Consider the following 144,179-nt stretch of genomic DNA (forward strand, 5'->3'; position numbering starts at 1 on the left):
CCGTTTCCCAGCTGCCATCAATTCCTTTTCTTGTTTCCTCAGAAGAGCCACAGGGCAGCTGACGCCCCGCAACGAACTCTGGAAAAGTACTAGCTTTTCAGATGGTTGGGTTCTGGGGTTTTTGGCCCCTCCGCAGAGATTGCCTCTAAATGTTACACTTCTGTAAGATGCGTTAGGAGCTTTGGGAGTAGATTCCCAGGAGCCCCACACTTGCCAAGCTGAAGTCTGGCATCCCCAGCAGGACAAATTGCTTACCCAGAACTGCAGATGCCTGAAGGCTCTGTACATCTTTTACAAGCCTCCAACAGCCAGGTCTAGTGTTTATGTGCACATTTTTGTGTATCAAGAGCAGGCTGGTCCAAAGGCTTATGTGCTCTTGTCTGTGGGTGGAACTGGTCTGTCGGGGCTTGTTGAGACGGGGCATCTCCCAAGTGCTGGCCCCGTACGCACGCTCTGTATTTGATTAGGCAGGGTGAAGGTCAGTCATGTGAATCCTTCCCGGTAGCTATCTTAGTTTTACTCTTTTTATACACCTATGCCAAACAAGCAGGCATTACCAAATATTTGACGTCCTGCCCTCATCAAGCAGTCTTGTGGCACACCTTGCAAGACAAGCAGGACACAGTTCCTTTCTAGGGCTTCCTGCTCCCCTTCCAGCCCGACCGTCTGTCCTTCTGTCTGCCAGCACTGTATTCTGTCTGCATTCATCAGATTCATCAGATGAAGATTCATCATCTTATCAAAAACATGCTTGAAACAATCCATTTCCAAGAGTAATTTTAGATACCAGAAACCTGCTTCAAATTCAGCGGGGAAGGTACCACGTTTCCACATCCAGAGAAGCATCTGGAGCCTCACCTGAGAGTAAAAATGAAGCAGAGGCAGAGACCTGGCTGAAGCAGGCTGAGCCACTGTCCTCACCGGCAATGGCAGAAGACGGGGAACCTTCTTCAGTGCCGCAGCAGATGTTTCATGCACAAACACCACTGCGGGAGCGTGCCTGAGGGTATGTAACACCCCCTATTGCCTCCACACTATAAAACCCCCGCTACTCAGCCAGCTGTAGCTCTACAGCATTATCCCATTTCAGGCCCTGTATTAAAAATATAATAATCGTAGTTTTTTAGAAACCATCTTTATAGGGGTACGTTAAGTGGTGCCAGGACATGAGCCCAGAATGGAATCTTGCCTGTCTATCCTGTCTGGTTTTTAGGATGGGCCACAGCACACTTCTGGCCGGGCTGACAGCTTTCCCTGGCTGGGACACGTTTAGAAGGCAGTTTGGATGCCGCTGCCCTGGTTTGGAAGGTAAGACAATCAGACAATCCGCTGGTACACAGAGGCCACCTCTGTAAGAAACAACACTGATCAGTTCTGAAGCCTCACTCTAGTTCTAGGTCTGTGAATCCCATTTTCCTGAATCCGACCCATCTGATAGTATTTCTTTTCCTTTTGGCTTCTTTTATTTTTCTCTTCTTCCTTGTCTTCTGCCCTTTCCTTCCTGGGAAAAGGAGTAACCTTTCCTTAAGGATAAAAATCTTTATAACTCTTTTGCAAGGCAGAAGAAATCTTCAGGACTTTCAGCTATATAAGCCTGATTTGTCAGGGTTTCCCCCCCCCCCATCTCTCTTAATGGATCTCTTATGCATTTATAATGTACTCAGTACCATGGTATCTAGAGACCTTATACACAATTTATAAAGCAAACATTTTTTTTGCAAGAAGTTTCTGCTTCTCTCCCGGCTATTGCCAATCTCTGCATCAGGCTGTTCTCTCTCATTTGCAAAGGAAGCCAAGGTGTCTTCTGTTATACTCCCTGACACAGGCTGTCTTACAGTACCCCGGCTTTGTATTTGTAGGATGGCAAAGTCAGGTTCACGCTGATTTATTTCAGCAGCTATTTACTACAGAGCTGTCTGTAATCAACAGAGCTGGCTGCACTTCTCCACCAGCTTCAGCCCTGGCGTGACTCAGCGCTGGCAGTTCCCCAGCTCCAGGCAGAGCCGTGTCCGAGGCAAGAGCCCGAAATGTTTCAATACACCTTGAAATGACTCTTTGAAAGAGAGAAAATAATCCAGTGCTGATGAGAAGCGAAGTTTTAAATTTCTGTGTCATTCTGCAGGCACCTGTTGGGAATAGCTTCCTACTCAGCATCCCGAAGAGTCCAACCGCTGCCTTGCAAGGTGACCATCGGGTGACCATCCCTCCACAAATGCCCGAGGTGCGTCTGCACCTCATTGTGCGAGGAGGCTGTACTCGTTCTGAATCTCTAAAGGAGAGCTCTGTAACACTGAGGGTCTTTATTGAATCCAGCTTTCCGGTCTCCCGTCTAATATGGTGGTAACAGTGTATTTGCGGTAATGGGCAACGTATTCCAAGATCCGATGGGACTGCCGGAGTGCGGTGCTGGAGCCAGCAGGTAACGCTGATAAAGCCTTCATGCACTCCTTGCTCCAAATCAATGTGCTTGAATTTCTTCTGCTACAAACTGCTGTGGACTTTTTTTTTTTTAATAGTAAAAAAATACTGGAATTCTTTATTTTCCTTCCAAAATATTACTACAGCTCAGCCTACATACTCGTCAAGTGTAACCGCATACTGTGTTTTCCATGAGTCTGTTACATCTTCATTCCTAACTGACAAACGGGTGGCTTTTCAGAAACAGGACAATTTTCAGAGAGAACTGAATCTGAAAAGCTTTTTTTAAATAACGTCTTATACCACAGTAATACCATAAATAAAGTCTCTTCACTAGGTGTGCTTACGTTACACTCGTTTTCCAACACTACTATGTAACAGCACCTAAGAAGAAAAATTATTTGAACATTCATACGGCTATTTACACTGACTTTTATTACCTAGGTCACCAAAATTTAACAAACAAACCCCCAACAAAACAAACCCAAACCCTGTGCTGTGGCTGCAGACATACCTTGGGTTGCCCGACTCCATCCGGAGAGACCTAGAACGGCTGCACTGAGGGCGAGCTGTGTTGCTCTCTAGGGTTACCTCTGAGTTTGAGACTGAGCAGACAGGATCCACAGAAGTCCAATAACAAAGGAACGCTGCTTAGTAAGTTGCAAAAGTAATGGATTCAATCATGAATTAGAAGGATAAGTCGAAATTAAATTTTTTCTGGTTAAAAAAGAAGCAAAGAAAAAGAAAAAAAAAGTGCCGCTGAATGTTCATTGTGCCCAGTTGGTCGATGTGTTAAAAGCACTGCTAATGGCGCAGGGCCCTTCTCTGCAGCGCTGGGCCCTGGATTACCACCGCCATGCCCGTCACCCATCACACCAGCAGTTCTGCTGCTCCTACCCTCCCTGCAGAAGTCTTCACTGAGAGGTGCACGGCCCGGCCCCAGCTTGTTAAGAGTAACGGTGGGACTGTTGGCTGAGGAGGGAGCGCAGGAACCTCCCCAGCCGCTTCCGAGAGGAGCAGCCACACAGAGCTGACCTCCGCAGCACTCGGCAGCGTCACAGTGTCCTTCTGCTTCGCTCTCCTAGGCTTGATCTCCCTCAGGAGGAACCCTCCGTTAACTTTAGAGTCAGACCTTACTGGAGATGACAAGTTCGACTAAATACAAATACTCATGTAGATGAAGCCTTCAATTAAGTGTCTATAAAATAATGCCTCAAAGCATTAACAACACTTTCACTAGTTTGTTGACTAAGTGATAATAAAATGACAAGGTGAAAACTGTGCTAATAATTTAAGCTAATATTTCACGTTTCTATTAAACTGTTAAAACTACAGATAATCCTTAGGGTATTTTCAGTAAACCCTGTTGCAGTTTCTAGCTAAAAAAACCACCTGAAACCAGCGTACAGAAAACGCCTGTGTAATTCAAGAGGAAGCACGGAAATTTTGGAAGTGATCAAGGTATAAACAAAAATATGAAATGGAAATGAGCATCCAAACCAGCAAAATATATTTAAGCAATATCACAAATACACAAAAAATAATCTATTTACAGATCTAAAATCAGTACATCCAGTAAAAATCCTCCCCCCCCAAAGTATTTATAAACAAGAAATTTAACCTAGTTACATTGTCTACTGCTGGCAACAGAGGGGCTTTACAGCTAGTATAGCATTAATTATGCCTTTGCAAAATAAAGGGAAAACTTAATAAAGGTGAAGGAATTGTTTCTGTGAAAAACTTGAACTGAAGGCTGGACAACAACAATCACAAGGCATACAAAGCACAAGGAACTGCAAACACTTAAGTCTGGTAGTGCAAAAAGGAAGAATGGCTTTTTTTCCCCCAGTACTTGTTCAGAGAAAAATACTACTGTGAATTTGCAATTCAAATTCCTTTTAAATACTTCAATTTGTAGGACTTAGTGCATTTGTACGTTTCAGCAAGGCTGATACTGTACAGAAGGTAAATGAAACACAGTCAACATAAAATTACTGCCGTGATATAAATTTATAGCAACCTTTATAACAAAATGTCTGAATATACAGTACAGAGACAAGCCCCTAAAAAACAGTTTAGATTTTCTCCATCCAGGCAATTCGTCGGCATGTTACCGCTAAAGAAAAGCAACTTGTAACTGATAGCACATGTAACATTCTTTGGAATTAGATTTACATTTCTCTTTCGGGTGTTGTCCCTGCCTTTCACGCAGGGAAGAACAGAGGGATAACTTCTCGCTCCTCACTGGGATGAGGAGCTCCTGGTGTGTTGTCCCTCAGGTACATGCCTGGGGCTGGGCAGAGACCGGTGGAGATGTGCCAGTGCCCGCAGCCGGAGAAAAACTCCACCTGGGAACAAGGGACATGGTAGGATGCATTGGTATTAGTCGGTGTAAAAGTAGGGAATTAATACTGTTGAATTCCTGAGGCTCATCATCCCACGCCCTGGGTTTTGTTGTGTTTGGAAACACACAGGACAGTTTCTTTGTCCAAAAAGGCCTAACAGTTTTGAACGGCTGTAAACATTTCTTTTAGTTTAAGTCAGCATTTTCACCATGCCTTTGCCATTTATAAAATAATAAAATCAAAAGCAGCTCATGTTAAACCTATTTCAAATTCAGAAAACTAGAGTCCTTTAATTGAGAAAACTGAAACAAATCTGTAAACACGGGATCAGTTTTACAAATAATCTTTTTGCTCTATTTTTAGCTGACTCCTTATCTAATTTTCAGTAAATTGATAAAGATCACCTGCTGTATCCTAGAGAAAATCCAACCATTTGATAAGTAAGCTGGAAACTGTTTAATAAACACAGGCAAAAGATCAGCACCAACTGTTGGGTTTGTTCCGGCCGGAGCCACAGAGCGGACCCTGCTCACAGCCCCAGGGCAGGTCAGGAGTCCCACACTTTTCCTATTCTCTTTGATGGAAAAAAAGATAGATACAGATGACATCCATAAAAATGTAACAGTAGCGGGTACAGAGTAAGATTTACCCATGATAATTTGCAAGAAGTGTTATGGTTGATAATCAAAGCTTTTCCAAAACAGAAAGGACTAACTTCTTGACTTCCAAATGTTCACAGGGTGACTATCGGGTATTACAGTGTTGCTTTATGGGGATTTTGTTAAAAATTTCCAGTGCTGAAGTCAGAACAGTTTATGATGCAATCAGATGAACTTTTACGGAAATAGCAGTCAAAATAACGGTGATTGTACAAACCAAATGATTGCCTTTATGCAATCTTTATACTCAAGGGTTGTTGACCAGAAATGGCTGAAAATTGACTTCTGCAGAGGAGGCAGTGCTGCTTTTCTGAGACCTGACGGATGCTCGTTCAGCCTAACTTCAAGTATCAAATTTGTGTGCTTGAATGAGTAGCTTATGTACTCAACCCAGGCTCCAGAGGACAACTTAGAACAGAAGTGCTCTAAAGTTATTCAGCAGACATAAGGGATTTGTTTGCTTGACCTCTGGCATATGAAAGAAAAAGCAAAACAAATCTAATAGGCACAACCACAGGAAAATTCAACCTAAAACAGAGATCAAATGAGTCTTCCTCTGGAAATATTTATTTCTCTTTGTTAATGAGCAGTGGAGCAGTTCAGGTCACTAGTATGGGTTCAGGTGTTTAGCTTTCAGACATCTGAATTTAAATGAGATGACTCCTGCCTTAGGCTCCCACGTTAGGAACTTAAGTTGGATACCTGAAGTTAGACGGTGCAATTGGCCTCTGGCCTTACTGAGGACAGCCACCTCTCAAATCCCTGACAGAGCTGCAATCACAGCATTTACTTGGAGAAGACCCCATGGAACTGAATGGTGGTAGGATACCTCATCTCATTTCTTTATCCTCTTTTCACTTTATGGAAAGGGACAGAGAAAAGCAAAGTGGGGTGGGAGCGTGTGTCTTGCTGAAAAAAGTTGTGTAATACAAACCAATGAAGAAACTTAGTGGCTGTCACTTGCAAATCCTACAAAATCACCATTTTGAAGTTGGTGAGCTCAAATTACTTTGGCTATTGCAGATTTCATAATTTAATCACACATTTTATTTTCAGGAGTTACTAAAAGGTATCAAGTGTTAGCAGATTCTCTAACTTAGCTGGCTAAAAAGTTCAAATGGAATTAGAAAAAAAACCTTGATGGCAAAGACTTAAAGAGCTCTTTTCAGTTCTTTAAATAAAAAAATTAATAAGTTATATTTCAGACAAATATCAGCTAATACCTAACTTTTTAATAAAAATACCGATGGAAACAGAAAAAAGTAAACTCTAGGTGTACTGGATTGCACACACATACGCAAACAACCCACTACAAATTGCACTGTCTTAGCCGATTAGTTGTTTCACTCCTCATTTTCTGCACTTGAGAAAACAAGACCAGAAAGCGATGCAGCTTCTCTGACTGAAGAGGAAAGGCGGGGGCAGGATTTCTGGACTCTTATCCAGCTTTGTAATTGGAAGGATTAAGATTAGGACCTTGTGGCTGGGAGAACAGAGTTAAGGAATACTCAGGATTTGCTCCTGTCCTAAGGGAATAATCTATTCTTTCTGAAAAACTTTGCTCGTGATTTTAACAGATAATGAATGCATTGCCCCAATCCTGTACTCAGCATTTTACAGAATCAAGGTCTTAGGCACAGCAAAGACTTCAAATAAACATGGAAGCAAGGCAACGCTTGTATTTCTATTTTTTATCTATGGATTATTTTCTTTCTTAAATTCCTGGTGTTTTGTTTCTTTTTTTCATCAGGGTAGCTTTTCAAAATACGAACTAGTAAGAGCCTGGAAAAGACAGAACCACCCTAACAGGTGAGGGAAAAACTCTCAGTGCACTTTTCACTCCATATATGAATTCACTACTGGGAATATTTACACACACACACACAAAAAAAAAAAAAAAGATTACCAGCAAGTTATTGGAAAGTAAAACTGAAAGTTTTTAAAGCTGCACTTCAGCAAACATTGTCCGAGCAGCATCAGAACATTAGAGAGTTGTCCTATTTCCTTGTTTTCTGTGGCAAATTTCCACTGATGGCAGCAGAGAACTGAGGCAGGGGCTGAAGATGTAAAAGCAAATAAAACTAAAGATTCTTTGTAGCTACTTACCTACAATAGCTATTCATTCTCTTTTTTTTTTTTTTTGGCTCAGTGCTGTTTTATAATACCCTTGACCACACCATATAATTTCAAGGACATATAAATAGATTTGAGTATTAGCTTGGTTCCTTTCCTGTATTTGAACCTTATAGTGGATATAAATGGCAAACAAGCACGCTAGAATATTCACAGGGGCTGTTGTCCATCAAACTGGTGACTCTGAACAAAGGCTGCTTTAAGTAACACATATGAACATGTGAACTGTCTCCAAAACGCGTGGTCATATTAAATAAGTCTCTTATATATGTACATACAGACCAGTAATAAAACTCAAATATCATAGTCCTACCCTCTTCTGTTTAAGATCGCAGTTTCTAACTGTTGCATATACTGTAGCTGCTCAAAGAGCTGAAAAAAGTGAGTGTAGCAGACTTTTTCAGAGAAAAATAGTCATATAAAAAGTTGTAAGTACAGTAAAGTGAGAACGTTCCCAAAGCTCTCACTTAATTTCCTCTTTGGTTCCTAATTAGGATTTGACAAGTTTGAAACCCTGTCCTGTGTCCAGCACTGCGGGAAGAAACCAACTCATTTTCAATCTTTTCAAGCACCTAAAGCACGCTTTACAGACCCAGAACAGATTGAGACCACAAAACCAGTTTGCCAAATGTACTAATGGATAGGTGATACGTGGGAAGTATATCATCCAGTGCTTGGCAACATCGCTCCCCGTTGGCAAATGCAAAGTGTAGTCGCTCCAGTGTTTTGACACACCATACACTGCTTTCACCGTACGGCCCTTTTCAGACCAGCTGATGTTGCTGTCAGGATTACAGTTGTACTCAACCCATTGCCTGGTGAAGTCACCGAGCTGTGGAGGGTCTGCTTCCTCAATGTCTACAACTCTGGCCATTTCTGCTCCTTGCACGGCAACATACTGGTCATTTACTTTTCTTACTTCTTTAACCCAAGGCTGAGAGTTCTCACAGTCTAAAACGATGATGAGTCGAGAACAAAAAGTGCCATTCTTTTCTCTCCACCACTCCAGAAGTGTGTCAAGTCGTAAAGCATCACCTCCTGCCACAAGGAAAAAATATTTAAGATTAGCAGGAAGAAACAGAAACCTCTGTAGAATTTTGACTGTGGGTTCCAAGAATCCCTTATTTTAACCACCTGGACAGAGATAACGGCAATTTTCAACTGATCCTCCCTGCTTATAGATGTTGCAGATCTCCAGAGAGATATTAACTGATTCCACCTGACTTGCTGTGGCAGATGAAGCCTTTAACTCACTCTTGATTAAAAAAAACAAAACCAAACACCAAAACCAACCAACCAACCAACAAAAAATAAAATAAAAATAATTCTCTCAGAGGTGAAAGAAACTACAGCCTTCTGAAGAAATCTGGAAATAGCTAAACAAGGGAAGAAAACCTGAAATAGAGTTTATTTGGTATTAAATTCTCAATAATTCTAATGGAAAAAAACCACTTCTTTTAATATGTTTTTATTAATATTAAAAAGGACTCCTCTTTTAAGGAAAAGAGAGGACTTTGGAACACAACACATGCTAACAGTTTGAAGCAAAATGAGAAAGCCACCTACAGGCATAACCATGGCTTTAGCTTGAAAAAATCATGTGACCAGAAACGAAGAGATTCACTCTATAGACACAGTTGTCTTCAGAGCTCTAAGAAAATTAAAATTGGTACGGATTCACAACTCAATGAAACAAAAATCTCACAGGAATTTGTCCACAATATTTATTTCCTATCAGCTCAGAAAACACTTGCAACTACAGTGTCCAACTTCTCATGTTCTGTCTCAGCTCTCGCTCCAACAATGCTTTAAAAGAGCAGATTGCAATTAAACCAAGTTACCCGTAGCGGGGAGGATTTCCGCTTATGCGTAATGGATAGCGCAGGATGTACGTAGCTTTGAAAAGCAGACTACTTACTCAAGTGCCTTGTGAACAAGTGAATAAATCTCGACTGACTCCATAGTGACTGTTAATGTGAAGAACTGATATGGCTAGATGTTGGCATGTTGGAGCTATGATACAGATTTACAACAAAAACAGTCTAGTTTGAAAATGTCAACTTTAAAAAGAAACGAAGACTTTTATGAGAAAGGTAGAAAAATGTGATTTAAAATAACTGCATTTTAATTCCATAGTGATTGTAATTGTGGAATATATTTAGCAGTGTTTAAAATCCCATTAGTAGGAATTTAACTGCACAGATGAACCTTAAACAGAATCGCTGCATATTTCAGCACTTACATTTCTACCTGCAAGGGGTGACAAAAAAGTGCTTCAAATTAATAGCTCAGAGTTAAAGCTTTGAGCATGCTATCTCAGTTAAAGTAAAAGCAAAATTACTTTCTGAAAAAAAAAAAAGCAAACCTGAAAAATTTAGTACCGAAGAAAATCTTAATATACAAATCTACAGTAATGACTTGTCTTGGTACATGATCCCCAAATTGCTGAAGTTATTTACAAGCAGAGACTTATATAGAAGCTATTTCCCTTTTCTAGATAAGCCTTCTGTGTCAATTAGCAATAAAAAAAATCTTTATTTGTTTGTGTTTTAAAGGCTGATAAATAAACTTTATTGCAATATAACTACACAGGGCTGCAGGTGATTTCAAAACAGTACTGGATAGTTGCGCCCGAAGAAAACCATCTCATCCTTCATACGCACACGTAAACACTTGCTCAGCTTCTAGCCCTACTAACCTCAAACACATGGAGACATTGGCCAGTGCAAGATTTAGGCACCAAGCTGTGTAAGAAATCCACGTGTCGGGCCACGACTGGCTCTTTGGCAGGTTTCGCAGGCAGCTAAGCCGACAGTTTCAGCCACAGAGACAAAAGCTTCATTAGCCCAGCTCTTGCCTTTGCCTTTGCTCAGAGAACATGACCTCCCAGGTCGTTTGACTGCTCATACCTTATGCATGACTAGTTAACAGTTTCTTTTATACACCACTGTGTTACATCTCAGCTTCCCATGACAGAGAAACATCATTAGTGAACTAATAAATCCAGTAAGCCTCCTTTAAAAGATGCCATTACAAAGCAAAGACTACATTGCTACTGCTGTGTCACATCATGGCATAAGCCGGCAGTGAGACATTACTTTTTCTATTAGATCCGAATGTTGTATTTCATTGTTGCCATCTCGCTTCACTCTCTCCAGAGGTCAGAGCATGGTGCACATTCAATACTGGAGCTGATGACCAAATGTTCCATCTGGCACAAAATGCCACTGTCAAAGACATGCGGTACAATTACACAATCAAACAGGCTTCACCTTTTCAGTTTATACTCCAAGTTACATCCAGGAGCAGTGCTATCTGGAAGGAGTATCAGGTTGCACTCCATGATTTATCTAAAATTAATCACAAAAAAGGATGCAAGACCTGTGACAGCTGCCTGTTCCTCTCTTTTATGTGACTATACATATCTCCAAGTAGAAGCTGAGGATATGCTTAGATAGAGAACTGAAAAAGAGCTTTGTGAGAAAGCTGAACACCTCTGCCTTTATATACTATATCTTTTAGCACAGAGACTTTCTTTTTATTTTAACGGTTACCTTAGCCCTTATCCTAAAAGTGAAGACAGAGTTTAATTTAGGCTACACCTACCTCAACAGATATAGAGGCCTGACCTCCTCTGTCATGCTCCAGCTGGCCAGATGTAAGCCAGGACTGGGCTGAAAACTGTCCAGTTTTTGCAGCAACATTTTGCTCTATACATGCTAGAAAGCTAAGGGTGTCTACGGTGCTGGCTGGAGCACGGGTGGGAGGCAGAGTCTTGCTGCCAGCCTGCTCCACACAATGTGTGGACACGCTCAGCGATTGCATGGAGCGGCAGCCGCTCTTATGGACAAACCACCCTCTTCTTGGAGAAGTCATTCAGCCCCCCTGGTGTACAATGTGGTACATCACTCGCACTAAGCTCAGAATACAGCTATGTCTTTTTAAAATCACCGATACAGATGAAGCCTTTGAGAAAAAATACACCTTGCTCTTCAGCAGGTCTAACAGTTCAGGCATGGAGTCAGCAGGTCTAACAGTTCAGGCACGGAGTCAGCAGGTCTAACAGTTCAGGCACGGAGTCAGCAGGTCTAACAGTTCAGGCACGGAGTCACACCAAAGCAGGAAAGCAGCCTCCAGATGAAAGCTGACCCGTGCCTGAACATCTCAGCATGACCACACGCAAAGCTAACATCTGTCTGCGCTGCTGAAGAGCACATGCCACTAGAGAGAGACTCTTGACAACAGCCAGGAGCTCGCAGGCAGAGTGCTTAAATCCAAGAGAATTAATTCTGTCCCAGGAACAAAAGAAGTTGCATATTTTCAATATATTTACTGCAAGATTCACTTTTTGCACACAGCAACCTCAGGCGGCCAGCTCCATGCAACAGGAGAGCAAGGCTAAACCTAGCAATGATTTGAAAACTTCATTAGGTTTACCAAAGAATACAGTTGAGATAGGACTGCCCATTATAAAGAGGCCAAAAACAGGCCAAGAAAAGGGGAAATGGTGAAGTCAATGCCAAGCATATGACAAGGCATTAAATCAGGCCTTTATATAGGGGGTTTGTAGTCTTGAGGCTACGCTGCGCCCACAGTCACTCCCAAACTCTAGGATGTCAGCAAACCAAATCTGTTTTCACAATACAAGGTTTGCTATATGCTTGAAGACCTGCTTTTGTAGTGTGGATTGTATACCTGCCTCCTATTTCTTTGATTGATTCTTTTACAAAAAAAAAACAGGGCACATCTTAAGGACATGAAATGCAGTCCTTCATGACAGCCTAACTGACACAGTGACACACAACATTGCATAATTCACTCTGCCATGTCCAGGGAATGAGAAGAGATTATTCTTGTTCATTACACTGAACAAATATTCCTCAAAATACAGGGGAATTCTATCTTTAGAGCAGAAGGGGATCATTTCCACTTTACTTTTCTGGAAAAAAAAAAAAAAGTGATCTTTAAAGTGAAGCTGTTGACTTCTAAGGGGAATATGAAATCACGTTTTTGCTCTCTTCCTTCCCTATCAGGAGCTTGTATAAACCTGTTCACCAAACTGGTGGTTCTTTGCCATTCTGGACTATCAGATAATAAATGTGATCAAAACCTCAAAGTTTTGCAATGCAGTATGATTTTTTAAAGAAAGAATTATTTGATTTGGAAAGCTTATCAATACCAAAATTATTACTAAAAAAATTTCCTGAACCGTTACCTGCCAGTGCCCATTCACCAGTGCCATGTGAGTGTCCACTGTAGTATAAAATGTAGGTATCGTGTCTGGGTCCATCTGCTGTCCGAAGTTCAAGAAAAGACTTGATCTTGGAGTGAAGGGTATCAAAGGTCAGTCCGCTCGTAGAGTAATCACAACCATACATCTCAATCATGTGATATGCAAAAAATCTTTGGATGGCATTAAGCATGCCAGTAGACCTTAGATTTAACTCTTGTACATGCTCAGGTGGAAGAAGAGTTGGCTGGCCATCGGGACTAAAGAAAAGAAAAACAGCTTATGATTATGATTTGTAATTATTTCATGCTTAGTGGACTTTTAGCAGTTGGTGATTTTTTTTTTACCCTGTGCATATTTTCTCTGCTATGTAGTAGCACTGTTTTAAATTCAAATTGACTTGATATTTACAGTTTATAAACAATTCAAAATACTGTATTTGAGCGAGGGACCACAATCTCCCCCTTCCTTCTGTCACACTTCTTCACTTCAAAGGGTACTCCTTACACAGCCCCATGCCATTCTGACAGCTGAGACAGAGGGAGAGTGAGAGGAGCCGTGATGTGAACATGGTGGGCTTCAACGATTTCATTAAGTCCCACTGAAATAAGACTGCCTTCACACAGACGTTTGTTCACACACAACTGGAAAGAAATGCAGGGGGAATGAGTGCTAGTCTGCGCAAAATATCATGCAAACTGGTTTCCAATGATAGACTAAAGGGAAATCCAAGTACACATATTGCTCAGATATTCTGAATTATTTTCTCTCTGTTCCAAACTAGCTGTTATTTAATACGGTACTCACATGAGTACAGTAATTCTTACTTGTGTGTGCTGTTCAGATGCCGATCTTTCAGCATCAGAAGTATGTTTCAGATGGTATTCCCTTATAAAATTAAAGTTCTAAGAAAATTACAAACTAGACCTGGAACAAACCATGTACATATAGATATGTGTGTATGTGCATATGAATATGCATATATAACAAAAGAGCCCCTGGGTTCCCTGGGCAATGGACAGATTTTATGGATGAAAATACGGAGATGGTCTTACTCTCCTAAAAGAAAACACGACTTCTGTTTTTTATACATATTTCTGTCTGTATATATGTATGTATTCTTCATGTATTTGGTTTGCAAGTCAGTGTGTAAAGCTACCTGCTTTCTTTTTTGGTCTTGCTAATTAAATTTCACACCTTCTCACTTGTCTAGTGTCTTCACGAAGGCTAACGTTCCACTACTACAATTATATTGAATCATTACTGTTTGTCTTAGCAAGTGAAGACTGGGCCCATTACTGAAACAGTCAAACTTTATTAATACAGAAGTTTAGTTCTGTCAGGTCCTAAACAGTTGCTCAAGAGTATCTCATTCACTCAGAAATTAGAGAACACTGGCAGAGCTAGAATAACATAATACAATAAAAGAATTAAATTATTGCCATGGAAACAAAAATAATTTATTTCTACTGTAATGTAAATTTGGAAAATGTATTGTTTTAATCCCTAACAATAACTGACTACATGGACTTTTTTTTAAAAGAGTGCACAGCTGAAGATTGTAGATCGAAGCTCAGAAAATTTGTTAAGAGACAGTGATCTAAGATCAGCACACTAGCTTCTGTTTTTTTGCCCATTATTTTCTTTTCCCTGTCCACTGAATCCATTACACATACTGCAAGCTGGGCAGTTTTCATAAATTGGGCAGTTCTATTTTTAAGCCTTTCATTTCAACTTACCACTTTGCTTCTCTTGTAATTCAAATGGATAACTTACATAGCTCTTGTTTTATTGTTTAGCAAAAAAAGGTGTACACACAATTTTAATTATACAGCTAAAGTAGCATTTGTAAGTTTAAAGCTTCTAAGAAAAGCACCCAAATGGGCAAATAATAATAGTACAATCCCTCCACCCCTAAGCACTTATCATATGGTAACATTTATATTGCAAGAAAAATCAGCTGTAAATTCACAATACCAATAACTGACATGTAGTCCACTCGCAAATCTAATTTTAATGTCTTTTAAATGTAGACACCATCTCATTTAATAGAATTCAAAATTGTTTTAAACTGATTTGTCTGGTTTATTAAATCTCCTGTTATAAAATATCTGCACTCAGTCAAATGCCCCAATCCCCCTTTGCGTGAGATATAGACTGTGGAATGTGCTTATGCACGATTGGTGCGTAAAGCATTCATTGGTTTTCCAAAAGCAAATTAGATACATATAAAATGATGGAGTGATTCATTCCTTTTGGAAGGTGAGGAAAAGGAAAAATACACTATTTGCCTATTATTTAAATTTGTATGTAATTATTGAAAAATACAAGCAACAGCACTGCATTGCCTCTACAAGCTAACAGTACACTTAACAGTACCATGAAAACTATACCTGCAAAAGTTGGTGGGAATCACGACGGCATACCCAACACACGTTCCTCCCAAGCAGTTTCCCAGCTCATGGAAAAGGCCATGAGCCATGGACTCCAGAGGTAAAACGATGAGAAATGCACTCATGAAGATCCCATTGGTTGGCTAAAAAAGAAAACAGACAGATTTAGGTATTGCATGAAAAATCCTTCCTATCTGTTGGTCATGGTTTTATGAATAATTCCCTGTGTTTAATCAAATCAATTTAATCAACTGGGTCCTGAAACATGCAAGTTATCATACATAATGTATACTTATTTTTCCACATGTTACACGGTGAAGTACTCTAAAGACAAATGAAAGGCCAATTTAGGGGTCTGGGTAGAAGGTAGCTGGTAAGCAGGGATCACTCTTCTGAAAGGAGTGCATCTGAAAACACGAACAGCACACGAATACGTTTAAAAGCCCTGATAACAGCTTAGCTTTACCCATTTAAGCAGGAAAATCAAATGCCACAAAATTATTTATGGGCGTAAAGGAAGTGTATCTGTAAATATCTGCAGGATCAGGCCTTAATCAGTAAGCACAACACAGAATATTATGTACCTAGCATCAGACGATAGCATACTATGCTGCATCATTAAAAATATAGATTTAATTATTCCTGCTTTTTAATACCGGAGTTTTTAAAATATTCTTCGTGGAATACTACGTATCACACAAAAGATGACTTGTGAGAAAATTTATGAACATTATTGGAATTAAAAAGACAATTCTTTATCAGCTACATAAACATCAGATGAGAAGAGACATCCACTACACGACTTTGTAGCCTTTGCACAGCTTTGTGCTTTGTCTATTGAGCTTTCCTGTTTTGTACGTAAAAAGCAGTTTTGGAAAAGATTACACTCACTGATACATAGGTGATTTCTGTGAAAAAGTGAGTTTCAAAAGTCAAGTCTCAAGCCCTAGTACTAGCAAAATAAGAATGGACTTCTGAAATGCCACCTGTCAGCGACAGGCAGAACAGACAGAGATTCATTTTAATTATTTTAACACGATGTGACTGGGTTTAATGAGGCATTAAATGCTTTAGGAAAGGTAGAAACAGTATTGTAATGTATAATTAACCAAGAACTTTAATATCCATGGTGCAGTTATTAAACATTGAAGTTTGTTATGCAACAAATGAAATAAATTCCCAGCTATGGATTTATGTCTTGAGAAGAGTCCTGTGGCCTCTGACCACATCTATATTTTATTTGCCTTCTTTGCATGAAACTACAATATTAATGTTTTTTAAAAATCTGGATATTGCCTTATTGTTTAACACTCAGTGATTTGATGTAGACTGGTAGTTCAACTTAACACATAGACAAAGGTAAATAACTCAACTATATTCAGTTTTTAAACACTGCACGACTTAGTCCGAAAGAATTGCTTTACCCATCTAATGTGCTTCCTGCCCTAAGGAAGAATACCCTTTGCCATTATACTTCTGACAGAAGAATTCCACCTATGTGTGCTTGAAATGGTGACAGCAATATTTTTAACCACAAATAAACACCAGAATATGATACTGACTGATAACTAGCTGATAGCAGTATTAACTGATAGCACTATTCTCAAATAACTGGTAACTGTTAACTGATAGCATTATTCTCAAATTCCAACATCTGAAACCACTATAAAACTATATACAGCTCCTATTATGCTTCATGCAATTCTTGACAAATGAAAAGTTTATTTATTTAGCTTCTAGCTCTCAGGGGCATGAAGACATGACATTGAGGAGACATCAAATCCAGTTCCAGAAGAACCACCAAGAGCTTCCCTTTACCCACAGCCCTGCACACCTTATCATAAAAATGCAATTAATGCACTTATTGACTTGCTAACATTCAAGCTAGAAAACTGGTTCGGATATAACAAGTCCATCAACAGGTGATAATGGTAGTGTTAATACTGCAATCCGATTTCACGTGGTATAACGTAATTTGACGTTTTGTGCTGATAATTTGAATCTACAAGGAGCAATGCGTGCCTATGAAGCACACATACATTATAATAGGAGATTCACAATCACTTTTATGTACATCATTTTCCTAGCCATCTCAGGGGGTACTCTGCATCACTCCAGATGCATGCTTTCCCCTGCCCGAGTCATGCCTACACTCAGAGGGTCAGGATCAACGAGTGAGCGAGCGGATGGAATGTATTGAGGACAAGTGCAGAGAAGCATTCACACACTGCAGTCTTGAGTTTTGTGTCAGAGAACAAGGATGTTCAGAATTAATTTTCCCCAAATCCATACAATTACCTGAAATCACCAGAAGACAAGAAAGCTTAAAACAGTGTAACAGTTATAGTGCAACCTCAACTTGTTTTGTTGTTAATAAGGAAAAAAGAATCCTGTAATTAAGACAATATAATTTTTGTTTCAAATGTATCAGCAGATATTGCTCATTTTTGTGCCTCAGTTTTCAAAATGCACTCTGAAAAGGACTCAGAGCGGCAGCAATAAAAACTTACAAAGATTTGGTTAATTTCTGTTCTATAGAAACCTTGTAAAATATACGACTTTGATGAAACAGTGGAGCTCTCTAGCTAAATTAGTTTCAAGATTTGGAGACTTACTTTTGCAACGGTAGATACCAGAAGGATAATTTGCTTTAAATTAAAAAAAAAAAAAAAAAAAAAAAGGGAAGACCCTGCAGAAACTGAAGTGCTTGTCTGGAAAAGCTTCTATTCGTGATCGGTTAGTTAAAGGATTTTCTAAACCTTGGAAAGACTGAATGCATGGATGAGGAAGTATTATAATGCATTTTTATGACAAATTCAGCTTTTCCATCATATATAAATAGAAGTTTTCTTGGATCTTGTTAGAGCAAACGGCTCTTACATTGCATTAGTGTTTTGGTCCCAGTGAACACATTACAAAATAAAAAACACACTTGCCCATAAAAACTACAGCTATCATAATATCCTAAAGAATACTACTATATTATTACTTTATATAATTTTATTGTAAAAGTTTTCTTCCAACACGCCATCTTGTTCTAAATGCTCCCTGTGTTTTCTTAATCCCCGAAAACACATGCAAGTTATTAAGCCTACAGAGTGTTCTGCAGTAACACAACTTGAGATCATCACAAAGATTAATAATTTCACCAAGCTTCTGACTGAGTCTGACTTCTAAAAAAAAAAATAAAAAATATTACATTTAATTGTTGAAATTACTCTGACTAATATGAAGATACTGGCAAGAAAATTTGTAAGTACGTATGAGATAAGGATCCTACAGAGAAACTGTAAGGATCATCTCAGTGATCCATCTTGCTCTGTATCCTGCTTTTAGTTCATACCAAGTATTAAAGGGGAATGGGAAATAGTGTTATGAATCAACTCAGCTCCACCTGAAGGTTCAAATTAATCTTCATTTAGTGGCCAACTTACACTATGGATATGGATATTTTACATGTATAAACATCTATCTAATGCAAAGATGCTGGCACTTGCTGTCAGCATTTTTTCAGCAGTTTTGATTTAGAAGAAATGTATTGCTAACAAATATAAGAATGATTAATGATGATTACAGAAGTTCTTTAGTAAGATAATAAAGTATTTTAATTCAGGGCTGCAAAAAAATGACTGGTGGCATTTTAAAACATCTAACCAAAAGAACTTGAAATAGCAAAAACCAATATCTAATTAAGTTAGTAATTACTGTAAATCTGAAGATAGGTCCCTCTTTTAAGATAACAGCTAAGATGCCAGGTGGAGACTGTCAGTGCTTTACTAAATCCAAAAGATTTGATGACTGGTTCTTAATAGGGCAGATGGCCATCGATGCATAGGTGAAGCCAGAAAGGGATTTTGTTGTTTCATCTGTTCAAGCCATTTTCATTCTGTTTTCGCCTGCACTGGCAATCTCAGCTGCAGCACATCCCCGTACTCTCAGTGCTCACTGGTTCCAGACAGACTGCTCAAAAAGCAAACAGAAGACAGGCACCATCTGAGCAAACCCACAAAAAACATGAGAAGCCATTTAATCTCTTAGTCTTTGGAGTTTTTTTGCCTTTGTCTGTCTTCTTCTAAATTAATATTTAGGAAATACACAGTGTCATTTCAAATACAGAGTTCTCATTTCAAATAATGTAGAAAAGGTAAAAAAATGTACTTGCCTCTGATGACTGAAATGACAGATAATAAAAGATCGGTGAGATTTCACTAGTAGTATTATCTTTCTACTTTCTTTAGCTTTTCAAGCCACACTTATTGTTAAGTGCAACTGTTAAAGCACCAGAAGAATTTAGAGGTATTTTACAGCCAAGATATATAATTTTATACTCACAGATAGGACAACTCCAGTCCCAAGGAGTAAACCACTGTTGGAAGTGGAACCATTAACAATGGAACATTACTGACATGTGACTGACGAAAATAACAAGGAGGAAGAAAAGAACCCCAAACCCTCCCGCTAGTTTAAATTGGAAGCCAGTTACAAAGACCTACAGAAGAGCCCTACTGATTAAAACAGAAATAAATTACTAAACATATGTCAACTAAGATGATCACAGAATCACCGAATGGTTAAGGTTGGAAGGGGTCTCTGGAAATGGGCTGGCACAACCCTCTGCTCAAGCAGGGCCACCTAGGGTCGGCTGCTTGGGATTATATGTAATAGACCAACAACTTAGAAAGCTGAATAATAGTCACCTATTTTATATATATATATAATTTTTATATATATTTTATAATTTTGTATATATTATATATATGGGTTTTTTTATACATATATATATATATGCTTAGCTCCTCTGCAGTGATTCTGCAAAAACAAAGAAGTATATGCTCCACGATGGAGAAGGCTCAGTAGAAAACGGATAATGTGATAACTAATCTACAAATATTTGATGGATAGCTTATTCCAAATGAAAAGAAGATACGTTATTACGGGTAAAAAGAAGCTTCAAGACAAAATTTGCAAAGTTACAATGTAAATCAACTAGCAGAAGAAACAGTCTTATAACAAGCTATTGAATGAAAGAATAGTCTCTGAAGAGCAATAAATAATCCATTACTTCTCACTATTAAAACAGCATTGGGAAAACCTAGAAAACAGTTTGCAGAAAACAGTCATCATGTTCACTGGCAGACAGATTTAATACATTACGTTTCCCATCCCTGACTCCTGTTCTAACCATGGGAAAGCCTGTGCTTTAGTCTACGTGCATTTGTGCCAGCAAAACCTGAAGTGGTTGTCAATTTAAAAGGACACTAAATGGCTTTCTGATTATTTTTTTTAATATAAAAATTTGATTTCTGAAATTATTGAGACTCTGACAGCAAGCTTAACACGTAAATCACATACTTTAGACTGACAATGAAGACTTTCTCTCTCTTGTCACCGGAGATCCCCATCATGACCTTGGGCCCTTGGAAGCGGTGGTGACAGGGAACTAAAGATGACCAGGCTGACAGAGAGGGGGAAAAAAAAAAAAGCAGGAGTGGCATTGCTATTTGAGAAACTACAGAGAGAGGCCAGAGGATGCAGCAGGGCTGCCAGGGGAAAAAAGAAAAAGAATTAAACTGGACAAGCAAAGTTTGAGGAGGACTGGATTAAAAATACAAGTCAGGAAGAAAAGCAGGGGAAAATGACAAAGACTGGATATTATATTTGCATTCAAAAAAAGTTATTTAATCTGTGATGTTAACAAAAGTATGTGCAAGTAAATACAGATGTTACTTAGAAAACTTCTTACTATTCAGAAAATAAGCTTGTTTTTAGAGAAGTTAAAAAAAGTCACCATCTTTAATTTTCTTAAGGCACTGTAAATTGATCTTTCAAGAAACACCAACCACACCACAATAAATACTACAAAATCACTACCTCTCCCCAAAACAAGAAAACACTCATACATACAATAGACTAACTTTTCTTCCATGAATAATTCGAGTTCAATATTACTCTCCGTTTAAGTACTCAAGCATATAATGAATACTATTATTTTACTAACCCATAAAATTCACTAAAAACAAGAATAATGTACTGAAAGTACTTCACTCCATTACTTTATCTGACTCTGACATAGTTCATTTTTCTCTTGGTAATATTAAACACAGGTCTTCCAGGGATAATAATTCTCTTTAGCCAGTAGTTCAGAAAAACTGGTACTGTTACCTTGGCATAGAGCACTTAACAAAATCTGATTTTATATTTCTGAGAAAAAGATTCCTCCAAACCTTTACAAGATCTTTGCTTGCAAATTCCAAGACTCCCATCTGCAAATCTTTCATCATTTTATTGGCTTCTGAAAGAAGTAATGGCCAAGTCATTTGCATGACTTCTGCTGGATCTTGTCCCATCCAAGAGCTTAATTATGGACAGGCACGTGAGTAATTGCTGAAATTAGTAAGTTGGAGCTAAGGAGTCTATTGATCTGACTGAAATTACTCACACAAATGTAAAGGCAGGTGCAGAACACTTTCCTGCAGATTTTGCAAGGAACATTCCAATGTATTCCTACTAACAAGTCAAGGTGTCTTTCCATTCCAGTTAAAGCAGGGATTATTCTCAGAAGCAGACCATGTCCCAGCTGAAACACGCCCCACTGAAAAGCTGTTACTCCATTTTTGTATGCAACCAGCTTTAACAAATTACTTTTACACTTCTCGTGCTTTCTGAGCTCATCCTTCAGTTTCAGACAGACCTGACAATTCTGCTCTTCACATTTAAAGCTTGATCTGCTGGAGAAAGATTCCGCTCTCAGGAGCCACAGATCTTCCCAAGCACATATTGAAGCACCAGGAATGGAGACTTTCAACCCATGGCTTATTACAAGGGGTAAGGTCCCTGTAAAGAAAAGTCTTTGACATACAGGACTTCCAGCCTCAACAATTCTGCATGAGTCACGAAATACCGTGCGTGCAACAGTGAGTTAACTGACACCACTTTAAAGGCCCTTACACAAAAGGAGATTTGATATTTTTCTGGCAATTTTAATAAAATAGGATACTTCTAGCCAACAATTAGCAGACAACTGTCTCTTTAGGTCTTGACCTTTCATACACTTGAGATTTATATGATGTGCAGATATTACAGCTATTAAAAACATTAAAAAAGCATATATAATGTGCTTGTAACAAAGTCTTCCATGATAGAGAACCCCTCTCACCACCCCATTTTTGGCTGTAACACACACAGCTGAGCTAGACTTTTTATATGCTTGGGCTAATTATTTACAGCTAACTGTTAGAAAAGTACCTTTCCAAGGCTCAGGTTTTTAGCCAATTCTATTTGTTATATAGGAGGTCAAATGTCAGACCAAAAAGGGATTTCAAGCCACCTCTCTTATCAAATGCAGTATCATTAAACAAGCTTTCAGTACATCTTCAGAGTTAGGAAAGGTATAAATAAAAAATGCTTCACCTTCCAGGTGGTACTTAACAGACTTCAGATATAATTAACACTTACTAAAACGACTACATAAATCCCAAACTGAAGTTGCAAAAACTGAAAACTGTTAATCTTACACATATAAAAAATGTTTAAACAACTTTAAAAAAGCAAACATTTTCAGGAACTGGTGACTGAGGAATACTTGGCATTGCTAAGAGAATGTAAGGAAAAAAAAAGGTTGAAAATTTAAGTAAAAAGAAATTCCGTAATATAAGAATGTAAGAGTGGCTGTATTAAGCTGCACCAAAGGTCTGTCTATAAGAATGTCTGGTCTCCAAAGAGGCCAAACGGATGCCTAGGAAAGACTGTAAAACAGACCAAGCATCTATGTTTCCTGAGTTCTCCAACCACTGGTGGTTCAAGGATTTCCTGAGCCAGACACAATTTCCATACAGTATATAAACCTCAGTGAATTTGTTTCCATGAACTTGCCCAGTTTCCTCCTGAGCCTCTGCAACCACTCGGTATGCACAGCCATGATGTGCCACGATAAACAGCTCCAGAGCCAACTCAGCTCTGTTTCAGGAACTATTCCCACCTCTCTGGCTCCAACCTGCTTCTTGACAAGTTGATTCCCCTCAACTTCTGCGCTGGAACTGATCGTTTATTGTCTCTTACTGTTTACCTTCTCCCACATCACACATATTTTATATGTTCATCATATTCTCACTTAGTTTTCTCTTTTCCTGACTGAAGCATCTTTGTTTATTCATTCCCTCCACGTAAACTGCTTCATGTCTATAATGCATTTTGTCGCCCTTCTCTGAACCTTCACTTGTTTTCTTATCTATAGGATGGCAAGTAAGAATTGCACAGTCATTCAAAATACAGAAGCTATGGATTTATACAGCAGCATAATGATACCCTCAGTCCTTTCCTAATAATTCCCAATATTTAATTTGCTTTTTTGACCACTGGTAAACACTAAGCTGATGTTTTCATGGAAAGGCATCTAACACAGCCCTATCTCTTTCTACCCCATAGTGATGTCACCAGCTTTCTTCTACAGTGAAGTTTTCTTAAAAACAAAACGAACCCAAACAAAACCCTGAAATCCCAGCCCACTAAGTATTTAGCAATAACTATTGCTTTTTAAAGAGGAAAGCTAGAGTATTCTCTAACAGTCTGATTTGCTGCCTTACTGTTACAATACGTATAAATCACTACAAGGAAAGTATATATTTAGCAGAGAAACTTGTTTGCTCCATTACGCTTGGATTTGTTAGACCTCCTGAAACAGCAGACTTAAAAATCCAGCAAAAGATTCTGAAGTAGAGTCTCAAGGTCTTGAATTCCCCCCTACAAAGAAGAATAATTGTTTTTTTTTTTCCTAGAGGTTTCCTTAAAGAAACAAATGCTCTGCAAGAGTGTAAATTGTGTGCACATGCATCATTGCTTTCTTACTTCTAATTATTTTGAAACCTGACATTATCCAGAAAAATACAGAAAAGGCCACAGTTTCCTGCTATCACTATAATAAATGATACATCCATCTATTAAATTATATTCTGGACAGGTCTGATAAAGTATTTAATTTTCTGACAACAGATGAAATAGGCACAGTGATCTGCAAGGCAAACATCATATCTTCTGAAGTAGGAACTATTTTAGCTGGAGACAACCACATTCATAAACTTAATCTAATTGATTACTAGAAATACATGATGAAAGAAATAGAAATATAGTAAAAGAAATGTAAATGTAACTATCTACTAAAACTAATTGATGATTATTATAAAAACCTGAATTTCCAGAAAAGTGAAAGTATTTGGTCTGATGCCTTTCACTTTTTGACGCTAGAACTACTCCTTTTCCCACTTAATAGGCAAATACACAACCTGTCAGACAGAGGTGATGGGCAACAGTTTATCTTATTTACACACAGGACGCCAATAACAAACATTAAGATTTTAAATGCATTTCCAGTTTGCTTCTTGTGAACAGTTCTGCACAAGTCATTCCACAGCACTTCTTCAGAATTAGAGAAAATTATCAGACACATAACAGTTGCAGTTATTTTGGGGCAGTGGACGGAGACAGAAAAATATTACAAAGAATTATCAAAGTGAAGAGAAAAAAGTTAACAAGATGGGTGTGAATTCAATCCTCCTTCTTACGGACACAGCTTGCAGGAATGTAGCAGTCCTCCTTCAGGAAGTGCCTGTGTGCTTTAAGCAGATGGATGGAAAAGAGAGGCCTTCTCCTGAGGAGTCTGTCCAAGGCTGGTGGTTGTAACTCCCTGCAGACAGGCTCTGGGTGCCACCAAAAGAAACCGCCTCTCTCCAGTGGTTATCCGGACAACTTACACACTTAAGTTGTTCTTACTGCTCTGTTAGGTGTAACGGGGTGGAGTGACTCCATCCAAGTAATTTTAAAACTATGCAATTATTAACTAACACGTCTCAGGATGTTAAAGGAGGAGGGCAAGGACAGAGAAATTAATAAGACTGTCTGATAGAGATGGTAAAAAAATTGCTTCTGCTGACAAACAGTCATCTAGCATTTAAAAATTAAAGACTAGCATTTTGATAAAATCACACACCTCATAAGAGAAAGTACGGAAGTCAGCAATATTAGCATGCTGATATTCCATCTTTATTGTTTCTCCCAAACCACCTTCCCATTTCTTTTGGTGCATTAGAACCTTCACTTTCTGTAAATACAGTTTTGGATTTTTCTTACCTACTTCTTTTCGGTTCTATTTCTTCCTTTTGTCCTTTCTGCAAGCTCACACACTATAGCAATGCATGCTGATACTTTTCCAAAGAAAGAGCAAAACTACCTAGACTTCCTTCCACACTTGCCTGTTAACCTCTAATGCTCTTCACGCAAAAAAGAACAAAACAAAACCCCAAACCAAAAATACCCAAACAAACAAACAAAAAAAAAATCACAAAACCAAACCCATACCAAACAAAAAAACCCAACACACACAACCTCACACAATAATTGTAAATCTTCTTTTCCACCAAGTTCTGTAACACCTTGTATCCACAAGGTTATTTAATCTAAGAAAATCTGCAGGAATGAACTGGAAACACTAAGGAGAAGTTTCTGGAGACTGGATCTGCCATAAATAATACATAATTTGTATATATTATTATTATATATATGTCATTCATTTAAGAGATGCATGGGTAAAAAAATTATTGCCATCGATTTTTAGACAAGCTTAAAAAAGAAAACAGACACGAAACTCACTTTTCACCCTACTGCAACTGTGACACCACACAATGTACTTAAACCTGAGCATTTTGAGAGAAACGTATGTTTTCTGCTAAAGAAAATATAACATAATTAAGAAATGGAAAGAAAAGTAAAAAAACACTGTGATTTTAAGAACTGGTCTTTCAGAGGACATATCCTGCGGTGCATAACTAGATTTGAAAATAAGACACTCAGAGCACGTGCCAACGATTTACTATTTTATCAGCTAACCTAACTCCACATTAATGGTTAAATGCAAAGCAAAATTATTGAAAATTATATTCTTAAAACATGAATTTTCCTTGATTCCATTGAAATAGTCCATAAGAAAAGCCCTCAATATAGTGAGTGTAACTAGGGTTCGACACAGTGATTTACTTTGAAAACAAGTTTTATGGCACAATAAATTCAAAAGCAAAATCATTTTGTTAAGTAGGCAAACTTAAAATACTTTGCACACTTCTTTTGCCCCTGGAAGCATTAATTCTTCCCATTCTGCCCACATAAAGAAGCTGGTATGTTCCAGTTGTCTTAACAGGCCACAGACAAAGCAGCACAAAGTGTTAAATTCGAAGAGCATGCTAGAGAAACCAAGGGTTCCAACTTCAAATTGCTGAGCCACAGCACACCATCAAATGTCACAGGAATTCTAAGGAGCCAACAATTCTCAGGAGCATTCTCAAGAGGGACATCAAGATAAAGAGATTATTATTTACCTGCCAAGAAACGGCTCCCAAAACAGCAGTTGCAACAAGGCTGAAAAATACTAGCTGTTCCGAAATTAAACAGAAGTGACGCATTCCTTTAGATGCCATAACTCTGTCAAGGCTGTTGTTTTCTGCACGGTGGGTATAGTATACCTTGTGACAGTCATTTAGTTTTGTGTGAAATCCCCACAGGGTTATAAAAAAAATGACATGACAGATCATCCAGAAAATTCCAAAAATAGAAAAACCAGGTATCACAAAATACCAGAGATCCAAATCACGCAGTTTAAAGGCTGCAAGAATGAAAAAGATTAGTTCAATGACTCCAACTGAGATGACAGAAAGCCTTCTGCAAATTTTACCACGGTACAAGTAGGGCTTCCATCGTTCAGTAACTGAGAGTCCACTGAAGTAAACGTCGAGAAGGGGATCTGAAATCAGGCAGCTGAAGAAACATGCCAAGGCAAATGGGTTTGTGGGGATTTGCAGTGATGGAAAAAAGAGTAAGGATGCAATGGCTCCAAAAATTGCCAGATTTGGAATTGCCAAAAAAGACTTCATACGTAAGTCGATAATCAACATGGCCAAAGCCATGACCAACAGAATAATACTCATAGATTTTTCTACCAGCATAGTCGTGCTGGCAATTGCAAATCCAACTAGCTCCAAAAATTCAACTGTTGTCAGCAGAGTCGGTCGATGATGGATGCAACCACAAATCCTCTCAACCAGAGCACATAATATCCTTAAAACAATGGCGGAGAGGAGCAAATATTTGGTAGCTTCTTCTTTCACATCTGTTTTGAAGGCAGAATTGTTAAGAAAACAGAGAAGGCCAAGCAAAAAACCAAACCAGAGATTGGAGAGACTCAAACTTGCTGTTTCCATTGAAAAATAGTAGTATAGTATGCTGGCAATTCCAAGAACAAAGAGCCCCAGAATAAATATTACCAAAATCAGTGCATCCGCAGTTTTTTCCCACCTGACGTAAAGGCCCATGCAAATGGCAACCAGCAGGTTGATTCTGGCAAGATAGCCAAGGTATCTGACGGAGGAGTGCATGTTCACTTCTCTGTTTGCTTCTTCTAGCCTTGTCATTGCTGCATAGAGACAATGACTAACACAGTAACGCAGTGACCTACACATGTAAACTGCAGTTAGGGGGTTTTACCCACTTGACTGAAAGTAAATATTTGGGTTTCATCCAATAAACACAATGCAGTCGCTGCCTTCTGTAATATCATTTCAGTAACAGTGGTCCAGAATCACCAAAGTCCTGGAAGAAAAATTAAAAAAGTTTTAATGGCAAATAATTCCTTCTAATCATATACAGCATGAACATCACACATCCTTTCTCACCAAAGAGTTTAACATCTAAACTAAAAAACACATAATAAAGACCAAGTAAATGTGTTGTTAAAGGTCATTCAAATTGGGGTCATTATTAAAACCAATATAAAATGGGTTCTGCGTAAATCTTATTTCATAATTTGAATAAGAGGAAAAGGTAAACCAAACCTGGCCTGTGCAGTGTTTCCACAAAACCCATCCATTAGGCACCTACATTAGATATCTATGGGTATCCAAAATATTGCTGTGATATCCATTACCTTCTAAAATAGTTTAATATTGTTTTAAAGCATTGTTCTACTTCACCATTACATTTGGTAAGTTTTCACTTTATACTAAACCTTTTCAGCATGCTTTGCAAGACTTCTTTTTAGTAGTCAAACAGCTACAGGATTTACAAAAACAACTTTGTAATCAGTTAACAAGCTTAACTCACAGTAGATAATGAAAAAGGATATCATCATCTCCATTTCACAGAAGGGGAGCGGACACACAGATGTACTAACTGATCTGGCAACATTTTCAGAGACTTTTCTTAATGTAAAATCAAAGCCTTCATTTTCAGCCCTCTAAGCCACTTCACCCACCCCCCAAAAAAAAACCAAAAAAAAAACCCTACAAAATGTTCAGGATAAATATTATATTTAAAACATAAGTGCCTCCCACTCAAATCCATTTAACCTACATGCTTTTCTTTTTAATATAGTATAGGAACAGATAGTAACGTACTTAGAGGAACTTTGTAAGAAAACACAGCTAGGCAGATTTCACTGCAGATCATTACTATTTCACGGGATAAGCTTCTGTCCTGGTTTCGGCTGGGATAGAGTTAATTTTCTTCCTAGCAGCTGGTATAGTGCTGTGATTTGGATTTAGGATGAGAATAAAGCTGATAACACACTAATATTTTAGTTGTTCCTAAGCAGTCAAGGACTTTTCAGCTTCTCATACTGGCCTGCTAACAAGAAGTTGGGGGGCACTCAAGAAGCTGGAAGGGGACACAGCTGACCCCAGCTGAGCAAAGGGATATTCCACACCATATGGCATCATGCTCAGCATATAAACTTGGGGGAAGAAGAAGGAAGGGGGGTGATGTTTGGAGTTACAGTGTTTGTCTTCCCAAGTAGCTGTTAGGCGTGACAGAGCCCTGCTTTCCTGGAGATGGCTGAACACCTGCCTGATGATGGGAAGCAGTGAATGAACTCCTTGTTTTGCTTTGCTTGCGTGCGCAGCTTTTGCTTTACCTATTAAACTGCCTTTATCTCAAGCCACAAGTTTTCTCACTTTTAACCTTCTGATTCCCTCCCCCATCCCACCAGTGAGACTGAGCAAGCGACTGTGTGGTGCTTAGTCACCATCTGGGGTTAAACCAGGACAGCTTCTTCCTGGTCTGAACTCAAGTATTGAAACACGAGGATCACGGTAATTCTACTGGTGTCTAATCCTATGGAGTTTACAAATAAACAATACTACTAATTGCTACAATTAGGAAAAAAAAGTTACTGAGGAAAATCTAGTTCCATGAAAATCTCCATTTTACCGTATTTATATAATTTTCTACTTGTCACAACATTGTGAGAGGCACAGTTCAGAGCTCTCTAGTTAAAGGCAAAAAAGGTTTGTACTTTGAAGTCACAGCCCTGCTCTGGACACAAAATGTGTTATAAGTGACAAATTGATAAGAATTACTCAGAGAACAAGCTTTCTGTGAAACTACATGTAAAGAGAACCACATGTACTTCTGATTTTTGATCCTTTTGTGCCTAGAAACTCTAAATCAGGAGTCACTGAACAAACAAAACAGAGCTTATACCTCCAGAGAAAATAAGGCAGAAAACAACAGGTGGATAACATGAAAAGTACAGAAACAAGAAAATCAGCATCAATATCTTTTCGTCTCTAATTTTCTTAAGAAGCATCACAAATTACCAAGAGACCAGGAAGTTGTCCAAATTCCCTTACTTAAAATTTACTGAAATCCTGTGTAGTATTTATATTTGCTGTTAAAGTTGTTAATGAAAGGTTTTATATAAGAGTATGATTATACAGGTTATGGGCAGAGTCCCCAACATGTAAGAAGACTCATATGTAGCCTCTATAATTTTTTTAAGTAATTACCTAATTACCCATCTCACAGAGACTTCTGAAGAGTTATTGGTATGACAGGGCAACCAACGTGTCAAGAACACTCAGAGCTAAGTTATTGCTTACAGCTTGTATTTATAATGCTGGTGAAAGTATGAAAGGACACCTTGACTGAAACTCCCTTTATTCTCTCTTGATTTTTAAATTCTCATTTTTTAAACCAGTGAACAACAAAAGAAAAAGTGAACGGACTGATTTACCCATAAGCTTTGCTGATTTGAAGACCGACACCCAGTGTAAAACTAGCTTAACTACTTGATGTAGAGACAAACTAGGCCTAAGAAATCCTATTGTTTAAACTACTTAAGTTTGGTAACATATATTTTCAAATTACGTTAAATACCTAACAACATTGCAGATATTACTTGCAGAAATTATTAATTGAAATAGAACACATACCATATACTTAAAGCAAATGGCTAGTGCATGATGTAGCTGTAAGTTAAAGTTCTTTGGATTTCAACTGTGCATTTTCATAGTGCTCATTATTATTAATATTTTATACATATAAACTTAATTCTGAGTTGCCTGGATGCTTAAGATCTCGTAATACTTCTCCCCTGACCTGGTAATATACTTAGTGGTCCACTCAACCTTTCACTTGTTTCTACTTCATATATATAACAAAGCCCAAAGTCAGCTATCATACTCCAGGTCACAAAATATCAGGTATCATAGCACGGTCCGCAGTCTCACTGTTTCTTGTACTACAATTAACACTGGCATTATGGACAACTTGAGCCATTTATTTCAAGTCCTACAGGTGCACACACACACCAGTTATCTCTTGTTCAAATTATGAACAGAATCGCAGAATAATTTAGGTTGGAAAAGACCTTTAAGGTCATCGAATATAGAGGGATGATTTCACATGTCCTTCCAACCCACAGCACTGATGTGTAATGACTGCTACGCTGAAGCACATCTGCCATCCCGCCCTGTTATCTTGATTCCTGAGCCTTTCTGGAACCCTTCCAAACCAAGGGGCTAATACTGTATGTATTCCCTTGGACATCGGCCTCACGGAAGCAGGCAGATGGGCTCACATGCAAAGGGCGGAAGCTCCCGCCTAATGCCTGGCTCAAAATTTTGCTATGGTCGCTAAATTATTTTCTGGTGGGATCATTACACCACCAAACTCCCTTACAGGCAGGCAGCTGCTCGTCACAGAAAACCACTCTGACTGGTTCAGCTCGTGACAAGTGGAGTTCTGCTGCCATCACATCATGAGAAACACGATGGAGAAGCTTCCTCTGCCGCCACCCCACCTGCCGGAGCTGGGTGCTGGGGCTGGAATGCTCCTGTCCCTGGCAGAAAGACACAGGGGCTGCTCCAGCAAAAAGTATTTGCAAAGTGACACAGCTCAGACCATGAACGCAGCCTCCTCTTCCTGACCTTCCAGACAATTAGCAAAAAGGTGCACGGCTAAACCACGCTGTTAATCACTAGTATTTTCCTAAGCAAAACAGCTGGTCAGCTTTTTGGGGAAAAGAGGAAAAGGCACATATTCATGATTAATATATCCCATCACACAGCTATTGCCAAACAAATGTAACACAGCAATTCAGACAATTTTAATGAGAAATTTCAGTATCTGATTTGTTCTTTAAAACATAGCTATTTGTTACTCATTTCTGTTAAGACTTTGACTGTTCAAAAACTATTCCAAGTCAGGGAGGAAGGTGCTGTATTTGCTTGTTTTTTTAAACTAATGGCCTTAATGTTTCAGGTTGCAACATCCGAGTTGCATTCCTGAGCAAACCACATTTAGATCCAAAACAAGCAGAAAGTGCACACCCACTTTTAAATATTCGTCAACTTTTGCAAACACAATTTTAAGCAAAACCTAGAGTCTAAGTAGAGATTTAGAAACTAAACTACCCAGGAGCTTTCCTATATGTAAAGCATCAGCATTCCCAAAGTAGTTTTTACCCCGATTTGCCTAAGAAAGTAGAAGAAAAGAACCAAACCCCAAAGATGGCTCAGTAGTTTGGCTGCAGTCAATTTAATGTTTAGGTGAGGCCTATTGAAAGTACTAGACCCTCTTTCCTTCAGTTTTATTCTTCCAGTTTAGTGCATTTTTTTTAAAAAAAAAAAAAAAAAGCAACTCTATGAGACTTTGTTTTTAAACAACAAAGTCGCATTTAGCTAACGTATTAACCCAGGAGGCTTGGCCCTCAGGTGAAGGACTCCCTCAGCCGCCGGAGGCGCGGACCCAGCCCGTATTTCGATGTCCGCCGTCAGACAGCCGGAGGGCAGCGCCCGAAGCCCTAGCTGCCAGGCTGGCCCGGCCGGCCAAGTTTAACGACGGTATTCGGCTCCGCGGAGCGGGGGCTGCCAGGCGCCGGTCTGCCGCGGCCACGCCGCTCCCCACAACCTGCCCTGCGCAGCCGGCCCCGGGCCTGCCCGGGAGGCCGCGTCCCCCGGGGGCTGTCCGCCAGGCTCGGCTCCCCTCGGCCCCTCAAGCCCGGCCCAAGCTCCCCCCGGGCCGCCGCTGTGCCCCCCGCCCGCGGGAGGGGGCCCGTCCCCGTCCCGCACTCACCTCAACAGGCGTCCCGGAAACTTCCCGCCCCCCGCGCAGCGCCGCCGCCATGTTGAGGCTGAGCCGGGCGTCCCGTCTACGGGCCGCGCCGAGGCTCAAACCACGCCGCTGCCGGAGACGGAGGTCGCTGCGGCGAGCAGGCCAGGCCGGGCCGGGCCGGGCCATGAGGCGACCTGTGGGCCGCGGTGGGGTTGTACCGGTGTTGCCATGGGCAGCCTCCAGCCCCGCAGCTGACTCGCTCTCTGGGAATTCAGCAGCATTTGGATGACCGGCAAGAGTGAGGGGTGGGCGGCAGGGCCAGGGAGGCGACACTGCCCTTCTGCGCCGCTCCGGTGACACCCCACCTGCAGCACTGCCTCCAGCTCTGGGGGCCTCAGCACAGGAAAGACATGGACCTGTTGGAGCAGGTCCAGAGGAGTGCCACGAAGGGGTCTGGAGCACCTCTCCTGTGAGGGAAGGCTGAGAGAACTGGAGTTGTTCAGGCTGGAGAAGAGAAGGCTCCAGGGAGACCTTGTAACAGCTGTCCAGTACCCGAAGGGGGCTACAGGGAAGATGGGGAGGGACTCTTTATCAGGGCCTGTTGCAATAGGGCAAGGGGTAATGGCTTTAAACGAAAACAGGGAAGATTTAGACTAGATATAAGGAAGACATTTTCTACAATGAGGGTGGTGAAACAGTGGCACAGGTTGCCCAGAGAAGTTGTGGATGCCCCATCCCTGGAAACATTCAAGGTTGGATGGGGCTTTGAGTAACCGTATCTAGTTGAAGATGTCCCTGCTCATTGCAGGGGGGTTGAACTGGGTGACCTTTAAAGGTCCCTTCCAACCCAAACTATTCTACAAAAGTGCATTCTCTGCACACAAAAAAAATTGCAAGGTTAATGGGCTGGAAGAATATTAAAAACACACCAACGAAACCAAACTTATAAACACTGTCAACTGGTGCTTAGGACACAGAAGAGGGAAAGCTGTTCTTGAATCAGGACTGGAAGACAGACCGAGCCCTCCCCAGCCTTTCCCATCCTTTGTGAGCCTAACCCTTCTGGGGAAGAGGACTCTGGTCCCAGACTGACTCCTGATTCCCAAATGAAAGCTTTCACCACCCTCCCATTCTGCAGAAGACAGACTTCCTTGACTGTCAGTGTTTCATAACACTTGGTGTTGGAAATCTATGTTTTGAAGTGGCCCTTGCAGGCAGGCCGGCAAGAACGGGAAGTTTCTGGATCATAATAGCTCCATTGCTTAGGCAGGCAAAACAAGGGGAGCTGGAGTTTGAATGAAGTTTAGACAGCTGCTGCACAGGGGCTCTTTGAACTGCAAGAGGGCTGGCCTGCTGCAGATTTATGTCCTTTGTCCCTGTAAATCCCTTCACTACAAGCAGCCCCTTCATCCCCTTAGCCAAGGAGCACTAGTGCTGACTGGCCACAGCTGGATACCCAAACATCCGAACTTCGACAGTCTGTCTTTCCTGCCTCAATCATTCAGACAACTCATTCACAAGAACCTCACTCATCTCCAAAATTCTTACCCCTCTTCAAATTTTACATAAAACTGGCCAACAGGCCTATAAGTTACTTTAAAAAAAAAAAACCCAAAAAAACAAAAAACACCAAAAAACCCCCCCAAAAAAACGAAAAAGAGAGGGCCGAGAGGTTTTCCTTTTACAAGCAGAACAGCAGAAATCTCAGCTGCTTAGTAAATGTCACCTGCTTCAGATGCTTTACCAGCATCATGGGCAACACTTGGTTGGTACTGTATCTGTCCAACTGTGACTTAGGAACACTCTTCAAACAACTATTTCTTGAACTTCTTGGAAAGTATTTTATTTAAAAAGTAAAAAAAAAAAATGACTAAGCTTTTGTGCCAGTTTGTGAAACGCAAACCTTATAAAAAACGTCTTCCTGCTATTCTACAGGTACAAAACAATGAGTTGAGGATAACTGAGGAAACGAGGAAAAAGGAGTGGAAAACCTGAATATATACATATCCCAACTGCAAGCAATCAAAGATAGGCTGCTGATTCATGAAGATATGATTACAAAGACTTAGAATGATCACACTTTTAAAGACAGGTCAGCAAGTCTCCCTGAAGCAGAAAAGCACAGAAAGATTCTGCAGGAAGCAATACTGAGAACAGCTGTGAAATCACATTTTCTGATCTTCACTGTCAAGAAAGAGACCAGAATATACCATCTGGTTCTGCAGTGCTAGGTACACACTTAGATTTCTGCTGAAATCTAATTTTATTCAAATCTGGATCTGAGTAAGAGCCTTGCATTTTCAGGTTTTTTTTGTGTTTCTTTTCCCATTGCCATCCTTTCCCAACACCTCCAGTACTCAAAATCACCAAGTAGAAAAACACAGCAATGACCTCAAAGGGCCAACGCACAACGGGTGCTGCAAAGGTATTTCAGGGAGACAGAGGAAAAATTGAAAACATCTAAAGAGAGAAGAGAGGAACAGCATTAGAAAGTGGTCGCATCCTAAGCGGGCAGGCAAAGTAACATGATACAGGATCAACTGGAGGAACTCCAAAACCCCTTCTGTAAAGCAAAGACCACAACTGAGATGTAGAAACTGAAGTACCAAATTTAACACCTTTACTATAATTCAGTTGTTTATAAAATTAACCCAACACAACTATTTTCTTGACAATAAGGAAAATAACTATGCATTGGTTTCACTGGATTTCAGCATAAAACAATTGCACAGGAAGAAAAAAGGACATCCCCACCTCAAAGAAACAATTATAAAAAACATTTTCTGTTGTTTTGGTTGTGTTTTTTTTTTTTTAATAAATGTGCTTTGTTCACAAAAAGTAGTGAGATAAAGACAACAGAAATGCAAATACACATTTTTTTCCTTTTCCTCTTCAGCACCTTAAGAATGAGAGATCTCTTGCACAGTCATAATTTTCAAATATTTCATAACCTAGAAACATTCTTGTACCAAAGCCAAATATCCAACAACTCCTGATATCACCATTTTATTGTTCATGGAGTTACAAGTATTTATGTAAATCCCACTTTCCTCCTCCACCAGAAACTACTGTCCCTTGTAAAAAAAAAAAAAAAAAAAAAGAAAAAAAAAGAGAGAGAGAGAGAACAACAGAAAAGAACACTTCAGGTACTTAGAATGAGCAGTTATGAATCTTGGGTCCCTAAACCACAAATACAATTGTGTCACCAGCCTGCCAAAAAGGCTGAAATTTTAAATGTTAATTTTAAACTGTTTTGGGGGGATAAACCAATTTACAGTAACCAATACCAACATATATGTTAGCTGGTATATAACTTTTTTTTTTTTTTTTAAAAGGAGTATCAGTTAAAGTGTTAGGTACACTTTGAAGTATGCACAGATTAAGTTTTCATAAACAGCTGAATTTATAGCACCAATATTTTAGCTTTAACATGAGCACTGCTGGAGTCAGTGGTTAACTGGGAAGAAAAAAAGGCTTTGACTGACAAAAATTTTAGTGAAAATGAAATGCTAAAGCATCAGATGCAAGTACTGACTTACAGCTGATTTTGAAGCCATGGTGTATTTCATTAGACAGGTGTTTTCTGAAAAAAAAATTTAAAAGTCAACCATATTACTTGTATGTCTAAACTTCATTTTTTATTGGAATATCATTGTTTGGTTTATCATTCAGATTGAATAACAAATTTGAATCACGTATTATGGGATGCTTTAAATTTAAGAAGGGAAACACAAAAAGCTTATGCTAAAGAATAAAGCATTGTAGTCCATATCATGTTTGAGTTAAGCTGGGCCAATGTGGGATGACTCTATGTAGGAAACAGTATAAGAGAAAAACAGGTAGGTCAAACTGTGACACTTTCAGTGCAAAACTTCAATGGAAGGAGTAAGTTTCATTTTTATAGCAACCACTGTGTTATCCACACTACAACTTCAGTTTATCTGGTTATCTTCTGCATTATAAATACAACATGGCAGGTTAATATGGTGTAAGGTACATTTCATCACCACCACCTCCAAAACTAGTATTTTCTATCATTTTGCTGAAGTCAGTCTTAAAACCATGATGTGGCACCCAGTTCAAATCATTTATTATTAGGCACTTACATATAGATTTAACAGCCTAACATTCAAATCTGAAAACCCTGGCCATTATTTTTAAATGGAGGGGAATCTAAGCTAAACTAATACTGAATCCTCTATTTTTACCACCGAACAGAACTGTTTCTTCCTGCAAAGACTCAGAAATTTATTACACAAGTCAAAAAACTTAATAGATGTAAACCACTTCTGTTCTATCTCCTAACAGTGCAGGTCAGTTTTCAGACAGCTATGGAGTTTTTATTTAACTAAACGGATGATTTTTGGGTCCAAATAAGCAAACAAATAGTGTATGTTAACTTCACTTATGTGGTCTGAATACACGGATTTGTGCAAATATGGGTATCCTTGAAAAACTTGTATTATTATCTTCCTTTTTACAAAATCAGTCTGTAGTTACCATATAACTTGGGATGTCTACAAATAAGGACAAGTAAAGAAAGAGTTGGTTGTTTTTAAAATGCATAAATAATTTACTTTAAAACATGACAAACCCCGCCCTGTCCCCCAAAAAACACAGTTTGAAGAGAATACAGAACACCATCATTGGGGAAATACTGATATGTGTTAGTGCTTGTACACTCATAAAATTGCAAAACCATGTTCCAGCTTTGAAGTGAAACATAATTGACTAGACGTACCGTACTCCTCTGGGGGGGATAACATTTTCAGAAATCTCATGTCTAACTACTATTTATGCAATGAAATTACAGTATGTATAACTATGGATGAGTATATTCCAGTGTTGTGGTGTTATCTCGTTTTGGTGGTGTCTCAAGAGGGCTGCAATAAACATAAAATCAAATGTGCAAGCATTATAGTTTCTCCAGCCCAGGTTTAACCGGAGTGAAACAAATTTTGGAAAAAAGTTTTGTTCCATAATTAAGAAGGGACATGCGTAACCAAGTGTCTTAACCTATCTGCACATTTAATTAAAGTGCAAATTATTTCTTCCTACATATACTTCTCAGAAGCCCACCAACTCCAGTGCCTTAAGCTCAACCACATTGAGTTAAAATATTGAAACAACATTTAGCAAATTAAATAGAATTCACACTTCACAGCACTAAAGAAAAGAATGGTACCTTTCTGGAAAAAAAATTAGTGATACAAATCTAAAGAAAGTAACAGCAATTTATGCTATGACATGAGTCATTTGCATAAAACTTGTATTTTTTTCACTTTCATACAAGAATAAATTTTAAAATTCAAAAGTAGAAAAAAATAGCAAACTCTGTAAACCTTTGCATTTTCTTTATGCAAACCATTTTTGTGTGTTAAGCCCATGTTAGTATAGCAAAATTAGTTAAGCAAGAGGTTTGACTGCAAGGGCATTTCAACAACTACATTAACTTAGAAGCAATATAGGATCTTCTAGCTCATAGAAAGGAATTGAACTAGACTGGCTTTCTCCAGAGTCTGAGTCATAAGGAGCATCAGGTAGCTCCATAAAACCATAAGCTAGCTGTTCATCTTCGGTATCTGATCGAACATAGCAGGAAGTGCTGGAATACTCCTCATCCTCTATACTGTTGAAATCCTGGGGGATATACAACATTCCTGGGTAGTTCCTGCTAACCAAGTCACTTGTTGTTTGCAGAGAAGTCTTCCTAAATGCCATCAGGTGCATGTGAGAGAACTTGGAATACTTGAAGCGTTTAAAACCCAAGGACTCGATGGCAATTTTCCAGCTCTTCATCATCATAGCCCGGCGATTCTGATGAGATGAATCAGGAGTTATTACAAGCAATAAGCCATTTAATACGAGAAGTTCATGTGCCTTCTTGCAGCATATCCATCGTTGATAGGGTGATGGAAAGTAAGAAAGGAGGAGTGAGAAAACGACGACATGGAACAGTTCTCCAGGCAGAGAATCAATGGGATTTTTCAGTTGCTTAAGAAAGGCATCTATAGCATCTTGTGCCAGTTGAAGAGGTTGCTGAATTTGAAGATTTAAGAAGTCACATTTGTATACGCTCTGGCAGAATAAGAAAAACAGAAAACCAAACAAACACCAAGGTTAGTTTAAGGAGCAAATACAATCCAATCCCACTGAAGATCAATGATGACCTCTCCATTTCCTTGAGATGTCAAACCTGCTGAACATTCCTCTTGCTACTAAATCAAACAATCTAAAAATAACAATTTAATGCATATTGCTAGCTTTCACAATTACAAAGCAACATTTTAGATGTGCAGTAATTTACTAGAGATTTGACAGCTGAGGATTGTTAATTAAAAATTAAAAATAGAAATTTAGCCCAAATAGAAACAAAGTATATATCAATTATCTCACAGATGATTTAAGAACTCAGATAAGCCTACATTGCTTTTGTTTCTCCAGATGCTGGAAGCCTTTTATAGGTTTTTATAAACCTGAAATCCATAATTAGAAAATAAATTTGATACCTCAGTGTTTCCACCAGTTCTCTGAAAAGAATCCAAGAAACTTAGTAGTTTAGTCACTTGGAAAAAAAGTGTCATTCTTTATTGGTACAGAAACAAAGAAGCTACGACAAGGATGTATACATTGGAAAGTTACAGTAGACAAACTGCTCTGCAGCAGTGATGCAGGTCCATGTTTTAACCTTGCAGTGAATGCAAAGTGTGGTGGTACACATTTGGGCAGTTGTCAAAGTAAGCTAAGGGCTGTAAATTCATCTGTTGATCATTTATGCACTCAAGCTGTCAAAGATGGGAAATGACACCACAATACAACATACAGAAGAATAAGTTCTTAACATCCTTAATCACAGAGCATTCAAAAATAAGAGTAACAGTACACTATTCACTACATTTAAGTTTTGGCACTTTATATTAATAAAAACCTGGGACTGACTTATTTCATAAAAAAGGTATAAGATAGAAGGTTTTGACATGACAGCAACAATTGTTATTAATGCCTAGAGAACATGCAGTGAACAACAGACACTCTAAACAGGTAAGTGACCATGAAAGCAGACACAAAACATTCTGTGGAGTGCATCTGAAAAGTGGAGTTAGATCTGTTGCTTTTTCATACCGCAAAAATATTTGTAGTATGTTTTATAAAGCAATATTCAAAAAAGAGATCACTAGAACACTATTGTAAAGGTATTCATAACGCAACTGATATGCAAAAATCACATTCTCTTTTGAGAGTATGCAATAAATGAGATAAAATAATCAATGTTCAAAAAAATCTGTGATGTAGCTTTAGTCTTGGCCTCCAGTAAGTGAAAAAACACCAAAAACCAAGAAAGAGATTTGTATTATGTGGCTATAATCAAGAAATTTTAATTGCAACCATTATACCTGCAGGGCTATATTCTACTTCCTTGTAATATTTAGAACAGGAAATTAACAGTAGTAATTTCATGATATCCTCTAATATGTTTTAAAAGAAAGAACTGCTTTGAAGAATAATTATTCATAGTAAGATACTAACTTTACTCAGAAGCAAGACTTAGGTCAAAGTTTATACATACACAGTTGAAAACGCAATTTAGACTGCATGCATTTCTCAGTAGTGTAAAAATACTCATAAACCAGCTATGTACAAATAACATTAAAGACAATTTCAGGACTAAACTATGTTTCAAGTGGAATCTGAACTCTGCAGACAGTTTTAAGACAAAAATCCCGCTAAAGTGGAGACTGCTACTAAACTCTATACATACAAGTCTGAACTGATGTTAAAGTCCTTCTAGACACTGAAACAGTAGTTATATTTTAGTGCATCCACTGACATTTGATAACACAATCGTACTTGTATATTCTAATTTTTGATTCCAGTACTTTCCAGCCCCGTTTCCATTTTTTTTTGGTCTCAGACTGTATTTGCTCCAATACAACATCTGTATATTTAGCATGTTTCCCAGCAGTACATAATTGTATTTGGATTTTCCCAAAGTGGAGATTCTCCCTTCATTCCAATTCTTTAATTTATTTTTTTGTTATGTAGACAAATTAAACTCCTCTAAGAAAATAACCACTGCTAATTATACTCTGGAATGTCTGTGTTATAAGCAGAATGATCTGAAGAAAGGGTCAGCAAGAAGAAACCTGTTCTGCTTATCCCAGTCTCAGTTTCCCTCTTCCTAGTTTCATAGAATCATACAATAGTTTGGGTTGGAAGGGACCTTTAAAGGTCATCAAGTCCAACCTCCCTGAATAAGCAGGGACATCTTCAACTAGATCAGGTTTCTCAGAGCCCCGTTCAACCTGATCTTGAATGTTTCCAGGGGTATTTCCATCTACCACCTCTCTGAGCAACCTGTTCTGGTGCTTCACCACCCTCATTGTAGAAAATTTCTTCCTTTTATCTTCCCTCTTTTCATTTAAAGCCATTACCCCCTGTCCTATCACAACAGGCCCTGCTAAAAAGTCTGTCCCCGTCTTTCCTGTAGGCCCCCTTTAAGTACTGAAAGACCGCCAATAAGATGTCCACAGAGCCTTCTCTTCCCCAGGCTGAACAACCCCCACTCTCGCAGCCTGTCCTCACAGGAGAGGTGCTCCATCCTTCTGATCATTTCTGTGGCCCTCCTCTGGAGCCACTCCAACAGGTCCATGTCTTTCCAGCATGTTTCTTTAATACTGAATGTTTCCCTCAGTGTACCTTACACCAAGACACTGAAAATGAGTAAACAATGCCTAGCTAAAGAGAATGCTAATTTTTCTCTTGATGCAGTTCCCCCTCTCTCGCCCCCGCCTCAAAACACAAAATCTTTTAATGGAAATATATTTCCATATTTGTATCTCTACAGTTTACATTCTTTCTTTATGAAAGCAATTCTAAACATTCTGAAGACATTAATTCTGTTATTATGTAACTAACATTTCAGCTCCTCTCCTAGTTTTTCCACAGTTATATCCTTCCAATTCCTAAATTAGCTGAAGTATTTTACTCAACAACTTAGTCTATATCCAGAAGGTGGAATAATCTATTTTTATTAAAGAATGAATTATTTAACCCTCTATTTAACACTATTCAAGAAACCGACTCCTTAAGAAGCTTCTGTGCTTCAATGTGTTTCAAAAAGTATTTTGGTATCTTACCTGAAAGATCTGCTAAATCAGAAGATTTTACCAGTTCTTCTATTTTCAGCTTCTACCACTAAGTTATCAGATCAATTTTTCAGGTCAGAAAACAACATTAACTACCATAAGAACCCTCTGGCTGTTATTCTGAAATCTTAAATCAGACTAGGCAACAGCTAGCCTAAAGATAAATTTATTTGGGAGGTTATGGTGCTGATGCAGCTCAAAGTAGAGTCATCTTGAATACATCAGGGCTTATTATTTATAGCTTGGAGGTGGGCCTATGCTTATTTTAGCAGATGCATTTGAGTGTACAAACTTACTCCATGTCACTTCAAGAACGCTTGCTAGCGAGGTTTCAAGGTGCCCTAAACACACCAAAGTATCCAAAAGAATGAAAGCAAGAGAAGCTGGTGAGCCCGAGAGAGGCCTCACAGTAACTACATTGGTCTGCACAGTAGCACTCCGGGGAGTTCCTATCATCAAGCTATGGTACTATGTCAGATGACAACAAATCAATTATCTTATCATTCCCTTGCACTGGGAGATAGCCTGAAGAACTGGTTAGTGCACAGAAATTGCAGCTACCTGACTACCCCCTCTCCTGTTGTCTGGCCTGGATTACTCACATTCCTCCATTACATCCACAGAAGCAACCCTTCTGGGACTCTTCCAATAATGGCTTTGGTCACTGTACATTTGATTTTCATGAGAACACAAGTAATTTTCTTATGAAAACAGCAGGATAGACTAGATATCAACTATGCATACCCAAAATTTAATTGTTAGATTCAGCTCGTGTAACTTCGGGTGCCTGGGCTCCCATTATAGTCACTGAAGAACTAATTAATACAGCCCCCGACGTTAAACCACAGTGCACCTCACAGCTGACATTTAGGTTTCACTGACTATTTTTAATAGATCTCCACTGACTGTAATTGGAACATAGAACCTCAGATGTAGACACCGATGATCTATGTGTGTTAGCTAGAAATTTACTTGCCACGTATTATCATTTTAGATGCCATAGCCTGCCACTTCAGTGGCATGCGTCTCGTTTAGATCCTGTGCCATGCCCAGCAGCCCTATGCAGATGTCCTACAGCCTCTTAAGCAGTGGAAGGCAATCGTGTTTGGGCAACTGATGCCTATTCTTCAAATTAGGCAAGATGGAGTCCACTCAAAGTTTCTTTGTGTTTTAGATAAAACTAACACTGAATTGATTTTTAAAGCCATTTATCAGACTCAGGTTTTTTTTCAATAATATCTTTCATCACCTCTAAGCATATATGCAAAAATATAAAGTAGGTGTTAATGGAATAAACCTGGTGACCACAACAAAATACCATGCATTTAGCATGTAAACCACACCGTAGCAAATAAGAACATTACTTTCAAGTTAACTGTAATATTGTACTTGTACACTTCTCACCTCTCACTTCTATAGAGGGTTACCTTAGGCCACTGAGTTTAATAGAGCATGATTTTAAACTGTAAGTGGTCAAGATGTGTATGGTCAAAAGCTTTTCTGTCAGAAATGCATTGTTTCTGTATCTTTTCATTTTCATTCCACTTTGTTATTTTGCTTTGTTGATAAACTATTAGGACTGACAAAAGTTGAGTCAAAAGCAAACGACAGAAAGAACATATGCTTACAGCTGAATTAGTGCATTTGAGGACCTTACTACCTAGAGAAAACGAAGCAATTTACCCCAAAAGTGCTGATAAATTTGTCCCTAGGGTTGCAGTTCAATAATAATTCTAGCAAAAAACTGAAAAGCCCCATTACAGTGCACTTCCGGTTACTAAAACTCCCCAAAAAACCTCCCCAAGTACAGTCACTGATCATTTCCTTCTGTCAGTGAATGCAGCTTCTATGAGGTTCATGCCTAACCATAAGCCCACTCAATTTTTACTTACGCCTTTTAAGATGCAAAGACTCATCTGAAATGCCATTAAAAGATGGCTACTAGAACCTTCCAATTTGAAGATTTACAACTACATTATAAAGGCAGAACTGCTGAAAACAATTTGATTTTTAAAACAACACAACTACACTTTAGATCCTGTTCATGGGAAAGGATCTTGTAGGAGGGGCACAGTTCCTATTTAAGCACAGATATTTAGGATACATACTTCAGTATTAAACATACTTTTTTTTTTTAACGTCATTTTGAAGCATTCTAAAATATTTGAGAATCAAATTATATTAAATTCAGAAAACATTACATACCTCAACAGCTGGAACAATATCTATGCCAACTGTCAGAAATTCTTCAAACTTCAGAAATGGATTAAAGCAGCTACCAACATCAAGTAATCGGATCTTCCCCAAGGAGTGGAGCAATCTAAGAAGCAGCAAAAATTCAGCTTTATCAAATGTTTTTTTGAAGCTATATTCTGAATTACAATTTCAGATAACTAATGCAAAAAAATTCTCATAGAACACCACAGTAGTAACTAATAGAAATGAATGCTATACTTGAATTGCTGAGATACCTAAAGGACCACGCTCTATCAGTAAAGCGGATGGTCCTCAAGCGGAAGAGTTTATGTTCAGAGCCGCTGTTATACTATTAACTTGTGAACTTGTAGTAAGAAACTAAAATGGCAACTTGTGTGCCCACTAGACAGGTTTTCTCTACTGCTTTGTGTTTCCCACTTACCTTTTTGTGGTATTTATTGGTGTTGAAGTCACCCAAGTCACCAAAGTTAAAATTTCAGGAGTTTAAAAGGGAAACTGGCAACACTCTGTGACCTACCCCCTTGTCAGTCCAATTTTAAAGGGCATCTGAAGTCAAGTGCCATAATTGGTTTAATAAAGACAAGAGAATACATAATGTTTTTTCAAGGTAAACAAAAAATATCAAAGAAATGAAAGCATTTAGTTATTCTCTGCAAAGTTTTTAAAATATTTTATTTGCTTTATGTTAGCTAATATTTTTTAAAATGCTGGAGGTTCACTCCAATTCTATTTTCAATGGATGCTGTGAAAGAGTTAGATGAGTCCATGCAAAGTTGTAGGGAAGTTATTCTAAACATCTGAATGAATTGAAGTATTCCCTCAAAACTACTTGGGAACAAAAAGTCTATTGCATGCCATGCCATCAGTTTTCTTTTGGAATATCCAAAAGCTTTTTAATGAGAAACAGTCAAAAATAGCCATCTAGTTTAAGAAAGAGAGTCCTAATCAGACTAATTCTGAAGTACTCAAAAATGAAGATTTATCCCTTAAGAATTCTGAAGAACGTTTTACTAAGCAAAAAAAACCCCCAAAAAACCAAACACACAAACTACCTCCTTATCTGCCACTGTGTGATGACCCTCCTATTCAAGGTGAAATTATAGATAAGAGGACTGATGGCTGTAATGCTAAATGCTTAGCTATGCTACCAAAGAACAAAAGGTGAATTTTTAAGAAAGAAGGCGGGGGGATTGAGAAATCAGGAGTTACTGCTTGGACTGACAGAAGGAGGTTGACAGACTGCTGAGGACACTCTGATACATTACCAGAATGCTGCAGAGATGCACACAGACCCTTCCAAAATATCATGGAAAATGAAAAAACAAACAAAGAAACAAACAAAAAACCCCCCCCCACCACCAAACCCAGCACACTGAGTAACTGGCACATCATCATCTCAAACAGATTCCAAAATTTCCTAGGGTAAAAAAAACCCTGGAAGAACAGGAGATCAGAAATAAAATAGCAGACTGAAGAAATGAAGAGAGGACACTCTCGTACTGTCTGGTAGAAGCTCCCACTATAGCAAAGCAGAAGATACGCTAGAGGCTGGCAGATGAGATTTGCCTTTTCTTGGGAAGCTCTGACATCACCTGTAACCAACTGCAAAACCAACCTGAAATGCGTTTATGAAGATAAAGACATTGTTGCTCTTTCCTTTAAGTTAAATACATAGTTTAAAAAAGAAAAGAAAAAAGATGCCTGACATCTTTTGAGGATAATGACAGCTGACTTGCCTCTGAAAGCACTCTTATCTTCCAAAGGACAGTCTCTTTGACCAATGCCTAGAGGAACATTTGTGGTCTTCAAGTTTGCAACCATAGGCATTTTCTTCATGACTAAGGTAGTTACCAGTGTATATCATGCAGCATCAGATAAGATCAACACACCTGTACGACAGTACTGGCAGTCAGCTATCTTGTCGTCATTTAAAGGTTTTGCCTCATCCTGGCACTTAGTTTGTCTAACCTGGTACACTGTCCTTCTTAAAACAATTAGAATTTGAATGTTGCACTCAGTGACCACTAATATAAAGCAATCAGCTGTTGAATACACCCTACAGTCAAAGACATTGTTCTTCAGTTTGTTTTATTTTCCGTGCATTTTGAATTTGGAGGCCCTTGCTGTTTATTTTTTCTTTGCAATTGCAATAGACCAGTAAATGCTGGAGTTAAACAATTCTGTTCAAGTCCGCTAGTACAGACTTTACACCAGCCTGTTCTTTAAAGCCCAACTTAATGAGTGCATCCGCGTATCAAAAAAAAAGAAAAAGAAAAAAAGAAAATATACAGCACCACTAGCACACAACAGTTTGAACTCTTTCTATTGGATCATTTACAGGGCTGCATCTAAAAATTTCCATCGTGATTTGTAAGATCTTAGAATATCCAAAATCCATTAATAGAGGCAAACAAAGGCAAACTCACTGCTTCCACAGGGAATTCTCAGGGTGGAGAATGGTAACTTTCCAGCAAGCAAATGTTGCTTTTTGCTGAAGTTTCTGTAGTGAATTCTAATTGGCATCTCCAAAATAACGTTTGTCATGTTTCTGGGAAAGATTCAGCCCTAGAGAGACAGGTAACTGCAAAAATTTTCAGAAATAAATCTGCAGGGTCAACGGAGTCCAACAAAGCCATGGTTGTACTCATAGCAACAACAAAGCAGTATGAATACTGCAGGAAAAAAATAAAAAACTTTAAGCAGCAATCAAGAGATCTGGGTTTCCTGTGTTCCTCCTAGACTCCCAGTGATCTACCACAGAGAGGATGCTGGAGAAGCGAGAAAAGATTTCTTGATGCATTTGGCAGAATAATAATGCGAAGTTTAAGGATTTTGCTTCTACATGGAATAGAAGATAATCAGGGGATACTTCTGTCCTGATACCAGCATCACACCAATGCAAATAGTGCGACAATTATCTTTAAGTGTACACGTTACCAGGCTACTCTAAGTCAGCCAGGAGCAAGTGAGATTTCAGAATGAAGACAACAGCAACAATTTTTTCCCAGTTTGGATGCCAATCCCAATGTAATCTGTACAACAGGAATCTGAATACTGCAGAGTGACCATTCAGATCCAAGTGGCCATAAATCACAAACATGGGCTGAAGTAGTGTCTTTTTCCACATAAGGCTAGTATGAGATTTCTCAGACCAGCACATATCCTTGTCTAGCAAATGGAGACACTAATGGCAGCCTCTCTCATTCAAACACAAAAATGTATGTCTGTAGATATGCTTGCATTCTACATAAGAGTCCAATGGTAACAGCAAAAGAACAGAAGACACATGGGACCACAGGAAACACAAGAAGGAACATGACTATATAATGCAGATAAAATTTCCCATAAAGAAGAATGACAGCCTCTAGAGATCTTAACATTTTCCATTTAAAGTGTTTGATGAGATACTCGTACAGATTAAAATTAAGCAGCACAACCCAAAGCCCTCTAATCTCCGGGAGAGCCCACTTCACTTACGGAGAGTGAAAAATCACTGTGATGTATTCTGTCTTCCTCTCTTACAAAACCTGCATTCTTGGCTGCAGCATTTTTTTGACTGGGTGAAGGGGGACACAACTTCAGACTACTACAGCATTGGGGCACACTTCCGGAAAGCTACAACGCTGGATTCCACGCTGAGCAGAACCCAGAAACTCTCTTCTACACTAATGGACAACATATCTAAGGCATATGATACAGGGCAAATTCACTCTGGTAACTGTGTGTCACATCCAAGAAGCCTTGTAGTCTAAATTCAATGCAAATGTACTTTGAAACCTTAGAAGTAGCAGAGATTCAGATGCTCACTTGTGTCTTGACTTCCTGTTGCTTGTCAGGTTTTGCTGCCTCTCAGAACACAGGTGCAATGAATCTCTTAGTAGCAATTCTCAGGCTGCCGGTTATCAGTAGGAACAGGATCCTAGTTAGGTGCTTGAAATAATTTTGAAGCTCTTCAGAAGCACTTAGATTCAGTCACTGAACATATACAGAGAGCACAGACCACTAATTCAGATGGTCTGAAGACCACTGGTTCAGATGCCTACTTTTTCAGCACTGGAACTCTTAAGTCACATTCCTCAGTGAGAATATAACTGTGACGATTGCTGATCCAGCGAGCCTATGACTTTGTTAACAATTGTAGTCTTGTGGAATTCATCGCTAATCAACCTTCAGTCCCCTGTTTCCTAATGATATTCAGTCAAGGCAACATTAAAAGCAACGGAAATACTCTGCCACTGCAGGTAATCTCCAAGCACATCTTGAATTCACAGTTCTGCAGTGAATTAGTGTGCAGGTAGAAAAACACAACGCAAATAGTTTAACATCAGGAACTGGTAAAGAAGTGTACATAACCTGGGAAATCAGTGCATTTTAAATGTATCCCACACTTGTTTATTCCAAGAACTTTATTAAATGGACTGCAGCTCTTGATTAATACCCCCTTAAAAATGCACCTATTATTCAACTAGGTGTTGTGCGGATAAGCAACATTTTCTCTTGGAAGCAGATAGAAATAGAGCACAGTTATACGACCATAAGGAAAGTCACTTTATCTCTGAAATTAATCACTTCAAGTGCTGATCTCCTAGTTTACAGTTTTCAATTACTCTTATTATTTATCAAGGATGGGAGGTGGAAAAAAAAATTCAGAGGCCTTATACTGTTGTCAGAAGAGAAGAACAAAGCTATGTATCTGGTTCTGAGTGGCAACACTAGTATGCCTCAAATCTTTCATACTATCCGTGCATAAAGATATCCACTAGGAAGGTCTAGCTTGCTGAGCTATATCAAAGAAGGAATGATAGGTTGAACCTTAAGAAGCAAACCAACATGTGGGAAGAATTCATACCAAAAACGCTGTGATTTTCACCATTAAGGATAAAAAGCAAGACTGCTTAATTTGACAGAAAAAGAAGAGAAACAACTCAAAAAGAGAACAAAGAGAGGACTGATTTATTGAAGGGAGGAGCTGCTAAATAGCAGATAACGGCTGCTTTTATCTTGCAAGACTGAGCCATTTTCATGTCCAGATTCACAATAGGTGCAGTTTTAATGTTAGAGACATAAGAACTTGTCCTGGGATGGAAGGAACTACTGTGGACAATACATTATTTTTCATACAGATGAAACTAAAAAAGGACTGTTCACATTAGTTATTTCTGTGAGACTCACCAATTTTAATATGGCAAAGAGGCGAGCAACATGAGCAACTGAAAATGGGTTCAAAGTAGCTGAGTGATTTCCTGAGTTGCAGTAAACTTAGCCCTTCTGGTTCCTATGATGTTTCCTACCGTCACGTTTAAGAGCTGGCTGAGTGCCTCCTATTTGTCTCTACATCTCCCAGCATCTTTTTTACTACCTGTACTACCTTTTTATTCCTGAGCTAGCTCTGCTCCTTACCAAGCAAAGTACAGTCTCTCCACAATGGCTTGCCAGTAAAGGTAAGCTCAGAAAGAGTTCCTATGTAAGCAGCCTCTTTTTAATACTACTTGAGAGGGGATTACATATGGGAAGAACAAAGTTATTGTCTTTACACTTAACCAGAGTAAAACAAAAAGTCATAGGCTTAGCCATTCCTATAGACAACCCCACAACTCTTATTTGTAGTGTTACCTGACCAGAATTGAGTGACAGTATTTGAAGAAGAGTGTGTGTATGGGGAGGTTCCTCCCATACTCCTCGTACCAAGACCTCACCAAGATTCAGAATTCACTAATTGATCAGTGAAGACATGGTAGAAAAGCATTTCAGGAGGAAAGTATGCTTTGTGTAATACACAATCCATTTTCATTCTGATAAACTCTGTAATTTCTTCTATAGGGCATAGAGGAAGAAATTGAATTTTGATTTCTCTGGGTAGTAACTTAGAACAGTTATGCACTGTTGCTTTAAGGTCTGTACAGCTACTAAAAACCTTACCATCATTTGTTGCTTACTCAGGTAAATATTACGAATCTTGCCTTTGCCAGGTTTGTGGATGTATGTATTTTTAGAGTTTTGAGAATGAAGATAAAAATCATCATCACTCACTATATTAACAAATACTTTTAAATTTATTTAATGAAGACTTCTCTGTTAGCTACTTTCTATACACACTAGTCAGAACAAAAGGTAAGGCTACAGACTACTGGTAGCAAGAAGAAACTCATGTGAAGTTAGCTCTGCAATGGCCATTATAAACTGTACAAAGTACGAAGACGGAGAGCTAATGCTGTCTCATAAACGCAGAGACAGCTAGTGCTTTACCACAACAAGGCCTCCCACTGGAAGGCAAATCAACTTTAAGTAGTGTATGATCATCAAACCTATTGATTGAATCAAACAAGTACCAACAAACTGCTATTTATAGTAATGCTAAAACCATGTGTTAACAAATGCCAGAATTATTGAGATGTTATAAGGTATTAGTATCTCATCAGCCCTTTGTGCAAAAGTGCCTGGCAGTCCTCATTAAAACCAGGTATTCAGTTTGAGGCTGACTTAGCAAAATGAGCACTAAAAAGAGGAGTCTGTGGGGAAAGTCAGTTTATAAGAAGCCACTACTTCCATTTTGGAAGCATCTGTTGTCTTGTCACAATAGGACAACAACAGGGTAAGTGTTTTTGTTCTGCATGTAACTATTCAACTACATAAGCATTTGGGATCTTTATGCCTTTTGCAAGTTACTTTACAAACATGAGAAACCACAAAAGATACCAGCTCATAAGGACAGACACATCTGCTAATGACATTAGTAACATGCTCATTCCTTTCCTAATATTATAACTTAAAGGAAGTTCTGATCACAGATGATGTGCTACAATAATAAGAAAAATCTCTTCAACAGAAGAAACACCATTGCAGATAGTTGTAAGAATTGGTCTATGAAGAATGTGAAGCAAGTCATAAGTGTAACACTTAAGGATAATATGCCTATGCATTCATTATTCCTTATACTTGCAAAAATATTAAATTCTTTCCAACACATGGAATAGCCACAAACATGACCCATGTTATTTAAGAAAATAAGGAGGGTGGGATCGTAACTGAAATAGTAAAGCTACTCCTGAATGCCAAAAATAAAATTCTTACTTGAGTGAAGGTCAAAACCAAAATTAAAACTGTTGTTAGGAAAATACCTCAAGGATACTACAACTTCTGCAGAGCCTGTCATCAGAAAGCTAGCACATGTAAAATTAAGGGTTATAATTCAAAATTGCTTTTGAAGTGTATAATTGGAATCAAGAGTTTCTCTGCAATTATTTATGAAGAGAAAGTTTTAAGTACTCTGATATTTACATTTGGCACTTAGTACTTACATAAGCAATTGACTTTTCAACAATGCTGAACAACCATTAGATTCTAACTTAATTAACGTCTCCCTTATTTCACCTCAAGGTTTAATATAAATTGCATTGCACACCAATGACATACAAAAGTGAAACTGACAGCTTAGTCATCTTCATTAAAGTGTTAGAGCATTCGCAAACAATTTTTTTAAGGCATACACCAAAATATACAACATAAATATTTCTTGAAACGTATATATTCACATGAAAATGCCCCTTCTTAACTCTTAAAAATACATCTAACTGATCTAGTATGTTCCAGGGAAAAAAACGTCCAGGTAAGTCTTATCACACACAGAATGGGGGAAAAAGTCTGGAAAACAAGCAACACTTACTCTTCTGTTATAGCTTCATGATTTGTCAAGCCAAAGTTTGGCAAAGGATCTTCAATCTTGGGAGCCTGGGGAACATTTAAAGCTGGAGTGGTCTTAGAATCAAGAAGTGCCCTTTTTTCATCTTTCTCAAGTGCTTTTCTTTTCCCACCGTTCTGAAAATATTCTCGGCATACACTGAAAAGACAAAAAAAAAATTTCCCAGAAAAAGAGAGTGCTATTTTTTGGTCATTACTATAGATAAGACACATGACAGAGGTTTAAGAGATACAAGTCATGTCAGCTTTTAAACAAATCTGGCTTTTACTGCAACTTTGGTAAATCAGCTTTAGGAAAGATGCAATACACGTAAAGACACACTTGAAGTCAATTGGTGTTTTATTTCCAGAAATTGGGCCGTAAATCACAGTTGAGTAAAAGATTCAAAATAGTTTTATCTGGATAGACTTTTAGAGGAAGATAGCAGAAGTCTTGGCAGAACATCACCAGAGCATAGACTTCGGCTGTCACCTGAGTACCACAGTTCTCCACTAAGGTGCAAAGAGTTATAACTAGCTACTCATAAATGCAGGGGCTTTTGAAACATCTGTGTCTTGCAAGGCACATAATGTTGGGGAAAAGAAACATAATCCAGGCTTCTGGGCTAACTTATGCCAGTTTTTAATTTTAACTGAGTTTGCCTGGGATGTTTTTTGTTTTTAAGTAACAGATATCTACAGTAGCTGTATTATTGTGAAAGACTTATTTTAGCTTTCAATTTTTTCCCCATACTTATTTTGCTAACAGAAACCAGAAAAAAATAAACTGATCACACCAGAACAGAAACGTATACCAGTTTAAAGGAATGAATGTTATCAAAAATGTTAAATTACATCTGCATACCAGTAGTCAGCATTAGTGTATGAGAAGCAAGCATTATGTTCAAGAATAACTGAATTTTGTCCACAAAATAGAACTAAAATTGGAAACAATTTGTTGCTGTGAAATTAAAAAGCCTGACTCACCCTGAACAAAGCAGTATTTTTAATTAGATGTGCCAACCAAGTACTTGCATGGAAAGTTTAACAGATATAGTACTTGTTTGAATGATATTCTCATAACAACCCATTTTTATGACGCTTTCTTGAAATTCAATTTTCCTCTAATAAAGCTGCAGAGGTTTGAAGGAAAGGTTTCAGAAAACATACATTCAAGTGTAGTTTAATAACACCTTATACAAAGCAGGATCAAGATAACATAGTACTTCACGTCACAGATTCAGGAAAGGACATGTTGGCATAATGCTGCATTTAAATCACAGAGACAAGGACTCCGAATACACAGGCTTATCTAAGGGTTGGTGATATTATATCCAGCCTCTCCACCATATAAGATGTGAAGGATAAAACCAAGTCATTGGACTTGAGTTTCTCAAATGGAAACATACATAATCAAACAGGTACAGGTAGAAGTTGCTTTACTCTGAGATGGTAGGAAACGACCACTTTGAGTCAGTAAATGTGTAATTACAGTAACGCTTTATGTCCAGGTTACTAATTCTTGCCATGAGGGGGGGAAAAAGAATAAGTTATCCTGGATGCATTTCTGTGCTGACATGCTTATAGGACCTCAAGATCAAAACTGACCTGTGTCTAACAAAGTCAAAGCACAAGGAAGTTTTACTTGCTCAGGTAGGCCCTAGGCATTCTTGTACTATATATAAAAAGTCTAAAATGCAGACAGTAACCTTAGAGCAGAAAACACAGCTATATAAAAAATAAACTCAGTAAACATTATATTTATAATCAACAAGTTTATAATTCCAGTTCCTCAGTAATCAAAGCTATTTTCAGACCAAAGAGATGCCAGGTGGAATAAAGAAATAAAATCCACCTCTTAACAATATGGAGCAAGATCACATGCAAAAGCATGAACAACAGTCCAGGCTACAATACTCCCAGATATATAGACTGTGAAACCACACCCAACTCCATCCATCAGAGCTTGCATGTACGGAAAGACAATTCTAAAATCGACAAAGTTAAAAGTAGAAGGAGCCAGTCACTTAACTTAGCAGGAAAGAGATTAAAGACATCAGTAAACAAAACCCTAGAAAAAACACTTGAATTATGGCTGGTATGCTAATAAAAATGTATTTTATACTATTGTGTATTATTTGTTTATAAGCATATGATCAATTTAGAGCTATTTAGTTCTGTGTGTCATTTAGTCAAAGAAATGAAACTCGGGGAAAAAATGAAACTCAGCTACCTTACTACTTTGTTAGCATCTTGCAGTCTCTTTAAGTCTTTTTCCTCATTGTCTCTCAAGACATCCAGAATCAAGGGCAGTTGAAATAGTGTTGCACTGCCATTGATGCTGACATGTTAAGTCAGAACATCAAAAAGTTCGCAACCTTGGCTTTTTCTCAATTATTGATGTTATCAACCTTTTAACTCACCAGAAGCTGGTATGTTGTCCACCTTAATGCTTAATGAGCTGTTGCACTGGAGAACTACCTACTTGTAAAGTGTAGTATAAGCTCCTCTTGTCACTGAGAAGCCATTTCTTCCTCATTCTTGGTACTGGTACAAATCAGTATTTTTTCCATCCTTCTACTCTTGCCTATCGTGTCAACTGAGTTCTTATAATTCTATATTCTTCTTAACTGATCTTCCTTGTCTGCCCATAAGACACTATCAGAGTCAACCATGACGAGAGGCATCTTCTGCTCCTGGGTTTTCACTGGTAGATGGAGGGACCAGAACCACAGGAAGGCCCAAGACTGGGTTAAATTCTTCACATTCAGATCCTGGTCTGCATACCTGTGCAGTACCACAAGAAGGCAAACAAAACCAAACCAAACCAAAAAAAACCAAACCCAAAACCAAATCCATCCATCCAAACACAAAACCCCAGGAAACACTGCACTTCATAACCTCTGAGGGTTACCTCCATTTTACGCCTTTCTGAAGTTACAGTAATTCTGGCAGGATTACTACATGTTGCCCTTTTGGCTTCTGTGGCCACAGAGGAGCTGTATGTGTACCCGCCTCGTGGAAGCCGATCTCACACCTACCATGGGGTACAGCGAGCACCTGGGCAGTCACTGCACAGTAGCCAACCAGAGCTTACCCCATGGCAACTTGATGTAGCCACATGTTTAACTTCACAGCCATTAAAAGCTGTCATTGATCACAGTGTGGTTCTGCGTATGCAGCTATATAAGACTACATTTAACAATTGTCTCAAGGAACGAACAGAACATCCCTTAATTATCTACAAAGGGAAATAAAACTAAGGAATCTATTTGATAATTCTGAGAACTGACATGTCTGCATTTTGAACTGGCATTTAAGCTTTCAGTCTTTGATGAAACAATAATAGCTCTACAATTAACATACTTGTTTGTGAAGAATTGTGCAATGTAAATGCTACGTGAGCTAACACTTGCTACAGTTTACACAAACAGCGAAATAAACATTTCAGGTCTAAACTGTTTAAGTCTGCTGGCAGAGAGACAGGTGAGGTGTCCAGTTCATGTCTTTGCTTTAAGAAAAAAACCCCAAACCCTAGGTATTTCCTCAGTGAAACTTGTTTTCCATAATTCACATCTCAAAGTTGACCATCATGTTCTGCCATTTAGGCTGGACACGTATAGGAAGTTTTAGTAAAAGCCAATATGAATACATATTAATTTGTTAATATGCTCCAGCCAGGAAAGAGAAACTTCATTTTCGAATACAGCGACCAAACCCAAGGTTTTCAACAGAATATATAATTTCAAAAAAAGGAGGGGGGAATTCCTAAAGAAACACCTTATGAAATTAAAACCCCATGAAAGAATCAGTAGGTAGTTCTCCTCATCAAGTAATAATGAACAACTAAATTAAAACTGGTGTGGTCAGCTTTTATCATGGCCAAAAGCAGTTTCTGATAGCTGTTATCAATGCTCAGGGTTTCAAGCAGCCAGTTTTACAGGCTAAGAACTGACACAGTCCATCCCTTCCCTTCTGCTTTATAATGAGGAAAACATGAGCTTGACTCATGTTCCTTGCAGTATTTACTAATCAAAACCTAATATTGAAGATGAAGTTCACTGACGGTACAGACAAATAACATACTTCCCTTCAGAGCTGAAGGAAACTCTGGACTTATCATGGTTTCTGTCTGTAAAACGTTTTTCCCGTCCTCTCACACACTGAGGAATAAGTTTATTAGTGTCAACTGACAGAGCTGCTGTCCTGAAAAAAAAGCAAAAGAGTAAACTCTTCTACGGGCTTAACCCACCCACCTGCCAACCTCCAAAAAAAAAAAAAATCAAGGAAGGGGGAATTCTCAGTTTCCCTTGCACCCATTAATCATATCTAGAAGAGCAGAAAAGTTTATCTGGAATGGAAAATATTTTGCTATTGTCATGCACACCCAGCTTTAGGTTAAGGAAATCCTGTATTCAGCTATAAGTGAGACAACTAGGTTTCTCAACCTAAAGTATTATAACTTGTTATTATCACAGTTATATTTTGTTAAACTTCTAGTTGAGAAACTTCTCTACATTTTTCCATTTTATTTTTTAATACTTGGTCTCAGTTCTAGGGTTTTGAGAAACACAATTAGGTCTGTAATCGGATGTTTCTCTGGTGTTGTGTCCACCCCTCCAGCCCTAGCCAGCTTCTGGAAGCAGTGTCCTTCATTACTGGAGGATTCCAAGAACTTGAACATAGCCAAAAGTTACCATATGATCACTGTTCTAATTAGCTCCAGTGTTCAAACAGATATAGTTTTGTCAGAACAAAGTATTATTTAAGAGCAAAATGAAGACTGTCATACAAACATGAACAATAAACATTATGCCTTTTTTCTATTTTAAATGGTTTCACTCCTCCTGTTTATGCCACCTCCCTCTTAATTCCATTCTCCTGAAAGTGAATTGCTCGACTAACTACATTCATCAAGAAAAGCTGCAAAACAGTGTTGAAAGGACTTCAAACATTCATTCAGTCAGTCTTCCAGACCCAAACAGGATGAGCTTTCCAGGTCTAGCAGAGACGTGTTATTCTCAAAGATCCTGTAAGAGATCACTCTGGCTTCTCTTCTTTTGACTAGAGAGTTTCAGTTAGTTTTTAGAAAAAAAAAAAACACACAAGGCTTTTGTGGAAAAAAATAGAAGATTTTTGATCATTTCTTCATCTTTCTTGGAGTTAAGCTACTGTTTGTTTTGGGTTTTTTTTTGTTTGTTTGTTTTTGTTTTTTTTTAAAGTGCAGTGGCCAAGGTGATGTTTTGGCTAAGAGCAATGCTAAATAAAGTTGAGAAGTACTTTATGTATCTTGTGGACAATCTAATTAACACACTCCAGTATGTTATTTGCCTTTATTGCAAAAGCACCACATGACTGTTTCATATTCAGCTTGTGGCCTGCTACAGAATCCAAATGCTTTTCCAGAAGACTGACACAACCAATTACTCTCTGGACTGTATTTGTATAATTGATAATATCTGGTATAGTTAACAACACTGTTAATTTTAATCCTGCTCCCAGAGTGACAGTTCTTTTCTGTTTGATCTCATTTGCAAATTTAATAAATAAGACTTTATTCTAGCAGATTGCTAATGAAAATATTGATTAGTAATGGATACAGGGACAGACACTGACAGAGTCCTCCTCAATAATTCACATATTTAAGATAAACCTCTAACATCTATTCTTTGCAAGTTTCTCCAAACAGTTCTGCACTCACCTGACAGTAACTTCATCCAAGTCCGTGTTTCTTGAGTTTACTCATGGAAGTCAAAAGACTTTAAAAAGGTGCAGATCTAAATAGTGCTTTGTCACGATGGTAATTTTTATTTAGAAGTTCAGATTTTGGTTTTTGTTATTTAAAAAAAATTGCCAAGTCAACACAAGTCTTAACACTGATGCAAAAGCAACAGAAAGAAGCAAACCTGCTGGTCTATCTTATTTTGTTTTAACTAGAACCAGAACAGGCTGGCATTTGTTGTCCATGCAGAGGTTCACCAGCCTACCTATGCCAGCAAAAAAATCAAGAGTTAGGATAACTATTCACGATAAACATCATCTTACCCCATTTTGGTTTAAGTTTTGTGTTGTAAAATAAGTGAAATGAAAGAGAAACAAAAATATTAGTTTCCAAATACCATTCGCTACTGTATTCAGTTTTCTAAAGATTTAAAAAGAACGTTAAAGGAAGGACAGTTGAGTGTTGCAGGCTTTTTACACCACCACTCAGGGGATCATTAAACTACATCTGGAAGGGGCAAAGTTTCAATCCCTCTTCCCCTCCTGGCTCCACCGCCAGCTAACAGATGTCTAATGTTGCACTGAAACAATAAGTAAAACTGTCACTATACAATGCAACATATGGTCATCAGCACAATCTATCATGCACTGCTTTCCATCCTCTATAGCTTCTAAAGTCTGGATGTGTCCTTGTTTAAATCAAGAAATAATGAAGTAAAATAAAAATAAGTTTTATGTCACCTGGTTTAAAAATTAATGTCAGAATAAGCATTTTTCCAGTGACTTCAACTAAATAGATAGAAAGGCTTTCGAAAGGGGAACCCTGCAAGAAATTTTTTATTCTCAATCCTGAGACATACACATGGCTTCTCTAGTGGTTATTCTGCATTCTCTGATTTACTTTATCAGGTGCTTCTTTACAGGAGAATATAAGAAAAATGAAGGTAAGGTTTTTAAAAAACAAAACAACACACAAAGAACTTCTTTTAACTAGTGGAAAAAAACACTTCTCAGTTTCAGATCTCGAAAAAGATATTTCTTCAAAGAAAAACAAAAAAGCCTAGACTATCCTTTCTTCAGAAGGGACACACCAGTGGTTCCCAAGTATTTTCAGCATTCCACTCCCAAATTAAACTTTATCCAATACATCAGCTACCTTCCTGCTGTCATGGTGACACAGTTAAAGCACTGAGCAAAAGCTTTCAGTGAAGTCTCATGCAAGTCAAGTTCTCTTGTATGCAATTATGCACCCAGAGACAAGGGGTAGCAGCAGCAATAGGACCTGCCATCTGTCTGGCACACCTCTTGGCCCGTTGAGAGGGAACAAAAAACTGCAGAACACACACAGTCAATCCAATATGTTCTGGTATCTATCCATCCAGGCCCGGGTTTAATCCGAGACACACAAAAGAGAAAAGCACACCTCTTTTTCTACTGATGTAAAACTCCTGACCCCTTGGCTTTGCAAACTGAAAAGGTATGTGCTTTAACTAAAGCTTTATACTGAGACAGAGCATTTTAATGTCTCTTGCTAGGTGGATTCTCTTCTCAATACGAGTTCATGCTGCAAAGCCCGAACTGGACATTTAAATAAATGTCTTGTAGGAACAACAAAAAGAAAACAAGCGAGACACAAACAACTTGAATGCACAGGCCATCAACTGTCCACAAGGAACATTATCCTGTCCTACAAGCTAAGGGAATACCATTCAGCTGAAGTTACTTTCAAGTAAGTGCATACCGCTCTGTTGAAAAAAGTTTCACACATTATTTGACAATCAAATTGTAAGAAAATATCGAGCAATATTCTATGGGAGTCTGTCCTGGGTCCAGTACAATTAGTACTTTCACAGATAACCTGAACACTGGGAACAGCCAGTACTGCTCTTAACTGATCCGTGAACTATGCCGAGGGGGGAAGGGGAGATACTGCAAGAAATCACAGTATTAGAATTCAATATGATTCAAAAGAATGTAATTTAGTAAAGAGAAGTACATATATCAGCATTTCCACAGAAGTAATAAATAGCACCAATACAACAAAACAACTATCAACTGAGGAAGCCTATAAAAGAGAAATGGGGAGTTGGGGATTACAAGTGAGCACAAATCAATGTCCACACCAATACAAAAAAAACTCACGAAAAACCCACCAAACAAGGTCAGCAGCGTAACAAAAGTTTACTACAGCCTCAACAGTATTTCTTCATTTTATTTATCCCTGGCAAGAACAGGGGAATGCCGTGTCCCTTTTTAGGGGGTAGTTCTTTCCAATTGATTCACCTCACTTGTAACTAGGATAAAGATACACAAAACATGTCCAGAAAAGGATCTATAGAGAAACACTTAACTATTTTGGAGGGTGGGGGATGTTAAGCTAAAGGATAAAAGATTGATATGTAAAGGAATTATTTTCAAGTATTTAAGAGTCTGTTGTAGGGAAAAAGCAAATGAGCTTACTATTACTTGCTACATTTCCAGAAGCCACAGAACAGTTCAAGTTGACACCAAAAAGTACCCTAGATCAACTGTTTCACAGTTGTTCCCCCTCCTTTTTTTTTTTTTTTTTTTAAATGGGCTCAAAGACCCATATAATTACTTTAAATTTAGTGACACCATGCCTGCTTCTCTTTGCTGTGTTTTGCTCATCACACTGCGGCACTCACCTGCAGAACCTACAGACTGGCACACAATGTCACTTTTCGCCTGTCTAAAGTCATACCCAAAGGGTGGACCATTGATAAATTCTCTTCCCTGGTAGATTTCAACAGTATTTTGTTTTATTCAGCTGTACAGGTTCCATGGTATGCCTTGGATGCCAACTGTATGCATGAATCCTGAGTGACCAACATTTCTCCTCTTTTAGGAGTTTATCTTCTTCAAGGATTGAAACAGTCTAGCCAAACTCACTTCGCAACTTTACTATTAGGACAGCCCAATAAAAATTAGATACTTATGACAGGAATTTTAAAATTTAAAATCCATTTAAAACAAGTTTCACAGAGGTTAAAGTCAAGATTAAGACTTGAAAATTAAGCAGCAGAGATTTGCATTTAGAGATCAAACACAATTATACGCACAAATCAAACCAAAGCCCTGAAAACGAAACTTTAGCTACACTCACTGTATATGTTCAGTTTAGGTTCAGACAAACCGATAGAAAATGACTTCAGAGGTTTACTTGCAAACAGCCTCAGTATTCGAGGGGAAAAAAAAAAAAAAAGGTGTTTGATGAAGATACTTAAAAAAAGGGCCACCTTATAACAAAACACTTCATAAGCTATATTTTCTTGGTAAGTTGGAACACTAAGAAGGTACTTATTTTAGGAAGCAATAAATCATTAACATGCTATAGAACAAATCTTTAAAACCGGCAAAAAAACCCCACACTTAAGACTTGTCTTATAAGTAACTGTGAGTAGAAGTGGGCAATTGCATCTTTCAAATACATTAAGATTTACCTGCAACACCATTCAATTCGGCCTTCCCCTTCACAAGTTTTTGCCCAGTGATTATCGGCAAGGTTTTTCATTGCCACAGCATATTCACACAGAGTTTCCTCATCCTCACAGTGCTCACGCCAGATCTTATCAAAGTCTCCCACTAAACAAAACAACAACAAAAAAAATTGCACATTAGATACAAAGTGTCTCATTATCTCCATGGCAAAATCCCCATCTTCCAATTAAAAGACGTTACATAACGAACCCAGAGATTACTTTACCTGCACATAACAAAAACAAGGTCCCCTTTCCCTAGTCGAACACAAAATTCCAGGTCTTGGAGAAGGAAGGGACTATCAGATACTTGAGAAACTAGCAGTATTCTCAGTATACTGATTTTGTTCAGTTTGTCCTGTGAAATTCAAGTCCCTGGGAAGTTTTGCTTTCAGATTTCTGTCCATGAGCATTAACATGACAAACATTTTAGAAATGAAACAATAAAAGATTTCCTAGTAGCAGTCATGTTCATGGCAAATACTGTGGATGATATTACATGTCAGAAAGAAAGTTTAACCCAGAATACAGATTTCTTTGGATATAGTGGAAAAGGAATTCACGCCATCACTGATGTCTGCCTGATCTTGCCAGTCTCAGTGAATTAGCTTCTAGGCAAAAGTACTGGGGGGCGGGGAATCAAACTGACCACAGTCAGGAAGTCACAGATAAAATCGTCTGCTGATCTCCAAGGACAGATTTATTTCCATGCTCCTCATCTTGCTAAAAAGAAGTCTTGCAGGTTAAATTCTGGCACTTCAAAGTAATTAAACATGATGATTTTCCCTCTTTTGCTGCTAAATATCCACTTCTTCTAGCTTGCTTTACATAATGTACTGCTAAACAAAATGCTGGTCGTGGCTAACCACAATTCCTATCGCAAGAAAACCCTTGGTATACCTTACTAAAAGGACATTTCTGCCCTAGGAAAGAAAAATACATACTCACTGGTATGATCTTCACTAATTCCTTTTGTGTTTCTTCATCACAAATGTGTGCACACACCTAGTATAAATATATATAAGTCTGTTGAATAAAAGTTACCTACTGATTTTGCACCTACAAGCCGATCAGCTAACAAGTTTTCAAGAGCAGAGCTTTGACTCTAAGCTTAGACTCCGACAACTAACACATTTACACAACATGGTTCCAGAAAGTTTTTGTAGCACCCTTTGTATTACCAAAAAAATGTTTAAAAACTGTATCAAGCATAAGCTAACTAATATCTGCTAAAGCCTGGAACTAGCCTACAGCATGACCTGTCCTCATATCACTAAAAGATTTCTGTTTGTAACCCACTTAGGGCAATTTCTTTGATGTGCTCTGTTTCAATTAGCAGGAAATAACTAACAGATTTCTTCCAGTGGCAACTTTTTCCATCCCCCTCTCCCTCCATGTGTGCAAAGCAGTGCACCTTCACCTCCACCTCACCTGTCCTTCAATTACAGCAAGACTGAGTATGATGGACAAGTATGGATAGTTGTGTACTTAGAAGATTCAAACCAACCATCCAGGTTACTCCCTATTTAAGTTTGGCTTAGGGATGTCACAGCAATTTTCTCTTCAAAAATAATCATCTAGCACACTTGTACAATCATCAAAATGAGTCACGTTTAAAACTAGGTGTTTATACTCCCTTGTGCGAGACGGCACTTGAGATGGAAGGGAGTGGACATGATTTAGTTTTAACAAAATAGGGAAGCTATGCAAGAAATCACATATTCTGCTTGCTATTCAACAAGCATATATGAGAAAGTTACTAGACTGGACAAAAAAATACAGTATTACATTTGACTGGTATCCCTCATTATTTCCCAAATGACCCAAGTTCAGAGAGATATGCTATATAAGAAAAGGTGCTAGCATAGTCGCCAAGTGACAGCTAGAGCAGAGAAACACCCAACTCACAGGCTGGCCCCCACAGGGGTTTCTGCTAAAATCTGTGGGTCACTTTTCCAGAGCTTTCAGGAGATCCTTAAGCAGAAAAAAATCATGCAGGACAGAACACACCCTACTGACAAAAGAGAGCAAGAAATGGTATAGACAGTGTCCTACCAGCAAAGGGGGCAAAACAAGCACGACTCGTACAAATCTCTATTTCTTGTGTCAACGAAGTGCAGAACCCATACAGCAGCAAGCCAGAAAGCACTAGCCAAGTTCAAAGTGTATTCTCAAAGCAAATTAATTCTGGTGCAATTTAGATAAAATTTCATAGTTTCTCTGCCACCATATTCTGAATCTTACTGCATGCTCCAGACAACTGTGAAATGCTCAAATGACCTGCAGTTGCTAAAGTTTTGTTTGAAGAACAGCTAATTACAAAGGAAAAAAGCAAACGACTGAACACTTACTGAGGGAAAACATCACAAATACAAAATCCCAAGTTTAGCACTGTTCTTCTTTTAGCCCATTACTTCATTCGGTCTATTCTTAAGCAATTATTCTATTTCCAAATACCATTTTTCTTTAAAACTTAAGAAATATGACAGATGAGGAAGAAGAAACATGCAGAGAGCAGATATTCTTAACTAGCCAGTCCTTTCTTAAAGCAAAGTAGCAATGCCTCCTAACGCTGAATTTTGCTCTCATAGCAACTCTTCTTGTTTCCTTCTGAACAAGGCAGATTTGCAGTTCTCTCTGGAAGTCAGAGGAGGGTCAAAAGAGTCCACAGATAAGGGATCCTAAATTTAGATATATAGCAACAGACCTGGAGCTGACTACCAGCACTCTGAGACATGAACTTTGGGTTACAACAGAGCTGCCTACAACAGCAACAGCTTCTTGGCACTGAGCTGACAAGAAAATAAAGCAGAATGATACAGACTATTAAGAGCGACATGCAGAACAAAAGCGAAAAATTAATCACAGAGTAATTCCGTCACACATCCTATATCAAGTCAATTCTGCATGCACTTCTGCTTTGTTTTCATCTACCAATGCAGCAGGTCTAGAGATAGAGAACATGGCAACATGGGACAGATAGAGCACAGCTTCTGTATGAGGAACACCTAAACAGAGGCCAGAAAAAGGCAGTTGAAAGCAGGAAAGGACACACCTCCACAAGATCATGAATGAGAGAGGAAAGGTAAATATGGAACAACTTCTGGTTGTTTTAAGAGTAGGAGACATTCAGGAAAAGCATAAAAAGACAGCTTCAAAGCAAAAACCAAAAAAGTTATTTCTTCACAAAATGTATAATTAAGCTTAAAGTTCATGTAGCTGGGCAAACTAATGGAAGAAAATCCATGACAAATTCCATATTCGAAGATGCAAATTCAGTAGCTCCTAGACCATGAAATCACTGAAAGACTGAACGGTAACCAACCATACAGTGACACGCCAGCAGCACTTCTGATATATTCTTGTCTCAGCATCTGCTGTTGACCCACTTGTCAATACTGTGTTTGATATGATACCCATTTATCTGCCCTTTCATTAATGTAAGCTCCAAAACAACTGCAGACGAAGGGTTTTCTTAAGACACTGGCACCATTGTGCAGGGACTTTTAAAGACGCATCTGAGGTCCAGTTTCCCTTGACCAAGTACCATGATAGTAAGTTAGTTGTTCTGGGCTTTCCCCCCCCGCATTCTTCTCCAGGGTGAGCTTTGAGCAGGCACAGACAGGCACACTGGATTTACAGGAACTTTAATTCCAGAATCATGCTCCAATACTGAATTAAAAACGCAAATAATGCTTCCTACCTGTTGAGATTTTGAGGTAGTGACTACAACAGGTCGTCCGCTATCCAATTTCAAACTGATGCCCAGAACAGAGTAGAGATACGTATTAAATTTTTCAAGCAATACTTTATAATCCACTGTGTATTAATTTTTCAAACAATACGTTATAATCCCTGTGCAAATACTGCATTAACTCTAGTGGAGTTAAACATTTATTTATGAATCATTGCTTGTGTAACCAAAAAGGCAGTAAAATAGGCAGGAAGGTTTTGCCTCAAAACTAATGGTTTAAACTAAAGAAATAAGATAAATAAAATCTTCTGTTAAGCAATCAATGATGCTGTAAATTAAATAGAAGTTTGTGGTAGGCTAATATAAACGAATAAATAAAAGTGTCTTGCATGTTTGATCACATCTTAAAGTTAATATTTGATTTTGTCCATTAAAGTTTTCAGCTCACATACGCATGACCATATCATAACATAAAGTTTAAGGCTACTGGACACTCTTACTATAGATGTAGATATCACCTTTTATGTGATTTAAACCATGGTTTGAGCACTTACTCTTCAGAGATCTTCGTAGCTCCTTGGATCTCCACCAAGGAACCAATTAGGCCAACATCCAGCTGAAAAGTGTGATAGGCAACACTGGCTCATAACAGGGGTTTCACATACCTCTCAAATCACTTCAGTGGCAGTATTTTAAAATTATTTAATGTTTTCTCTCTTTTCTATCCAGAATTGTCTAGAAAATAAATAAATTACCTACTCTTCACTTTGAAGATTAACTATTCCTTTAAAAACAAAAAAGCCCAAAGCCCACCTCTTTCTAGCAATTCTGTCAGTAAACAAATGACCGTCCAACTTGTACGTTCTTTGTAACACAGTCCTGACTAATGCAATAATAAAAATCCAATACTCTTTACCTAGAAGAGATGAACCCCTCCAAATAATTTCCACCCACATTAATATTGCCTGCAAAAAGCCAAATCATATCCCCAAACTCAACCACAGAGTAATCAGCAGTTGCTGAATCCTGTTACAAACAGAACAGGTCAGGCATGTAGAAGTTATTTTTAAATGATCCTAATTACTAGATAATTTTAATTGTTTAACAGCAATAGAGACCTAACGTTAGCTGTAAGTTTCAACAACTGAAAACATTTTTAATAAAGAAGAATCATACGAGCTCATTTCACATTTATTTACAAGATCTCACCAAAGGTTCCCAGAACAGCGTGAGAAGAGCAGGTTTGCCACTCTTGGTGGGACAATCCCACACCTTAACTGTTCTCTCCTGGCAGTCCATTTTTAAGAACAAAAACCCAGCTGTCTTGCATACTATTTTTTGTTTGGTTTTGTTTTTAAAAGACATTTCTTTCTAGAGTGTTAAATGGAACTGTCATTTAAGGTATGTTTATGAAATAAATAGAAAAATTAATTAGTCAATTATTCTTGAACTTCCAACAGAACAAATTATATTAATTGGTATTTTAAACAAAACACAATCCTCTGTATATAAAAGAAACAGAGCTCAGTTTTGCTAAAGGCAGTATTTTTCATTTTGGGATGGGATAAAACCCCAAACAACTTATTTGAATCATTCTATTTTATCAGGCAATAAAATATTTAAGCCATATAGAATTAGAAAATACTATTACATCCACCAGACAAGTTTTCTAACTACTATTTTCCTTAATTCCATCAGTGCTCTTCAGAAAAAAAGTGCAGTCATCTCTGACAATCTCAAAAACAAGTATGAAATTCTTCATCCATCACCGAACCAGATTTTGCATCCCAAAATTTAACTAACACCATGCACTTAAGCTTCAGGTAGATGCAATGCGGGTTTAGGTCTTAATCAACAACTCCCCTCAAAAGAAACAGTTTTTTAATATTTGAAGAAAACTGGAATTAGAACAGCCATTATTTCCTTCTGGAAAACCACAATTTGCTGAATTCAAAGTGGGGGGAAAAAGGGAAAAAGAACAAGAACAGATAGGGGGGGAAAAAAAGGCAAGCAAGGGTTTAAGAGTTTGAAGTCTTGGCTACCTACATGCTGATATAAATTGGTAACATAAAAAACCAGATTCAATCCACTCCCTTTTTCAACAGTTCTATTTAAGAGCTCACTGCCTTCCTACGTACACCTTTGATGGCCCTGGTAGAGGAGAAAACAAGCTCAATAAATTGACAAATAATGAAAGCCAGAAGCAAAAGTGACACATTCATATTTGTGCAATAGTTATTAATAAAGCTCTTTGAATTGCTCATTGTAAGAAGCAAACCTATCCCCACAATTAACAAGCGCCCATGACAATACTGGGTAACTTCAGATGACAGGCTGCTGGCCATAGCAACGCCTAGCAAGATCTTTGAGCTTTCTTTTTTGTTGTTGATGGCAATGCACTGTGGAATGAAAAAAATCCATCTCATTTTTAGCCTCTTAAGACCTCCTCTCACTTGCTTCTACAACATGCTAAACAGTAAATGTGAAAAGCAACTCTACACTGTCCACTAGGCTACAGCTGAAATCAAATTCCTATGAATATCCAACAAAATTTCCTCATTAACAGTGACTTGTCAGCTGAAATTTAGCTGTACTACTAAATGTTGGGATACTGTGACAATGATTAATAAAATTACATGAGGAATGCCAACTAATGCTACGCTATTTACACTTTTCAATGTATCCAAGATAAACTAGAAACTTACCAAACATCTGTCTTACTAAAAACCAGTATTTCTTGTGAAAGACATTAGGTATTTTTGGCTTCACTGTTTTCCAATTTTATATGTCTAAATAGATAACATGAACTTCAACTCGGGCAAAGTTCAAGCAATCAGAGCTAATATTTTCCTTCTCTTGTCTGACTAGTGTTTGCTTTACCATTCTTAGGATTTACCTGAAATATTCCACAATAAAATCTTAAAAAAGAAAACGAACAAAGTGGAAGAACCTCATTTTCTCTAACTTATCTCAATATCAGTGTTCCTCCCTTCTACTCACATAGAAAGGATCCATTTGGCCAAATACGGATTTCTACGTATGACCTGTCAGGTAAACTTCCTATCTATCTGTTTACACTAGACTCCCAGGGTACAATTCATCTGCTACGTAGAGCATCTACTGGAGGTCAGCTTACATCACCCTGAAGAATGATCGGTGTTTCCAATCTGCTATAAATCTCCGATGGCTGTCACGCAAACAGTGGGGAGCCTATATGCGATAGTTTAAGCAATTACTGCCCCCAGGTGTTGGACCTACTCTATGGGAAACTATCACCCCTCTCTCCTCTTCCCCAAACCTGACTTTCTGGGACAGACTACGTGCTGCACCTCAATGACACCCATGCAGAGATTAACAGAAACTACTGAGTTTGGCAGATCTGTGCAAACACAGGAGCAAGTAAATCGGCAGCAGCTGAGGCACAGGCACAGATTTCATTACACTGACCCTGCAACACCATTTTCCCCACAAAGGCAGTTAATGGAGCTAGGAAGGAGGTTACATATAGCGTTCAGTGCATGCAAGTCTGTGCTGTAGCCACTGGGCATGCAAAATTTGTGGACTAAATAAATGATAGCAACGATTTTATTAGTTAAATCCCCCAAACTATAAAATGTTATGGGATTTCTAATGGAAGTTTCACTGCAAAAGTGTGGTGTGCAAACTGTAAGGAGAAGCGTATCTTAACGCCTATGTCATAAAATAGCATCAACTTTAATTTTTAATGAAACAGTATTTAGTTTCTGTTGCTTGAAAATGTAACAATTAGTGTTCCCAAATGTTTACCTCCTTCAAGAAATTAATCCAAGTGGGGAAAGACAAATGGGAGATCTAAAATATAACTGGTTTGCTGTGTAGAAATAAACCTAAGTTTTCAACAAAAAACAGTAACAACTGTTAACTTATCATGTAGAGTTAGTGACAAAGTTTTCCTGTCCTGTGAAAAATGCCACTATTGCAAAATGTTTCCTGTTTCACATCAGGAAGAACTTAAGCTCTGTCAAGGTTTTTCATGAAAAACATGAGAGGAAGAGACCATAAAGTAACTGACTTCAGAACGACTCGTCTCACATGAATGTCTAAACCACTCACCTACTCAGACTACTTATTGTTGTCAGGCAGCGTTCTGTAAATTCTTCCTAATTTTCTGTATGTGAAAAAACTCTTAATAAAGTTATTACTCATTTCTTTGATGTTTCGACAAATCTTTCTTTTAATGAATCAAACTACCACCTATCAGTTTTTGTAATACAATATCTAGTATCAGGCCAAACATCAGTTCTGTGTGATTCCACGCCTGAACAGTGTGGAAGGAGAAACAAAACACACAGCAAAATATTTCATAAAATACCTTTACGGATACCTCAGCAATTTTTTTCCACTTGTACTCAATACAGGACTTCCATGGAGAAGAAGAGGGTCTTCCAAATCATTTTTCCAGACTACATATATAACAATCTATATAACTGAATCATGCTGCGTAGAAAATGTTTACTTGATAAATACAGCTCTACATGACTATAAAGGTAGCAAACAACTCAGGAAAAAAAAAAAAGGCTGCCTCTGTACCAGGGGAGGGATTTTTATCATAGTAAATATTAACCCTACTTGGCTGCAACAAGCATCTGAAAGCAAACAAGTAAAGCAAAACATATATAAAACAAAAAAAACCCCAACATAGCAGATGTTCAATATATCATGTTTATTTCCCTATGAACCACTAAATCTGCTTTAACAAGGCTGTCTGTCAGGCCTGACAGACATCAGTGTACATGCAATATATGGAACATATAAGCATATATGCAACAAAGATGACGTGTTCTAGCCTATGGCTGCAGGTGCCCAAAAGATGCATAGTGGAAAATCCTGTAAAATCTGGGGTCACCTACCGTACCGGGCAACAGAACCAAGGGCAAAAGACTAAATGAGAATTTTTTTTTTTTTCCCCCCTTTGCCATACCGAAACAGGCTAGTAGGAAAAGACCAGATTCAGGTTTCGTAATTTCCATACTTTCTAAGTGCTTGTCTCAAGCATGCAGAACCCTGAAGTTTCTCATAAGCGAATAGCCGAGCACTTGAGAGCTGTTGTTTCAGCTTTTGGATTTTACCCTGGTCTGTAAGGTAATTAAGATTAAACTAATCCATTTGGACAGGAAACAGAAGTAAAACTTCAGAAAAACAGCAGCTTTATGCTAATGAGGTACGCTCCTAAGTGAACACGTTACAGCTTAGTGTGTTTTGTTCTCACTTAAGAATGTTTCCTTCATGAAAACGGAATTTATAGGCTAACCTGAGGAATGATGTGCATTTTTAGGAACCACTAGACAGGTTTTCTTTGTCTCTATCACTGACTTAAAGTAGTCCGAAACCACTTACTAACAATTAGATAATTTAGTTGACGCATTCAGTGTGGACAAGGATCGATCACCTTAATTAAAAAATACACTTTTTTTCTTCACACTAAAAAACCCACACTCATTTGTTAAGCTTAATTAAACCATTCTAAATATATACTACATTTTAAATATATAATACTACCTTAGCATCCACCATCCAGTGGTGGTGGTGGTGGGGAAGCGTATCCTGCAATCACAAAATAACAAATGTGCCACGGCATTTACAGTTACCTACTACCTCTCTATATTTACTAATTAACAACAGGGAGGGTGTAAGGGGAAGGGAAGGAAATTGAAAAGGATGAAAAGAAAAGGAGATAAAAAAGGGAGGAAAATACAAATATTCACACTAGGAAGTCACACTAGATTAATAATATCCCCAAAACAGGAAAAAGTAATACAGTAAAAAGTTAAAACAAAAAATGCAGTTCAATGCTAACTTAAAGTTTAAGCTTAACCATTTTGAAGATGGCAAATATTTGTCATAAATACATTGGCACACTCTTGGGACTATGATATGACATGAGCTACAGTACAGAAGTAAAGCCAAAATCCATCCACCATACTTAAAAGTATATGTGGTTCAACAAATGCAGAAATTAAAAAAGAAGGCAAGATTCATCTCCGATGAATCTCAAGAGTTATAGTTTTTCACCAAGAAAAAAAAAAATAAAGAAATCAAACCCTTTAGATGACATGATGCTGACTAAACTTTACTCTAGTAATTCCTTCGCAACAGCAAAAAAATCATTGTGATGCATCCCTAGTTAAGAAATATTGCTTTTGCACTTTGACAAGTATGCAACTTCTTCCGAAACATGTTAGCTTGCAGTTTTGAAGCATATTGGTGCTTTTCCACTGTCTCATCTTCATAAAAGAGGGGAACCATTGTGGAAAATGAAACAAAGTGATAACAATGGTGCCAGTTATAAGCAAGTCAGATAATACACTGGCTTGCCTTTTACAATTGCTCATTGAAACTCAAGACTTGCTAACATCAGCAAGGCAAATGAATTCTCAAAGAAATCAGCTTATTAAAATCAAGCCTGTATAACTTCTATCAACAAACATCTCAGTGTCGCAAGGACGCATATATTTCCCTTCAACAATTCTAACAGAAGAGAGTAACTTAAGATCGTATTACAATACCAAAGGCTTTCTTAGACTTATTCACCCTATGCAAGCTTTCAGAGGATACTCAACATGCTTTTGCCTCTACCAACAAAATTAATAAGCAATTCTATTTTATTATCTACAAACAAAGCACTGAAGTCCACGCAACAGCAATTCTAGTACTGTTTGCTTATTTATATAAAATAGGAAAGTTTTGTAGAACTCTAGTAAGTGTGAGAAGAGGCGAAGTAAAAAAAATAAAAATAAAGATAAATTTTAAAAAGGACAATACATGATTTTGGAATAATACAGATAGCTCTGTTTCTCCTTCATATGGAGGCGGGTGCATTGCACTGGAGAGATAAGAGACTTCGCCTGTGTAACAAGCTGTAAGCATATAACCAAGGATGCATTTTTTACCTTTGCTTTTTCATACCCAAGTTATAATTCAATTCGTACTGAGAAATTACAGACGGTTTGTTGCTTTTTTACTCCTCTTTAGGAAACTGTCAACTTTGACTTTTTCAGGGTAACGTATTTGCCAGTGTCTCTGAGTATTAGAAAACAAAACAAACAAACAAAACCCCAAGAAAAGATCCTTCACAGTTCAAGCACATACTATTATTACAATTTCAGAATGACATTAAAGGCATTTAGTAAGGAGATTCTCAAGTCTGCTTTTAGAAGCATAGAGAAATGTAGGGAGAAAAACCTCCAAAAATAAAATTCTCTACTTGAAACAACCTAATATATGAAGTACTATCACTACTAATCACTAGTAACTTGTAAAGACCACCTACTATCGGATGAGCAGGTAATGGGTGGAGCTCTCCTTGTTGCACAGACTTGAGGACCTGTTTAGGTTTTAACTCTCTCCATGAAAACATACACAATGTCGCTAATTTAGAGTGACTAGAAAAATCACTGTAAATTTTCACTAACACATGATTTACAGGACATATGAAGTTAGTTAAGAGTGCTATTTGCTCTTTTGTTTAACCAATTACCCTGAACTAAAGATAAAACACAACTTACCCTTACATACTAACTTTGCTGAGAAGTAGGCTTACATAGACTTCCATGTAATTTAGGCTCTCATCTAAAAAAGAATTCAGTTGTTACAGAGATTGCTCACAGTTTTTTAGTTTAAAGTTGTCTGCCTTAATCTGCAGGCACTCTGAAATAACAGAGAAATATGAATTGCTCAAAGCTGGGCTCTTTTGGCAGGATTCAACTGCTAAAACATACTATGTTCCTTCACCTAAACGTCAGGGCAAGAAGGGAGATCCTCCCTTCAGTTTTGGCTCCACAAGGCCAAAATAAGCAGTGACTCTTGATCATTTTCTACATAGGTAGATATCTGTGCCCAAATCCCATGGACAGGCTCCCACAGAGATTTCTGAAGTCCAGAAAGCAGAATGACCTTGTTACTTCAACAGAAGTGCTATATGCGGACGTAGAGGAGAGGCAAGAACTAGTGCATCCAACAGGAAGAGTTCCCATTCTACAAGTGTCCTTCTTGAGATACGCACCAGGTCAGAAAGAGATGTGGACTCAGCGAAAGAATGAATGGATGAATTTTTTGTAACCTGTGTTATAAAGATTAGGTAGATCCTTATAATCAACCTGAAGAGGCTACAGATTTCAGCAAACAAATCTCAACTCTGACGCTCATCTGAAAGCATTTCTGGGAGATTTTAAGCATTCCTAATACCAGCCATAAGAACCTTGCATAAGGGCATTAATACTGATGACAAAGTAGATTTTTTCAAGGACTCAGAGCAATTTATTTTATAACAGCTTTTCCCAACTATTTTGCTTAGAGCTGCAGCCTGAACTATCCCTCCACGGCTGAAAGACAGGTGGCACAAACAGTTCACGAAGACCCATGCCTCTCCAAATCACCATTTAGTCGCTCTTGGCACTCATGACCTACTGTCCTCCCTGCTCCTGCAGATTCCCAGCGTGGAAAACACCGCCATACGGCTTGGAAGCTGCCTGTGGTGAAGGGCCTCGCTGTAGCTATTGGCTATGAAGTCTCACACGGCCTGGTAAGGCAGGGCCACATGGACCCATGTCCACACACAGGTGCAGCACATCTTTAGCCAAGCGCTGCATTATCCCAGGGCACCAATCCTCTTCTCCTACATCCCACGGGAAAAGCTCCTGGAGATGCGCCCTGAGCCCTCCTGAGCGACGAAGAGGTCTCCCCTGCCAAGGGCCCCAGGAAAGGCGCAGAACCTCGGCAGACCCCACCGCGGCTCCTCAGGCAGCCCCACGGCAGCGGCGCCCCGGTGGCCCGGGGAGGAGCAGGAAGCGCGCCCGGCGCTGCTCCCGGCCGCTGCTCCCAGCCACCCCCCCCCACCGCCGACACACCCCCTTCGGCAGTGGTCCGCGGCCCAGCCGGCCCGCGGCTCTCCGGCAGCGGCTGGGGGGGGGCCGGGCCTCCCCGCCGCGCCACGCCCGCGGGGGGGACACCCCGATCCGCGCCGAGCCCCCCGCGGGGGGCGGCTCCCCTCCTCCCGCCACGGCACGACGGCTCCCCGCCGGACCGCCCCCCGCCCCGTTCCGGCTCCCGCGGTGAGGGCAGCGGAGCGGGGCGGCCCGGAGGGGGCGGCCCCCTCCCCCGCGGTTACCTTCCCGGTACTTCTTGCGCAGCCGCCGGTGGACGCTCTTCACCACCCCCGACAGCTTCTCCTGCTCCAGCTTCCGCTCCTGCTCCGGGGGCGGCGGCGGCAGGAGGGGACCGGCGGCGGCGGTGGAGGCCCCGCCAGGCCGGGGCCGTGGCTGCGGAGCGGCCTCCATGGTGTTACCGCTGCTCCGCCGCGCAGCCCGGCTGAGGGGGAGGGAGGGAGGCGTGAGCGCCGGGCGCTGCGGCGGGGCGGGCATGCGCGCCGCGGGGCACGACGGGAGATGGAGTCCCTCGGCGGCAGCCAGCCTCGCCGTCCCGGGCGCCCGGCGTCCCGTCGGTGCCCTCCCTCGGCCTTGGGGGCAGGGGGTTGGCCGCACCCCGGAGGTGTGGGCTTGGTTATGCCCAGGAAAACTGTCCACCCCCCCACCTGGATCAGGTCACCCCGCGGGGCTTGGTAAACTAGGGGGAGAAATCAGGTGAAAAACACAGGAAGGGTCCCGGCGCAGCACGACTTACAGAGTCATGGAATGGTTCAGGTAGAAGGGACCTTAAAGATCATATAGTTCCAACCCCCCTGCCATGGGCAGGGACACCTCCCACTAGACCAGGCTGCTCAAAGCCCCATCCAGCCTGGCCTTGAACACTTCCAGGGATGGGGCATCCACAGCTTCCCTGGGCAACCTGTGCCAGGGCCTCACCACCCTCAGAGTGAAAAATTTCTTGCTGATGTCTGATCTAAATCTCCGCTCTTCCAGTTTGAAGCCATTATCCTTCATCCTATCTCTGCATGCCCTTGTAAAAAGTCTGTCTCCAGCTTTCCTGTAGGCCCCCTTCAGATACTGAAGGACTTCGAGGGCACAGCTGCAGCGGGGGCTCCTGTCTTCTCCCTGCGTCATCCCAGTTCACCTGCTCCCCAGGGACACCCGTGACAGATCTGGGTGTGAATCCCTCCAAAGCAGGGTGGTAACACCCATTCCCCACCTACAACAGACCTCACGGAAACAAACTGAATTCAAAATAAGGTAAAACGAACCTTGGTAGGTTGGTGTCTGTGGTGTGGACGCGGGCATTTGAAGAGCACGGTTCTGTACAGGCTTTATTCCGTCTTCATGGAGCTGCTGCTGGGCCCGTTTCTCAGCAGAGTACAGTTTCTGACATTATTTGGGTGGAAATACACTGCCGGAGAAGGAGCAAGACCTGCAGCCGGCAAAACTGCCCGTTCGAGGGGAAGAGCTTCATCTGCAGCTCTGCCCAGCTTCAACCTCTCACCAAACCCAAAGTACTTCAGCTCTCTCTTTCAGTCCTCGTTGGAAACAGGATGGACAAAACCACTCCTCACGAGATCACGGCAGGGAAATCTGCCATGAAGTTGCTTGCTTGTTTGACTTGGCCAGAAGCAGCTAATTGTCTTCTCTGAAGATGTTCAAAAACATTAAGGAGGTAATTGCGGCTGCAATTAAATCGGTGACAAATCTGACTTGGGTAGGGTCAAGATTTCATCCTAATGAGAAGTCAGTGACACATGCAACTGTGTGCAGTGGGGTGTATAACAGGTCCTCATCAGCACTCTCTCAGTCCTGCCAAAAAGATTCCACAGCTGATCACAGAGCATGGTGTCACTCTGCTTTTCCAATAAATTTTCTGAAGGTTTGGGGTTTTTTCTCAAAATACAGGAGAATTGAAATTTTTTGCTACTGACATCAGCACTAAGACAGAAAAGAGGAGTGTAGTGGTTGAGTTATTCTTTTAGTTACATTTTTCTTTTAATTTCGAAACTGGAAAAAAAAATGAGCATGTGTTAATTAAAAAAATACCACTATATATTAATTTTACTTTGACTTGGAAAACATCCAAAAATCAGCTTCTCATGTGGGTTATTGTATTTCATACTCATCAAACTGATTCAGGAAGTTCAGTCTGAATTCAAAAGAAGGCTTGGTGCTGTGGTTAATGATAGCTTTCTGAAATATTTCTAGTTCTAGTTTTATATGCAAGTCCACATAAGAAGAACTAAGACAGTGTAATATGAGATTACATTGATAACTACTTTGATTACATTGATAATTACTTGGTAACCCCTTTGGTTAAGGGACAGCCTACATGGTGGTTACTCTTCCTTCCGCTTTGACATTGTGTAGGATTTGCAGAAGCACGGAACGAAGAGGAAAAGCATGAGCCAGTCTTCTGTGTGCGACGTGATGCTAGGAGAGCAGTGAGGGAGCCTTCTCGGAAGAGTAGGAGCACCAGAGGGACAGAAAGGAGACGGAGGCGTTTGGAGGATGCCTGGCAGATACTGCTGTGGCATCAACCCTCCCAGTAGCAAGCCTCCAGACTCAGAAGTGCAGGGTACACAGTCAAAATCTGAGTGTGTCTGTGGTTTGGAAAACTGGAAATCTAATTGTCTTTTGTGAAATATACTCTCTCAGAATAATAATAATATAATAATAATAAAAACTTACTATTTGAATGATGTTGTCACTGTTGGGTTTCACTTCTTAGGAATTCTTTCTAAAACTAACAAAGTGGCTTTAAATACAAAGTGGTTTGAATTTGTTACAATTATTTCAAAACTTACAGTATTAATATTGGGCATACTTTATTACCATGACTTTACACTGTACAGTTTTTACACAACTCTTCATTTTTTTATAAAAGTTAATGATGTTGCTTTATATTTTCAATATTTTGATTATTTTCTGGTATTTTAGAAATAACATCAACAGGGGAAAAAATCTAACTCACTACTGTAATGCACAGACTACTTTCATATCTAGGTGTACAAGCTTTTATAAAAAAATAGAGAAGTACCGAATTTTTAACCTAAGTGGTTCTACATAAAAATAGACCAAGATAAAAAATACATTCTTCTTAAAGAAGTAACTTAGAAGTTTAGTTTTCAATAAGCAAGCAAATGCCATTTACCAGTTGTCATGTTTTTCCAGGAATAAAAAAGAGAGAATACTCTAGGAAGAGGCTTTATGCTTTCAGGACACACAGATACGTGGTGAGAGTTGGGTCCCAGCAATGGACTCCAAATGCAAAGCGATGGAAGAAGGCGCTTCCCCAGAGCGCTGCATGGAGATACCGGGAGGTGATGGAGCGGGCGATTAAAGCAGGACCGGTTCTGGCAGGCACTAATGACCCACTGCTCTGTCAAGGTAGAGAAAAAACATCTGTGCTCAGTACATTTCTTGAACGCAGTGCAGGAAGAGTCAAGGAACAAATGAAGATGAACATAAATCTTGTGATTGTCCCCGAGGCAAGAGAGCACAACGAGCGATAAGGACGCGTGCACTTACTCCAGGGGGATAAGACAATAAACTACCTATGTCCTGATGGGGCCGATGGAGTTTGACCATCTGAGAAAGAGTCATTTTGAGCAGCTAGGCTTTCTATCCTGAATGTAGAAAATAGACAAACAATCTTCTGTGTATTAGCTACTTTCTGGAAAAAAACCAACCAACCAAACAAAAAAACCAAACCAAAACCAATTTAGGACAAACTAGAACAGGTTCTTTTGACACTTCTATAATATTTCAGTGCCCGTCACTTTTTCTGAATAGCTTTAGAAACAAAATTCTGGGTTCACAGGCCGGGAGGAGGAATAACCCCAGCCCTTTCCAGTACTCAGGTGGCTGGGACATCCACTGAGGATGTGGGAAAACCAGTTCACATCTCTGCTCTGCCCCAGGGGATCTGAACCCACATCTTCCCTGCGAGATTATACAAAGTGGAAGTGCTCTTCCTTCCTGAGGGAAGCGTGACAGCAGCCTATATTTTCAGTCTTTCTCCCCAGGGAAACTGTGGAAGAAAAGTAACATGAAAACTTTCTGAGCTGTGCAAATCATCAGTGCTCTGCTTCCAACTCTATTTTATCAATCAAGTCTTCTCAGCCTCTTCGTCCCTTCTATCTTATAGATGCTGGTTGCTTGAAAAGGAACCAAAAAAAATGACACAGCATCAAAGAGAAGAAACCTTTCTAGACAACACTCTCTCTCCAATGTGATGACATCATCATAAGAGTCTCTAATGCAATGTAATCTGTAAAAATATTACCAAAAGCATGTAATGATTTTAATGGAATACTGAAACACTGTGGTAATTTAAAAGGAATAAAAGGTTAGATGCATAACTGTTGTTGCTATGTGTATCCAAAGGAAAGACAAACAGGCATCAATAGCATATTTAGTTTGAATTTAAGATTTTTCTTCTTCCTTAATTGCAGAGTCCTATATGCCACGAAATATGATGACTTGATTTAAAAAGTGGGAGCCACATCCCTGAATTTGCACCGAGGCAATTATTAAGAGCTGGTCCATTATTACATTTCTCCAGACTACACACTTTAGTAATTTAGTAATTAAAATTACATAGTAATTAAATCTGCTACCCCATAACAATAATTTTATAACTACAGATCCTGGATTCCATTCCTGGAGGTTGACACCTTTAAAAATAAGTTTACATCAGCAGTCCCATTACTTAGTCCCCTGTGTATTTTAGTGGAAAAATACCCTTGATATTGACTTCAGTTTGCATCTGAAGTCCCAGTATTTACAGAAATAAACATTTTCTTCTGAAAAACAGAGGATTCTTCTATTGAAGGACTAGTTAAAGTTGCTCCTCAAGTAGGCAGAGACACCCAACTTGGAGAAGGCGGCTGAAAAATGCTTCACACATGGGGGCTCACTGTGGAGTCTAATTATGAATCCTCAAGACCACAAGAATTAGATAGTGATAGGAGATTTTATTTATTCAAATAGTGTCTTTTGCTTGTTAGCTCGTGTTGCAAAAAAGGCAGGAGTAATTTTAACAGTAGCCAGCATTTCTGATAAACAATACGTTCACCATCTCTGTCATGTCCAGCAGATAACCAATTGTGTCTGTCCATGGAAAGGAACTGTTTCTTTAGACACAGGAGGGAAAAGTTAAGACTTTGTTATTCCCTTTAGTCTGTCACTTGTTTAATAGTAAAGTGGGAATTAAACTCTGTGGAACTACTGAAGTGTTTCTAGAAAACCAGCAAAGTACTTTATATCTGAATTATTCTGAATGTTATGTGTATGTGTAGAAAGTAAAACGATCCTTTAATACTGAGAACAGATAATGCATTTTTTTGTGTAAATGCTGTACGTCATTGTACAACTTCTTTGCAACACAAGCATCGCAAACATACTTAATACTCTATTAACAAAGATCATTAAATATAAACATAACTTATTGAAAAGTAATCCCAAATTCCCTTAAAAATCTGGTTTTTTATTTATTTTAGTTTGAGCATATTCCTCTGTTATTTGGAATGTATGAATTATTAAATGAAGAGAGTCAATATAATGATTGCTTTAACAAAGACTACTAGCTACTCTTTCTAGATTGAGCTGCTTCTTAGCTGATTTCTTGCTGTCATAAAAGATTAACTCATAAAATCACTTTGATTTAGCAAGAGATGTCAAAACATCCAGCAGGTCTAACTGGTTTTCTTCCAATGTCAGTCAAAATAGTATGTGGTTTTAGCACTGATTCATGTTTCTGTCAGCTGCTATGCATAAACTTGCTGAGTAATCAATTTAGACACAGTAACTTCAAGAAAATTCAGTGCTAGTAGGAAAGCTTTTATGTTTGATTATTTGTGCATCTGTGGAACCTGATAGCCTTACAGATGTTCTCAATTCTTGGGATTCAAATTCCAGTCTTCCTGTATGAGTCCGGTATGTATAATTCCAGTTCAGCTCAATAGCAATGTGGCTGTACATTATGTCATTTTCAACTTGGGAAATACGGCAGTATCCCTGTAATCTTGTATTGCAGGTAAGATAGCCTGACTCATAAACTAAGATGACCTCACAGTCTGATTGGGGTTGTGGATGCTAAAAGGCACCCAGAGAAAGATTAAGCTGCGTGTGAATTTTTGAGACAGAAAAAAAATAAAAAAAAATCTATGGAGAATAATCTGCTTCTGTGAAGCCGTGGATAGATCAGGGTATGCTGTGTCATTCCACTTTTCTCTTTCTTTCCTCCTAAGTCATGAGAGGGTGTGGGAGAAGATATTTTGGGTATCATTAGATATGACCTATAAAGGAATACATCTCTAGTATGCATAAACTATTCTTGTCTATTCCAAAGATTGCCCAAGTCCTTTTAATCTCTCCTGCCTCTTGAATGCTGTCATGTGGTTTATTTGGGACTCCACTGAAGTTCAAGTCAAGTTTTCAGTTAAGAAGATGAGAGAACAACAACAAAGTCTATTCATACAACATCAAACAGAGCTCTGTCTTCGGGACAACATATTGCAGGCGGTATAATATGCTTCAGGAAGAGCAAGGAATGCCGAAGCTCTTACCCTGCACACACAGTATTCGGTGCAGAGTTCATGTTTTAGGTTTGGGTAAGTCTGGCCTCAGTGACGCTAATGCCTAAGATCTTATCAATAAAATTAAAAGGGTTAGTACTCTCTTCATTGGTTTGAAGGATCGGGACTGAGGAGCCTAAAGAATGGTGGTAGGAGAAATGAAACCACGAATATTAATGCTGTTTCAGAATTTTCGACAGTAAGTACACAAAGGCACGTAATAGTTTTCCCATATGAGCACCACAGATAAAGACTATCCTGCTGTTAAAAGAATGGTTTCTCTTTTCTTCTCCCGAACATCTAATAAAACAACTATGACACAAATACCGTGAAGTGAGCATTCTCCATGCTAGATTTTTTTTTAAATTTTATCTCCTATTACTATGGATTAAGAGTGATCTGATAGCAACTGCCCTGAGGTATGAATGAGACTACAGCCTGCAGAAGAAGAGAGCAATTCTGAAATGCTTATTTAAAGATAGGTAGAGTGTGATAAAATTAAATAACCATTTGAATTTGTTGAGGATACACTGATAAACTGTTATGTTCAAAAACTAGGAAATAGAACAGAAAGGTATTGTAGCAGTTAATGGAGACACATATTTCATACTGATGTTCAGATTTTAGTTAAGACTTGAAATCTTTCAGATTTCTGTCTAATAAAAACCTCTCTCTACATGTGAGAGTGTTCTTGTCCAAGATTAAGATTAACTGTCGTGTTAACTTCTAGAAAAACTGCTATAATTATGGTTGGAATCTTAAGTTCTTGTTAAAATAATGACTTCTCACACGCTGAAAACATTTCAATAATAATTTAAAGTGTGTGTGTTTGAGCTACACATAACACAAATCATTACATTAAATGCAGGTTAGAAAAATTAAAATTGTCAAACAGCAAGGAAATAGCGCATCTACTACCTTCCAGCACCCCTTCTTTCAACTCCGCCTGGAGGTTTCAATGGCGGGGGGCTGCAGCAGCGCCCTGCCCCAGCCTCACGCGAGGCCAGGGGCTGTCACACAGTTTATTGCGATTCTGCCGTGCTTTCCCTCCCCCAGCAGGTCCTACGTGGCTCTCACCGTCTTCTCCCCCTGAGTCCCTGTGATGGCCCCGCTGTGCCAGCCCTCCACCCTCCCTGTGCCTCAGCCCCCGCAGAGCCCTCCAAGCCCTTGGTCTGGTTTCTGGTGCCTGCTCCTGTCTCGTTTTCCTGCTTTCCTGTAGGATTTCCACAACTCCGCAACTTCAGTCTCACTAATGGCAGTGGAGGGCAGTGCCTGTGCTGGAGCCCGGCCTTGAAGCCACAGGGAGAAACACACGGAGGTGAAATGGCTGCCGTAAACCCCTCTGTCCAAAATGGAAGGTGGCAGCCATGTTGAGGAAGGAGGAAACGTGAGGAAAGGCATCCATCTGTCTCATGGCAAAGTTCAAACTGCTGCCCTCAGGAGAGATGGCAGCGCTGAAGACAAGAACATTTATCGGGGGAGGATGGGGTGATGTGGAAATGCAGGCTGAGAGACATGTCCAGCAAACCATGGAGGAGACCCACGTGTGCAGGCTCGCACAAAGCTAGGGTAGCCACCACAAAGCATCAACTATTAAAGTCTGAGACCTACAGCACTTCTGTGCTTTCTCCCCGGGCAGCTTCAAAACGTTTCGGAGCAGGACCGTAATCTCACTGGCATCCTAACAGGAGGGGGAAGAAGTACCTCCAAGCCACAGGGCAGCCTGCACCTTCATCTGGCTTTGGCAGAATCCCAGCTGTATGATCTGAACGGCTCCGTAATTACAACCGCAACATATTTTCAGCCCCTACAGGTGCTGTGTCTTTTTCATTAATTAAAGAAAAAAGAAAGGGGAGGGGAAGAGCTAACTGCAAATAATTTCTTCAGAGTTGTGGTTGTCAAGTGGAACCTGTGTCTTTACAGAAAATGTAGTTCCGCTTTTCAAAAGCAGCCAAATTTTGCTGGGGATCCAGTACTGAAGTGCTCGCATTTGCCATTTTGACTTGTTCCTTGAAACACAACGCATGTAGATGCTCTTTGTCAGAAAAGTTTTCAAAACGGTGCAAACCCTCCTTATAAATGTTGATGGCTTCATTAGAGGGAAATGTCATTAACAATGCTTTTATGATAAAAACGTCTATTTAGGCTACTCGCTTTTCTGCTCTGGTCACCAAGGAAAAGACATCATTTTGGAAGTCATAATAACAACGTACTGCAAAATGGGGACAATGATTTGCCAGGACACTGTAACGTAAGGAGGGCATAAGAGCCAAAGGCAGAGCTCCTGCTTGCCGGAATGTGAAAGGTGGATTTTTGCTGGATGACTCCTTTAAATCCAGGTGAAATGGCTGCCAGCTCCCAGGTCATATGCTCACCAGGAACGTAATTTCATATTATAAAGTTAAAATATTTGCCTCTTTTGGAGCCTGACGTGATCCACAAAACGCAGCATGAGGCTTATCACGCAGCCTAACAGGTACATGAAGCGCTGCTGTCCTTGCCTTTTCAGAAGCCAGAATGGTCTCCTGGAGGCTTTTCTGCTTAAATAGAAACAGCCTTTTCTTAGAAGACATAGAAATAATTCTGAAGCATCAAAAAAAGTAATTGTGGCCAATTTTCTTACATAACTCGTGACCTTTCAAGCTCTATTTGTACTCATAAAGGTGAATTTTATCCATCATTACTTAAAGGTCCCTGAACCAGAATTAAAAGCAAAAATATATTTTAAAAGTAATTTTGAAGCCTGCCTTTTCACTAAGGTTTGGTTGTGTTTTTTGGTTTTTTTTTTGTTCTGAACAATACTAAAACCTGTGTGAAAGGGTGGGAAGAAATTTTTGGTTTAAAAATATTCTAGGTTGTACTTCCTTTTGATAAAAGGCTATCTCCATTTTTTTACCATTCAGGCTGAATTCTAAAGACCCATAGATATATAGAAAGGTCTAGCTGGCCTTACAGTTTTTGGAGGGTTGGTCATGTGTGTCGTTATTTTTACACAATTCGCTATTTCAAAAGGAGTTGCCTGTAAACCCAACTGTGTGGGAGAAACAGAATTCTGTTGGTCTGTGGGGGCTCGTTTATGAGAGGAGCGGCTCAAATTAGATGGTGTGAAAGACACTGGTTTTAGTATGGCCACTGTTTATATTTAAATCATGTTTGGTGAGGACTCCTGAGGGCACTCAGAATTCCACCCTGTTCCCAGATCCAGCACGAGGCATCCTACAAATCCTTGTTGACAGATTTTTTTCAGGCTCCCTACAAATCTCATTTATTCTGTAGCCTTGACGTTGCTTAAGATGCCTAGGATTACCTAGGACGAGGATGCATTCTTGGTCATGTGTTATGCCTGATGCGTTTCCTTAATTTTAGTCTGTAATTTGTGGCAGCCCAGCAGCTGCTTCGTGAACTAGCCTTATCATGGAGGCAGAAACCTCTGAGCAAGGGGCACGTATCCAGCTGCAAACAGCAGCTTCTGTAGCCACCCAAGTGTAACCCGATGGAGCCAGATTGCTAAGAGAACCAAAACAAATGGCTATTGTACTTTAAATTCACACCTGGCTTGTTTGTTTTGCCATAGCTTCTTCATGCAGATGAACATGAATGGGACCCTGGCCAGTTTTCTTTTGCTGGAGGAACCTTTTTGCTCCTGGGGATTGAATGGATCTGCCTACATTAGCGGTTAAGAGCACTACATAAATGTTTCTGTGATGTGAATCGCCCTTGCCTGTGAATCTCCTACACTTGATGTTCTTTAAGTTACCTCACTAAAGGCCTTTGGGGGACAGGAATTGGATTTCTTCCTAAAGAAGCTTAGCTGGAAATTGCACGCCAGGGATTTTTCTAACACACCCCAAAGGTAATGGGAACAAGTAATCTTTGGTCTGTTGAGAAAGACTACAGAGGTTGATCCTGTTATTATTTTGAATTGTACTCCAGCATAATTTCCTCTTTTATCCTGAATAAAAAGAAATACCAACACAAAGGTGATCTTTTAAAGCTCTCCATTGCTGAACTTCTATATAAGTGCTAGGACTTCCTTTTTGCAATCTGAGCAACTCGCTGAGATTTTTGAAACTGTAAAGAGAGGGGCTTTCCAAAATGCCTGTGTTAATTGGTATGGTGTAAGAGACTTCCAAAAGAGTTACCTAATCCTCAGTGAGTCACGTTTTTAATGGAATTTTATTTTAAATAAATTATCTTCTACATTCTCTCCACTCTGGGGTATATGCTCAGTGACAGTAATACTTACTGTTCTGATATTTCAAATTACCAGGTCATCTGTGAGTGTTTCTGAGACTCCTCTTCCTATAGAACCCGCCCCTAAATGAAGGTAACAAGCAAATGTCTATAGTCTGAAGTCTTCTTTTGCTACTGGGTATTGCTGAATTGACATGTGCTTGCTGGGTCTCAGAGATGACTGACATAAGCAGCTACCGCTTCTGACAGCAGTTGCTTATCAGGTCTAAATTTGAATCTCTCAACCTTACTGGCAAGGCTTGGGTCAATATGCTTAGTAAGGGATTTGTGATCACTATTACTCTGCATATACTCTTTTTACAATAGTTTTACAAACAGTTGGCTCCAGACTAATGTAATCTGTCTTGCTTCTAACAGAAAACCAGTAATGGCCATTGGATCACAAGCCGGCATCTGGTGTGTAAACATGCAAATCTTGATTGATATATGGGCAGAATAGCTTCATAGCTTTGGAACAGGCTGTAATTCTGACTGCAGGAATAGTAGTCAGTGTGCTCAGAGGAACTATTTTCTCACTTCAGTCTTTCGCTGTTTCTTGTGTGATTTTATAATTTCACATAAGTAGAAGTCTGATGTAAATTTCTTTCTAAACATGGAGTTGAATCCTTGAATAAGAAGACCAGATGAGATTGCAACGAGAAGAGATTTGTAAACTGAATAAAGCCAAAAATAAAGAACCAATTTTTCAGTCTTGTATATAAATTAATTGGCACATTACACTATTTTTTACTATTCATGTTGAATGTGCTCATGAATGCCATAGGAGCAACTCACAAGCCTCAAAATGGGCATCTCAGACAATGCATAAGACCTTGCGTTCAGGATCATATGGTAGGGAGAATTCCTGATGTGTAGGAAGTATTCTCTGGTTTTAGCCTCACTGAAGCATGACCCCTTGCCATCCTACTGTGACCCCTCCCTGGCTCCACCACCTCTTAAGCTGGCACAGCAAACACAGGTTGCCCAGCTTTGTCTAGCATGGAGGTTAACAGCATGGAAGGGAAGCATTGTGCTGTAAATTGATGAAATTTGGATACCAATGCAAGGAAGCATGAGGCAAAGGCCCATTAAGTGAAGGCCACACACAAGCTAGAAAATCTGACGGGTCCATGAATAAATTGAGGTTTACAGCTGGAGCAGGATAAGGGCAAACTGGGCTTTAGGTACACTACAGCCCTAGATTAAGTGCAGTTCCTCTCTTCAGTACTGTCCTTTGAGATTATTTACAGGCAAAAAATTAGATTGTTAATTGTATCTGGTTCAGAATTTGAAGAATTTCTTAACAAAGAGCAAGACTATATTTTAAATGCTATATTCTCGAAGAAAAGATGATGTTGATGCAAATACATCATCTCACAAGCCATAGGTAAATTGGCCTGTAGCATCTATGCCTCAAGCTAGTGCTGATCAGAATATGTTTTTTTAAGAATATCTTTATCACTTTTAAGAAAGGAGATTTCTTTAAGAGTAACCAGGGGGAGAACTGGGTCCAGTTCCATCACCTTTTATAATTCAAGAGAATTGAGTCATCTGCTTCTTGTCAAGTCGCACACTTTATGTAGTCACTTGCATACATTTTACATGCTAAGAAAAAAAATGACCCTTTGCATTATATAGGGTGTTAGACCTACTGTCTCAGAGGACCATTTATTTAAGTCCTCAAGTTCCTCTTGCCAGCTGGTTTCAATGTGGAGATGAAGCGAAGACACTCATCCTTCAGCCATTTTGGCATGGGGTAGCCTCTGCTAGAGTGCCACAGATATCCTCTAATTACAGTACACCCTCCAAAATTAACCAAGGGACCTAACCTGCACTGCAAGTTTTGCGCCAGCCCTTGTCATCTTTGAATAGTTGACAAAGAAGTTGTGCCTTTCTATAGACCCTTAAGGCAGAGCAAGGTAATGAAGAACTGGGCCATAAGTCAGGATTTTTTTCTTGATACTCTGTGGTTCCTGGCTCCCAATTCAGTATTTTAATTGCAAAATAATGCTTCATAATTAAAGAGTGCATACTTTGAAATGGTAACTTTAGCCAAGTATTGATTATTTTTTTAAAAATTTACAAGGTTCGTTGTACATGATGGGAGGTGACCTAATGAATCACAGAAGAAAAGCAAAAATTAAAACTTACACTAAATATCTGTCTTTCTAGATTTCACCAGATTGATTTTAAGTCTATACGCTAAGTGAAGATAATATATATGAAATTGCAGTTTCACAAAGATTGTTTGATTTTGTGGAATAATTACTAAATTGGCCAAGAATACAAAAATACAGCATTGTTCACACATTAAGGAAAGTCCTAAAATCAAGAGGCTTCTGAGGTAGAATACAGCTGCAGCTAGCACACGAAGAATGCAACATCTGTGATTCCCTGTACAAGGTTGTTTGCGAAACTACACGAGGGATGGAACGGAACACGCTTGTTCCGTGGCCTTCCCTTGTGACGAATAGCAGATATGGGGACGAGATGGTACTACGGAACTGATAAGTGGCCTACACGCTACCCGAGCCAACATTTTGTCAAATGTTGATGAAATGCTGTCCTTTTGTGCGAACTTTGCTCACCACAATGTACCAAAACACACCTCCATCCCGGAGGCTATCTGCCCCCGAGGTGTGAACACTCCTCCTTGAATACATTAATCATAATAAAAGTACGTATGACTGAAGTCACTCAAACTCCACTTTGAAGATAAAAAAATAATATAAAAATAGCCCAAGAGAGAGGGGATGTCAGGGAAGACACCACCGCGAAGAATTCCACCGCTGATTTCCGGGATCAGTCGACGGGCTGAGCCTTTATTCCCCCCCATAGGGATGCCTTTGGGTAAGACTTCGATTACACCGAGCGCTTTCTCGGGGACTTAGAAATTTCTCTAGAGAATCTCTACCCTACATTTATAGCCAGGCTGTATCGTTTATAATTTTGTCGCGCGTTTGTATACTTAGCAATATCTTTATTTGCACGTGCTTTGCAGACAGTGTATTTATCACCGGCAATCCTAAAGAACCTGTGTATCTGTTGTTTAAATAAACTGCACTGTTTAAGTACCTAGTCGTTTCGCTTTCTCACTGAACGCGACCAAAACTACAGAGAGGCCGTGCTAGTTCAGGAGCACGACTAGACTGAAGGTGCAGTCCACTATTAGTGTATCCAAATCGTAGTAGTTTAATACATATTAAACGCGATTGGACTGATAGTGCTGAATTGGGCATCACTCAGAATTTAAACCTAGCCGCACCTAGCCTCCCACCTCTGTGAGGAGTGTTAGAACGCAAGGGGGTTTATCTTCTGCCAAAACCACTTGGCCCCGTTTCACGCAACAGAATTATACTAGTGAAGCTGAATTGTAGTAGATACAGATTTTTTGTATGTAAAAAGTGTAAATTTCTTACAGGAACCAATTACCAGTAAACGGGAAATGACCAAATAAATACAGCACTTAGAGACAGAAAACATGAGAGGAATATAACATTGTTCTAAAGCTCACAATGTGTTTATAATAACAAGAGATACTGTAAATGTTGTCTGCAATTAGAAAAAGAACTGTAAACTGGTTTTTAATATGCTTTAAAAAATTAAGAAATAGAAACTAAGAGGAGGAAAGGGCACATACCAGGAAAACATTTTAATCCAATCAGCCAGCTAGGTGATCAATTCGACAACATAGCAAGGGCAAACAGATCAATGGGTCTATCTTCAAATGAAAACAAATGTGTTTACTTACCAACACTTGCATCTTTAAGATAAACATAACCTCCTTTCTTGTCAGTTAAAATTCCAAGGCTTGTTGATGTTGCCTCTTTTTTCCCTAAGTAATTACTTTTGCATTCACTTGGTTTGCCCTTACTTGACCTTGAGCAGAGACTGGCTGTCCAAAAGGAGTCAGCTGTTGACATCATACAGCTCACCTCAGAACATCCTATGGTAGGAGATTTCGCTCACAGAACTCATTCTCCTTCACCCTGAAGTCACAGATTCAGATCTATCCTAATCGGGATTAAATATAATTAATTTTCTCATCAATGTTTTTCAGTAGCTTCTTATCTGTCAGCGACAGTTCCGAATGCACAAGTGCCTGTGTGGCAGCTAGATCGCTAACAGCATCTGCAGGTTGTTTTAGGAGTGGTGGAAAGAGCCACTGCGTTCACGAGGACTAATCCACCACCGTCACAGGAGATCCTGTGGTATGTGTGTACTTCACAAGCATCCACAAAATGTCCCGCTTCATGTGGAACTGCGAGTTTGCTGCACTTAAAACTGAACTGAACTAGACTTGAACTAGAAGGTCAGAAAGCATAAGGGAAGAAAAGACTTCTTAGGAAGGACTGTTTCAGCATGGAATAGAACTACCTCTTGCAGTATCAAAGGATTTTATTCCTTAAAATAAGGGAGGAAGACCTCAGGAAAGAGGAAAGTGCATTGCCACTTCCTGAGCCCTTTCCAGAACGTGACCAAGAAGGACCCGTTCTCAGGGCATGAACCTGAAAGCTTCCACCAACCCTACATTTAAAATTAACAGTCACTTTCGTCCTTGTGCTGATGAATTCAACAGGAAAAGCTTCCAGTCATGAAGCCTGTGCAATGTGGAGATGGTTCTTTTTAGCCTCAAGCTGTGCAAAGCAGGCTTAAGGTGCTCGTTCTGCCTGGTGTACAAGTAAGCAGTAACAAATTCTATATGGCAAAGACAAGAAAAACAAGATTTATCATTCTTAAGCGCAAGAAATCTTGGGAATGCTTCTTAAATCATACTTCTTGTGAAACAACTTGTTGCAAAAACAGTAATGATATAGTTGGTGATTATGATGATATTGTCTACAATAAAGTAACCCCCTCCCCCCCGCCAAGAATCTAAGTATTGTGCTGTTCGTTTACTCCAGGGAAGAAAACCAGCTGGAGCCACAGCTGCACTGGCAGCAGATGTCACAGCCATAATGCTCATTGCCTGTAGGTGTAAGATATATGAAAAAACATATTTACATGCTGAAGCGAGACACCAGTATAGTGCTGTCTGAGCTATGGAGACTGAAATCTAGTACCTGTAGCTGAAGGTCAAATGAAATACAATTCAACTTTCTGGGTCTAATAAATGTAAGTTTAGCTGATATACAAATCCATCAATTCTGCAAAACACAAGTGAAAGTTTAAAAACAAATCTTTACTGCAAGGCTTTGTCTTACTATTGCTCTGGAAAGGCATGAACAGCTTTCTGCGGGTATATAAGCACTGTGAAAATGCATGACATTCTAAGTGAAATGTGCCATCAGTGCCTCAGTGCTTGCATGCAATTACAGTATATAGTAACTGGACAAAAATAAGTTAATTGCAAAATCATCCTCAGATTCTGTTTCCTGCTCCCACCCCTATGAAAAAGCTGCCTTTGTTTAATCTTTAGTCTTGATTTGCAAGTTAGAAGTCACAAGGAAAACTACAATTGGTGGTGGTGAACTTAGCTGATAGAGAAGCACAAGAACACGTATCATACATTTTCCGGCTGGCAGTAGGTAGAGGTAAAGGTTAATGGGATCCAAAGGCACTCTGAGTTTTGGGAAGAAAAGTCTGGGGAGAGACTTAGCTGGCTGCAATTCAGAGCAGCTGTGGGATGTGAGAGTGCTGGGATTTTCTCAACCTGCTTTTCTGTCACTTGCTTTTTAGCTGCTTTGCAAAGTCTAAGTTTCAGTGATTGCTGTCCTCAGCCGTCCTTAGCATTATGTCTTATTGCCAAAACTGCTAGGAAAAAGCCAGGCTCCCTCTTTCTGTCCGCAGTCGTATGGCCCAGGTCAGGGCTGAGAAGGCAAATCCACTCGGCACTGACAGGAGCAGTATGCGGAGAGTTCATTACTCGCTGTGAGTCACCCACCCAAGCTGCCAGAGAGAAAAAGATCTTTTGTGTTTTCTGCCTGCTCCTGGCTCTTGTTGCTGTTGTGAGACAGGAAAAACAAGGCATCCTTTGACTCTGTTTTTATTTTTAGGTGCATTTTCTCCTCTTCCCTTATTCAGTATTTGACATCTAAAAAGCTCTGACTTTCCTGCTGCTTTCACAGACCAGATTCCCAGAAGTGTTGTTTGGAAGGAACCTGTGGACGTCATCTAGCCCGCTCTCCTGCTTGAAGCAGAACTCGTCCTGGAACTAAATCAGATCAGCCATGGCTTTGTCTAGCTGAGCCTGGAAAACTTCAGGGATGAAGGACCCTTAGCCTCTCTCAGTAAGCGCAGTGCAACATGACTAGAAACAGAAGCTGACCATAGGCTTTCCTTTTTCACAAGTTTACTGGTTGGTAGGAATGCAATCAGCAAAGGAGAGCTTTTGCAGCAGTTAACTTTTTGCAGCAGTTAACCTTGATGATGCAAAGAAAATCATGCTGTAATGTGGTACTTTTTTTATTATTATTTTTGTGATTTTCATGAAGCATCAACTTTTAGAATCATATGAGCTAAGAACGTTAACTTGCTCTGCTTTATGTGGAAGTTTCTAGCACTATTGATTGCAGAAATATAGTGTAAAAAGTAACTTCAGCATACACCCATACTAAACAGCTTAAACCCCCTTTGCCATGCCTGCCTGCTTGCCACCCAGCAGGAGTTTCCCAACTGTGTGGAGCTTTGAGGGAAACCAGAGATGGTAGAGAAATGCTTCAGAGAGGTGTTGCTAATGAGAAGATGCTGGAGCAAAGGTGATGACAACAAAGCAGCAGTTCTTGTTTCCGCCCTCAGGGATAAAGAGTGGTAGGCTCACATCAGGTGCTGGGAGGAACACTTACCTGTCCATGATAGGACTGGAGCCTCTGGCACAGTTCTTTATTTTCTTCTCCATTTCCCCTCAACCCACAGCAAAGGTTTTCTGAGAAGTAATTATAATAGGATTAGTGTGTGGTGGGAGTAAATGTGCTTATTTGTAGTGTGACTAGGGAAGATGAAGTTAGAAGAGCAGAGGAATGTTCTGTTGGATTGTCTGAATTCTCAAAATTCTGGGTAAGGGCTGACTGAGTTGTTTATTTTTACTTAAGGGCAGATCCCTAATCATAAGTTTTAAAATGCAGCAATGCCGAGGAGGACCTGAGGGTGATGGAGAGCAGATGAGACAGGAGTTCACAATGTGATGAAGTTGCAAAAAATGAGTACTGTACCAGATATATAAATAGGGTATGACTTTTAAGGACAGGAAAATAATTCTGCTTCATGCAGCTTTGCTTACACTTGGGAATACTGTGTCCAGGTTTAAAAAGATATTGATAATTTGATGGAATCCTAGACAGCCAACAGTAATCCTAAGGTTTTGGGGAATCATTCCTATGGAAATAACAAAGGAATTTAAGTCTAGGAAGAAAAAGCTGAGGCTATAATCTGTTCCTCAGCCTAGAATAAACTATGATATTTCAGTCTTGTGAGACAATTGCTGGTACAAAACAAAGGGAATGTCTTGAAATCAAAATAACTGTCCTGCTATTTAATTCTAAATGAGCTTCTGGTGTTTTGCCTGGTTTCAATAGTGGCCTTATGTATCAGTTTAGGCCAGTGAGGTATTTTCTGCATCACAGAAAGTTGTCAGGTGCATCAAATCCAGGATGGTGGTAGGCACTAGACTCCCCCATATCAGCTTGTCTGCCAGAATGCCTTAAAAATACAAGTTGATTCTTTTCCAGAATTTTACAGCACGTGAGTTATTACTTCTGCGCAAACATAATTGAAGAATACATATTTCTTTCCATGTATAGCCGTGCACAGAGATATCAGTATATGAATCACAAAATGTGCTTTATCTAAAAACATGGGCCTAGAGATAAGTATTAGTAGGCAGGTAGGTTGCTACAGACCAATATGTTTACTAGCTCAAGGTATCCGGCCATTTGCTTAGTATAGTAAGATGAGAATACACTGGATTAAAAGGAGGCAAATAGCTGATGATGTAATTAGGAGTTGCCAGAGTGGATGCATCTACTAATTCCAAACAGCTTCAAAGTTTTCACATGCTGCTTGTTTACAGTGTTTTTAGTATGTACTGCATGAAAATGCTGGATTTGTCTATAACACATGAGCCAAAAATAAAAAAAAGTAGCATAATTATTTTATGTAAGTGTGTGTATGAATTATCTAATCTCTGTATTTGTCCCACTGCTTTGCCTAGTCTGATCTCCGTCCTTGGACGTTACTTCTCTAACACATCTTCTGTAGGTAGAAACATTGTGGATGTCCAATACCAACAGGATGTCAGGTACATTTTGATCCTGCTTTAATGTACGAGTAAAGGCTGTGTGGCTAATGCCAAGAAAAATGTACAGTCTTTAAATTACATGATATCATAACCCAGTTTTGCTCCAAGCCAGGAGGAGACTAAGTAGCTGAAAGAGTTGATAACTGGAAGTAAAACATTTTGCTTCTAGGCATTAAGTAGTTAGTAAATAATTATTAACTCTTATTAAATATCCAGTGAGAGAATTAAAAGACCCTGGTTTTATGGGTCATGAGAAAAGCAGCATTTTTCAACTAAGCTGAAGCAAAGTCGAAAAGCTGAACAAAATTTCAATTACTGACTTCTCTTGAGGAGGACCTTTTTTCCCATGGAACAAATATTTATGAACACAATCAATCGTAAGCTTTCTTTAATGTTACTTGTAGAGAGAAGCAACATTAAGTTAGGTCAGATGCATTCAAGCTCTACTGCCATCCTTTTCCCAGCATTTCATTTATTACACACAAGCTACAAGAAAGTCATGGATAATGTTGTGAAAGATCAGTTTCTAGTGATGTGAGTGGGAGCTTGCAGAAAGTAGAGCGTTGCTGCTTTTCAGTGTTTTGTGCCCTTGAGATGCCTTTCCATCCCTGATGACGGCTGAACCCCAGACAGGGGGGCCTTTTATAATGCAGATCGGGTTGTTCTCCTGACTTCTTCAGTGCTGTCACAAATGTATCTCATCAAGTAAAGAAACTTCCATGAGCATGTGACCTGTCCTACCTTCACAGTCTTACTTCTCTCCGCAAAATAAATACATTAGGTTCAAGATCACCTTCCTCTTCTATAAGGCCCTTAAAGACATTTTATAGTATGCATCTGGGTTGAGGCAGCTGTCATCTCAAGTACAATGAATCTGACTATGACAAGAGAAAAGTCAGGGGATGAGACAGCGCTTTCCTGGAGACTGATTCGGGATCACTTCTGATCTCATTACTCTCTGTGCCAGGTAGAAGAGGAACTCCAGGCCTGCCTTCATGAATAAAAGCTCACAGACTTGATGATGAATGAACACATATGCAACTTTTATCTGGAAAAATAGGATGGGCTCTGTACATGACAGATGCTGTGTTGTTTTCTGGTTTTGTTTTCGTTTTTTTTGTTTTTTTTTCTTGCTGTATTATGATTTGAAAGCATGGCACGAAAAATGGCATAGAAACCTGAATGGTGCCGCATAGCCAGGGCTACTGTTAATGTAAATTGACTTTTTCCAAAGGCCTGGCCCAAGACAGAAATAAGTTCTTTGTACATACATATAAATGTATGAATATCTTCTGTGTATGTAGATGTATCTTTCCCCCCTTCAGTGTTCATTTTCTTGAGGGCCTCGTGCCTTGAGAGGCCAGTTCACATGGGTACTGCAAGGTTCTGTTTCTTCGGTTTTGTGCCTTTTCATGTGGATTTTTTTGTTGACGTTGGCCTCGTAGTAATTTCTTGTCCCTTGGCACAAAGGGTTTGCCAGTATTTGGAGGCTCTTCTGGCTTCTCTCTCTCAATAGCAGAATTTGATCATTCTTGGTATTTATTTGTTGCAACTTTGTTTACTTAATTGCCCTGACATGGTATACAAACAGCTTTCCACGACCAACTTGTTAACTTATGGTAGCCAAGTCTGAATTTCCAACTGGTCCTGTACAACACTAAGCCCTGCATTTCCTCCTGATGAATACCATTTGTGCCGTCTGCTGGGTTGCTTTTAGTGCTTTGGTTTCCCTCGGCCTCTGAAAACACAGAGCTAAAAACATCGATGCCTCAACCCATTGCCTTGCAATCAACTGAGAAATCAGAGACGCCTGCTGACCGAACTGGCTTAACTGCTTACCATACCGGCTTTAACCTTGGGCAGCAGTTTCTGTCTCAGGTGTCATCACACATGGGAATATTTAATTACTTTAGTCTGAATGAAAGGTTCTTACCAGACCTGTGTGAATGATGGATTTTGTTGTGGGGTAAGCATAAAAATCAAATGTAAAATTGTTTGGATTTACTCCACGTTAAATGTATCATTCTGACTGTAAATGAAAATGTAGTTTTGGAATGAAAATTTTTTTAATTAAAAAAGCATTAGAATTACTCAATTCAACCCAGTTGTAATTCTTTCCAGATTTGTCTTTCCTCAGCATAATTTCTGATCTCTGAAAATGTCTTCTACCTCTACTGTTCAGTATATCCATTTACTTTATCTGTAGTGGTAACTTAGTGGCAGCCTTTTTCATGAATACTAAAAATAGACTTTTGGAGATCATAGCTTGATAGTTTCTTTTCCCATCTGACGTTAATTTTCAAACACATTTTTTGGGGAGGTTATTTTCTGGTTCCTTTTTTCACTGCTCTCCCCAGATACTGAGCAGTGCAGAAATCTGTCTAATGCTTTTTTCCCAGCCCTTCATCTAAATGTGAAGGTCCTCGTGCTTTGCTTTACTTGCATTTATCTCCTTACATTAGCGGCTCATCTTCTCTTACCACATGCTTAGACTTCCAGGCCGCGTTCAATATCATAGTCATTTTTGAACCATTGTTAATTTCTGCTCCAATCCTAGACCTAGTACTTTTTCACATATGTACTTGGTAAAGCTCTTCGTAATCCTCTTACCCATTTGCCCAGCATTACTAACGTGGATTCCTTTTTTTGATGCTCTTGCTCTTTCTGAAGTCCTTGAAATTCGCTTCTTGGAATATAGCCGTTTACATTCCAAAAAAGATCATTTCATGTTATGCCAAGAAAATGGTGATCACTGGGATTAGTTCTTCAGAAAGGTGGATGCTCCCGTGCTTGAAATCTTTGATTTCAGGATCATAAAGTTGTAGCCTGTGTAATTTAGTCTTCTCAAAGCTTTAGGCTAGCTTTGACTTGTGACCGGAAAAAACATACAGTTGGCAAACACACATCTAATACTAACTTTCACAGCTTTTCAGGGAAAGATGTGATTTTTAGATGTTTTAATAGACTAGCCTAGATAGTGGTGAGTTGTGCACTTAAGGCCTATGATGATATGGTTATGTTTACTGGTTTCTGTTGGTGGTCTGTTGGTGGAGCCATGGAGCCTTTCTGATATGCAGGTGAACTCCTTGTATTTTTTCTTTTTGAAGCTTTAAATTGTTTCTCTTTTTGTAAATGGTATAGATATATTCTCTGAACATGCGACCTGGTACCTTTGTTATGGACTCAGCAAGGCAGGCTTTGGGTCACTTTGCCTCTTAAATTCTGTATAATCTGAATGTACTCTATAAACAACTCATAATCTAGAAAGAATTGAGACGTATGATGCTGATGTATAATTCACGCATTCATTTATAGAGGGTGCAATATGCACATGCTAGCAGTTTCCTCTGGGGCCTGCAAACTGAACTGAAAATTGTTTTGACTTATGTTCAGTGTAGTGTGTGGAATAGCAGTTTTCCAAGATATATCTTAATTGTCAGAGGAAGAGGTGAATTACTATCCAAAGTGGAAAGTAGGACAAGAAAATCTATGTCATGTCACAGTCATTAGTCCAATCAGAATATGAACAAAGAGGAGGGACCATGGAAGTTCTAACCTTATCAATAAGGAGAACAACCAAAAATCAAAACTGAGATTAATCTCATAGTGATTATTTAAATGTTAAGATTATCTTCTTTTATCAAGTGCTGTCAACTCTTAAGAGGGGTGTCTTAATATATTAGGGATACTAATGGATGATTGGTTGGGAATAAGAAGGAATAAAATTGTTATGTGTTGAAATCGTATTAATCTGGTGTTCAAATCCGTGGGGCTAATGGGAAAATCAGAAACCCGTCCTATCCTAGACCTTATATGGTATTTTTCCTGGGCTTTTTAGCAAAGAGGGTATCCCTATTATACTGATATTTCATTGATCAGGTCTTGTGATTTTAAAAGTACATTAGGAATGCACATGAAGTGTTACCAGGAAGAATAAAGAGTAGTGTTGTGGGAAAGACCTCTTGTAAATTTTTGGGGAGTTTTTTATTTCCGTTTTTTTCCTTTGTAGGTTTTGGTGTTTTTTCTAAACTCATTTGAGTGTGTTGATTTTCCACAACCTGTTGTTTTTTTAATTTGTAATTTCCCTTCTGAAAAGGCTTTCCTTTTCTTGGCTTTTTTCCTTTCTTAACTAATTTTTTGTACTTTTTTCTTTCTCGTCTCCTTCCTTGTCTATGTAGCATGACCTTTCTTTCCACTGCTCAGTATTTGTAACAATTTAGGAGTACTTTTCCACTACAATTCCATACTTTTCTTACATTTCCACTAGGATTCACACCTTATCATTCAATGATGAAGTCAGTGATTGGGATATGGCAGGGTTTCACACCATTTACACCTTGCTGTATCACATCAGCCCAATGCAGGCAGATACCTGTTTTGTAGCTGAGGACCTCGGAACAGGAATTTCATTCCTTCGGTCAGTGGCAGAGGCCGGTCAGAGCCGGGCTTGGTGTGCAGCTCTCCCTCACTGCAGTATTAGTCTTTATTCCTTTAGGCTGAGCTGTGTCTTACACTCTCCTGGTCACCACAGAGGTCGCATACAATTTCAAGTGGCTCTTGGCAGCTTTAGCAGGGAGCACGTGGTGGCACTAACAGAGTTGGTTTCAAGCTGCCTCCAAGAAGCAGAGAAGTCGTAGCCATAAACTGCCCTTCCAGCCCTGCCTTGGCTACATGGAAGGAAACTAAAATTAATTTTCCAGAGATCTCTCTGTCTATTAAGCACAGAACATTATGAGAACACCTGTGAACATGCCTGGAGTGAATTTTGACATTTCTAGCAACTCTGGAGTAGGAGAGCAACTGGATCGCAAAGGTCATCTCTGAAATGAGGAGTCTGGCTTGGGGAGGCTTGGAGACACCAGCCTCCCCCTGTGTGTGCTTGGGTGAACTGGTGCTAAAGCCATGAGCATCAGCCAGGTTTCCTACACCGTAACAGAGTGCAAAAGAATGTATCCCACTGCTTTGGAGATGTGTCTCTGGGGAAGTTTTGTCCCAGTTTTGCGTCTGTTGTCATTGTGGGGCATGTGAGTGCAACCACTACAGTGAGCAAGGTGGTGATGTTTAAGAAATGTACACTTGTCTAAAGGCTTTCTTTTGACCACAGACTGTCGTGCCAGCACTGGCAGCATAAGACTACTGGTATTAGATAAATATTTTAGTATGGTGCATTAATTTTAATGAGATGGTGGATTTAGGGCAGCATATAACTACCATAATTCGGATGAATTTGGAGATCTGAGCCTCTTTGTTGGAGCCCTCTCCGGGGCTGTCACTGTGCCTGTGTTAGTCGAGCACATCTGGGCTAAAGCCGGGGCTGTGTTGGCTCAGGTCCAGCTGTGTCGGCTCTTCCAGTGCTGTATCCTCTGCAATTCTGCCACTGGAGTAAGCGTGAGGGGAGTGAATGCAGCTCTCCTGTACCTGTCAAAGCAAGCGCAGTCTAAGTGAGCTCTCGGTTGGACTAACTGTCCTTTTCAAACATACCTTGAGACTGGTCCACAAACCCTGCTCTCCTCCGAAGGGGAGCATCTGAGTACACTGCCTGTTGCATAAGGAAACGGTGGATGGTAGAATTCAGGTACTTAATACCTGTAGATACCTTAAACCTATATGATTCAAACAATATGAATTCAGCCCATCCCATGAATTAGACAGTTCCTGTGTAAGATGAGGCACAGCCAAGAATTAAAATAAAAAGGAGCAGCGAGCACAAGCTGGCAATGAGAAAATACTAGTTAGCACGATGGACCATGGTGTGACCACTAGCCAAACCTGCTGCCTGTCTGCGTTCTATGGGCATCATGGCAGAGGAGGTGTTTTAGGAGGTTTTAGAAGACTGACATGGACTTCACCGAGGAGGAGAATTTTCAGAGGATTTTTGAAGACTTGGCAGACTTTTATGCTGAAATCCCCTCGTACATACAGGAGGCAGGGACAAAAATAAAAGCTACACAAACCTGAGACGGAGCTGCACAAAAACTGCTTACAAAGTTAAGAAAAGAGGGGGGGAAGTAAACCCCAGGCACAGTGGTAGAGCAGAGGGGTTCAAGAATGTAGCATAAAAAGAATGTTACACAGGGAAAGAGCTGGTATTAAATCAGCACTTGTTGTCTACCTGTGTCATAAGGAGGGCAGCAGGATGCCATTCCTGCCAGAGCTGTCCTGCAGGTATCCTGGGGACCATTTTCTGCCTTACGGCAGGGCGGCAGAGGAGTGGGCAGGTGGCGGAGGGCTGCGTTTCTTCCCTCTGCTCCTCCTCTCTGCTCTCCACAGCAAGGGCTCAACCACCTCTAGACTCTGCTCCCACCTCGAGTTCGCTTTTTTCACCCTACAAAGCCAGTATGACGGCACCTGGGAAGGCTTTTGCAAGGTATTTTTCCACTGTTTGCGGCACCACCTCCAACAGCAGTTGTCAGATGCTCTCTTGCCCCTTTCGTGATCCCATGTACATCCCTGCAGAGTGGTGTGAAGACTGTCAAGCAGAATAGTACTTTATACCCACTTTACCCAGATGCAGTGACTGTGCAGAAGTCACTAAAGTCCACAGAAGCGGAGAACAAGTACACAATGTTCTGAAAAGTAATTAGTCACTGTATGCGAAATATCAGTGAAGCCTTTGAGGGAGAAATTGCTAAATGAATCAGTCTTGAAAAAGTACACCCATTTAATCAAGTGGATTTAAAAATCAATCTGGTTCATCTGGTGCAAATCTCTAATGTAGATTTCCGTTAATCCTTTTAACCCTTGTGTATATCAATTTTGCTTGTGTCAGTAAGTTACTGATGCAGAGCAGATATAATAAAGGACTTAGCACCCATGAATTCAGTGCTCCAGTGCTTGAATTCTAGGTGCCTGGAGTAAAGTGCAATCATACAGTAAAGCATACAGGCTGCCTGTACAGACAATGGGAAGAATTAAGTGCCTGAGAGGGGGTTTGGACCAGCCCTTGGGCAACAGGAATCTCCTCAGAGCTAGTGATGGGGGGCGTTGAGCACAGGGGTACGTCTGAACATTTGTCCCTTTTTGGAGTTTTAATGCCTAGCCTGAAAAAAAGGGGGCGTGAACGGGTGTCAAGAGCTTCAACCCATTTTTGGATGTCTGCAAACACACGTAATTTTAGAAAGCTTGCCTTCTGTCTGGTTGTGCCTCCCACCTTCTGCCAAGCAGATGGAGCAGGTGCCCAGGGCAGAGGAACAAGCCCAGGCCACCAGCTTTCCTCAGCCTGGGGAACTGCCCCTGGTAACTGCCTCTCTCACCAGGGGAGGCACCTCCTGCCCCTTCTGCAGACGCAGGGTACCAGGGAGCAAGCAGCACAGTCATCACACGTCTGTAGAGCAGACAGGTGAGAGTCTAGGGTGGTAGCTTAGGGGTGGGATGATTCCCCAGAGCAAGGAAACTCTTGTTCCATAGCAAAATCACAGGATTGTGGCCAGTGAATGTAAACCAACACGCAACACATCCAGTTTTCAGGGAACAAGACGGTGCTGAGGTGGTGCTTTGGAGACATCTGGCTCTCCCCATGTACTGCACTGACGCCTCTGTACCTTACCCTGGGCTCCCTTTAGAGGCAAGAGGCTAAGGATTTTTTTTAACATGGCCCCAGGTTTCCTGGGACTGAGGTCCAAGGCTTTGTCGGTGCAGATTTTCGGAGCTGCTCTTTCTTACACAGCCTCCATGTTCAAGTTTTGGTTTTATATGCGAAGTAAAGCCCTGCTTCTGCTTCCAAGCAGCAAAGAGAGAGTGTGCAGAAGAGGAAGCACAGGGCGGATTGCTGAAACACAGGTCAGGATTGGTGCTAGCTGATCTCTTGTGCTTCACGTGCACTGTGCCTGGGAAAAAAGCAGGACTGAAGAGAAAAAAGACAACAACAAGGTCAACCTTATGCTACACTGGGCAGACCAGCAGAATTTCTGGGTCAGAATGGATGAGGTGTCCAAGTGCCAAGTGGAGAGTTTTCTAGCATAAACAGCGAGGAAGAATTTGGCCTTCAATGAGAAAGTTTAACTCTTGGTTATTGTAGGCATATGCTATCTGACATCAACAAAACAATCCTAATGCTGTTTTCATCAAGCTCATGGAGAGTTTTGCTTAGAGACCTGCTGGAGGAGCGCTGGGTTAGGCTGGTGTCTAATTGAGTTACCTGAGTCTAATTTTGTTGTCGTAATTGCCTGGGGGAAGCAGAAAGGGCTGGTTACCAATTAAGATTTTAATGTTATTAATTTAAGAGAGCTTGAAGGGTATATGTAGTCTAAGGAATCTATCCAATTGATAGGAAAACAAGTTAAATATCCTCCTGCCTCAAATCCTAGCTGTATTCTCTGTCCAGGGAATTCAGTTTTCTATTTTTACATTGGAAAGGTCAGGTCTTTGCAGCCTGCGGGAGGGCTGGCATAGCCATGCCATGAGAAGCTGAAATCCAAGCTGTATCTCTGCCTTCCCACAATGAGGGGCCAAGTGATGAATGGGGAGACACCCTCTTCTGCAGAAGAACAGCTGTAACTTATGTTTCAGCCTGGCGTGACATCAATGTTTAGGTCTTCCAAAATCTAGCTGCTGTCTTCTAGCACAAAGAGTAACAGAAGGAGAAAATAATGTACCAGAAAGGAACAGTAAGGACTAAAACATTGCTTTCTTCTTCATAGCTCTTTAATGAGCAGAGATGAACCCACTTCTAGCAATCATATGAGAAATGGGATTGTTTAGCCTAGAGAAAAGGGGGCTGAGGGAAACCTTATCACTCTCTACAACTACCTGAAAGGAAGTTGTAGGGAGGTGGGGGTCAGTCTCTTCTCCCAAGTAACAAGCGATAGGACAAAAGGAAACAGCCTCAAGTTGCACCAGGGGAGGTTTAGACTGGATATTAGGAAAAATTTTTACACTGAAAGGGTTATTAAGCATCAGAACAGGCTGTGCAGGGAAGTGGTTGAGGCACCATCCCTGGAGGTATTTAAAAGATGGGTAGACATAGTGCTTAGAGATATGGTTTAGTGATGGTTTTTGTCAGAGTTAGGTTGATGGTTGGACTAGATGATGTGAAAGGTCCCTTCCAACCTAGGCGATTCTATGATTCTGTTATACAGAATGCTTGCTACAACCACCCCGTACAGTTCATCTTTGTGAACTTCAGCTCACAACTGACCTGAAGTACGGAGTACTACATAGCTACAAGGAGTACTACTAAAATCTGTCAAACCTCCTTTGGCAGACGAAAATTGTTAAATCTTCAGGACTGAATGGCTGCTTTAGATGTTTGTGATAATGCAAAAAAAGTAATTAAATATTAAGCAAGCTCCTATTACTACTCCTTTTTTTTGTCTCCTAAACTTTTTCAATGAGAGAGGAAATGTTGTGTTTTGAATAAGTGCTAAAGCGTGCAAACTGTTATCTCTTAAGTTATATAAAGTGCAGCCAAAAATTAATCCTGCGGTATGTTTTGGGTTTGTGTCTGCCAGCCCTGTAAACAGCTCCCGTACGGCCAGTGCATTCACTTAGACTAGAAAGTCTTTTGTTATCTTGTGGCTTTTCAGATGCTGAGGCTTGTTCCAGTAAGGTAGCGGTGACTTTCTAAGGAGCAAAATGGCAATTTATAATAGAAGCCGCAGAGTTCAATTTCCCAGAGTGTGACATAGGGCAGGTCTGTCTCTGTGATCCAAAGGGACTCTGCTCGTCTGACCTAGAGGGCAGACCATCACCTATCCGTCTTCAAGAATGAGGCAATGGTATCAAAGCAGAGCTCTGTGTCCTTAATGGGCTCTTTGAAGTGCAGTAGCAGAGAAGCATTGCAGCTCCCTTCCTCCTTTCTGAAGAAAATCCAGCACAGTACGGCGCTCTAGAAGTTACGTGTATAAAGGTAGAGAAATTAAATACAATTTTATGAAATATGCTGCTCTGGGGGAGTTCCCGGTTCTGTTGAGTTACCTCATTTGTCACTGAAGCTTTAATTGTAAAGCTGCGCTCTGCTGTTGATAACACTTCCCTGGTCTGTAAGCGGAGGAACCTTGTGTCGCCTCCTCTGCAGCTGCAGTCCCCGCGTGGTAACTTGTACAAACAGAAAGTGATACTTCCACTGGTACCTCCGTGATGTTAATGTAAATGAGTATACAATGTGAAAAAAAAAAAGAAAAAAAAAGGAAAAAAAAAGAAAAAAAAAGAAAAAAAAAGAAAAAAAAAGAAAAAAGATTAATTTGACTCTACAGTGAATAAAGACTGTGTGAGGCTTTAGCTACCCCATTTTTTCAGAAGCTCATTTGGCCTATTTTCATACTGTTTTGCTGATCGCATTCTGCAAGGATAGCAAGTCAGTTAGCTAGTAGGAGCGATTGCCAAAATGGAGATTAATTGAATATTGCAAAATATTGGTGAAACATAATACTGAATTCTTGTCTTCACATGGGCAAATTTATTATCTTATTTATATCAGTGCAATCAAGTTTTTTTTCAAGAAAAAGCCCAACAAAGCAACATGACTAATCTATTGAAACAGTTCATTTTTAATACTGACTACTGGCAGCAAACTACTTACTAATGAGGTTCAGGATGTGAATTATTGTTGAAATGAATCCTTGAATAGTTCTGTATAACGCATTGGAGAAAATCACAATCTGTTTGCAACATATTTCAAAGTCGAAAGAGATTAAATTAATTTCACATGTTATATTCCTTATGAAAAAGCCCCTGGCCCTAATAAGCATTTCCTACTGGCTTTTTTTTTTCCTGATAAGGGAAGATCTACCTAAAATAGAAATGGAATAAGCAACTGCAGTGAATATTCTACTAAGTACTGAAGTAGTAATATGGTTTCTTTCCCTTGAGAAATAGGTACTAAAACATTAACATTAAGGACTTTGGTGTAGGTCTGCTCTAATGTATACTCAAAGAGAAATCAGCCACTGCTAATCCTGTCACAAATCATCAGTTTCCATGTATTTTCAGTATCACCTTTACTCATTTATAGTACTTTATTATCTAGCAGTTAAATTGTCAGAAGTTGTTTTCAGAACAGTGAAGGAAAAAGAGACTCTTCAGTTTTCTCTCTGGTCACGTTTCAGCCTAGTACACCTTCCTGATTTAATATAAAAATACCTTGCAAGTTCAAAAGAACCCTTCAGGTTATATTTATGCCTGCAGACTTTATGCTGAATGAGATAATGTTTGCCTGTGCTATGGTGGTGCAAGTTGTATAGAGGTCTGGAGAATAGCTCCTAGCTTGACTTGCAACGAGACTTGTAAAGTTATCCTTTCAATTAACAGCCGAGACAACGAAGTGCCTTTGGGAATTTCAGTAGCTGCCCACTGGCATCACCGAGTACTCAAAGTTTTCTTTGAATATTGTGAAATGTATATTCCAGCAAAATATATACTATTACTGTCCTTTTTGTAGCTTTGTACAGCAGGAGTATGATGAATCTGGATACTGCTGATGTTAATAGTGATGGAGCACATACATACATTAATGAAACACTTAAATGCTCTGATGGTGAGAGCTGTGGCAGGTAAGTGCCTCCGAGTCAGTTGCTTCCTAGAGATCACATTCATTTAAGTGTCCATGTTTCTTGCACATGGATGAATTACCTCAGAAAAGATACACAAGAGCACGAGTGTGGACATGCCTGGCTTCCAGTTAAAAATTCACAATTTTTTGCTTTCTTCTTTGGCTTGGAGGCATTCACATCAGTTATTTCTCTTATGGCAAGAGTTCCTGTATCTCCAAGCTATGTGGCAGGGGAAAGGGGACCTTTGGTCTGCTCGGGCAGCACGAGTCTGCCTCAGTCACGACTTTGGCTTATTCCTTGTCTTCATTTGCCGTTGGTCAACAAGCTGTAGGTGCCACCTGTGCCGCCCTGACAGGGTTGTGCTCTGGGCAGGGGCTGCAGCATGGTCACTTCACCCCCAGCACCCTGCAGCTCGGCCGCTTCCTCCCTCCTGCGGCTTGGGGCGATGCCCAGCGATGAGCAGAGGTGACCAGGCTCTGGCAGGACTCCACTAGCTCTTGCTGGTGGCAGCGGTCCCCGTGCAAACACTCCTCGTTGGAAGACCCCAATATGGCAACTGCCAAAGAGAAGGTGAAAGGAGATGGAGGGAGATAATGGTTAAAAAGCGAAGAAACCCAACATTCCCAAGCCCTGAGTGGGGATTGTGCGTGAGGAAGCACGGTGGGACGTGCACGCGCCTACTCGGGCAGGAGGGCTGCTGGCACAAACCCCGTAAGATCTTTTGTCTGATGTGTTGTTTTGGCGTCATTTAATGCATTTTGATTTGGTATTAGAAATTCTTAAGCCAGCTTGATCAGCAAAACTGCAGCCCGACTCTGCCCACCTGTAGAGTGCCAGGGCACCCACCGCAGGGCCATTAACAGGGCAAGAAACCCAGCTCATGACCCGGCATCTAAAAAGGAGGGGTTATTTTATCTGTGTTTCTGTGGATTCAGTACTCCAGAGCCCTAGCTTTCCTCTGTTTAATAAAAACCAGCTAGTTTTAGGCAGAAACCTATCCAAATTGCTAATACATTTTCTGCTCTTCACCACTGATGACTGAATGTGAAGTAACCCCACTCTAATCATTTGGTAATGTTATGCTTTTTTTTTTTTCTCTCAATACTTCTAATTGTGCACTGAAAACAAAACCTACTTGTAATTTTCTCTGTCTTCTGCAATTTGTTATTGGCTCTTATAGATTATTCAGTAAACTCAAATTGCTTTTTGTCTTAATTGGGTCTTGTCTGCACTCTGCCCTGGCCAATTTTCAGCCTATCACCTAATTGCTTTGTGCCCTAATAAGATTGACCAGTTGATACAAGGAAGTATAACATTTATTTTACACCTCATATTCCCCTCAGCTTGTGTAGAAAAAAATCATTTTAGAATTAACATATTTTGCGGTTGATTCTAGCGGCTGCCCGTTTTCCAGAATGTCTCACTAGCTAAAAATAACGGGGAGAAGATTGTTCAGTCAGCTTCTTCCTTTAAACATTTATTTTTTATAGCCATCACCCACCTCATAGTAAAGTTTTCTGAAATCAGCTTTTGGAATTTTAAGACTTTTTTTTTTCATTGACATACAAATCAGAGTTTGCTGGAGTTTAATGGTTCTGTTTATGCAGCAGTTAATAACCAAGTGTCCAAATACATCTTCAGCTCAGGCCTCTCCCACTCCTGGGTCTGTGTTGCTGGTTTGTAATGCAGTTAAGTAACCTCATATGTTTTATTCAAATTAAATGTTATGTTGTGGGTAATAGGCACTTTGGATAGTCCTTTTCAATGATATTAAATCTGCTTATCCTTGTTCTAAAAAGGGCATAACCTCATTTCTAACTTCTCCCAGGTCACAAGATACAGTAATGTGAAACTGGAAAGGGATACGTCAAAGTTTTGGTTCATGTATATTGCTGGTTCCATTTAACTTCCATAAAAATTATCCGGAGATAATTTGCATGTGTGACACATAAGAGATTAGGTACTAGAATATTAAAATTATTGTTTATTTGCTCTCAGGCAGTCATCCCAGAAATCTTGTGAAAGGGGTTTTTTCGAAAATGAAGTAAAACTGTAAGCTTACATCACAAATAAAAGTTAAAAATAATATATATATTTATGGGAACAGAGGGAGTGTGAGGTGGGTTACACCTTGTTGGCTCTGGAGAGGTGGCTTAGCTGTTCTGCTTGGCTACCTCCAGCCCAGTTGGATTGTCTCCATAGGCGGAATGGGCATAAGGGGCCAGTTTTAGGTAGGCAGTAGGTTTCAGGGCACTCTGACACCAGCCAGCTGAAGTAGAGAATGGATTAAGCCATGCTGATACCCCCTTGACAAAGGGAGACGCCTCCTACCCAGACCGTCTCCTGTTCTTCTGTGAGTGAAGAGCCCCAGGCAGCAGCATCTCGCTCTCCGCCGCATCCAGCTGTGCTGCACGCAGCCGCAACCGGCTCTTCAGAGCGAATGTGTGAGGCACACGGGGGTTTTGGGGACCATACTGAAATTTTCTGTCGTTTCCTGCTTAGCAGCAATTCTGCTCTAACAGGGAAGATAATCAATGTCGCACGTGGTTTCTGTCTCCTGACAGTTCCCATTAGCTGGGACGGAGCTTAGCCTTCACTGGGTCTTTCAGTTCAATAGAAATCTGCATGTGAAATCTGTCTCTTTTTTGCCAGCCCTGATTACATGGTAATGATCAGTTATCTTTCCTTACATTACCTTCCCTTGCTTACTTGTAGGTGTCAGGTTCTCCTTTCTCACTTTTGTTTCAGCTATTAAACTGTCAGAAAAAGCTAGTGCTTTCTGGCAGTGATGAAGCTGCATTTGGGGTTTTGTATGAATGTGTTTTTATGGTTTTGGGTTTTTTTGTGTTTTGGGTTTTTTTTTTCTGTTTGTTTTTTTTTTTAACTGTTAAAAATTGTGTCATGCGTCTTTTGATTTCCATCGCAGTATCTTTTACTGCAAATTAATAGGTGGTTGCATGGCTGCATTCTTCCACAACCTGGTTAGGAAATATGAAAAAATGAAAATTTTACAGTAATTACTTGTTCATGAAAACTAATCTCTAATAGAAGAGTAAGATATATGTACATAATTAACTTAGAAGTATTATCAGCACTGTATATTCATAACTAAGAATATACACATCTTTAAATTGGTGCACACAATGTACTTAAGTACATTTTTTTCCTGTTTATATATCCCTACAGTAACAAAATGAAAAGCAGAAAGTGTCATTATTAATGACCTATAAGCAAGTATAAAGGTTATATTTGTATGGCCCAGAAACAGGATTAAAAAGAAGACCTAATTTTATAGTGCTGATCCAGAAGAAACTCGTATCCATTTTCCTTTGGCAGAGCACCATCTCTATGTAGATTCATTATGAAGTTATTAAAACACCACTCTTACCGAACAACTTTAAAACTGAGGATCTTGGCTGTATTATTACTACCAGCCACTTTAATAGAATATAAATATCATATAGGATGTCTTCTCTGTACACAAAGCCAGCCATCCCATAAACCAATGCATCACACAAGGATGTTACATCTGTATATTTTATAGGAATTTTCATGTGCAAGCATATATAAAATAATGCATCTTTCTATAATTAGTATGTCAAAATATGTGAGAAACTGAAGTTTGACTGTAACAGTATAGTTTCAAATGTTATTTTAAATTTCTGTCACTGTTCTGAGAAAAAATATTTCATGTAAATGTTCCTTGCCAGTTCCCCACCCCCCCCACCCATTTTCCATTTTTCCTTCTAGGCCTGCTATTTTTTGAATTTATTTCTTGCATTATTGTGGATTTTGTGCAGATACGGGTTCTTCTTCCACACTATAGGAAATTTGCACTAGTGTAGCATGGAGAACTTTGAAGAGTATAAGTTTTTTCTGCTGGTGTCTTCCTCACCCGTTTATACAAGTAGTAGGCAAATACATTATAATTTTAATGCCCTGAACTGGCACAAGCATTGATTAGATGATGAGAAACAATAGGCCATATTTCTCCTCCCAGTTCAAACTCATTATAAAACTTCATGTTATACTGACAGTGTGGTCCTCCCTTTGAGGGAGGAGAGATGAGAGGCGGTGTTGAGTAGATATGGTGTTGAATACGTTGTTATATTACAAAAAGCTTCAGAATCATTGGGAAAAAAGTGGTGGTATAGGGTCTGTGTTGGAGCAGCGGAGGGGACTTTTCCAAGCCTGTCCTTCTAAATTGCCTTTCGAGACAGGTGCATTTAGGAGTTAAAGCTGGTGTTGTTATGCAGAACCTTCCTGTTGAAAATAAGGTATGTAACGGCAGCAGATCAGGAGATGAAACTATTTGAATAGCTGAGGTTTCAGCTATTCCTCACCATTCAGAGTTTGCAGAGAAGCCAGTTGCTTTGACCAGAGCTGGATTCCTGCTCAGTGAGTTGGAAAGGTTCCCCCCAGATGGGGGCTTCTCCTGTTTCTACTTTCCAGCGTTAGCTCATGCAGTTATAACGCCCTGTTTCATACCTCAGACATGAAAGAGGGTGGTGTGTAACTATCCGGTATTTTAATCCCAGATTTGGCTGTGCTGAGTTTAGAGGAGCCGTCCGGATGCAACGAGAGATGCGTCGCTTGCTCTGCCCCTGCCCTCTCGGCGCCCAAGCACCTGCCTGCACCCTCTTCGGGGTTTCAGGGCTCCTCTTGGTTTGCAGCTTTTGCAAATGCATGTGTCTCCTCTTACTTTGCTTGTCCAGTTTCCCTCCGCTACTGTTGGCCCTGTGGTCTTTCAGACTATTTCTGGGCTACTTACTTAATTGTTGATCATTAATGTTAAGATAATTTCCTTCTAACAGGGATATAAACTGATAAGTAAGTTTGGCTAATTACTATCTCTTACTCAATATTCTCTACTTTTCAAGTGTGAAACTAGGTGGTTTGTGTATCGTTTTATTGACAAAATCACCTTTTTATTAAAAAAATCAGAAAGCAGAAATCATCAATGTGAGTAAAGTAACAGCTGTTAGTGGTTTACTGCGGGATTTATCACCGCAGACGAGTAGAACACTTGTTCCCCTGCCCCCTCTTGGCAAATTTCAGCCCTGTCACACGTCTTTCTCGAGCGTATACTACTTGCTTGGTACAAAATCAGTGTGGCTTTACTACTGAAGCAATGAAAAAAATCTGCCCTATTTAAGAGCTGTTCTGTGGATATTAGTTTTTCTGTACGCTGAATGAAGAGGCACTCCCTTGCTGCTTATTCACAACATTCATTATTTCTGATTGAATTGCTTCTGTCCACTGAGCCTCATAAAGGATTGAAGAAAATTTAAATATCAATTGCATCAAAAGTGTATATAACGTCTTTTAACAATAGCAAAAGAAAAAAAAAGTGTAGAAATAAATACTGCAGGAGCTACAAGATTTCTGGAGGGAATTTTTGTAAAGGATCTATTTTTCTGTTGAAGATTACAGTACAGTTCTAGCTAATTATCCTCAGACATCTTTTTTATTATCTCCTCTTTAATGACGGCAAGTGCAGTGGTGTGCGATTGTGTTAATTCCCCCTTTATTCCTGCGAATCTCAAGCTTACAGACTTTCTTTGGCTTTCATCCATTTTTTGGTATTCTGTAACTTCTTCAGTGCAGGTTCTCAAATGAAAGGTTCTGCTTTGGCCCCTGAGGACTGGAACACAATATTGGAGGTGGAGGCAGCGGAGGCCTGGCAGATCCTGCTCTTTGATCCGCTGGAACTTGTATTGACTTCTCATCCTTCCCCTGCCTGACAGACTCGTGGGGGTGGAGAGGAACCACTGAAACAGAGGTATGAAAGCAGGGGTTTATAGTGCTCTATTCAAACGTGTAGAAGTACAGGGATGCACCCGTTATTAAAGGTAGCGATTGTACTAAATAAAAGGAAAAAAAAAAGAACTTTCAGCAAAATAAAAGGAAAGGCTAAATAATTGATCAAGGGGGAACCCGTTAAACTGCTGGTGTGCTCAGCCTACATTGCTGCAAACAGCAGAGGTCTTTGAAAGCAGCTACAGGACTGCTTGCTTGTCTTGCTTGAGGTCTCGTGCTCCTACACCTTGTTGTAACATGTGAACTTCAATGAAATTGTTTTGTTCAATTGATTTTTTTACACTCTTATGTCTTGCTTTGCAAATAAATTAAACAGAAAATAGCTGGGATTTTAGGAAGTGCACATCTCTCTTCAAGCAACTAGAGCAGAAAATCTTTGTAGTAATTGACCTGCTGAGACTAATTCAAATATTCAGTGGCTCAAATGTCTTCTGCCTTACTTCACCGAGACCTGTGTACAACAGTCTTCAGGAGTAACTACAGGAACTGCTCATTTTTCCAGGCAATTATTTGTGAGTAAAGGTAGGGAGACAGGAAGGAGAGAGGCAGGAAGGATGCTGTCCTTGAGCAGCAGTTCAGTCTGATAACCATTTTCAAGCTTGTTTTCACTGTGACGCTTTGGGGCAAATCTGCTTTGTGTTTGAGAGCTGCTGTTACATTTGTTTCACGTTCGTAAGAGGAAAAACCATGCTGGAGCACTTTATCTGGGATGGCAGGCTGCTGGTAGCTGTGGTACATCGCTTCTGTACCTGCTTTTATGACTTTTTTCAAACCCTGAATAGAACAATGTCATGGTTTGGGCTGGGCTGGCCACCAAATGAACAACAGATGATCTCTTTAGCCTCCATCCCTTCAGAGAAGGGAAAGCATCTCTCCTCAGAGGAGAGGAGGGAAAACAAGAGAAAGAGAGAACTTATGGGTTGAAAAAGAAACTAAACTACTTTGATGAAATATTAATAATAAAATAATAAAAAGAAAAGATAATAATAAAAAAATAATGGAATATATACAATATATACAAAGCCTGGTACCGAGCTCCCAGGATGACAATCATGTCACCGGCAGGCACAGACTGCACTCAGCAACCGATGGAAACTGAATTCCAGATCTGGAGTCAGGAATGCACAGATTGGGATCAAAGACAGATGAACAGACAGAGTCCTCTTCAGACACTGGCCACTGAAGAAAGAGCTGACCCTTTGATCCCTCAGCTTTTATAGTGAGCATGGGGCATATGGGATGGAATACCCTGTTGGTCAGTTTTGGGTCACCTGTCCTGTCCGCTCCTCCCTGCAGGTGTGACCCCTCTACGCTTTTCTGCTTCTGACCCTCCAACAGGGCAAGTAATGCAGTTCGCTGACCTTAGCTGTTATAGCAATAAGTATAAGCAATATACCATCTTGTCATACCATTCCTTGGTATTCACTATAAACATCAGGTGTTATCACTCTGGAAGCAGACACTGTCTGAAATTTTTTTTAAACTGTTTCTTCAGGCCGAAACCCAGTTCTGTTTTTCTTCATGGCCAAATTTTCTTTCTAAGGAAATCAAAATTAAAACATATTCATTGTCATCTCCACCGGCATGGTTGATGGTTAAATTTGGGACCTTAAGTCCACAGGGCATTCATTTCTCACAGGGCCTGTTTAGGAGGTTTCCACACCCAAAAGCACACGTGAAGCATAGGACAAGCGCAGCTGACGAGACCTTCTCTAGCTCTTGTCATGATGAGTTCGTTGAGCACTGGACCTCTCCCTGGCCACGAAGCCTTGTCCTGCCTATCCCTGGGCACTGCTGCTAGCCACACCAAGCATGCCCCGGAGGAGAGGTGTGTGGGCTGGTTTTGTACATCTCACAGGTACCAAAACTGTCCCTGTTGCAGCTGTGGTGCACATGGGGCCTCAGGATGTGCTTGACCCCCAGCCCTGGCTCCATGCCACTTCTGCTACCACCTGGTATGACTCCTGTGGGCTTTCTGCTCCTGCCTGAGACCCTGCTCCACTCCCATTGTGTCTGTCTCTGGCTTCATGCCTTGGTCTCTGACCCCAAAATCGTGCTCTCTTAGGCCTTATCAGATGCTGTATTCACAGACTGTGACTGGAAGTTTGACTTGGACTTCTCCATGCTGTGCTTGCACCAGTACATCTTTCAGTGCCACCTCAAGACCCACGTTTGCAAGGTTCAGGCATTGGGAACTGGTTTGAATGGGCCTGCAAGGCAGAGCAGCTGCCGCTAGGGTTGTGTGGTGTCAGAGAAAAGGTAAGATTTCCTCTATTACATGTTTGAATCCCATGCACTGCATGAAAAGCATATGGGACGTAGATTTCCCTGTACTTTTGCGATTGCAAGGCATCTGGAAAGGGGTCTTTTCTACCCATGGGGCTCAGGGACCCTCTCTGCCTGCACAAATGGGTTTTGTGTACCCATGGTTGACCTGTGTGCTGGCAGCAATGGCTCTTCTGATTTTCTGTGATAAATCACACATCTGATGGGGACTGGCCCAGACTGAATAATGTTATCTGTGTCCCAAGACAGTGGCTCCCAATTTGCTATACAGTCATTGCTCCAACAGATTGCAGACAGCCAAACTCTGGTAAGTAAAGCTCAGCTTGAAACCATTGACCACAACTTTCTGAGTTTTTGAGAAACCCAGATTTCAGTTTGTGCTCAGGGCAAATCTGGATGCGTTGAGGCACATGGTCCTGACAAATTGCAGATGGAGTTTTCCAAATTCTTCCTGCTTGATACCAGACATGACACAAAGAGCGAGTGTGTTCACCTTTTTTATCAGGTGAAGGGACCATGGTGTGAATGGAAAAAGGGGCAGAAGTGATGTGGAAGGGACAGGAGATGTGGAAGAGCCAACTGATTTTGCACTGACTAAGCTATATTTGTAATTGACTACTCTTTACTATACGTAATTTTAATCTATTTGTTTCTGTATTTGTATTCCAGTTTCATATGATACTTTCCATTTACCTCAGCTCCCCTTGACCAGCTTTTGATCTGCTGGACCAGCATTAGCCACAGTTGGCAATGCAATCAGTTTAATGATGTTTAAGGATGTTGAGTTCCTATAAGGGGCCAGCATGCAGCACGTGTTGCACACAAAGCCTTCTCCTCCCTGGGATGAGCAGAGCAGTTCTCCTGGGCTCACGTGGACGCGCAGGGGCAGAACGCCCTCAGTCTGTTGGTGCCCGTTCCCAGGCCCAGCCCCAGCCCCCTGCATCGTATCAAAGTGCTACAAGTGTGAGATTTAAGAAGTAACAGAAAGAAGGTGAGGCTAAAGAAGGCAGCCATTCATTCTGCTGCTCATAAATGATTTTCTTTCATTTTCCCTTAAAAAAATATATATCTCACTTCATTTTTTTATTGTCTTCCCCAGCTCCATGTGAAATCCACAGACACAGTAATTGTTCCTCGTTTCCTTCTGTCAAACAGAAGGTGACATGCTGAACAATTAAGGTTTTTTGTTCACAGTAAGCTACAATGTCTAAAAGAAGAGAAAAAGACTCAATTTTAAAATAGTCAGGAGAGAGAGAGGACAGTCTGCTGTCTCATAGAAACCAGGTCTTAATTTGTAGTAAAGTAGAAGCCTTTTCTTCTTGAGGCCTATGAAATAAATTTCGTCACTCACCGCTTCTGATTTTCAGCATTAACACTTGCTGTGGGAGCTAATCTACTTTCTATTGTCCCAACCTGAGATGATTAGTGGTATATCATGAGATAAGACCTTTTTTTCGCTATTAGAAATCCTGTCCTCAGTGAATACAACGCTTTCTCAATGAAATCTCTCTCAGTAGCGCCCCGGTTCAGGCTGCCTGCGCCGTGTGTCGCTCCAAAACCAATTACGAAGCTGTCATCGGGAGACAGGCTGCGAAACAAAACCGCACGTGTACTGGTAATTCTCTGCACCTCGGTACTCTTTGGAGGGCTGGCTGCTTCAAAATCGCCCCACGCGTAACCTGAAAGGCCAATTCTACTTATTGTTCACTTGAAGTCTTAAACAGCTGAACACAGTGGCCACATCTAAGTGAAGCTATGATGTACGATATATAGGAAATACTATTCCAGCGAAGAGATCAGCCTAAAATATGTTTTTCAACTCGGTTATGAGCATTTGGAGACACATCTTCCTCTCAATTTGAGCATGAAAAGGGGAGAAAAATTACTAAACTTCAAGTAATCTTGTCTGAACGGCAGAGGAGATGCAAGTGAAACATGTTGCAATAAATAAATATACAGTTTGGGTTCTATAATTTTCCATTGCATTAATTTGTCTGAATATATTTAGATCAGTAATTGCGACTGGAGATTAAGGCTGTTTATGGAAACTGCTGTATGTTGATGGAAATATCGTTTGATGTGCCATATTTTAAAACCATGTCATTGACTTTTGAAAACTGCTTCAAAGTTAAACGCACAAAATTACTTCAACAAAAGTTGAAGTAATTTTTAAGTCCCTTTTTACCATACAATTAAAACATAAAAGATGAAATGTTAAAGGTCTTGCATATTTTATGCAGAAGATTTAATTTTTCTAAGAGCCATTTAACTGACCTGGAATTACTTTTATAGAAAGACACTGTCTGATGCAGTCAGAATATCCTAGCCAAATCTTGCTTTCTCATCATTCTCTCTTTAGTTTTTAGTTCTGCATTTATTAATCTATGTGCTAACTTAATGTTTGGCATTTCAATTTTTCAGACCCCAATCGAACCGTCCTATGGTTACAGAATGAAAGCAGAGGTCTCAGGAGACTTTGTGGGAGCCCTGAATTAATCTTCCTTTCCTAGAAGAACATACTGAAAATGCAGAATTTCCTTAATGGCACGCATGGACTGCTTCTGAATGAGAGCATCCTTTGCTTGTGCACCTGCATCTGGGTGACCTTCATTCTCCCAGCTGGCTGCCAATTTTATCATGAGCAACCCCAAAACCTTCATAAAATCTTTAATTCTTGGAGGGACCAGTGTCAGTTCCAGTTTTATCCACATCAAGGATGGATAGCACGTGAGTGAGTCAAGCTTTGCCAACATCCTGGGTGTCCAGATCAATTAACTGAAACAAATAGTCATTTCCTGCCAGGATATCCTGCCTCAAGGGCTGTTGCTCAGCCTCAGGAGAAGACAGGCATGTTTTGCCTGCTCCTAGAGATGAGTAGTAGTGAGGAGGGAGGAGGGAGGCAGGTAACAGGGACACACATTCCTGCACTTCTTGGTGCTGGAAACCAACAGGCTCCAAACGTTGCCCATGGTGGCAAAAGGATGATTCTGTCAGGGAGGCTGGGACTGTCTTCAAAGGGAAGATCAAGAGGGTGGGTATTTGAGCGTAAAGAAGGAAATGTAGCACAGGTAGTGGGGGAAGGAAGCCAATAATAGGAATAATAAACCACTCAGAATGAAACTTCAATAACTGTAAGATTGAATGCTGTTTTTAAACTAACAAGTAAGGCTTTGGCATGCTTAAAATTTTCATTTCACTGGGAGAGAGAATTAGATTGGAGAAAGTAAATTTTCATTAAGTACGGAGAGAGCTCTCATCCTGTATTTTCCATTGTTGACTCTGAAGGGGTGCTCGGAAGAAAATGAAAACCTGAGTAGCTACGCGAATGCTTCCTGAATCTGCATCTCGTCTTCCTAATTGAAAATCATGCACGGCAGAGCCCCTGGCTGACAGGCAACACCTGGAGAAGTGGGCACTGATTCTGAGTGTCCCTGCTCTTGATTACCTCTTCTGATATGCCTTACGCTGTGCAATAAAAATAAATGCATAAATAGGCAGAACTACTAACTGGCTTGTAGATCCACTAGCTGCAACGGCATGACCATCGCATCATTTGTAAAGGTGCTATTTGTAATTGTTATCCATTATAATGAGCACTACAGTATTTACGAAGAGGAAAAGGCAGAGATCACTGTAGGCAATTAACAACTATAGCACTTTCAGTATTTCCATTCAATTCAAGTTTCACAGAGACATTATTCCTCATCCTAAAGATGAGCTCATCTTTTTTTTCTTACACTGAGAAGTTATCGGTATATTTTCCCCCTTTTTTTTACACTTAAAGGGACTTAAAAATGACTTGAACCTGTTTAAAATGTGGTTTGATTATAATAATATGGAGAACTTACATCACTGTTTTGAAAATCCTTAGGAATGAAACATCGCTTTCTAACAGATTAAACTGTCAGATTCTGCCCCCTACACGTAAAAGCAGCTGTAATATACAATTCCTTCCATAAACTGCATTTTAAAAGCATTTGGAGCTCTCTTAAGACCTGATATTCCAGTTTAAAGGCTGTTCCAGAAATTCAGTTTTATTTAGATCCTCCTTCTAATCCTTAAATCTGTGTGTAGATCTTCCTTCTAATTTCTAGGATATGAGCAATTAATGCTCACTTGTTTTTGTGTCAGTTTGTTTTGTGACTTGGTAGTTCTTTTCCCTTCCTGTTGTTTATCACTGAGTCACATCCTCCCTAAGCCTTTGGTCTAATTAATTACCAAACCAATTTTTTTATGGTATGATAAGCTGTGCTTCCCTACTCATCCAAACAGTCTCTTCTGCATCCATCTAGTTTAAAAGTGGTGGTGCTGAGGACCCAGTACCCACACATTTAGGAGATTTCCAGTGCGGACTTTCCGCTAGTCTCTTCCTGTGAGCTGACAGCCTGTTGGCAGTGGGCACGCTTTAAATGGTGTCTGTCTTCCAGTTTGCTTTCTCCTGAATGCACCTGGTGCGTGACCACTTTGTGGTGTGAACCAAGGTGTCCTCAGCGGTGGTTCACTTAAAACCCACCCTCCTGGCCCAGACTGAAATGCTGCTGTAGATGAGCCCCGATAACACCACGGCACTTCCCTGAGGAACTGGGGCTTATGGCCAACGTCCTTTTCCAAAACTCTTTCTTTTCATTCCGTATACTGAGGGTCACACATGATAATTGGTTGTCACCCTCCACTGCTATCCATTATAATGAGCACAACATTTTTTTTTGGAGAGGAAAATGCAGAGATCACTGTAGGCAATTAACAAAATATGCCACTTCTTTCTACCCCAAAAGTCTTGATATTCATTTTTCCTAATAGGGCAAAGCAGCTAAAAGAAAATCCATTTCTAATAGGAAATAATTTTAAAATGCAAGTACTAAAAGGACTGATCATTTAAACACTTCAAGTAAATGTGCTTCTGAGCTTTTGTTTTAACAGTTTCTTTGTATTTTTTGGCTATTCCAAAATGGCGTGATTGTACTAGGATCTAAATGTGTTGAAAGGCACATTAACCAAGAGAGGGGAAAAAAAGGAGCTATATATAGTTTTACTGTCCCTTTAGGGAACCATTGCTTGAGCTTCATTAATATGCATTTTAGCACAATCTAATTTACTCATATGGCTGGCCCCAGGTGTTTGGAAAGGCAACCAGAGGAAAATCAGATCATACTAAAATTAGAGACAAGAAATATTGAATGCCTTCCCTTTTAGGTCCTTGAAAGGCACATATTAATTATAACTGGATGAATTTATGAAAACTAATACTATGAACAGCTCCAATAGTAATTATTTTTGAAAAATGATCTCTACCAATAAGAGTATTCCACTCAAAGTGTGCAGAAAATGTTCCATTAAAGAAAATATATATATATATACTGTCCCCCCCAATTCAGTATTTAGTGCAGTGCCCCCATGACACGTTTGTGATGTATATTTATTCACTGAAAACCACAATACAGAGCCTCATTTCTTGTGTGCTGCTTCTTGAACGGCTTCAAATGGGGCAGAGTGTTAGATTTTGATGGATTTGCCCTGTCCTTCTAAGGAGAGTGCATCTCTGCTGGGTTAGAAAAAGCTAAGGCCAGCAATGCTGGGGAGGGAAAAGTGATAAGGTGTGGGGGAAAAAAGGTTAAAAATCTGTCTCCGTATGGTCCGATTAAGCGCTCTGTGCTTTCACGAAGTCAATAGGAGGCTTTGGCAAGCAAATGTTCACAGCTGGTCCCTGAGCTGCTAACAGGATGTAGTGCTGCAATAAAGGGGCTTTATATATTAATTTCCTAAGTGTCGTCTTGATTTGCAGCAGGAAGCGTAAGCAAAACAATGTCAAACAAATTAGCCCTGAAGGTGCCTTTGGAGCAGCGCAGAGCTGTCTGCCCTTGCCCGGGTGCTCTGAACTCTTCAACTGAGGAGGTGCTTGCCTGGGGAAGAGACTATTTTGGAATAAGTCTTTAGGGCTGAAACAGCCGGAGTTACAGTGGTAGCAGGCTACTGAGGGATGCATATGGTGTGGGAAACACTTAGTCATCTCCAGTGAGATTCTAATCTGAAATATTTGACCTTCCTAAGATTAAAAAATTAATGAGAGTCCAGCAGAGAGGAGGGTACCACACGAGAAGTAGCACAGGGGCTCGTATGACCTGTGCTTGGAGAAGCAGCGCCGACTAACACGGCTCCTCCAGCCGGCCCTTCCCACCCAGGAGCCGGTCTGCGAGGCTTTGGAGGAGCTCAGCTCTCTCCAGGCTTCATGAAGACTGCAAAGGAATCAGGAGGGTATCTCCCCATGGGGTCCTCTGAAGAGTTTTAATCCTCTTGCTAGAAATTTGTTGAGAGATCTTGTTATTTCAGCCTTGAGCCAAGTTTGCTTATTCGTAAATAAGTGGAGTTAGTTCTGTTTCAGATAGGGTGTGATTTGAGAAGAAACCACACTGAAACGTACTCACATGCAAATCATCGGGTGTTTGTCATATATACCGTGCTTTACACCTCAGTGAAGCCCTACGGACGAACGTTACTTTGATGTGATAAGCAGGGTGACATTAAAGGTGAATAGTAGAGTGCGCTGTTAAGACAGAGTTTTAAACGTACTTATGGAAAGAAACAGAGTCTCCACAGAGGGTGCCATTTAAGAATAGTCCATCTAAAGAACATTCTCCTAAAGCAAAACATCAAAGAGAGGATAGGAAATATGTTTTAGGCCAGGATTCTGGAAAGAAATCAAAGACATATGAATTTCATTAAATCACCCAGGAGTTTAAGAAGAAGTAGGTTCAAAATGTACATGAAAAATATTGCAGTAACTGAAAAGGGGAAAAAAAATACCGAGTGACTGGAGACAAATACAGAAAAGAAGACGACAAAAAAAAGGATAATTCGGAACTACTTAGGGAAATAAGTTACACTGGTGGATGGAAAAACATCTGAATGGGAAGCAAATTTTGCTCCTGTCTGATCAGAAAAACAAGCAAACACTATTCCCAGAACAAACCTGCACATAGATATGCTCCTGCAAACTTGACAAACCATTTATGGGACCTTTTATAAAGAAAAAAAAAAAGATAGTTGAAGCCTTCTCCTCTCTGTACTCATTGTTTCTCTTAGACTGAGCCAATGAGGAAGTTTACAGGAATGAAAACACTGCTTTTAATCATTTAACTACCTGTTAGCAAAAGTACGTACTTTTGCAATATGTCAATAAATCACCCTCTGCCGGGTGTCTCAATAACGTTGCTACATTAGCAGGAATGACCATTGACCTTAACGAGAAGAAGTTTTGCTCTGCCGTGGCACTCCAGCGCCCACCCACGCGTGACTGCGACCCACGGCCACGTGTGCAGGATGAGCCGTGGAGCTCGTGGAGGTAAAAACCCAGCAGCGACGAGGTCCTAGGGAGGGAAGCCAGCATTCCGGTGCCAGCCTGCAGCCTGCATGGGGACTGGGCTCTAGCCAAAAGGGACTGAACAAAGCCAGAGTCTTGACAAGTGCCCTTGTGCCCACTGCCCACAAACCTACAGCGAGACCCTTCCCCTTGGCCAGTGCTGTCGCCCCTCTGTGCCTCTCCCTGCCGGGTGGGAGCTCCTGGCGGAGGAAGCAGGAAGGAAAGAGAAAGAGGAGGGATGTGGGGCTGAGGAGAGACGGGGTTGAGGCTAGAAATAGTGACTGGGGTGTAATGTGGCAAGGTTAGTGCTTTAGACCCAGAAATAAGCATTTTTCATCGTACAGGCTTCCAGCACACGGTAAGTGGTACAGCTGCAGGGTAACACCATCTCCATTTTATTTTCTGCTCAGTCCATTCCTTTCTCATTTAAATTACTTTCTTTATATGACAGGTTCGAATGCTTCTTTGCCCGTTCTTTGGGCCACCGCTTTGTTCCCCTTGAGTTGAAAGCAGGGAGTATTTTGTCCGGCACGTGCCCTGGCTAGTGCTGCTGCAAGGCTCCTCGGAGGTGGGGAGTGGGACCTCTCGCAGGGAGAGGAGCCCAACTCTTCTTCTTCACGGCTGCGCTGTTCACTTGCACACCGCAGGGCTTCTTCAGTGCCTCCTTGGTCAACACCATCAGCTAATGAATGCTGCAAGAAAATACACGAGCAATGTTAATATCTATTCCACACGGCTTTTCGATGAATAAAATCACAGAAGAGCAAGGGTGTCATCCAGACGATATTCTACATGTCTTCATTACAGTTAGTTATAGGGTGTGGATATACGTGTTTCTGAACAAAAAATTAGACCCACTAATAAGTACTTTTACCCAAGAGTGTGTTGACAGCTGATGGCTCAGGGAGCTGTGTACATAGAACCCCAGATAAAGTGTACCGTGAATCTATGCTTACATTATCCCTTGATGGATGGTTAAGTGTCTGTAATCCTGGATGCTCTCCTTTTAGCTAAGGATGCACCGTCAGTGCATTCTGCACTTAAAAACAGGGATATTTAAGGAGGTCACGATACAGACAGTAAACGGTTATGGTTTCTGTTCGTTCAGACAGTTGAACTCAGGGAGAATTTAAGAGAGGAGCTGCCTCTGAAACACTCAGAGTAAATGCTGGACTGGTTTCTAGAGAAGCAGAGCAGGAAGAAAAGGTGGGACAGATAGGCTGTGGATACTTAGTATTACTTAGATACGGAAAAGAGTTTGTGCCTGAATTATACCGTATTTAAATCCTAATTGTACACGTTTAGTGCTTGGGTAAGACATTATCTGTCTCGAGTTAACTGTATATATTGTAACTACATTATTTTGCCACGATGCTGTGAAAAGAAAATTTGTTGGGTTTTTGACCTCACCGGCCCTGAGGAACCTATGCAAATTTACATCCATAAATAAACTGTGCGATTGTTATTATTAGCTAGTCGTGCTTCATTGAAGTCTAAAATTCCCTGGTTGTCACATGCCAATATGCCGTGAATGGATATCACTGTGCTCAGCTGTAAACTTTGTGTCCAGTACATCTTTGCAGAGAGCATCTCTGCCCTTGCCTTATCCTGGAGATGTTTGCAAGGTCAGTCTGGAAGCTCCTCAGGCACCTAAACACGAGGAACTACTTCACTCAGGGGTGTGCAGAACCTATTTCCTGATGAACACCTATTGCAGTCCAGAGTTTGGATGCCTTTCCACCTCAGAGGTTCACCCCTTATACGTGCTCTGAGAAACCTAACACCTAGAAAGATAGCATTAGAAGCGAGAGCTGGAGGTCATCTAACTCACTGCTAGCCCCTGGCTGGATGAGTTTGTGTCTGCATCCAACCTGCTGCTCAAGGCTTCTGGTGATGGGGAATCTACTGTCTCCCCAGCTGAGTTATTCTAGTGCATAATTGCCTTGCTGCAAGAAAATGCACCTTTATATCTAGCCTAACTATCCTTTCTTTGATTAAAGGCTACTGTTTCTTTTCTTATCACCACAGACAGGGATAACAGATCCTTCTTACTTAGCAGCAGTCAGTCTTTGAGGTACCCAAGTTTCTGATCATGACCTCCACCAACAGCCCTAACTCTTCTATAACCTTCCTTCTTCTAAGTTCCAGATTTTAGCCCTTGCATCATTCTCATTCTTTGTTTGCGTTTTCCCTGTTTGGTTCGTGTCATTCAGAGAGTGTGGTGCCGATAACTCAACACTGCACAGAGGAGTTCAGTTCAGGGCTCCCCAGGATTGAATGCTTGAGGCAAAATCCAGAGTCTTTGCAGACGATATTGCTGTTTAATTCGTTACTGGACATGGTTGTACGTACAGACATTTGGGAGCACTCGCCAGGAACGGGAATCTCTGATTTCTACCCTTTCCTGAGCCTCCAGGTGTTTGGATCCCCGCTGGCCTTGCAGGAGGAGAACGCTCTGTTTTTTAGCTGGTTTAGGCAGCTCTGCCATCAGCTGTGGTTGATCCACTCTGCAGCCAGGAAAAGAAGATTCACTTGAGCAGGGAAAAGAAAAAAAACCTCATGAGGGAGAAATGCAACCAAATGGTTATGACATGGGGATGGGAATGGCCTCTGGTGATGAGGAATTTCTATGGTTGGCAGGCCTCATTCTTTTGTATTATCAGTGTCAGCCTGCTCTAAGAAGCTGTAATACAGGGCAAACCTAAAGAGGGCAAAAAGCTTTGCAAGGGTTTGCTCTCCTCGGTCAGGCAGGGACAGGACGGACGTGTTCAGGTTCCATTTGCACCATTACTCTGATTCCACGTCACCAGGGGCAGGCACACCTCTGTTCCACGGGAGCTGCAATAGGGATGATTCGTCTAGAAAAATAAAATTCAAGCATAAAAAGCCATGCACAGGAATTTACAGGATAAAGATCAGAGCCTTAGTCATAATGAATTCACTAGGATCATGTAACTGGAACTACCTTTCTTCAGAAGAACAGCCTTGGAATAAGAAATCGCTGAATAAAAATTTCCATTCGAGGCAATGGAAAATTATGTCACGTATATTGTGTACGTGCATATATAGGCAGGGAGGCGTGTGTGTCTGAAAGAGAGACCTGAATTCTAACCTGAATTAAAATGTTAAAAATAGTAGGATCCTGTTTAGCAGAGGTGACATAAGAGACCTCCTTAGTCTCCCAGTCTCCCAGTAATGCACGCTGTTCTTTAATGGCAGACTGCTCTATTTTGATCACCAGTACATCACCGTGCGCTACAATGCTTCGTATCTCATTCTTCTTTCATTCCTCAGGCACACCGTGACATCCTTCTACCTTTTGGGCCACTCATTCTGCTTTTGCACATCATCCTCGCATAGTCAACAGATTAATTCATAAGAGAAGGAATTACGCGTTCGGTGTGGGTATGGAGTGTGCCTCACCAACACAGTGCCCTTGTGAAAACCCGTCTTACTAACCTAACAAATAAAACACCGTTGATTTGACAGCAGGATAAACAGAAATCTTTCTGTCTTCCTTTCAGCTAGCGAGTTTGATGGTGGTTACTTTAAAATCTGTAATTTCTCTTGATGTTTTGGCCAGTATGGCATTGCTTGATGAAAGTGAGGTCAGATCTGCACAAGAAAGGACAAGGCATAAGTGAAAAAAAAAGTTGCCACGCAATGTCCATAAAAGAGTTTATAAGCCATCATTGAAGTGCCTTAATTATGTAAGATAATTTTGGTAACAATCGGTTTTCATAAAGTCATGTGATCAGATCACGATGGGTCTTCTGTCGTCAAATTCCTACACATTTGCCAGGATTTTGGTCACCCAGAGACTGTCCGGCTCCGCTGCTACATGTCTGGGCAGCAGGTGGTGAGGGAGGCTCTGGCGAGGGTGGCAGCAGATGGGCGATGCTGCCTCCAATGGGGGGAAAAGAGAACCCTTGAAAGTAAAAGTGAGTTAGTAGACACTAAGGTCATGTCTTTATGTAACTGTGTGGTGTAAATTGCCCCAGGTAAGAAGAAAATCCAGATGTAATTTTCCCAACATGCCACCGACTTGGCATGTGAAACTGAGCCAGGCGCTTGCCTCCTTTAGGCCACAGCTCCCTATTGTGGGATTTGTGATGCCGCTCTTTGCCTCAGCTGCCTGCCCTGATGCAAATCAGGACCATTTATGAGGTTTTTATATAGCAAGGGACTACATGAAAGGGAAGTACATTAACCAGAAATATTTATTTTACGAAATATTTATTTAAATTAATGGTTTTCTGTGGACTTTCCAATATTACGCAGATTTAACAGTAGCTTGTTTATTCAATTGAATTGGTAGATACATGACTAAAAGTAAGAAAAAGAGATCTTATAACTCGAACAAAAACTTTAATAGCATTTCCACTGCCCGGATGAGCTGACAGTCCACCAGCAAGGCACTAATCCATGCGCAGCATCAGTAAAGAAGAGGGAAGATGCCATCCCGCACCTGGGATGGAGAATTTTGCCACCAGAGGGAGTCGTGTGAATGCAGTACGAGTGGTTGTATTGGCGCAGCAAAGGTCATTAGATATTTTAGAGCTAAGGCTCCACGATCAAAGCTTTCTCCTTGGCCGCGGGCAATAGTCTACCAATTCAACATGTGCTGAAAATCAGCTTAAAAGTTTGGGTTTTGGCTAAATGTGGCTGGCTGCAAAATTCATCCCGTAAAAATACTACCTTGGTGCTTCATACTCAACCTTCATAATTTGTGCAAAGCATGCGCTTGCTCAATAAAACAAAATTGTTAAGTAAGCCACCCAAGTTTTATGCTTGAAAATACAACTCTGGGACTGAAAATCAAGACGTGCTTTAAATAGCATGTGCACTTTCACTGAATTGGTACAAAAATCGGGGCAATCTGAAATTTTCCTGGCAACTGCATTGCTGGTGATAAAGCAGATCACATCTGATTGCTGTAATGTCCCTGCATTGCTGGTAGCAGGATGAGCTAGAGAGCACCATGCAACAAATACTTTGGCTCTGGGGTTGAGTAGAGGGTGGAAGAAATACAGCATTGTTGTTACAGAATTCTTCTTTTGACTAGATCCAGTGTTTGAAGAGGTGTGGGATCCATTCCAAGTAATACTGAAGTCCTTTATGCTTATGCTGCCAATATGGTTTAAAAGTGCCTTACGACGAGCAAGAGCAGAAGCTGATATGATCTGATGCTTCAGCAAGAAAAACAAGTCCTTTACGGAAGTCTGCCCATTCAGCGCCTACTTTGGTCTTACTTGCTACGCTTTAATTCCCAGTACTTCCGATAAGTCCTTTAATATGGAAATGCATGTACGCTCCTCCCTGAAGTAACAAACCTATTAAAAATTTTAGGAACCTTTTCATCGCTCATTAAAAACCAGGTTCCCGTAGCCGCCCAGGGTTAAACGCTCTATGTCACAATTACGAAGAAACAGCAGGCTGAAAAAGAACTCAAATAGCTCAGAAATAGCAATTTCAAGCCCTGAGGGTGCCCACAGATCCCCCACAATGCTATGTGGCAGGTAAGGGGTGGTATTAGGTTATTTTATATATATATATATATATAAAATATAATAAATATAATATGTATATTTGCCTCTGCTTTTCCCTGCCTGCTTCCTATTCCCCCTTCCTACTAACCCACTCTCTGCTGCTCCTCTGTGGCACTTATGCCATTTTTCTGCAGCTCTCTGCCAAAGCAGAGTTCATTTTAAGGCCAGAGTATGTCACAGAAGGGGTGCTGCTGAGTCCTTATGTATTTCTCTTTCTCAGTGTGGGTGAATTCTTTATAAACTTGCAGATTTCCTGCCTTTCAGGAATCGGGACATTTTTCATTCTACAGACCAAACGTCCTTATGATCGCTGCAATTTCCACCATCTTTTTCCCCTTAAACTTACAATAAATTTGAGGTATAGAACTTGCAAAACCCAAACCAACCCACGAGGATCTTGTGCTCTGTCTTCCTCTTCATAGCCAGCAGAATGGAGCTGCGCTGGTAGCAACCGAGTAACTCTTTAAGTTATGGCACATGCAGAATACCATCTGTTCATAAACACGGATAGAAAGATTAAGTAAAAAAAATATTTGTGACATTTTTATTTTTACAACCTTCATACTTGCAGGAAAAGTGAAAAAAAAAATTGGAAAAAGTAACTAATTTTAAAAGGAAAAATTAAAATTGAGTATATAATTTGCCTCAACGAGGTCATTGCTAGTATTTGAGACTATTGATACTCTCCTCGTTCATTTTTCTGGGGAGTGAACATGGAATTTCTTGTAAGGATGCACGGAGGGAATTTCATCACAGTTTGCAGGAGCAGTGAATCTATTTTACTGCTGATCCTATTTTGCCGCTGTAACTCAAGCAAACTTTGTAGGTGTTGCTGTTCTTGCACTTTGTACTGGAGAACAGCAGAATCTGCAAAGATTCATTGATCCTGCCGCCCTATCCTGCTTTATCCTGCTTTTTGTGTGTCGCTCCAACAAACTGTCATGGGATGTATCTATACATCGCAGCTCCCAGGCTTAACGTTTCGGGGGGGGGGGGGCTTTTATAGGACATGTGTAACGGAGCCGCAGTGTCGTGCCTTCTGGAGCTCTAGAAGGCAGATGTACTTGTGGAGGGAAGGAAAATAACTTGAATTTTCTTTAAAATCAGTTAAAATCAGCTCAACACATTCAGCCGTGCTTACACGGCACCATAAAGCGATGTTAAATACAGTTGCTGCCCTTACGCGCCCCTTCGGAAACGGAGAGGTATAGTCACACCAGTTAAAATTGTCCACATGGAAAGCTGAGGCCTATTTCAATTCACGGGTTCAAAATAGATGTTGAAACTTCCAGCTGAGCAGGTATTTTGATTATTATTTTACTTTAAAATTGAGCAGAAAAGTTTTTGGTTAAACAACTTCTGACTAGAGTTTTATTCCTTTTTAAGTATTAGTAAAACATGGTTCTCCATCTTTAACAGAGTTTATTTAAATTGATTAAATATAATTACGTACAAGTGGAGAAAAATGTTTCATTTTTATGAGATAAATTTTTTAATTCAACTACCATTTTGATTCAGTCTAGACATTAATGCTAGAGTATCAGTTTCAATATGATAGAGTATTTTTTATATATAATACTTTATAATGTCCTTATATAAAATATTAAGTGTTCCAATATTAAAAAATCACAGTACTTCAGCATAAATACAATTCAGATTTTACATTTTTATCCCAGTTTGGAGTGAAACACTGTGAAATATTACATTTTCCACAGAAATGAACGTTCTGTTTTCTTACAGGTTGTATTTCACTTGTCTGAAAAATGGCACTAAAACCAGTTCAAGGCTGAAAACGCTCCGTATCATGAACGAGAAGTTCATAACGACATGCTCGGTGCCTTGTGAGCTTGAAGATAGTGAATCAGATTCTGCAAAAGGCTTAGTTTGGTAAGCAGTCCTTAAAAACATGAGCTGGGCAAATCCTTTATCTTTAGTATTATTTTAGACAACAGAAGAATCTCAGCAATTAAAACGTTGCTCCCAAAGCTAGTTATTTCACCAAGTCAAATGAGAAATATACAGATTAGAGGGGTTTTTTGTGTGTTTCTCTCTAATTTAGAAAGAAAAACAAAGTGGAAGACGGGCCATCTTCAGAGCTGATTAAAGAAACCTCAGATGTCAGGGAATAACACGGCTCTTTTAAGAGAAGCAGGCTATTAAGTAGCCTTTGAGCAGCACTGCAATGTGACATTTTTACAAGGAACTCATTTGGAAAAAAGTAAAGAGCAGATACTCAGAAGAGACTGAGAAGAGAGCAGCTATTATGCTTTCCTATAATCTGGAAAAGGCGACGACTTGTTATTCTTATCCACAAGAAAGTATCCTTCAGTACAACCAAATCCCAGCAAACTAAGTCTTTTCTGCTGGGCCTGTCTTCTTAATTCTCCCCCTTTATTTTCAGTAGCATTTATCGTTCCTAAGGCCTTGCTTCTAATCTCCTTGGAAAATTAACCAAGCTGTTAACAGCTGAGAAAAGATAGGAATGCTGATGGGAGGAGATAGGCACACAGTCACAGCTCCACTCACGAACAGCTCTTGGATACTAAAGAGCAATTCCCGCAGGCAATAGGGTGAATACCACTACATTGAACATTTTATGCAAGAAAGGCCTCTGCAGTTTTTCAGAAGTATTTCTACCCAAGAGGCTACCTGAAAAAAATCCCCATAAAGATGTTTTTAAGGCATTCGTTGTTGGTGTTTTCTATGGGAGCTCGATTTTGTGCAGCTCCGAGCCTCCGCAGGAGCTTCCTACCTCTGGCACGTCTGTTGGGGCGCACAGACACCCACGGGGTGCCGGTGACTTCCCCCAGGCCCTAGGGTGCTGCACTGAAATGCTGCTGTCGCCCCAGAGAGAGGATCATCTGGATCCCACCTCCTGCGGGAAGGATCTCTGGATCCCACCTCCTCCAAGATGGACCTAAGAGAAGGTCAGGCTGGACCCGCGCAGGCATCCCGCTGTAACCCCAGCCTGGTGGGGGAGCAGGAGACGTGCTTGTGTACGCGGTACAACTCATGTCTCTCACAAGCACCACCCGCTGTAATACCTTCCCCTTGCGCCGACTGAAGTCGCGTGGATGTATAATGCCTATATGGCAGCTGCACAGGGTGCCCCAAAAAAGCGTGCCCGTTTTCCTCACTGTGGAAAGGCAGACCAGCTTATTTGGATTCATCGCTGCTCTGTGAAACCATGGGTTTTCATTCTCATTCAGGGTGCTGTAAGGAGAAATCCCACTGGAATTCATCCGAAAACTGTGTAAATGCAAGAAGAATCAGGCTCGTTTTATGCAGTTATTTCCTGAATGTAGATAAATGCGGATCACCTCATGCTCTTTATAAATTACATTATTCAGCTGATGTACAACTCCCTTGTGGAACGCCGCAGCCTGCAGAAGTGAGTCTAGATACAGTCTCAGCTGTTTTAATTTACCTTGCATCCGTTTACTCACAAAGATATTAAAGGACAAAGTTTTACAAACCTAAACCTATTCTTGATGGCTTAAGGAAGAAAACAGTCCCTGGGTCTATTTGTGTAGCTGAAGTGGCAACATCTCTGCCTGCGCACCTTGAGAGCTTTATATCAGGGAAATTGCCATCCCTACTCGGAATGCAAACCCTCTTCTGGTTAGGTGCCACCAGGGGTACTAATGGTGGTGTCCCTTTGTTTGCTTGTTTTGTGTCCTCACTGTTGTGCAACGAGCTGTGAAACCGCATTTGTTCACAAAACAGAACTCGAGTGATTTGGTCCCAATGCAGCAGAAATTCAGACATTTGCCTTTACCCGTAAAAGAAGATTTGTTCCAAGAGTTACAGGCTGCACTGTGTTTGCGTGGCAAGGTTTTGGTAGTGGAGGGGGCTACGGGGGTGGCTTCTGTGAGAAGCTGCTAGAAGCTTCCCCTGCGTCTGATAGAGCCAGCGCCAGCCGGCTCCAAAATGGACTCACCACTGGCCAAAACTCAGCCCGTCAGCATCTCTGTGGTAACATATTTAAGAAGGGGGGAAAACCTGCTGCACAACAACAGCAGCGGAGAGAGGAGTGAGAAAACGTGAGAGAAACAGCCCTGCAGACACCCAGGTCAGTGAAGATGGAGGGAGAGGAGGTGCTCCAGGTGCCAGAGAGGAGATGCCCCTGCAGCCCGTGGTGAAGCCCATGGTGAGGCAGGCTGTCCCCCTGCAGCCCATGGAGGTTAATGGTGGAGCAGATACTCACCTGTGGCCTGTGGAGGACACGACAGTGGAGCAGGTGGATGCCCGAAGGAGGCTGTGACTCTGTGCAAAGCTGGAGCTGGAGCAGGCTCCTGTCGGGACCTGTGGACCCATGGGGAGAGGAGTCCATGCTGGAGCAGGTTTGCTGTCAGGACTTGTGACCCTGTGTGGGACCCACGCTGGAGCAGTCTCCTCCTGAAGGCTGCACCCCATGAAAGGGACCCATGCTGGAACAGTTTGTGAAGAACTGCAGGCTGTGGGAAAGGCTCACTTTGGAGAAGTTCATAGAAGACTGTCTCCTGTGGGACTCGCGTTGGAGAAATTCATGGAGGACTGTCTCCTGTGGAAGGAACCCCACGCTGGAGCAGGTGAAGCGTATGAGGAGTCCTCCCCCTGAGGAGGGAGGAGCAGCAGAAAGATTATGGAGACACCACGCTATTAGAATATAAAGGTTAAGAGTGAAATAGCTTTCTAATCCAAATATTTAGTCCGTTTAATTTCCTGAGAAAACTTTATATTTTAGCCTGAGTGTGTTTCAGGGCAAGCCAAACAGGTTTGCTCTTTGATCTAAGAAGACAAAGGCCAAGCCGTGTAAAAGTCTCTTGCGCCCTCTCAGATACCCACCAAGTGCTCTGCTCTTCCAGGATCACTAAGCAAAGACACGCGGTAGTTGTGGCAATCTGATGCAGATGGCTGACTCCCACGCACGATGCCTCTGCATCATTCTTGCTTGGAGAGTAGATGGGTGTCTGGGATTATGTTGCCCTGCAGAAGAATTCTTCCAGGAATGGAACAACTTGGTTCATGGCACAACTGTGTCTTGGCATAAGGCTAGTTGTAAGCCTACCCTTCATACACATTTTGTGAATGAAGAGAGGCACAAGACTATATTTGAAAAGTTAGATGTCAAAAAACAGGACCTCTGAGCAAAAATTACACAAATCCCACCTGGAGTACTGTGTCCAGCTCTGGCGCCCCCAACATAAGAAGGACAAGGACCTGTTGGAGTGAGTCCAGCGGTGGGCCACAAAGATGATCAGAGGGCTGGAGCACCTCTCCTGTGAGGACAGGCTGAGAGAGTTGTGGTTGTTCAGCCTGGAGAAGAGAAGGCTCCCGGGAGACCTTATAGCACCTTCCAGTACCTAAAGGGGGCCTACAGGGAAGATGGGGAGGGACTCTGTATCAGGGAGTGTAGCAACAGGACAAGGGTTAATGGTTTTAAACTGAAAGAGGGTAGATTTCGATTAGATATCAGGAAGAAATTCTTTACTGTGAGGGTGGTGAGACACTGGAACAAGTTGCCCAGAGAAGCTGTGGATGCCCCATCCCTGGAAGTGTTCAAGGCCAGGCTGGATGGGGCTTTGAGCAGCCTGGTCTAGTGGGAGGTGTCCCTGCCCATGGCAGTGGGTTGGATCTAGATGATCCCTTACAATGCCCTTTCCAACTCTAACCATTCTATGATTCTATGAAATGACCCAGTTTTCCTAATGGCCAAGAACCCACACCTCTGATTGCCTCCGGTATGTTATCTAGTAAACAATCCATGGGAAAAGCACTTAACCAGTGCCTTGATTAGACCACTTGTATTTCATACAAGGTGAGTTTTGGCAGGCACTCAGCTTGAATAATTCTTTTGCAAAGTTCTAAGCTTGCCAAGGTGGCATTTAGATAGGAACATTTCATCAACTCTAACAGTTTTTAAACTCTCAGAGAAGTTCCTCCCTTATTTTGTTGGAGGCTGCCTTGGGTAGAGAGGATAAGATGTTAGCGCGTTTAGCTTGAGACCCAGGAGAACCAAGTTCGATTTTCAGCTCCACCATAATCTTCCTATATGACAGCTCATTGTTTCTGCTTCAGTTCATCATTTTTATTACTTTTGAAACTGAGCTGAATAACTTTCTAGATTTCTTTGCAGACCATGAGTTGTTCAGCTCAGTCTAGGAGTCACTAAATGAAAACGAATGGTCTAAAAATATGTGAAGCTAGGATGGGAAGGTTTTGTGTCTCTGGGAAATAGGGATGACACTATTTCCTTACTTAAAGCTGTAAAACATACTAAGACATCAGTATCTTGGACATTAAAGTAATAGCTTAAAATAGAGTGTTTGTTTAAACATCCACAACAACAACAACAACAACAACAACAACAACAACAACAACAGATCTTTTAAAAGGGAAACCTGTAGTATTTGCTATGGAAGGGAGAAAATGTCCAATTTTTGGAAATACTATGTCAATGGCAGTGGAGTTCATAAGACATCTGAGTACATGATTATGCAAAAATGCAAACAAATAGTGAATAATTGCAGAGGCTTGGTCCAAATTTTATTGTAAGATAACTCCAGTTTTTAGTACACTAGTGTGGACTTTACATGAGTTTTCCAGAATAACCAGGTAACTAAGAAAACAGCCGCTGAAGCTACAAAAAGTTGAAAGAATTTGTGATCTTAGTGAATCAATGACAAACCACCTGTTGTCTCAGTGGGGCCAGAATTTCACTCAAAATGTTTTAATTCTTCACTGGTCTCTGAAGTTGTAAGTGAGAATCGAAGTGTAGCAGACATGGATAATGTATCGGAAGGGGTTTCATTTACTTGTATCAGTGACAATAAAAAATGGACTTAGAATCTGAGGTTACAGTTTCTGAGGTTTTTTTGGTCGAGTATAAAATGTTTCAATGTCTTTAACACATCTAACATTCCCAGGGTTAGAAGGTCCTTAGATGAATTTGGCAATACTTTTCACACTTTATTTTCCCTTGCATTAGAGAAATGATGCCAGCGTGTTTAAAAAATATTAAAAATTCTGTCTAAAACATGGTTACCCAAAAAAGAAATCAATGAGAATTTATCTTACTAAGGCCTGAGAAAGGGCTGCAAAACTGAGTTTATTACGATGCAATTCACAAGTTTTTGCTTTGGATTGGAACTGGGAACTGGTGATTGGAGATCTCATTCTAACATTGCTCTTGGAAGAATACTTAAAATGAAGGTGCTTGTCACCTATCAGTTGGAGAGAAATGCATTTCTTACTCTTTAGATGAGGGAAAATATGCACTTCAGGCGCATAGTGTTTCCTAGGGCAAATCTGTAATAACAGTCTCTTTGCTTTGTTAGTAAAAGCTAGTGAATAAAGGTGCACGAGTCAACCTCCTTCCCCTCTCTTCTGTCCCTTGGCCAGTACAGTTGTTCAAACTCATCTTTGGAGAGCTTTCGATGGTGCCAAGTGTGCGGCAGTTCTCTCTCTGGGTCATTCAGAGAGACCTGTCATCTGCAGAGCACCCTCCAGAAAGGATTTGACCTTTTCAAGGACCAGCCCCCAACTTTATAGCTGATGTCAGATATTTTACATGATGCAACTCTGACATTTTTGGAAAAGGGATTTGTAGAAATAAATCTATCTGCACATCTGTCATCCATCCGTCCGTCCGTCCGTCCGTCCATCCATCCATCCATTCATCCGTCCATCCATCCATCCATCCATCCATCCATCCATCCATCCATCCATCTCCTAGCTTCAAAATAAGGCTGATATTTCATATGGAGAAGTTATGAACCACAAATGAATCTTAAAGATGACATCTTTGTGTAGTAAAATGGAGGTCTAAAGGTATTGTGAGACGTAGTTTTGGGTTGTTCACATCATTTTAATGACTTCACATGAATCTATGAATTTTTATGTGAGTTTAATAGAAATGACAATTCTGTAGCAAGTTTTAACTGTTTGCAGTTCGGGAATGAATTAATCTGCAGTTTTGACCTGTCCAATTACACTGTAATTGAGAAGCATTATGAAATCATAAATTACAACAGAAACCAAATTCTGGGACTAGCCTGACTTTTGCATATTTTGAGCATGACTGAAGTTTTCTGTCTTACCTTGCATCACCAACGCGTAACACTTCCAGGAGCCATCTCGGGAGGAAATTGAGTTAAAGTTGTGCGTTAACATCTTTTTCACCTTATGGAGGATGGAATGAAAACCTATTCCATCCCTTTTTTAGGCTTAGATTACTTCTGAAAAGACTCTGCACAACCACCTGCACAGGTGTCCTTCTGAGCCACCTCTCACAAGTTAATTTCTCATTGGGGAGTGGAAATTAATATTTCATATTTATGTTCCAGTATTTCTGGCTGTGACGTAGGAACCAGTCACTTTGGAAAAACAAACCAAAACAACCGAAACAAACATGATTTGATTAAACAAATTTGACTCACTAAAACACGAGGTACTTACTTGAAGCTGGAGGAAATTTTTAGAATAAGTTTCATAGGTGTAACTCTGTCCAGAAAATAGGTTAAAAGTTATATACAATCATGTAGACAAGAGATATAGAAAACATTGCCTACTCTGCTGAGCCAAAATAACTGGACTATCTTGCTTTTCTCAGTATTCTATCAATTCTATATTAGTAGACAGCAGTTAAATCATTCCACAGATACTACAAGCTCCGCACGTAATGGCAAAGTTCTACAGAATTTAATGTGGAGCATATTTACAGACTTTTTTTTTTAACCAAATACATGGAATTTTGAATGATTTATCATAGTCCATTACATTCCAAAATTTTTTCGAATGCCTTCAGTTGGATCATATTGATTTTCAGTGGTGCTCTTGGTCTCTAATTATACAGTTCTACAGGACTTGACAGCGTTTATCAGTGACAAAACCCAGCCTCACTGAAACTGGAAATGGGAGAGTCTATGAAATAACACAGCCTCATCAGTGTTTGCTCCAGCGCAGCATCCAGATGCTGTCCTTAGTCATGACTGACTTTCATTTAGAGTGAAATGAAGAGACATAATACAGTGCAAAGACAAACAGTAAAATTCATCTTCTCTTTGGCAAAATCATGATTTTACTTACAGCTTTCATCGCAATATACTTACAATTGAACTTGAGCTTACCAACTTATCTCCAGGCTCTTGCGGGGTCCCAACAAGCACAGGTATTATGACCCTACACAAGTATTCCTACAGCAGGGAGCCGTACAAGGTGCAAGACAAAATATTGCAATAGCTGTAACTAACAAAATGATGCAATTGTCTTTAAAGACTTCGGTAACAGTTGTTCTTAAATTCTTAAAAAATACATTAAAAGGTGCATAAATCCATCTCTTCTTAGGTCAACACTTATACATCTGCTTTAATTTCAGCTTGCGTTTGAATCCTGTTGAGTTTATCACACTGACGCTTTCCCGGGCAGGAGCCTGCAAGAAGCGAGGGAAGATGCGAGCCAAGCTACAGGAATGTGCTGCTATCAGAATTTAAGTTTGATCTTCATGGCAAAATATTATCAAGCAAATAAAACAGGTAGACAGCTGTAATGCCTATTGCTTACCCTGCACAGCCAAATCATGTACTACTTCTCTCTTTCTGCCCAAACAAAAATAAATGAATATTGTTAATAGAAGCATACAAAGAGAACTTTTAATCTTCAAAACAGTTTAATGAACAGGAATTACACTAAAAAGAAATGTGCTTTTTGCAAATATCACGAAACACGACCTTCACCTTTTTTGACGTATTTACTGACTTCATACTGTCACATCTTGTGGAGTTGGGTAAATGGCTGGCATTAGCATCGTGACAAAGTACTTGCCTATGGAAATCTAATTTAACTTGGAAAGGGAAAAAAGAAAACTGGATTTTACTTAGGTTTTGCAAGCTGTATTCTACCCTATGATAGAGTTTTGCATCTGAAAATTTTAGTGAAAATTAAGAAAAAAGATACAGTGAGTACTAATATATATTTATTCTGTCACTGTAGTCGCAATTTCTGGACATCATGCTAATATTTTTTTCCATGATCTCTAAGGTAGCTTGACTTTCAACCACCCAGGCAATTTTACAAGTCTTAAGTATCACTTAACAGGAATTTTATTGAGTGAAATAAGGGTTGTTCCCCTCCCCTCAATATTTGGTTAAAATCAACGCATTTAAAAAATTATTATTTTCTTTCAATGCTGGGCAGATACTAAGCAGGGAGGGAAATAGATGGGGTCGTCCATCTATGAGGCCATGCCTTCCATTTTATATGTGAGAGAAAACACATGGATGGAGGACTTGAAACGTGGAGAGGTGCTGAGGGAACAAACCAGCCTTCACGTGTCCGAACTGGGCAACCAGAACACAACGTACTCAGAATTACCAGCTTTTTCTGAAAATGTTGACTCATTTTATGTGTTTTCCTCCTATATACAGAGCACACTGTAAGATGATCCTATTTCTAGACAAACAGATGCCAGTAACTTAATTTATTCTTCTTAGATTTCACATCTTATACTCTGTTTGTGAAAGTTGTGCCCAGTTCTCCGCGCTGTTTTTGCTGCTGCTGTAGATACTCTGAAAATAACATATGGGAGGGTGATATTTTTAGTGATCACTTTAAATTATCTTGTCATTGGTTGCAATCACATTAATCATGTTGAATGTTTTTCGGTGCTCAAATAAATGTATGTACCTCCACAGGAGCACTGTTATAATGCAATACCAACATCCTTTTAATGCAGTCCTTTTAATGAGAGAAATGTAAGATATTAGTTGTGTGTGAGATTGAGGTGAATTTTTGGAAGGGATTAACTTCTATTATTTTTCTCAAATGAGGATGACAGAATAAAGAATAATATGAAACCGAAGTAGTGTAGAGAAAGACAAAAAAAATTCTGCTGTGGACGAAAGCACTGACACGAGTTACAAATCTTGGACCCAGAGAGCATCGTGTGTATTTTCTATCTTCTTCTCTACTGGGAACCAGACGTTTTAGGAGGGACAGAGGCTGGGAGATGTTCTGAGTTATTGGCAGGGCTCCTACAGAACCTGGATAAAATACAGTCGTTGTCCCCTGGTGGAAGCCCGCAGAGAACAGTGACTTGGCCGCTGCCTGCCGTCGCTGGGATAATCAGTCCCCTCCAAGGGGAGCTGCTCGCGCAGGGATGCGATTTGCAAATCAGCGCTGCTCCCATGGGTAAATTGCCACTATGCAAAATAAACCTGAACAAAGGTCTCCCTTGTGTCATTCTCCTACACGGCACAGTGTGTGTTAATAAAAATCTCTTTATTTAACAAAGGGAGCTGTCTGTGGCCCAGCTCTTTGAGAAGTTGCCATAAGCTTCTAATTTAATTGAGGATTCCCAAGTTAACAGCATTTTCTTATTTAAGGAAAAGGTGGTCATTTTCTGTCTTGAAAATGTCTCACACCAAATTCCACACCATCAGTTAAGAGATACTTTTTGACATCTTTAAGCCACTGATATAATAATTTCTGACAGCATCAGTGTGCTTTAGCCATGGCATCCTGGAATGTTACTACTTCTAAAAATGTAAGGGTAAATGGCCACAATTTTTTAAAGTCTGTTGGAGGTAAATAAGCACATATATTTATTTTAAAGGCGTTTGAAAAGAGTTTAGAAAATTGTTTTCTTTTGTTGTGAGAAAGCGAGCTGTTATTTCTGTCACTTGCTGAGAGCTGCTGTCTTAATGAAGCAGACCTGTGCTTTGTGGCAGAGTCCTCACAAAGAGCCTCACAAAGATTAGGCTGAAAACATTCACATCCTTTTCGGAATTTGGGAAACCCGACTGTATCAAAATTATGGTAAATTCTGCTATTAAAAAATACCATAGCAAAGAGTTGCATGCTGCTCTGCTTATTTCATTTAATGCAACATTAAGGCTGTCCTTAAAAATGGTTTGCAAAAGCTTGCACAGGGACGGGTCTTTTTTCATTACCAATATCTTGTCTAAATAGGAGCCCTCCAACGAGACATTTTTTGTTGTTTTACATAGAATTTTTTTTTCACTATTTGGGACTCATTTAATTAACTCCTTTTTTAATGAGCAAAGATATCAAATAAGTAAACGTGGCTAATGAAACCTGGTCTGACAATATTCCTACCAAGGAAACAAAAATCTGTGCATCGAAGAAAGTTTAGGCATTTATTAGGAGCTGGTGGTAATCATCATGGCTCCTTGCTCATAGGAGCTCTATGAATTTGTGATCTACCAATATAAAATCACATATCAAATCTTTCTTTGCTTTGTATCACAGTGCACCAAAATGCTGCATAAGCAACAAATTTACACTCTGTTTACTTTGCTGCAGTGCCTTAGACATCCGAAAAGGCTTTAGTTAATTACAGCATTTCTATGAAATATGTTATAGGGGATCGCCTTCCTCTTTGAAATCCACTGCATTTTGGTGCAGTGGTATGATTTTTTTTCCATATTATTCATCTCGTCCAACACACTCCTCCATCCCACTCTCTGTAAAATAACTTTTAAATCAAATCACAGTTCCCAGAAATGTATTTGCAAAGTCTCCTAAAACGTTTCTTCCAGGAGCAAAAACTGTATCTTACCAAATTTCATCAGCATAACACTGCTTGTAATTCTACAACTCTAAATAATTAAATGAACACTTGAAAGAAAATTATAGCCTATTTATTGTGGCGGTCTGAAAGTTTGAGTGTTAAAAGGTACTTCTTACCATGAACTGATAACAAAAATTATTGGAAATTAAACTGCTTTACCATGAGCTCTATAACAATGTTCACGGGGAAATTGTGACATTACTGCCTGTGATGACATTACAGCACTTTCAGTACTGCAGTTCATGAGTATGGCCTGCAGGCTCCCTGGGGGGCTATAATTTACCAGCATGTGAGGTGTTTTTACTTATGCAATAAAAGGCAAAGTTGGTCCCAGACCCTTTCTCTCTGTAAAACCCTCTGGACAAGGCTCCAGTCATCCCTCTCTCCCGCAATGGTCACCGTGTTTCTGATCCTCCTAATTTCCGCTTACTGTTTTGTGAAGGTTAGCCAAGGATGTGGATTAGAAATATTGTTGATTATTTTCTATGCCTTTAAAAATGAAAGCTACCTTTTTTTTTCTTTTTTTTTTTTTTTTTTTTTTCAGCCCTCCAAAATACATAGTTTTAATTGAACACCTAGGCATTTCTCTTTTGTGGTTCCTGCTTACCTAGAATCCATCACGGAGCCTTTGCATTACAGGGTATTCAGCTGAAAATGCCAGGAACTTTCAGAAACTGACTCTTTCTCCCAGAGTCAATAGTCCAAAACCATAGTAAAGCTAGTAAATATATAAATATCAACAATCTCTCCTTCATTTTATCCATAAACAAAATAATTAAAATAGATTGAAGAGGCATGATCTGTTTATTTGTGTTTTGGGTTTTTTCTTATGATGGAGCTGTGTTGTCACTACCATAGTGGGGTTGTTTTTGTTTTGGGTTTAATTATTCCTTGCATTTAGAATGACCTTGAATTAGATTAAGTCTTATTGATCTGTAATTCTTGGGTTCACCCTTTGAGTCTTTTCTTAAAAGAGCAGTAAAACACTTGCTCTACTCTAATCCTCCAATAAATATTTTAGCAACAGATTATATACCTCCACTTGCATCTCCTCTTCTTAAATACTCACCTTGATTTTTATCAATAAAATCAGACCTTAAAAGTACTTAACAAGTGAGACAATTATTTTTATCAGAACTTTGGAGCTGGGGAAATAGAAGCATGGGGTGGTGAAGCGACTGTGTCAAAATCCACCAGGAGACTAGTGCAAGGGCTAAGAACTCAGATTTCCATGTCCTGGGTCAGAAGTAGGACTATCTCTCTTTCTTAACTTCCTTTTGGGTTTCACTGCAAATTCCTTCTGGACTGTGTGACTACTTTCCCCATAATTAATTAATTAATTAATTTTAGTTCTGTTTTGGACAAATGACTTTAATACTGTGTACTCTATTAGAACAAGGAAATGCTCTGTGTTCCCTCTGATGAGCTGCAATGTAAAAAACATACAACTTCTCAGCACCACCTGTAGGCTTCTCGACTGTTTTCTTCAAAGCTCTTTGATAGTTTAGCTCAGTTTTCCCCAAACCATGGGGATCGGATGGATTCAGACTGCCTAAAAGTTTTCCTAGCCCACAACCTATTCCCGACGCCTCTTTTCCAAGCACCCACAGGCATGAGCAAGGAGTGGGATGGTGGCTGAATTCACGGCTTTTCCAGCCTGTGATGTGTTCCCTGCCTCCTTCGTTCCCTCTCTACACAGCCCTTTCATCAACACATGACGAGATACATATGCCTCTATCACATGGCAAAAATGATAGCATCTCGCACTAAATGAGGGGGGTGTTTCCGGTCCTAGGAGTGCACTGGCAAATGTGGCTAGATGCTGCTTGCCTGCTACGGCGTCTGATAAGTTTGTTTCTTCACTGTTTGATGCCTTGATGTCCTTCTCCTGTGATGCTGGTGCCTGTCGATGTTGGCTGGTGCCTTCCTTACCTCTTAGATACAGGGCACGGTTCTTAGTGCTCCACTCTTGGCACGGTGCCTCACATGAGAAATGTGCCTTACTGGATTTGCAAGGTAAATCTGATATGAAAATGTTAGCTTGGCTGACTTCATAGAAAATAATAAATAAAAAAGTATTAAGTCAGATCTCTCATTTAGATTACTGTTCCTGTCTGGTTCGGAGCACATGGCTTGTCCTTGCGTTCTTCCAGCAAAGTCCTACTGCCTGCAAAGCAATTCCCTACCCGTATCAGGCTTTGATTCTCTTTGAGTCTTTTTACTCAGTACCTCACTTAGGCACACTCCTAAAGTTTAAAACTTGCTTAAATGTCTTCCTTTTGATGTGTTTATTTCAGTCTGAAAGTAGGAAAATGCACATTTTTATTAGATGGCCTACTTTAAAAGATGGCTTATTTTAAAAGAAGCTGTGGCGCATTTTTCAGATAATCCTTACTCCCTTCCTAAATCTTCCTGTTTCTTGGAAAGATTCTCATAGTTCCACTTACCTCTTTACTTGCAAGTTTCTGGAACAGAGGAAAATTGTTTATTGAACTGGGAAACCCAAAAGACTCACTTTTGCAAATCCCTTCTGTAAAGAAGGATGGGTTGAGATGTGCATTGAAGTGCTTTCCTGAATTTCATTTTGCTGAGAATTTTGTTTCAAAAGAGAGTATAAGATCTTTCCTTTATATACAAACTTTTGTTGTAATTTACTATAGCTGTTCCCATTCCGTCAATAAAAGTCAAATGATAATTTTAAGGTTAAAACAGAATAGAGATTCAGTCTATCTAGATCTTTTTCTGGTTCTAACAAGGATTTTCTCTGGGACTGTGCTATAAATCACTTGTCAAGTATGTCTGTATTCAACACCACAGGCAACTATTGCTAGGAGTAAGAAATACCTTCGTAAATGGCAGACTTTCTTCTTACAGCCTCATTTTACCCACATGTAAAAGGGAGCTAACATATTTTCTGGAATACTGATGTGTTCAATTTGCCACTCTTCTGGGGGCAACTTTTGGAGCCTCCAGAAAATATTACAGAAATACTATAGAAATGGAGAATTATTATTTTTCAGAATAATCACCCTTGCTTATAAAGTTGCATGGAATTTAGTAGATTTGAAGTGACAAATGTTCCACATAAATTGTGTGTTAGAAAACATATTTTAGAATTTAGAAGGACTTAGTCAAATATGATTGCTAATATACATTTTGGTGTATTTTCAAAGCAAAATCATAGTTGATCTATTTGTTGGAATGGCTGAGCAAGCCTAAGGAACAATTATAACTTCTTAAAATCTGTATCTCTTTTGCTATGAGAATGACAGAACCATGTTGAGATTTTTGAGCCCATAAGGCCTTTTGGTAACAATTCTGATGAAGATTTCTTATAGAAAAATACACAGATGGAAAGGTTTGTTATGATCACAGTTGGATGAAAACCATCCTAGGGATTTGCAAATGGCATTTGGCAGAAAATATGCAAATTATTATTCTGATGTAGTATATCTGGAAATAAATTTGTTATGAGTTATTAATTTTTATAGAGACTTCTTCCTCACTGTTTATTTGTTTTAAGTTGCTTTTTTGGAAGTCGTAAAATGACAGAAGAACCTTGCTATAGGGGCTGAAATTATGGTCATCTTGAATGGAGATAGGACTTCCTACTTTCTTTTATATCACTGAACTGACCAAAAAGGAAAATGGAAGTAGAAATACTCCTTGATGGAAATAAGTACTACTTTAACGGTAGACATAGAATAATGTCAAAGATCGTTTAATGGTGAGTTATCACTTCAGACACTTGGAATCAGTAGGAAACATTGGCAAGTTACGCTGAAATCTGCTATACTGAGAGATTATTACCAACTGTGAAAAAAACATATTTTTTTTTCTTTCTGTCCCTAAAACATAAGAAAAAATAGGCAATACTTGATGAGAAGAGATCCCAAGTCTGAAAACAGCCTCACTGGAAGAACAAGATGACAGTGATGATGAAGGTTACATCTATAGGAGGGAGCATTTAGGATCAGATCTTTAAGAATGTGACCATCTGTTAAATACACACAACGTGAGGAAAACAAGAAAACTGACATTTCTAACAACTGACATCATTAAAGAAACACACATCATGGCATGGAAAGCTAATGAATCCATTTCTATTATCCTCAGATGTTTATCTCAGTTCTATAAACAAACGACTTACTTAAGTAAAAATTTTTACTTGGCCTTTTGGCTGAGGTCTGGACAGGTATGGACAGTGTAGGCTTTACTAGGAGGCAGGACACATGAGTCTGAGCTTCCCACTGCTTCTGGGACCACCTCAATCTAACCGGCAAGAAGTGCAACACCGTCAGCATCACAGTCACTGGGTAAAATACTTAGTCTTTGCAGAAGTCATCACAACTCTGTTCTCTTGACTGTCTCTGACCATAATAATAGAGTTCCAGTTCACAGAACCACGGAGCCACAGAACCACAGAATGGCTGAGGGTGGAAGGGACCTCTGGAGATCATCTTGTCTAACCTCCCTGCTCAAACAGGGCCATATAGAGCAGGTTGCACAGGACCGTGTCCAGATGGCTTTTGAATATGGAGACTCCACAATGTCCCTGAGCAACCTGTGTTTGGCCTCAGTCACCTTCATATAAGGCAATGTTCAGCCTGCAGATCCTGTTGTTCCAGTTTGTACCCATTGACTCTGGTTCTATCACTGGGCACCACTAAAAAGAGCCTGGCTCTGTCTTCTTTACATCTTCCCTTCAGATACTTATATACATTGATGAGATACACCCAAGACATCTCTTCTCTAGGCTAAGCAGTTGCAGATATCTCAGCCTTTTCTCATAGGAGAGTTGCTGCAGTTCCTTAATCATCCTTGTGGCCCTTCATTGGACTCCCTGCAGTATGCCCATGTCTCTCTCATACTGATGAGTCCAGAACTGGACACAGTATTACCAGTGCTGAGTAGAGGGGAAGGATTCCCTCCCTTAACCTGTTGGCAGCACTCCTCCTAATGCAGCCCAGGATACCATTAGACTTTGCCACAATGGCACATTGTTGGCTCACGGTCAACTTGGTGTCCCCCAGGACCCCCAGGTCCTTTTCTGCTTTCCAGCTCATCAGTCACCAGCATGTACTTGTGCCTGTGTTTGTTCCTCCCCAGGTACAGGACTTCACACTTCTCCTTGCTGAATTTCAGGAGGTTCCTGTCAGCCCATTTCTCCAGCCTGTCAAGGTCTCACTGGACGGCAACACAACCCTCTGGTGTATCAGCCACTCCTCCCAATTTTGTATCATCAGCAAACTTGCTGAGGGTACACTCTACGCCATCATTGTACACAGTATTAACCCCTGGGGTATGCTGCGAGCTACTGGCCTCCAACAAGACTTTGCAGCAAGAATCTCCCTGGACCTAGCTGTACCGACAGTTTCAAATCCATCTGACTGTCTGCTCATCCAGCCCATGAGCTTCTCTGTGAAGATATTATGGGAAACAGCCTTACTGAAGTCCAGGCAGCCAATATCCACAGCTCTCCCCTCATCTACCAAGACAGTCATTTCATCGTAGAAGGATATCATGTTGGTCAAGCATGACCTCCCCTTTGCGAATCTATGCTTGGTTTTGCCTATGCGCTCTCTCTTTGGTCCCACCACTCTTGCAGTCCTTCCTGCACTGTCACAACAGGGAATTCTAATAATTCCTTTATTCTAAAAATGTTTGTGGCCAGTAGGTCAGGTATTTTCCTAAGAAGAGACATGTCGTAGCCTGAAGAGAATCAAAGAATTAGTAAACAAGTTTGATAATTACTATTAACATTGCTGTAATTAGACAGTTTTTAAGATATTAATAAACAATTAGAAAGGCATTACACTTCCATCCATATATAGAAATACTATATATTATGTTTAATTCAATATGCTCTTTATACATAAAATTTTTTGCTAATGCTGTGTAAATTGAATTTCCAGGAACCCTGAGAAGTCTGGGAACCCCGAAGGAAGAATGTGCGCAAAGCTATCTTGAACCACACGTGGAAAACTATGCAGGTCATTTAAAGTAATCTTTCCACATTTCACTTAACAGTGTGCATCAGGCATCAAAGCTGAAACCCTGTTTCCAAATAAAATCGAATGTTCTTGTGAAAATGGTGACTTTTGGACTGATGTTTGAAGTACTTGCAGTCAATCTGCCTGTTCAATCTATTCCATCTCCAAGCTAAACCCTCCATTGGAATATTCAGTGTGAGTTAATGTGATGGTTTATATTACTTTCAGAAAGGGCAGCACGATATTTTTAGGATTGTAAATTGAGATTATGGGATGCCAATCTTCAGATTTCATTTAGACAGATTGTGCTATCTTCCATACAATAGTTGTTTTAGAACCTTTTGTCATAGGATCTGCAGTCATTTCCCCACCAACAAGATCTCAGTATGAATGACCGTATGCAGTATATATGCAGTAAATATATTATTAGAATTAACGTAATATTAGTGTTGGGTACTGTGAGGTATAATGAACGTGTGCAAATTTGTTCAGGTCGGTGTCAGACCACCTGCACAGGATACTAGTGATTCCTGCTTCAGGTAACTCTCACCTACAAATTCCGCTAGGTTGACTCCAGGTTTTACAGTTTTGCATAAAACAATGATAACTTCAGGGCAGGTACAAAACAAAGAGAAGATACTGTATTATTTATCAG

General features: G+C 40.0%; 2 protein-coding genes and 1 long non-coding RNA gene across 3 annotated transcripts; 1 reads left to right on the top strand and 2 right to left on the bottom strand.

Annotated features, from left to right (window-relative positions):
* Positions 1-850: 850 nt before the first annotated feature.
* LOC134510195 (uncharacterized) lies at positions 851-3,090 on the top strand. Its single transcript, XR_010069527.1, has 3 exons — positions 851-1,006; positions 1,214-1,308; positions 2,123-3,090. It is a non-coding gene; the product is annotated as an uncharacterized LOC134510195 (long non-coding RNA).
* An 821-nt stretch (positions 3,091-3,911) lies between these two features.
* Positions 3,912-32,744, bottom strand: TMEM168 (transmembrane protein 168). Its single transcript, XM_063323193.1, has 5 exons — positions 32,570-32,744; positions 26,542-27,808; positions 15,179-15,321; positions 12,771-13,045; positions 3,912-8,593 (listed from the first exon to the last, which is right to left on the bottom strand). Exons 2-5 carry the CDS (start codon positions 27,676-27,678, stop codon positions 8,046-8,048), a joined length of 2,103 nt encoding a protein of 700 aa, XP_063179263.1. The 5' UTR covers positions 27,679-27,808; positions 32,570-32,744; the 3' UTR covers positions 3,912-8,045.
* A 4,247-nt stretch (positions 32,745-36,991) lies between these two features.
* On the bottom strand, positions 36,992-73,845 carry BMT2 (base methyltransferase of 25S rRNA 2 homolog). Its single transcript, XM_063323194.1, has 5 exons — positions 73,646-73,845; positions 60,771-60,912; positions 51,575-51,748; positions 43,900-44,014; positions 36,992-38,626 (listed from the first exon to the last, which is right to left on the bottom strand). Exons 1-5 carry the CDS (start codon positions 73,812-73,814, stop codon positions 37,997-37,999), a joined length of 1,230 nt encoding a protein of 409 aa, XP_063179264.1. The 5' UTR covers positions 73,815-73,845; the 3' UTR covers positions 36,992-37,996.
* Between the last annotated feature and the right edge of the window lie 70,334 nt (positions 73,846-144,179).

Source organism: Chroicocephalus ridibundus, chromosome 1, assembly GCF_963924245.1.
Source record: "Chroicocephalus ridibundus chromosome 1, bChrRid1.1, whole genome shotgun sequence".
NCBI classification, from domain to species: domain Eukaryota; kingdom Metazoa; phylum Chordata; class Aves; order Charadriiformes; family Laridae; genus Chroicocephalus; species Chroicocephalus ridibundus.

Excerpts from the sequence above, each read along its gene's own strand:
- TMEM168 (XM_063323193.1), bottom strand. The coding sequence starts at position 27,678 with ATGTGTAGGTCACTGCGTTACTGTGTTAGTCATTGTCTCTATGCAGCA. Across the intron at positions 13,046-15,178 it reads ATTCCCACCAACTTTTGCAG|TCCCGATGGCCAGCCAACTC; the intron begins GTATAGTTTTCA and ends TCTTTTCTTTAG. Across the intron at positions 8,594-12,770 it reads TGGTGAATGGGCACTGGCAG|GAGGTGATGCTTTACGACTT; the intron begins GTAACGGTTCAG and ends TCCTTGTGGCAG.
- BMT2 (XM_063323194.1), bottom strand. The coding sequence starts at position 73,814 with ATGGAGGCCGCTCCGCAGCCACGGCCCCGGCCTGGCGGGGCCTCCACC. Across the intron at positions 51,749-60,770 it reads CGAATTGAATGGTGTTGCAG|TGTATGCCGAGAATATTTTC; the intron begins GTAAATCTTAAT and ends TTGTCTTTTCAG. Across the intron at positions 38,627-43,899 it reads ATATTGTTCCAGCTGTTGAG|AGCGTATACAAATGTGACTT; the intron begins GTATGTAATGTT and ends TTATTCTGCCAG.